The sequence below is a fragment of the Clavelina lepadiformis genome, chromosome 1 (assembly GCF_947623445.1).
Source record: "Clavelina lepadiformis chromosome 1, kaClaLepa1.1, whole genome shotgun sequence".
NCBI classification, from domain to species: Eukaryota; Metazoa; Chordata; class Ascidiacea; order Aplousobranchia; family Clavelinidae; genus Clavelina; species Clavelina lepadiformis.
Window position 1 is genome coordinate 14,744,313 of NC_135240.1, and position 120,201 is coordinate 14,864,513.

Genomic DNA, 120,201 nt, shown 5'->3' on the forward strand with positions numbered 1-120,201 from the left:
TTGCGTGAAACAGAAGTGTTTAGGCACGAGTGCTTGTATTTTCAATGCGATTGCTTTTGTTAATTAAAATGCACAAAGCGGACATGCGATAGAAGTAGTTTTTTCGGAGCAACAGCACAGTTTTCTCAACAAAAAACGTTAGATTTGCGCCGTTTTGACCTTTTGCGTCAATTGACGCACTCCGTCCTTTTAGGTATACGAAAATTGCCGTCCTTCTAGTGTTAAAAACACTAGGCTTGTTAATATAAAAGTTTTATGCAAATTGTTGCGCGACATAAAAAATGATCAAGCTTGATCTAAATTGTCGTGGGGTAACGTAAAAACATTGATACATCTCTAGATCTACTAACATAAGTATAAAAATTCCAACTCTTTTAATTCTGTTGTAACACGTCCATTCCTACCATGCCGATTCTTCTTTATCAGTGAACCGTGAACCAAACCAAATACATCAGGTAGAGACAAGATTTTTGGATAAAACCTTTCATTTGCAAAAGAAAACGACCACTCCTCCAATGATTAACATGAATAAGGCTTACATAGGTTACAGCTTAGGCATAAGATAAGATAATAAAATCGTGCAAAGTGATAAGGCTACAACACAACCACAAATCAGAAAAAATCAATTAAAACATTTTAAAATGTGCTATGCAGTAAAACCTGATTAAAATATAAGTGTGAGGTCATTGATAATTCTGTCACGCTGTTGCTAGTATTTTGCATAAATGAAACATTGAAAACGAGATAAATAACCTGTTGTGTCATCATCTTTTTACTGGAGGTTATTAATTTGTACATGTTACATAGTCACAGAATGTTGCTAAGCTCCTCTTATCTATGTTATATCTGTGCTTGCGATTAATAAGCAGATGCAATTAACAAGCGCATATCAATAATGCAAGTTATTCACCACCTGCTAATCATAAAACTGCATTGTTTTTAGCGGCAACACATTGCACCAATATATTACAAGTAGTAAACGATATCATTATGACATATTGAGAACAAGAATTCCATTCCATTTTGCTACCCCATTAAAACTGTTGTTAAAATCTGTGAATTAGATGATTATATTTTTTGCTACTCTGCATTTTGAAATGTAGGTCTTTAAGTTTGAGACACTTAAACACTTTCAAAAGTTGATGCCTGTGTATTTAGCATTATGCGGGTCATTTGAACATTTGTGTAGGGCATTGCGGCGGCGTTCTTTTGTGCAAAAATATAATCCTTTTCGTTTTTAACAATTGTTTTGTTAATGCAGGTAAGTATATTACGAAAACATTGATCATCTGAATATAGTGAACACATAATTTTATAATTTAAGGCAAACTAAACAGTTTCTACAAACACCTGGTGTTATGCAAAATTTGTAAAAAATCTTTGTTCAACAGAAACAATGGAATGGTTGCACTTGCAACATGCCGGAAAAGTTACATATCGTAAGTCCACCTTGCCCTCCTGCAAACTTGGACAACGCTTCTTTACAAAACTACCTTCGCTTATGTTTCTTCATTTGAATATATATGTATATACTTTCGACTATGGGTAACAAACGTTCTACACATTTAGATTACAAGGATTTTATTATTTATACATGGTTTAACTTATGCTGTTTAACCAGTACTAAACCTTTTAATAAGTTTGTTGAATAACATGTTGACTACTGTTGAAGATTTCAATATGAGCATCAAGCTATTTGAAAAAGCTTGTGTATTATAATATACTTTTCTATTAAAATTGTCATACACAACCAGCATATATTTGGCACATATGAATTTATTGCAATACAAAAGAAATTATTTTTATGTTTGAGATGTTTTCATAACTACTTAGTAAAATCATTTCGAACTGTATTCTAATTTTTAATCCATAAATATTAGATTCATCAGTATTTGTTATAACTGACTAACTGTTGACAGGTTTTCACTAGTACTTTGTTAATAATAAGCATTTTTTGAATTTTCTCTGTGTGGAATCATGTCTGGTAAAGTTCGGAAAAGAAATATCACCAAACATGGTAAGATGAACTTCATTTGTTTATAGACTAGCTTAATTAATACCACACAACTAATAAGGCCAGTTGTCATTGTTCGTATAACATTTTTGATAATTAACTAAGTTTACAAAGTAGTCCATAGTGAGACGTTTTCAATTATAATGTGTGTGTGTGATTTTATATAGTGTAAGGCTGACATCGGAAATATTGCTATTATTAGCTCTTATCACCATCTGTTGAGCAGCTATACTTATCAGCTTTCTTTTTTTCACTAACTATCACCTCAGCCAAGTACTCATGTAGCAATCAGTCTGCTTTATAGATATTGCAATGTGATAGTGATAGAGAGTGACCTAATAGATAGTGAGTGACCTTGCATATGAGTCTGCAGACTAGTTTGTGTTAGTAGGAAGCATGGACTGTACACATTCAGAATTGCACAGTTCAATTCAAAGTAAACTGAGCAAAATTCTTCAACATTGTGGAATACTTTTACTTTTTAATATACCGGATATATAATAACTGATCAACAAAAATGTATTATTTGACAAAGCTAACTTCATAGTTTATTATATCATATACTTTAAGATGTTTTGTTTGTTTTTAGAACAACAAACAAATGGCAATGAAAAGGCAAATTTAAAAGTGAGTACATTCTTACAGTAACATAGTAATATTAGAATTAAAGAATGCTGTTATAAATATAGTGACTACAATTCACTTAAGCTGGAAACACAGTGACATTTTCCCTTTTTTTCTATTCATAACAGAATGTTGAAATCAATAGGCTAAGAAAATATATAAAATAGTAATTATTCAAGTGCTTTTTAAGACAGAAATTACCAAACATCTCAAATGTTTGGTGTATAAATGTCTTCAATCACAAAGAAGATTGTTTTTCAAGCTTCAAAAACGTCGTTTTTATTTGAAAAATCATATGAAACTTGGCACAAGTTTTTGTCAGAAGTATTTAGCGAAATGAGACTGTCACAAGTGGAAAAACTTGATCATATTTTCTCCTGAGAGCACACCTAGAGACTCGCCATAACAATTTGAAAATTAATTGACAAAATCTATATGTGAATTTTAAGAAGTAATATGACAAAGCTGTTTACTTCTGATCTTATTGGAACTTGGCAGATATAAAGTAGGCTACAGTAGTCTAAAGTAGTAAAGCGTTCTACAGTAGTCCACAGCTACAGTAGACTACTTTATTTAAGAGAAACACTGGAATGGTTATTTGTTTTATTTAAGAAAATGTTTCTAAACTAAATTACACAATTTTAGTTCTATAAATCTTCTAGTCAATATAATCAACCTCTGAATCCGTAATTCTTAAAACTTCACAACTATTTCCTTGTTTCACCAAATACATCCAAATGCCTGTGTAAAAACCAGAAAACCCAAAAGCACAAGCATATTTATAATATGTTTCAAAATCGTTTTTGTTGCACATGTGGGGTCTAACATAGCAACTTTGATAAATTTTATCATCTGATGTTACACCTAATAAAGCAAGCTCAAGCTTGCATAAGCACATTTCACCCTTCGAAACAAATCTGAGAAGTGTATCAATATTTTTTTCATTGAACAGCTTTAGAAGTTTTATTGGTATATTTTTATACAACAGCGTTTTACTACACATTTATAAAAATGGAAAAATCTTTAAAAATATTGTCTTCCTGAGACTGACATTTAATAAAAGCCAGGCCCCAAAGTGTTCAGTTTTGCTTTCTAGTTGTATAGAAGTAACCAATTGTTGCCAATGTACATACAAGATTTGTTGGATGAAAATTTGCTGAAAATTGCATAATTTAAAAAAATGTTTTAATTACAGTTTTAATTTAGAACACATTAGCCTGTTAGCTCCTTGTGCCTGGCAAGTTCAAATAAGATCAGAGGTTAACGAATTTTTCAGAATACTTCTTAAAAAGTCACGGTTTTTGTCAATTAATTTTCCATTTTTTATGTAGTGTGATTGGGTTCCTGCAGGTTTACCAATAGACAAGCTTACCCACTTTTAATGATCTCATTTTGTGAAGAACTTTCATAAAAAAAATGTTTTAGGTTTTATGACAACTTCTCAACTGAAAAGATATTTACTAGATAAATTACTAGATTATGTTTATATTTTTACTAGAGCCGATCAGTTTCAAGAGGATCCCATGGAATTTTGATCATTTTATTCATGATGGTTGCCATCACATGGGGAATCGCTGCTTCAGCATATTTTGGCTTGGTGGATTATAAAGCTCTAATAGGTAAAAGAAATCTTATAAATTCTAATAACAAACATATATGTAAGTGTTAATCTTAGTGCATTCTCAAGTTTATTATACTACATGTATCTTTATAGCGTTCTCATTAATGCAGCATGCACAAAGCTTTACAAAAAATTTTAGAATGTTTTGTTACACCATCATTCATGAGGAAAATTTTTAAATGTCTTTTTGCCACCTATGTTTTATTGGTTTGAAGATTTCATTAGTTTTCTGCTTTTGGACTTCATCCAGCTAAGCTAAAGTTTGTGCTCGGTGCCATGCAGCACCAACTATAAATCAATAAAATATTTGAAATAGAATTGAATATTCAATAAACACAACTAATCAAAAATGAAAATTCTAGTTGGTGCCAGATTTTTCAGCCATTACCTGTGCTACAGTATATAGGCAACTGCACGTATTACATAACAGAAAATCTTCATTAAATCAAATTTCAAAGCATAGTTAGAACAGCATCACATACTAGCAGAGTTTATTAAAATATAATAACAATGTCTGTACGTGTTTGCTGCCAGAAATATCTATACCTAAGCTACTAAATTCGGTCAAATTGTTTTCAGGCCTGATGTTAAAACTTTAACTGTAGGTTCTCAACCTATGGACCGTGGGCCATGAGTCTTGGGTCATTTGGGTCACTGTGTATTATTATAATATTTTCGTTTCTCCCCACATTTTAGTCGCCAGACATTTCTTACATGACTACTTAGTTTTGTTTTTGATGTAGTCGGCTTGAAACTGCACATAAACGTTTCTTAGTTATCAACTTGCAAAGACATAACTGAATAAATAGCAATTGCTAAACAATATTTGACATTTTTAATAAACGTTTGCCTGCTTGTTGAGTTGTATTTTGTTTTATGATGAAACACCAAAGAAGTAATGCACCCTTTATTGATTAATGGTACAATTAAAAAGTGTTAGATATTTCATTTGAGATAACTTGTTTGATTAAATAATTTGTTTGTAACAGTACATGGCACGTCAGTATCCACTTCGGATATCATGCAATATACTTCTGCTCTTTATCCTTCTCAGTACGAAGCTCTTCGACATCCTGTGCGTTCATTGGGAGAGGCTCTCATATATTTTGATGACTTAATTTTTTCTCTCTTTGTAAAAAAAGGTCTTGTATGTCTCTTTTGTAAAAATATCTCATTTTCATGCTTTCAAACATATATTTAAATCAGGGGTGACGAACCTATTCGATGACGCGGGCCACTTTGTCAGTTACGGCTGAGCAAGCGGGCCGCACAATTTTTTTAACATTTTGCATAATAATTAGCATTCAAGCACAACCGCTTCATTTGGCAGATTTTTAGCTGCTCCCGCGGCCGCAAAAAATACATCAATTGAGTGCGGCAATCTATTGAAGACATACTGCTGCGACTCAATTGTGCTATCAGCTTTTGATATCGCATTGCGCAAAGATTAGAAACAGGTGAAAGAAAGTTCAAGACTGCTGGTCTCACCGGACGCTTCGTTCAAGACTGCTGGTCTCCCGGACGCAAAATTTAACCCTAAATTCCGGACATGTCCGGAATTTTCCGGACGGTATGGCAACCCTAATTCCTATAAGTCCTATATGCCTTGCATGTATGGGCGTTTGTCAAATCGTTTGGTGGGCCGCACAAAATTGTTTGGCGGGCCGCAGGTTCGTCACCCCTGATTTAAATGTTTATATCCTACAGTTTTTTCATTTAAAAACCATTTCTTGCTTTCTCTGCACTTTTCTTTTCAAACCTCTTTTTTAGAGAAAACAAGTTATATTGATAAAAGAAGAGTGGTGGTTTTTAACTTTCCTTTGGAGAAACACGTGAATAGTATGTGATTTTATTTGAAGCAAGTTGTGTAAATCATGCCCAAATTTTATTTCAAGAAACAAAAATATATACTAGAAATAAGTAACTGCCTTTTTATGTTTATTCTTTTTCTGGACCTTGTGTTATATATAATGACCATGAGTCCATGACTGAAAATAGCAGGTTTATGAATACATGTTACTTTGTTAAACAAATTATGGTGCAGCAATGAAGTTATGATATGTGTGTTACCATCTGTTATGTTTTTCATAGGTATAAAAGATTCATCACAGTTGTATGAGAAAACATCTGCCAATGCTGGTATTGTAATTTTGACTATTTGTTTGGTATTTTCTTTGCCAATTGTTATTTGCAAGTTTCTTTTAGATAGTCAAGTTGTTTTTCAATCTCTTTGTATTAATTTTTTGGTATATAATGATTTAAATCTTTATTTAAGTCTAGCTTTCCTGATTTATGTGATAATTTTAAATTTTGCATTTATTTTGCAGTATCAAACGATGATTCTGCAAAGGTAAGCTGTTAACTATATCCATAGTTGTATGAGCTGTTGAAAGTCAACAACAACTATACTAGTTGTTTCTGTAATTTTGCTCAACTAAAACATTTACTGATTGAATAATGTAGCATCTCATGTTGGCTATCATAAATTTTAATTAACAGTATAAACCTCAATAATTGCTGATAATGTACGTTAAAATGCTTGTTTTTGAGTAACTTATGTAATGCTTGTTTTTGTGTAACTTATTTAACAGGATTCAGGGTTTTCGAAAGATCATACAAATGGTGATGCTTTTTATATTTCAAGTATACTACAGGATATGTTTTTATGTGCTTGCATTGCACAGAAAAACCAGTTATTTACACAAAGCAGTACATAAAAAAGAACATGGATTTTATATGACTACTGGCTATTATCTTACATTATCATCATATTTTGTTTGTTTCAGATAAAAAAATCTCTGGGGAGCCAACCAATCATGTAAGAAATTATTATACACATACTATATTTTAATAGGGATGTACCAGTACCGGATCTAATCCTGGGCTGAGTATTGCGGTTATTTCTAATACTTGTATTTGGCGTATATTTCATTATTCACACCAAGTCTCTTAGTTACCAATGTTTTAGTCTAATTATTCCCACACCTATCTGCTAAATTTGGATTACTCGAGTTTTAACCAAATTTTAAGCATATGGTTAGAAGTGTTGTAAACTCTGTAACACTCGTTCGTGTAGCACGCTCCAAAAAGAATGACTTTATTCACAACTCACAAGGTCGCAACATAGAACGCAGTGTTTCCAACATAACACTAATAATCAACACATGGTGGCGCTAATACGGACACTACATTTCCTCCCATGTCAAATGTATAATTCCCTATTAACTAAGTTTTGCTAACATTACAGAACACAGTTCACTGCGCATAAAACAGGATCATTAAAGATTCAAAACTCAAAACACACATTGCACAAAATCATCATAACGCCCTGGTTTCTTCAGGTCGTTACGAGGCCGTAGATTAAAAGAAGGTTCAGTAACTTTACGACTTGTTATTTCACCACTGGATTGAGTTTCCGGTGTTTCCCCTTTATCACAATCAATTGCATCATTATCAGCATTAAATTTCTTTACATGCGTCACATTACGTTTATATTGCACTCCAGCATTATCAACTACAACACTGTTTCCATGTTTCTCTACCACAACAAAAGGTTCTTTATTGAATGTAGTAGACAATTTATCACGTGGCACATTTTGTTTCAGTAACACAGTGTTCCCAGGTTTAACATCACTATGCCCAGAAGATCGTCTTAAATCTGCATAGTCTTTCCCCTTTTGTTTAAATTCGGCATCATGGTCACGAGCAAATTGTAAATCATCAAAACACGGTAAATCAAACTCAGGTAACTTGGTACGTATTTTACGCTTAAACAACAATTCAGCTGGACTTACTCCAGTAGTACTATAAGCTGTAGAACGATACATCAATAAATAAGTATTAATCTCCTTTTTCCAGTCCTTACCCTCGGCCTGGGCAATCTTTAGGCATTTAAGTAATGATCTATTCTGGCGTTCAACCTCCCCATTTGCTTGGGGCCATATTGGTGTGACTTTATGATGATGAATGCCCTGCTCATCAAGATAACTTTTAAATTCACCACTTATAAATTAAAGGCCATTGCCGGACGTAATAGACAGGGGTAAACCATGGGTAGTAAACATTCGTTCAAGACTAGCAATTATTTTTTCTGACACCGTCGATTTCATAACATCCACTTCGAAATACCTACTATAATATAATCAACAACTACAAAAATACTATCTCCAGAAGGTAAAGGTCCCATCCTCATCGCCAGTGTAACACTCATTCGTGTAGCACGCTCCAAAAAGAATCACTTTATTCACAACTCACAAGGTCGCAACATAGAACGCAGTGTTTCCAACACAACACTAATAATCAACACATGGTGGCACTAATACGGACACTACAAACTCCTGCACAAGTTGCAATTGATGAGAACAAAAAACCTTTGACGTGTGCTTGCTCATACAAAAAAAGTAATACCTGATGCCGGTAAGTAAGCTGAGGCGATATGTTCATGCTTGCACGTTCATGCCTAAACCTGATTGATTACGCATTAGATATAATGACGGCAAACAATGTATTATTGCTTCAAATGTATTGTGCAATAGAGAAGATTAATTTTTTCAGTTAGTAGCCAGTTTCGGTTTCAGTCGACATGCAATGTTAATTACGCGTGTCACACTGTTGTGCACTGCAACAAGACAGAGAAACTTACAGTAAACTGACTATGTCTAGTACGTCCATTTTCACCAGTTTGGTTGTATTGTACGGTCACTGCAACTGAAAATACTGAGAGCATGTGTCATTTATGCGAATGCAAAATTAAGTGTGAGAAGGCATTTACAACTTTTTCAATAGCAAAATATGTGCTTTCTGCTACATTGTGTTGCGCTTATGTTGATTATGTAGCTGGACGATTCCCGTTCCAGTTACGTAATGGCCGTCACTGTTTCACCAGAAAAAATTGTATGTTCAAAGCTTTTTTCTTAACTTAAATGATATAACATTGTAACCTAAGCCTAACCGAAATCTTCGTTCCAGACTAAATCTAACTTCAATTAAACCCTAAAATCTTAAATAACTAAAATCAACCTTTTGCATATCTATCCTACTATCTAATCTAACGTTCTATCTTGAACAACATGCTGCGTGACTTGTAGTGAAACAGTCACTCTCTTACGTAATATGTGAGGTTAACATAAACTAACTAAATATTAAAACGAAAAGTGTTGATTTAATTCAAGGTCAGTGATTAGGTTAAGCAAAATGTTGTGTTTTTTTAACAAAATGCATTAAAAATTCTGGAAAAATGGTTGCTAAGTTATAAAGTTTCGGCAAAACAATTACTGCAAACAGGTACTGTTTAATGTTATTGATCAATAACTGCATCCAGTGTGCATATGATGCATTCTATCACACATAATCAGTGTCAAACCTCCATGCGTATCCACGCAAAAGTATCGTGTGGTCATCATGAGTCCTCGAATTCGTGTGAGTCTTATTAGCTATTACCCGGGCTCGCCAAGGCCGGGCGATTACATTTTTGTCCCATCCCAACACTTCAAGCAAGTTTTTTTTTGACTAATTCTTCTTCAAGTGTCTAACTTAATATGTTGTTAAGGTGGATGGTGAAGCATCTACCAAGGAAGAGCAACCACAAGGTTTGTATTTGTGTAAGCATGTATAATCCCATTTAAATTGTTAGTTTAGCACATAGTAAATTAACTTGTTAGTTATAGTATCACATTTGGATTGTGCAAAACTACTATTGGTATTAGAGTTTCTACTCAAGTTATAAAAAGAGAACACCACCTCATAGGGTACTATATTAGTGTGATTGAGTAAAATTAAAGATGGTCTTAACAAATTTGGTTAATCAGCAGTTATTAACACTAGAAAGACTGCAAATTCTCAAGTTAAGAGACAAAAGGGATTAAAACAGTAATCTGCTATCTTGCTCACATTGTTTTGATAACCCCTGGTTACCTGGCACAGGGAAAGACAATAAGAAAATCACAGTCTGGTCTTTTTAGGTATATTGCTTCAATGACCTCGTTCTGGAAATTGGGTCCCTTTAATTTCTTTGTTTCCTGTCACCACTAGCAAAGTTAGGAAAACTCACAGTGTGACCAATTTTAACAAAATAAATAATAAAGAAAAGAAAAATTGTAAAATGAACACTGGTCTTTCTAATATTAAACATGCAAGCAGTGAAGTTAGATATATACACTCAGTTTGCTAATTAAGATAACATCATTACGCTAGTAAGCACATAATTGCTGTGGTACCAGTAATCTGGCCATGAAATAAGAATTTGTCAATGGTGTCAAAATGTCATAATTATTAAGTGCCATAATGTTTATTAATCATCAATGCTAGAAACAAAATGTAATCAATCTCAGAAATCAAATGTAGATAGGGATCAATCTCAGAAATCACATGTAGATAATTGTTTCTGTGTTAATACAGGGTAATGGAGTCAAAACTTGCTCAATCTGATCACATTATAGTTAGGCAGGGTGACATTTATTAGGGATTGGAATGCAAAGCCATATTCGGCCTATATTCTGTTGATCTTTTTTTTGATGGTTTATATTTTGTCATTTTGTAGCTGAAAGTAAAATGAAGCCCACCCAAGAAAAAAATAAAAAGAAGGTATTTGAAGCTTGGTTGCTTTGTAAGTTAATTTGAGTAAAAGCTTTTGTCTTATGTTTGTTTATGTTTTGTTTCAGAGCAGTCAAGCAAAAACGTCCAGTAGCAGTTGTAAGTTGTGTAAAGTAAAATACACATCTAGTTGCATATCTAACTTAGTTAATTGCATGAATATTAAATTCATACATTCTTAAGTACCGTGCTGGTTTTGATCATGTAATGTAATTGTCCTGAATATTAAATATTGAATACCATATAGACCCACCTGGCATATAAACCCACTACTGGTTTTTGGGTCCAGAATATTGTTTTTAGCCTATGCTCGTCATTTTTTTCGCTTTAACACTAGAATGGCCGAGGTGTCGAAATCGACACTTTTTGAATTTTGATATATATTTTTTTTTAGTAAAAGCAGTTGCAATGATATAAAATTTTCAGTAGCTTCCTAACTTTCTTGAAAGAGTTTGGATAAGTAACATTTACCGAAATTTAATTTTCGATTTATTTTTTACAACCTGTTATACCTTCAACGGCCGAGGTGTTTCGACACCAAGATGATTTTAGTGGTTCAGTAGACTACAACATCTTTTTACTTCGCACGATTGCACTTGCAACTAACATATACTTGAGATTAGCCCAGTTTTTATCTTTTCAAGTGATTGTTTATCTCATTTAGATACAGCTTTTACGGAGAGTTTATGACATCCTAAACGTACTTTGTCCATGTACATTTGCACAATACAAACTCGCTTTGCTTTGCAGCGAAGGCGAACTGTAAAATGCACACGACAGTTTTTGTGCAACGTATGGATTGTATGCCATACGCTATTAGCAGAGCTAGGCTATAAACTGTACAGTAGGCCAAAACAAAACAAGGTAGGCGTGGACGTTTTTGGACCAAACGGCGAGAAAATACACAACTCATGCAGCAAGTAGACGATGACCTTTGGCTGTTTGGACAAAACTACTGGACATAGTAGAGGTAAATTCCTGGATTCTGCACAGAAAATATTTCCGGAGGGGTTGAGGGATGCTTACGCGGTGAAGCGGAAGCAGGTGGTCCAAAGAGATGTGAACCCAGCGCAGAGAAAACCATCTGGAAAGCGAAGGAAATGTGCGGAAGAAATTGGAAAATTATATAGTTACAGTTTGAAGTCACTGTAGCAGGCCAACTTGCGGAGTGTGTGGTAATGGCCGCCGGAAACTTACACAATGCAAAAACTGCACGACGTAAATAGATCAACATGGGTCCTGCTGTAAACTCTAAAGACTTATCACATTGTGTGTGGGAAACAAATGAGCTTTTTCTACAATAGTTAGCGTTTTGTTAAGATACCTACCATCAGAATAATGATTGTTTATGTTTCAACTCATAAATATTGCTTTTTTTTCGTTTCTTACAAATGTATGCAACGTCATCAAAGGTCGAATTGCTGTAGCTATGTTAGTTTTTGTTTCTACTGAACAAGCAAAATACATCCTAAATTCATTACGGAAGTATTTAGTTTTGAGTTTTTCACTAAATTAAATTAAAAAGTACATTTTTAAGGATGGTGTCGTTTTCGTTTTCGACACCACCGGCCGTTAGAGGTAAACTTGTTTTCCGGCCGTTCTAGTGTTAACTACAATAGAATAAATGCATCTCACACCATGAAGTCTTTAGTCTATGATGTTTGCACACTGTCACAATGCTACAACTTCATTACAATGCATTGTGCTTATAAACAAAAAGTCGTCTTATAAGGCAGCCTAATCATTATCAACAGCAACACAATTTCCTGCGAAATTTCCTGTTTAGCTGATTAATTATTTGCAACGACTAATTAGTTATTAGTAATTTAATTAATTAGTTATTAGTTATTACGCTGTTAAACGAATTTCAACTGATGTATGCAATGATTTACTTTATAAAAATAAATGTCATCTGCTCCACTTGCAAATAATCTCGACAGTCAAGTGAACTCGTGCGGATTGATAAAAATGTGATACAGTGACCGCAGTCGAGAACTGCCTTTTTGCGTTGTTTAATTACTAATTAGCATTGATTAGGGAAGAATGAAAGTCAGTAATATCGGCAGTAATAGCAGATTTTGAAGCAAAATTTTTTTAAGTGATTTTATACTTGGTATATAAGCCCACTGTTAATTTTGGAAATGATATGGACATGTTTAAAAATGGACTTATACGCCAGCATATGCAGTATAAAATTTTATTTTTAAGAATTACGAAGATTTTTCCATGGTAACATTTACATAATTATCAATATTTTCTTGTGTGCAATTCACTATAACTGTATTTTGTGCTGAGAAGTGATATGTTTCCAATCTTTGAATTTTTTTCCAATTTTTTTGTTTCCAAAATTCCTGACTTTATATAATTAACAATCACATTCATTGTTTCTTTAATCTTTTATTTTTTTCCTTAAATCTTTTTCGTCACAACTTTTTCTAGATTGTATTCTAAACTTCACTTCAGTTGAAGACTGTCAAGTAAATTTTGAGCGGAAGCCATCTGCTGAAATACTGGATAGTACTGATGTCTCAGAAACTGTTCAGTATCTTGGAAAAAAAACACAAAGTTATAATTTCACATATTCACTGGCTGATGTCGTTCGTGCGTTCACTCCTCCAGTATTAAACAAGCACTTTGGATTTGAACACATAGTTCAAATTAAATTTTCTGTTCTGTTACTTTATAGTAGGGCAACAGTTGACCATTTTACATTACCTGTATGTAAATGTATAGTGTCTGTCAAGTATTTGAAGGAACGACTTTCAATTGACAGCATTATAAAGACCGCTTTTAATAGACAAGTATTTTTTATCTCTTTTATGAATCTTTCAACAACTTCTTTCAAAAACTCTCTTCCTGCGATGAAACACTTTCCCCAAACGAGGTCAATGACGATATCCATAACTAGAGTAATGGTATTTAAGTTCTCTAGAACACCTGTCATAAGTTTAACTTGTAATAAATGTTTAATTTTACGAAAATCCAAAGTAAACTATTCTGGACAACTTTATGCACACGGCATTGCGTACACATCTGTGATAAACATTAAAAAGCTTTATGTTAAAAATTTTAATACTCTTCATATGTCTGATTTCAGCTACAGAAAAATACCTCAAAAGTTTCATTCTATTAGAAAACTGATTGTGCATCATTGCAATTGTTTTGTTTCAATCTTAAAACAAACTAATTTCATTTCAGTTCATTCTTCACAACCATCCATGATAAAACTTCATGTGTTAAAGCATAAAGAACTGTTTTTACTTTTACCACTTGCCAAAACATCATCAAAGAACCTAATAAATGTTCATTGTTTTTCTTATCGATCAAGCCTTTTGTTATCTGTCAATCCTTTACCAAAAATTGCTTATATCTTGGACTTATTTAAATTGGTGGATGTAAAAGCTGTTATTCCAGGATTTCCTCTCAACAAATACTCTTTGCATAAACAGCTAAATCGAATTTCTTTAAATATATTTTTTATCAATAAGCATTGGCAACGATTACGCATTCTTGATAGACCAAGCATTAAGACAACAATTGTAAGTAGAATTTTGCTTTCTTCGTGTTGTATTTGCAGACCAGCAGTACAGTTTGTTTCAAATTCAGTGTTATATTCAGTTAATGTGCATGTTTGGTCATATTTCAAGCAACAAGTAGACCATTATATAAACAACTTCATAGATTTAATGATGCATTCTACCGTGTTAGAAAAGATCAATATCAATGGACTTCAATTCATTATGATTAAAGAAAATGAAATACTTGCTGAAACAATTTCAGATTACTTCTTACAAGTTGTTCATAAAGTGTCTAATGTTTGGCATATGACTATTACAGCCAGCATTCGAACTAGTATATTTACATCACTGGTAATGATTTTTGTCTATCATGCACTTGTACTATTTATGAATGTTTCTTGTCACTAAGTACTACTTTATTCTGTTCTTTTATTCTTCTTATTGTGTCATTTGTTGACCATGAATCTGTTTTTGCTTCTTGTTCACATATTTATTTATTATACCGGTACTTTTTGCATTACAGTATGTTAAATACTGTATAAATTCACTCTTGGTAATTCTGGTACGAAACTCTTGAATATGTTGTATGTGGTTGGTATACTATAAAAAAGTTGGAACTGTTAAGACGCTGTGATTAAAAAAGTTTTGCTTGGAATATGTAGGTAAAATGTGATAACGATGGTGAAAGGTTTAATGGCTTTGGAATATATTTGTGGAAGATAAATGGCGTTGAATAATTGTATAATACAATGGAATAATAAAATTTTTCTTGAATTTATTGTTATTTTTTTTTGAAGTGCAACAATAATCTATTTGTCTTTTTATGAAATACTGCTACAAAATATAATATATGGTTGATATACCTGTACACTTTAGAACTATACAAAAAGAGCCGTGTCTTGCACTTATAGGATGTGTAATCTGAATGTTTTCAGGAGTTTCCAAGTCACCAATTATTTGCTTAGATACACTCTATTAACTAAGTATTACGTAAACTAAGACAAACTCGCTTAGCATTGCAGAGTTCAAAGAGCAGTTTATGGAGTACAAATATGTACCAGTAGGCCTATGTCAAATTGGTTATTTATTTTGTATTTTATTGCTACAGTGAAAGCAAAATCTGGTAGTTCTAATCAGCTTTCATTGGAACAAAACAAAACTTTACTGAAGCAGCTGCAAGAAGGTGATGAATTGCTTAAAAAGAAGAAAGTCAATGAAGCATTGTCTGTTTTTGAAAAGATTATTTCCTCGAATCCTAGTAGTCCCAGTGCAATGTAAATATTTAATTTGTATTAGTAATTGTAATAATTTCAGTAAGTGGTATAATATCCATAAATGTTAATGTAGATTTGGAAAAGCTGAAGCTCTAAATCAAAAATCTTTGCAACAACGAAGTAATAAGATTTTGATTGAAAGCCTAAAGTTCTATGATCAGGTTTGTGATTTCTCAGATATAAAAATAATCTTCTTACTAAACTAATAAAATTTTGATGATTACAAGTGTATCAAAAGTTGTTCAAACTTTGTTTTTATTACTAAGGTCATCAATTTGCCCAATTGTCCGAAAAAACTTAAAAAGAAAGCTGGTTTGATTAAAGCTGAAAGGCATATATTTCTCGGTAATGGATGATTTGTGTCTTTTTTTAAGTAATGTAAAGACATAATTTTACGCTTCAGTTCCTAATGTGCCTCTTTACTTTAAACCAACAGGTCAACTGAAAGAAGCAGTGATAACTCTAAAGAAAATGGCTGAAACTTTTCCAAGGGATACTGACATATTAAATCAACTTGGTGTCAGTTACTTGTATGTGGGAAATACTGAGAAAGCACAGAAAGTGTATGCAAAGGTACATTGTTAAATGCAATTGTATAAATTTAGCCAGGATCTCCCTATAGTCAAAGGTGGATCTGATGTTCCATATATCGGTTTTATCGAAGAAAATTCAGCAATGTTCTTGAATTGTATTTAACAGACAAGAAAGCAGTAAATTAACTCAAAAATCAAAATAGTGTGAGCAACTTATACAATAATATTTTCCATACTTAAAGAGTATTTTAAAGAAATGTCATTAGATAAATAATGTCAAAAACTAAAGTATGTGTTCAAAAACTAAACTTTAAGTGAGGGCAAGTCCAACAACAAGTTGGCCTCAAATGAAAGAGTAGTTGTCAGTAAATATACCGGTGAAAGAATTTGTACCAATATGTGGTGATTTAGCAGAGGGGTTGATCTAGAAATTTAAGGGGAAATTTAAAATTTGTATCATTTATTTTTAGGTATGAAAATTGGAATTCTGCCAAGCTTATTTTACCGCTGGTTTGTTTGCTTTCATATGCCCATTAATGGTGCATTAATGCTAAAAATATTTTGCTTTTTTAGAAAAGATTAACTCTTTCTTAGCCTAGCTCACTCCACTGCTTGCTTTCCCTGTTAAATTGCTCAAACTATAAGACCACATGAAAATATAACAAGGGTTGTTGATTACTAAGGGTAACATATTTCAATGGCCACATTAATATTTTTGCATAAAAGATATAATGCGTTTGTTAACAATGCCAGAGTACATTATCTAAAAAGCAATTGTTACATCCGAACTAAAAAAACTGCTTCAGTGCACACAGATGTATTTAAGGAGACGTGTGAGTCAGAAAAAAGTGCTAATTACTTTGTATTTTTTTATTTGTTTATTTCTTTGTATAGTGAAATTACCAAAAACGCAATTACTCAAAAAATTGCCGCCTGGTGTTTCCGCATGAATGCCTGGGAGTATATCATACTGAAATATGACTAAATTTGCATTTCCTAAGTTCCTGCAGCACATGCCTAAACTCGAAAGTAGAATTTCTGACCTTAATAAAGATTTGAATGACCCATTACATCACAATAAAAGAAACAATAGGAATGACTCAAGTATTTGGATCAAGTATGAATTGGAAAAGTACATGCGTTGTCATGAAGCGAGATCTTTTTAAGACCTTAAAACTCTCAATTTTTAAGTCAGTTTTCCTTCCAATTCTCATCTGTTGTCATGAACCTTGGATATGACCGAAAGAGTATGGTCAAGGGTGCAGGCTTCAAAATTGAGATTTTTAAGATGGATTTGTAGTGTAACATTACTAGACCAAATGCGTAGCACCAAAATTCATAAATTTTTAAATGTTGAACCCATATTTCTTTGAGTGGAGAGGTCCCAACTACGATGGTTTCGTCATGTCACCAGAATGCCTCAGGAATGACTTGCCAGCCAAGTTATGCTTGCCACCCCAATCGATACAAAGAACAACGACAGCGAGTAGACCATAGACCAGGTGGTACAATTACAATTACATCACTAGCTTGGCCCGGTGGCATTTAGGCATCCCTTTAGCTAAACTGGCAAACGAAGCAAAAGAAAGCAAACTAAGATAGCAACTGTTTAGGGAGCTCCTAGAGCTGTTGCCCCCACTACCCTCCCAAGAGGAAGAAATGGGTTTCAAAGAAAGAGAGAGAGATAAAGAAAGATGAAACAAAAGTTCGAAATGCGAGAGAAACATTTAAAATTTTGAGGTAAATTTGTCTAACAGCAGACTGCTACCAACATTTTAGAAGTATTTGTTACCTTTCATTCACTAATAAGGACACTTAAGTTATGGTTTGTTTTTGAGCCTATAATGCGAAAATGTAGCAATTATTCATCACGACAACTATCTAGAATTGTAATTTTGTATGGTCTAATTTGTCGCCAGAGCCTGTTTTGTTAAGTAACGTAATATATTACACTACATATGGCAGAAACAATTTTTTTTCAGAATTACATATTTGTGCGAGAAAAAATCAAATTGCTAAGTCTCAACAAAAATAGGTTGAAAACCAAAGTAACTGACTAGCATTTATTTCACGTCTCGCATTTTGTCCACTAAGCTCACTGCTGGCCTGCATGCAATCAGTCCAAGATGCAACATCCCTGAAAACAATAAGAACGCTGCAGAATTGCCAACCTTTGTTCAGGCGAGCTTAGGCAACGTTTACAACTCTCTAGTATTTTCAGTTACAAAACGCTTGTTACCACCTTTTCCAATGGTCTTTTATCATCTTCATTATGTTGATTGGCAAAGCAGTTACTGGTGGTTAACTTTTCAGTATATGGCCCAGAGTGAAAAGAGTTTGGACACCCCTGCTTAAATTTATAATACACTTAGGTAAAATACAATATATGATGTTGTTGTTTGTTATTTATTAGTTGTGAGAAATAAACCAAAATTGGCACAAATCGGAAACACAGTTTGAATGAAAAAGGATTTTACACTTTTATATCAGAAAAAAATAAGCATTTAAACCAGCATTAAATTTCCAAATGTTAAACACTAAATCTCAGTCAAAAATATTTTTAGAACATTTCTTGCCAGAGGTTTTTGATGTGTTTTTCTAGCTTAAACATTCAAACTTGTGACAGTATCTTATTTTTTGCTTTCAAGCATACACAAATAAATATGCGGTGTTTTTGTTCATTTAGAATATCACTTTCTTTTCTGTAGGTTCTTTCTATAGATCCCGACAATGGATTTGCCCAGGTTCATTTTGGATTTATATTAAAAACTGCAGGTGACTGGATAAAAGGGGCTTATTATTTAAAACTGGGAATTGAGAGCATGGCCGAGGGTACTCAAGAAGGAAAGTTTTATTTTCATCTTGGGGATGCCTTACATCGTACAAATAGAAGCACAGAAGTAATTTTGTTGAAGTTATTATGTTTAAATTGAGGACTAGTATATTTGTGTGAATGTGCGGTCTGTAATATATTACAAATACGAAGCTACTAGAAAATGATATAAGATTAAGAATAATAAAATGATGAGACTTCACTATAATGTAAATTTTAGGCTGATGAAATTTACAAATTGGGAGCGAAAAATGGTTTATTCAAGTCAAAATACCAACGTTCTCTGTACAATGTAAATAGATTGCAATCACATCCTTTCTGGACACCTGCTGAAGCAAAAGTGAATAATTATGTGAAAGTATGTAGAACCTAGAATGAGAGACTTTTTGTGTGATCATATTATATGTATTACTATAATATGCGTGCCTATATAAATTGAACTGAAAGTAAGTAAGTGGTTTATTTTGCAATTATCGCTTAAAAACATACTGGTAGGTTCAAACATATGCATCTGTCATTCTTTTTTGAGCTGCCACGTATACATACAACTTCTTTTGTTAACAATTTTGCTTAACTTCTTCTCCTGTCAGACATTAGAAAGCAAATGGAAGATGATTAGAGATGAGGCTTTGAATGTAATGGATGTTGAAAAGGGGTTGTTTATTCCTGAAGAAGAAAGTCTTAAGGATACAGGAGACTGGAAGCAGTTGACATTATATGCAAGAGGTGTGGAATGGCTGCTTTGTAACACATATTTAATGAATTCGTTTGGATTGATGTTAACCATGTAAAATTAAATCTGATATTACTGTACATCAGACAGCTACTGTACATTTTCCATTAAAGGTGCTACTCTATAGTACAGTAATACTTTGGTGCGAGTGTAAAAGATAATGTAAAGAAGCTTAGCATAAAAAGTCATCACATCACGAGTAGTATATCGCATCTTTGTGTACATTTATAAAAGGTCAACCGCAAAAGGATTGTAAACGTCTGCCCAAGACTTGTGCTTTAGTATCCAAGATGCCTAATGCACACGGTTGTACAAGAGGCCAGATAAAGTTTAGGTAAATCATTAAAGTATTGCTATATTTTGTAAACGTTTTTAGTAAACTTTTTAAGCAATGTTTGTCAACTATTAGTTTTGGTAGTGGACGTGCTATTGAGCCTGAAGTTAAACGGTTTCTCAAATTGAGGTCTTTGGATTCGTAAAATGTTTTGTGTGATCTGATGTGACCCCTCGTTGAAAGACACTGTGGACGCCTGTAACGTTTCCCACACGATATGCTCATGTATGAAATATAGGTATAATGTAAGACGTACGTAGTTATTTGCTAAGATGATTACATAGTCTTAATACTTTTTAAGCATCATGATGCCTGGAACTCACGTTTGGCCACACACAGGACCAACAAATTGCAGACTGCGAATGCATCTTGGCCTTGTTATTCCTAAAACTGGACAAGGTGCCTGGCTGAGATGTGCTGATCAAAATAGGTGATTAATTAAGCATTACAAAAGCTGCGAGCACTCTACATTATTTTCATGTAAACGCTTTTTTCTTCTACAGGAGATAAAGCTAAGAATAGAATATTTAATTACCCACCAATACAACAAGATTTTATTGTTTTTGGATCATTTGAATAGTGTGTTTTTGCTTAATTTCCATATTCAGTGATAAGGTGAGATATTTGATAAAACTTTGATCTGCATAACGTTTTTCTTTACCAGCCAAAATGTTTTCAGTATACAGTTTATATTATTAGAACATGGGAAGAAGGAAAGGTGCTGATTTTTGATGATTCATTCGAGCATGAAGTTTGGCAAAATGCCGAGAGTTTTCGTTTAATTCTCATCGTAGATGTTTGGCATCCTGATATCACGGAGCACGAAAAGAAAACCTTAAGTCCCATATAATAGTCTTTGATTATTGCTTAACTTCAAGATATCTTGTCATGGGCATTTTATGTTAAAGATTATGCGTGCCTCGTATTTTACTGTAGATCATGTGACTAACCAAATTATGCATTGTTAAATGTATTGCTGAAATCTTACCATTATATGTGAACATTTTTCTATAAAATTGTACAATCTTTCGCTTGAACTTTGTTGTTCATTGTTAAAAACAGAAAACCTGCATGGGCTTGTCTTGTCCGAAACATTTACCTAGTCCTATACCATTTATCCAAACAGAAGCTGTTTTTTCCGTGTGTTAAAGTGCTTTTTCGATTAACGATTGTAATCCGTATTAAGTTAACGGCAGTATTGAAATATCGCAAAAGGTTTTGCTTGGTGTAAGACTGGTTGCAAAATTTTTTTACCGTGCATGTATTTACATTTTTATTCAATGAGTGAGTGGCGGCTAGCCAACGTCGCAATTGAAATGTATGGCATATATCACTCAGTGCAGTGCTTTGTTTGGCAGTCGTATTTTCTTGCGTATTATTGCACCTATTGTTATATTAACGTAGTATTTCTTATTAACTACATATACTTTTGTAATCAATTTAAAGCAAGCATTCTTTGCTACGTATTAAGGTTACTACTGCGGATTTTGCTCACTGGATCTTATATGCGTTGTCTTACATGTGTCTGAATGTTTTCATATGTGGTATGGGAAAGATTTTAGCATTGAATTAAAAAAATTTCTTATATGGTTATGTTATTTTAATTGTCAGCTGCATCGGAACGTTGTAGCATTTAAGATAGTGTGGATAGATTGTTTACTGTATTATAGGCCTACTTATTTTTTACTGAACTATAATTGCCGTGATCAGAAGGTTACTTGATTTGTTTCTACTAATAGTGTGTAAATTTTGTAGTTTATGTTTTACATCTGTTTTAAATCTGACTACACAATTTAAACAGTGTTTTGAACATTTATCCATCAGTTAGTTCAAAACACGGCACTTTCCAGGGATTGAGCATATAGTCAGGAATGTCACACCGAATGTAATTCGGTACTTTTTTCAAAAGTACGGACGGTACCGGTATTGGTACTGAAAAAGTACCGCGGTACAGTAATACGGAAATATAGTACCGTGGAACTGCCCACCTATGTTTGTAATCTGATGAGAATGCTTGCAGGCTTAAAGGAAACTGAAGTCATTATTTTCAACTTACTTTCTAAAAATGGATAAAAATACGCTGATTCCGAAAATTTAAACGAAATTTGTCTATCTTTTTTCGTTAACGTGTTATTGGCAAAACCGTTTTCAAAAAAACTGTGCAGGGAACGGAAGATATGACGTCACCTAGTCGGTTGGTCTTCAAACCACACATAGGCTATCAGATCAATGAAAAGTTGCTGTTAGAAAACTCGTTTCGAAAAATGCAGTGAGCGCGTTGGACAGTCTTTTTAATATTTCTTAAGTAATGCATGGTGAACTGATTATAAGAGGTTTTTTTTTTAATTAAACAAGTATTACTTGTATGAGTACTGCGTGCCCTTAGCTTCAAGTGCACAACCGTGTTGCTTCGTTACTACACCTCTTCTACTCAATTTATGACATCATGTTGTTCTGCTCTACGAGACCTAACAGTTGAGTAAGAAAGTGCTCTTGATTTTAGGCTGTAAGTGTGACCACAACAATTGAAAGCTATAGCCTAGATGTAAGCAGGGACGGTGTTGTGCCAAATTTGTTTCGCACTGTGCGACATAAACATGTCGCATCACTCGGTGCAAGTTTTTCGATGAAAAATCTTATATTCCCAATAAGTTTCAACGTTTTGTTTTCTTTTTTGTAAGTTAAGTTTGTAACCTTATAACTTTCCTGAAACCGAGGGCAATATCGGAGATTTTCGAACGGAAAACTTACGCTGAGTTATGCCAAACCTCTACGTCACGATAACCGGAACAAATTTGACATGACACCGGCCTTAGGAATTGCAAGGCCCAGTTTGAAACAGTATTGCGGGACTTCTGGTGAACCTGTTTAACTATTAACATCTCACGTCGCTCTCACCCGTTAATGGATTGAAACAAGGGAAACGTGCAACTTTCCTTGTGCAATGACAAATGCGAACAAATTATTGTAATTATTAAAATTAGACATAAGATGCTTCCATGAAAGAAGCCATTCGGGTTCAGCAACGCCGCTTCCGCTTTTACGAAATGTAATGTTTCCTTTCGGGCGTTCCTGTAAATTTTAATTGTGTGCGTATGCAGAACAATTGTATAGGGCATAGGCTATCTCAAATAACTATTTTATTTGTGCGTATTTAAGATAATATTGACGGGGGTAAAATTTTTTTAAAGATGAATCGAAAATTGCTGCATTTGTCCACCCCACCTAAAAGGCGCGGAGCGTAAAAATATGTTTTTTTTACCCTCAAAAACCTCTTTTAAACGTCTCGAAATGAAACGTATTCTCATATTTATACGTATACAATTGCTGACAAGTTGTCATGTCAGTTTTAAAACGCTGTATATAGGACGATAGGTTGTAGTTGTAACTGATAAGTGGTGGTAAACAAGGGGATTCGGTGAACGAAAAGGAAGGAAGACGAAAAACGTATATGGCCCGAATAAAATGGATCTTTCCAAACAGAAAATTAAACAACCAAAATTTTTTATGGGAAACGAAAAAACAAAAGGTGAACAAAATGCATAAGTACAAGACTTTGATAAAACCAAATCCAAACCGAAAAATGGAAAAGGCGAAGTTACAAAACGGTTTAAACCACGGCACCAACCTACCACTCATAATAAAAAAAAACGATTAACGATAAAAAATTTTGTAGGAGCTTCTTCTTCTTCGTTTGAGCGTTTCTTTTTCCTTCCAGACTAGATTTCCGGGCATGAGGTCATCAGCCATGTTATTGTATCCTCGTCTAGTCTTTTCAGACCACGCACACCATGTGGGGGCCGATGGGTTGGGCAGGCATTGATCACATGGTCTGCTGTCTGCTCTGTGGCACCACACTCGCATCCTGGTTAGGGAGCCAGTCCCCATTTGTGCATGTCTGAACGAAAGCGTCCGACGCCGGTGCGCAAGCGGTTGAGCCTGACCCAAGCAGTTCTTGCGAGGGACATTCCCGGTGGGCTTGGGTCGGCGTCGGCTATGAAGTCACTGAGTCTGGAGGTGTTGTTTTGCCACTCTGTGCTCCACTTGTGGTTCGTCCAGTGCGCCAAATTTAGTCCAAGGTCTTCTGCGCTAGTGAGTAGCTGTTGTGCGGCCGGCACAAAGGGGTGTCTTGATTTCAGTCGCTACTTTCCAGGTAGTAGTCGCTGGAGTGGGGTATGGAGACGGTGTTTAGGGTCCAAAGCGCGGCGGGCGAGAGAAATCATGGCTCCTTTGCGGCGTAGCTCAGCAGGTTGGATGCCTGCAAGGATTGGTAGGTAGTCCGTTGGAGTGGGACGCAGGCAACCAGTCACAATACGCAGCGCGTCGTTGATGGCGGTGTTGATATGGCGGGTATGAGAGCTACGACACCACACTGGTGCGCAGTACTCGGTGGTGGAGTGGACAAGTGCCAGGGTGGCTGTGCGGAGGGTTTTTGCGCCGGCCCCCCAACCTGAGCCCGGCAGCCGCCTTAGGAGTGCGACGCGCGCAGATAGTTTATTGCGCAGTAACTCCAAGTGTCGACGATACGTGAGTGTCCTGTCCAAGGTCACGCCGAGGTAGGTGGGCTCGGCTCTGTAGGGCAGGGTTTCCCCATCAATAGTGATGTTTATCTCACGCTGTGCTTCTTTGTTGTTGAGGTGGAAAACCGCCGACACTGTCTTTGCCTTGCTGAGCTGCAGCTTCCATTTCTGGAGATAAGCTGTTAGTGTTTGCATGTCTTGGCTAAGATGCCTCTCCATCGACTGCCAGTCTCCGGCAGAATGCAGGAGTGCCAGGTCGTCTGCATAGGCATACTTCCTGGAGGTGGTGTTGGGCAGATCGTAGGTGTATGAGGGGGCCGTGGGAGCCCTGTGGGACGCCGTTTCTGAGTCGGCGTAGTCTACTTCGTGGGCCGTTGCCGGTGGTGAGGGTGATACTACGGTTTTGTACAAGTTCCATGATCATGCGGACCATGTGCCTGTCAGGAAGTAGACGGAGTAGTTTGCAGGTAAAACCGGTATGCCACACGGTGTCATAGGCAGCCGTGAGATCAACAAACACGGCGCCGGCCTTCTTCTTAGCTGAGAAGCTGTCCTCGATGTCTTGGGTCATAAGTGTGACCTGGTCTACGGTTGATCTTCCGTGTCGGAAGCCAGCTTGTTCACGAGGGAGCTGTGGGTCTATTATCGGTTCGACACGGGCGTAGATGAGTCTTTCGAGGATCTTGAAGGGGATGCAGAGCAAGGAGATGGGACGGTAGCTCTTTGGATCCCCTGGGGGCTTCTTCGGCTTAGGGACTGCAACCACGAGGGCTCTTCTCCAGATTTTAAGGATACGCAAGTGGCGCATGCAGCAGGAAAGGAAGTCTTTTAACCAGGACTTCAGGACGGGAGCAGCATGGAGTATTAGTTCCGGACATAGATGGTCAAGGCCCGGAGCTTTACCTGGCTTTATGTGCTGGAGGGCGGCGACGAACTTTTCCGTAGTGAAGTCGCCGGAGATATTGTCTGATGTTGGTACCTTCCAGAGGTCCGACATTTCCTGAACGACGGACCTGTCGGATTCACGGTCTCTCGTTTTAAACGTCCCGTTCTTCACGAGTTGTGTCGCGATGGCATTAGGCGAGACAGGGCATTGTTGACGAGATCCTCGTGACCTGCCAGTGAGATTGTTCAATGTGCTCCATGCTGTGCGGCTAGAGTGTGTGAAGTCGATTGACTTGACAGCCTCTGTCCAGCGGAGCTTCCTCTTTTGATCAAGCCTTTCTAGTAAGACTGTGGCTGATGTGTTGGTGTCGTCGCCCTGAGGGGCATCAAGGAAGTCGCAGTAGAGGCTTTGGCACTCCTCATCCCAGCACGGTATGTAGATCTTCCGACGGCCGCGGGGGATGGATTTTTTTGCCGCAGATGTTATTGAGTCGCAGAGGTCCTGGTAGGCTTCGTCCATGTGGATGGTGTGTGGCGGAGGTAGACGCTTTGCGGCTTTTTTGTATGGAAGCCGTAGCGTTTCCAGTCGGCCTTTCTGAAGTTCCAACGCTTAACCCGCTTGCTCGGGACAGGCAGTGCGAGTTTGGGGGCCGTGACAAGCGAGGGTCGATGTTGGGATCTTGGGAACTTCTCTGGCACGCGTCTGTGCGGGTGTCGACAGTCGGAGCTCATACTTGCGAATGCCAGGTCTGGGTTTGTACCAGTCTTCCAACGCCCGGAGAAGAAGCTAGCAGCACCCTTAGGATCGTGTAGTAGGGTGACGTTGTTATTGGCTGTCCAGGCAGCCAGGCTTTCTCCATCGTTGTTGGTTGTGTTGTAGCCCCAGTCCGTGTGGTGGCTATTGAAGTCACCAATGTAGAGGCTGGGGTGGGGGAACACTGGTATGGCTGATGGTGTAAGTCGCAAGGGTGGGGGCTTGTAGATATTGATGATCTTGTAGCCTGTCTACACAAAGCCACTCGAGCTCCGAATGAGCTGGGGATTGATCTTCTAGGGTCCAGCTCAGTTGGTCATGGACAAACGTGGCGAGGCCGTGTTTCCTGCTGAGGATTGCGCCTGCGAGTTTGAAGTTGGTTATTACCAACTTATCCATAGATGTGCAGTGGGTCTCTTGGAGGACGATGATGAGGGCTTGATGTTTGTTGGCCAGGTGTTCTACGACACTGATCTTGCTGGCGGTGATGCCCTTGGTGTTCAGCTGCAAGACGGTGGGTCTACGGTACTTTTCGACAGAGGAGCTGCCGCGCCCTGGGAAGGGCGTTTCCCTCGCCACTCTGCGCTGAACTCTGGTCTGGGTAATTGCTCGGTTTTGACAAACTTCGCTTCGCATATCTTCGTATTAGATATGTTACTGACAGGGGGGACCACGTGAAGGTGCTTGTCTCCCCCCCTGATTGCGGAGCTGATTGCGTAAATCAACAAATGGAGGCGTGGTGAGTGTAAATAGAGTTATGGTCATGGACATATGAACTAACTGACATCTGAAGTTACCGCTCGCTTTGTTTTTAAAAACTTTTTTGGTAAAACTCAAATAGCTACACAGAAAAACTAAAGTATCTACACTATAGATTCTACAGTATTATTCAATGTTAATTTTTATCACGTATCTTCATGCGTTATAGGCTAGCCTATACTTCCTACGACGACAGCTATGCAGTTCGAATTGATAAACTGCAGCGTAGCCCGTGGCCATCAGATTCAATCGACCCAACCGATCCGGCGATTTTCGGGTTTTTAGCAAAGCGTATAGTAGGATTACTGTATGGTGGCGCATGGTTATCACTTTAATACTTCGATTTAGTGCCATTTATTCTGCCTTTGTATTGCGTAGGGCCTAGGCTATAATGAAGTTAGAACAGTTCCCTCACCTTAATTTAACTACAATCCTACAGTATAAAGAGGATAAATAAATTTTGTTTGCTTTTTGTGGCTTGATAAAAGCTAGTGATTGGAAAAGTATATACATAGGCTTAATGAGGCTGTTGTACCAAACTTAGCATAAGTTAACCTCTAGTTTAAAACTGTTATAGTTGTTTGCCCGAGCTTACTAAAATTGTTCGTAAAACTAAAGGTTTGGACCTAACGCTTAAAAAGTGAATTTTTTGGTCTTAAATACAAACCAAAAACCTTTAATTTTCGTTGAAAAATGTATTAAAATTTTATGGAGCTTTTGCACTTCCTGGACTGTTTTCTTCCTTATTGCTGCTAAAAGAAAAAGAGAAAAAATCTAAAATTTTACAAATTACAATGCTTTGGCTTATCAAGATTGAAACGTACGAAATCTTAAAGAATAAAACGCTTTTATTACGCGTTTAACGATATTGAATTCGATTCCACAATAGCTTTTTTCTAAATTTAAGTAAGTTATAACTTATATGGTAAACATTTGCTCGGTTGCTTTTTGGGTACTTTTAATTTTCTTACTGGAGCTATAATGATGTTTGAACATAAAACTAATGTGAATTTTCTTGCAAGTGTAACCAGTGATTGGAAAAACTTGGCCGAAATAATATTGACTTGTATTGTGAAAACGAAGATGTCGGTTTCTTAGTTTGTTTGACAAATGTGATAAGTATTCCTGTAGGTTATGTTGCAGGCAATTTATATACAAATTTCGTAAGTCTCCATTTTAGTCCTTTACGCGTATGAATCAACTTGATTTGATGATTTATTTCAGAGTGTTTTAATACAGTGTTAGTCTATATGTAGCCTCATCCTGGTTCTAAACTAAAAAAGGACTTGTCTTTGTCGCATTGTCCGTGACGTGTTGTGTAGTGATTATAGAACGTTTACCTTGCATGCCGTAGAGTCGTAGACCTAGGTTTCATTCTTGGTCGATTTGTACCAAAGCTTAAACATAGTGTTCGCAACCGAACTGTATAGCATAAAGGTTAATCCCCTGCAGTATTATGTTACTGTGCACTGTGCAAGTATTGTAGCAGAGAACAGCTGCTTGACCCGACATACTACAAGCGGGAGACTGTAATACCGCGCATGAAGCAACCAATAAGCACAGATGCAAATACTTTTACCTTAATTTTCCAAAAAACACACGTCATAAATTCGATTTTTTATAACAAATTATAGGCTATATGTTGTTTGCAACGGTATAGAACTTTAACAATCAGTACAAGATAAAATTCATTACAAACTACTTTGCCACTACTTGCAAATCATGAAATTGCAAATATCTAAATTACTTATTTAAAGTGAGTAACGTTTTTAATGCAGACGAAGATGAATTTCGTAAATTGCACTATTCATCTTTATGATGACAAGAATTTTGTAATCCATAACCATTTAGGTCGTTCAGATATCATTTCAAGTACAGTTACCACCAAAGTCTGAAAAAATTCTAAATCGTGTAATTTTTATAGAAACATATTTCTAGCACATTTGTAATTTTTATTTGTTACAAAGGTATATAGATATTTCGCATTTTCCAAAATGTTGATATATGTAGTGTAGAAATGCTTCAGAAAATGAATAAAAATTCTAAAAGTGTAGAAACGCAATTGTGCAAGCATACAACACATAATCCAGCAAGGACAGGTGAGAAAGCAAAACAGATTCTGCGATTTTTCACGGATTTTAGTTTAACCCAACTCTATTTCCCCTAGGACTACAGTAACTTTCCATGACGTATATGCGATAGACGACGTATAAACAATTCGGCAATGCAACCTGAATGAGAATGTAACGCATGACGAAACCATGCCAAAGAAAAATCAACCTTCGCAGTCACCGTTATGGGCTGTTACCGATGCTGGTAAACATATGCGCTTCCTTTGCAACGAAGTGACAACATAGCACATAGGTTAATATGCTGATAAAAATAATGAACGTACACGGAAGATCTGATTTCCTTTACGTGTTTGGTATGGCAGGCATCAATTAATTATCTCAATCAGAATTCAATATCAGCAAACTTTGTTCAGCTTACATGAGTAAAGTTGCAGTACTTGTTATACATCCAATATATACTGTAGTACAGCGGAAAGAGATAAAAATTGAAAATCAGCTTATCTTCAGAAGATAGTGTCTGTGAAATTTTAATTAAGGTAAATTAATTTAAAAAGACTGGCTTTAGGCTTCTTGGCTGAACTTTGAGCGCAAAAGTTATTGTTAAGTAAACTTTAAAACACAGGAAACCGTCGTACTTTTTCATATGGTTTAGTTATACATTGCTACACGCACTTAAAAGTCGAGTTATGGTATCCCTGCCTTATACTGTATGTAGTTAAACGCAAATTAAACATGAATTTAAAATGTTTGAGCTTTTATCGTAAGTTTTGTTTTCCCAATCACCACGATATATCGTTAAGAAATTTGCAACGCTCAAATATCAGTTCAATGCTTATATTAAAACGCAATAACTCGTAAGTCGTAATAGAGTCCAACAAGTTACCGAGGGTGAGTGTTAGAAGACATATAGCTATATATATATAGTATATGCTTTAAGATAGAGTAGAGGCCAACGTACACTTTGCATGATTGCAGATATAATTCATTGGAAAAACAACTTCCGACAGTATATTGTTAAGTATAATATTGTTCGTTGATACGTATATTGATCATTCGCGCGATATTTTTTAAATGATTTACAGTTTGGCAGTTTTAAATCATATCTGAGAAAGACAACTGAAACTGTTTCAAAAATAGGATGAGTGAGAATGCAACGATGAAACAAATATTTGAAATGTTGCCGTTTAACCTAGTTGTTATAGTAAGTCACACAGCCTACATAAAATGAAAAAAATGGTTGAAATGATGTGGCTACATGTGTATGCACAAAATTTCAGATACAAGCAACTTCCTAGACGGTCGAAATCGTTCGCTTGTAAAATTACTCTGATTAGTAAAAATGGTGGAGCTAAATGACTCGAAGCCCTTGGATTACGTTCGCTACGTCTTTAGCTTCTTATTACTAGCGTTTTCATTGATAGTTACTTCGTACGCAATTTTTGAAGTAGACACTGGCTTCTGGAAGACAGTACCTGGTGCAGCTGCGTTTGTACTGTTTCTTTTTGACCTAGTTGTATTGGGAATTGTTGAAGGTAAATTATTTTCTCGTAACTTATCATGCGCTTAATTTAACTACTGAGATCAGCTCAACTATCAAGTTTTCAAGTCGATATGCAGCACTGAAAATGCTGCATCAGAACAAAAGATGGTAACACAGATATTTATAATAATCCTTTCATTTATCCATTATACAGGTTTGCAGATATCTTTGGTTGAATTAAAACGTCAACACCCAGATTCATACAAGCATTCTCACAAAAGAGCATATAAGTTGGGCCAGATAGCAAACAGAAAAGATAATGTGGAACGTTTTCTGATGGGGCGTCAGGTGTGTTGTCGCATAATCTACCTACCATATTGAACACTGACAATCGAGCGCAAAATTTGTATATACCATATCATAAGACTTATCTATAAATACAAGACAATTTTTATGAATTGCTTACACGATATATGAATAAAACGATGGGAAGCCATTATGGGTCTAAAATCTAAATCTTGCTTACTTATTTCCTTTTGGTGAAGCGGCTTAATTTAAATTTCCTACCAAATGTCACTAATGTATAAAATGAGCTTCAAGTGAGGAGTAAATCCAAAAACAAGTTGGCCTTAAATCAAAGAGCTGTTGTCAGTAAATTAACTGGAGAAAGGATTTGTACTAATATGTAGTGGTCAAGCAATTATTATCCGACTGGTTGAGTCTGGATCTGAAAAGCTACCAGACCCCACCTCGGCCAACTTGAATGCGGCCTACTCTGCATTCTGCCAACTACTCACTGACGCTGCAAAGAAGACCATACCACGTGGCCGGCGTCAACACTACATCCCCACATGGGATGATGAATGTAATAACCACTATGACGCATTCGTGAGTGCCGAGCAACCTAGTGATGCTGCTTCCAAGGCTACAGACCTGCTAGACTGCCTCGACAAAAAACTTAGGAAGCGATGGGAGGATACTGTAAAGGACATTGATTTTACGCATTCCAGCAGAAAAGCGTGGAAGACCTTTAACCACCTCACTGGACGGAACGCTCAGCCAAAACCATGCCTGATCACAGCTAATTGCATAGCCGGGCAGCTCCTTGCCAATGGCCGTTTCAGTAATGCAGACAAGAACCATACACGCAAAGTAAAGCAGGAATGCAGTACACTGTGGAAGGCACCTTGACCGGACGGACATCTTTCCACGCCATTCACCACCCAGGAGCTCTCCAGTGCTATCAAGCAGCTGAAGAATGGGAAAGCCCAAGGACCGGATAACATCCCCCCCAGAGTTCCTCAAACAGTGTGGCCCCAAATGTCAAACATGGCTCAACAACCTATTCTCATCCTGCCTCCGCCGCATGGCGATCCCGAAGATTTGGCGAAGGGCCAATGTTATTGCCTTGCTAAAGCCTAACAAACCCGAAGACGACCCCAAGAGTTACCGTCCTATCTCCCTACTTTGTGTCCCCTACAAAGTCATGGAGAGGCTCCTGCTGGCCCGCCTTGACCCTGTCGTTGACCCGCAGCTCCCACAACAACAGGCTGGATTCCGACGGGGAAGATCGACAGTCCAGCAGGTACTGAAGCTCACCGACAACATCGAGGACTGTTTCGAGCGAAGACAGAAAGCGGGTGTTGTTTTGGTGGACCTCACTGCTGCCTATGACACCGTGTGGCAGCAAGGCCGAACCCTCAAAGTCTTCGGATGATCCCTGACCGACACCTAGTGCGCTTCATTACTAACATCTTGTCCAACAGCAGTTTCACTCTCAAGATCAGTGATGGACAAAACAGCCGTCTGCGACGCCTGAAAAATGACGTACCCCAGGGCTCTACCTTGTCGCCAATGCTTTTCAACATCTACATCAGCGACTTACCACAAACAACAGCACACCAGTATGGCTACGCCGACGACCTGGCCCTTCTCTACGCCAACACAAACTGGAATAACGTGGAGGAGACCCTGACAAAGGATATGCACAACATCGCGGACTTTCTTGAAAAATGGAGACTAAAGTTGAGCCTGGCAAAAACAACAGCTACAGCGTTCCACCTCAACAACCGGGAGGCGAACCGCCAGTTAGCTATCCAACTGAACGGGACTGTACTGCCTAACATCCAGCAACCACGGTACCTTGGAGTGACACTGGACCGCCAGCTAACGTATAAACCACATTTTGCAGCCCTCCGAAGCAAGATATCGGCAAGAAACAACCTTTTAAGGTGTCTGGTTGGATCCTCATGGGGCGCATGCACCTCCACCCTTCGTACAGCAGCAATTGCGATTGTCCACAGTGCTGCAGAGTACGCTGCTTCAGTCTGGTGTAGAAGTGTACATGCAAAGAAGTTGGACACCACCCTAAATGAGACCCTCAGGATCATTACTGGCTGCCTCCGCCCCACTCCTGTTGCGTTTATGCCGGTGCTGGCAGGCATCGCTCCTTCCAAACATCGGAGAGCACAAGCAACTCACAAGATTGCATGCCAAGCCATGGATAGCATCAACCATCCCTTACACGCAACCCTGGGCGGCCAACTCCACGGTGGCCGTCAGCGGCTGGTTTCTCGCCGCCCCTTTAGCAGACATGCTGCTGCACTTGTGGCCGCCGGCTTCAACATCAACACTGCATGGTGCGACGACTGGAAAGAAGTGTCCCGCCCCCCCCCCTAGTTCAATGTGGAGCCCTCCACCACTACCCCTGCTGGCGCAGACCTTCCTCGAAAGGCCTGGACAACCCTGAACCGCCTCAGAACTGGAGTAGGTCGTTTTGGCGAATGCATGCACCGCTGGGGCCTTAAAACATCATCATCATGCATTTGCGGTGCAGAATCACAAACAGCAGAACATATCCTCTTCGACTGCCGTGTCCTGAACCCACCCATAGGCCAGGACGACCTAAACACCCCTGACGAGGAAGGGAAGAGATGGCTGCAATTGGTAGCCGAATATGCTTGAGCCGACCTCATACGAAAGAAGCAATTATTGCCAAAAAAAAGTGGCAAAAAACTCAAATTCATTGCTTAATTATGACGAAGATGGCGGTTCTTATAAGGTCACCATATAAAAAAAACAGTAGGGATGACTCAAGTATTTTGATCAAGTATGAATAGAATGTTACCTGTGACAGACAAGTAAGTAGTAGTAAGTATAATTATAACTTACTTAATTGTATAACAGGAATACTTTTCGTTAAGCCTAAACTAGCTTGCTGTTGGTGTATTTGTACTGGTGTGAATACTAATTGCTAATCTGCACTACATTTCAGTATGGTTCTTTAGTGTTTATGTACTGGGGATATTTATCCGGGACATTCCTATGCTGAGAATAAACATTACCTGCTACTAATCACCTAACTATGGAGACGTATATCACCCAAAACGCGTTAGCTAGACTACCTTATCTAATACAAACTTCAGTGATCAAGGTAATTGTTTTACATTGTGACGACATCATAACACCCGCTTCGTCATGAAAAGAAACTGAATTTGCGATATAAGTTTGGCAATAACTGCTTAACCACCAGATATCATTAAAAATCTTTTCACCAGTATGTTTACTGACAACTACTCTTTGATTTCAGGCCAACTTGATTTGAACTTGCTCCTCGCTTTAAGTTTTGCACCCCTAACTTCCTTTGAGTTAGGTTTAAGCCAACTGTTTGATTCAATTATATTTCCAGTAAATTAAAGACTAAAAATAAACGATAAGATGCAGGACGTCTTCATAGAAATGCATGTTTTGCCTTGCAGGTTTTGGTTGTGTTTTTGGTATTTTTTATTGCCAAGTTAACAACAATCGAACTGGATGATCTTGAAAATGGTCTCTTCTTCCCGGTACCACACTGGCTTTATGTACGTATTCATAAAGTAGATGATTTATCGCATTTGTTAAACTTGCACAACGGACATATCACATTAATCTATCTACCACTTTAAGTCATATCAATTAAATATTTGTTTTATATGTGGACAAGTATGAAATCTTTACCAATGTAGTTCAAAAATAATTCATTTTAAACGCTATTTAGGCCTATAGCCTTGATACCGATAAATAATATTATTAACTTGAAAGCTGACATCTGAATTTTTTGTCATTATCAAAAATTTGATTCGATCAGGTGAGTTTACTGCAAACTGGATTCTTAACTTGCATCTTGGTCGTAATTGTTGCACAACTGATGCCACAAATTGTTGCTGCCAAATATCCCGTGCATTTTCTGAATTTTCGTGTTATGCCAATTGCGTATTACTTGTGTACTTTTGTTGAAGCTACTGGCCTCACCCATGCTTGTTGGGTATTATCGTATTTGATGGGCAAAATAGCAGGTTAGATTTGCTTAGTTATTGTGAAAAGAACGTAGGTTTTTATAAGCTAAATATTATAGGCTACTGCTAACATAAGTTAGTAAAAAAATGTGAACATACAGTAGCGCTTTTTTAAAATTCTTTATCGCCGTGTAAACCGTTAGCAAAACCGGAATTGTGTTTCAGATTTTAGGATGTTCTGGTCAAGCTATAAAAACATTGAAAGTTACCATAACAGGTTTTGGTTATAATTTTTCATAGCCTTCATACGTGTGCGATTTTACTTCAACATATATTATTCCATTTTCTTTGATGAATTAGTAAGTAAATATGTCGAAATTTCATCAATTTTTGTACTTGTGGGCAACGTTTTTTTAAGGTTTGGGTTAGAGACCGCTAAGAAATGTTAGGATATCGCGACTTTTAAAGACTAACTGCTGAACTATATTAATATATAAGATATTAATAATAAAAACTGATATATAAGATATTATGCTATTTCGCATATCCACATTTAACGGTATACTTATTAAAATAAATAACAAAATGAATATATAGTTATGCACTGAATAGGAATATTTATCCGAACATGAATTATAAAAAACGCCACAATATTAAATCATAATTTCGTTTGTTGGCCTATGTCTGGCTACGTACAGGAATTTCTTTCTGTGATATCAAGTATCAAGTTCACAAGGGCTGCATGCACTTGTACATTTGGTGGTTTATTTGCACACGATACAGCGTACAAAAATTATATAAGTTATACCCAATCATTCCTCAAATAGCAATTCATTTTTGTATTTGTAAGTTATGTGTTGTAGAATTCTATGAGCGAGAATTTTTGTTTGGTTTTATATAATATTTTTGTAGTGCATGCACATAGGCTTCCGAGACGGTGTTTAGTATATTTAGTTTAACGAAAAAGTTTTATCTTTGTATTTAAGTTCAGATGGATTTTCAATTGCGTGATATAGCCTGCCTACGTACATTATGACATATGTTACTACATTTATAGGCATGACAAATGAAGATGTCATGTTTCAAAAAATCGACCCATCCTTGACTAAAAGCTCTGCCAGCGTCACAGGAAAATCTACTCCTGGTAGCATTTCTAACACTCAAAATGTTTCGAGAAAGGTTCACAACAAGGTCACCACGGAAACAACTTTGACTGAAGTGGAGGATTTGTTGGACCAAAGAAAGGTTTGATCCATTTTGCTAATTTTATTATATGTAAAACGATTAGCTTCATGACTGTAGGCAATTATTTTAACATATTCTTCAAAAATTTTAAATTAGTTTTAAGGACAATTTATTACCTCCTCGGTGGACAGTACTGTCTTATCGTATCAAAAGAATTTTATTGCCTCGTTTATCTTTAGAGCTAAACTGAAGAAAACTTGTTTTCACAATAATACCCATACCCCGGCTGGTCGACAATAAAAGGTCAACCAAAACTAGTTAAAAACTAACAACTATTGCCCTAATGCGCACAAGAACATAAATCATACCGCATTGTTTGTTGCGCGAATTAACAAGCAAAGCGTTCGAGCTTTAACCGACGGGTCGTTCAAAAATTAATGACATTCTTTCACACAAGTCGCCGGTAATCAAAAACCCACCAATGCGACCCTTACGTGTTTGGCACAGCGACTGGGGTCTACGTTGAGTATCTGTTCTTTTGCGAGCATACAATTACTCCGATACTGTGGGCATATCCAACAAAGGGTTGTGCAGGCTCCAAAGCTGTTACGTGTGTAAATGGATGATGGGTAGAAACTCTTGAGCTTGGGCGTCAATCCGTCAATTTCTTCACAGGAGAATGTAGGGATACTCACAAGTTCCAAACTTGCAGAATGTGTCGATAAATAATTTTTTTAGGAGGTTGAGTGGATATGTTTAAGCTAATGCTCGAGTGACATAGCCTGTTTTGTGCACAGGTATATGACCCAAATTCGGCATTAATATAACCCAATTTTAAGGATGATGTTGACACTGCTCTGTTTAGCTATATGATGTAGCAACAAATGAATCCAATCTTTTATTAGAATATCTTAAAACTCATGCTGGAATTGATGACCGTATATGGAGGAGTGTAATTAGAAGGCATGATGATGCAAGCCTTAATGAGAATAGGAGATGTATCCTACATAGCTAAGTTGTAGCAATGGTGCACATGTATATACGCGGTATAAGAATAGAGCACAAAAGCGGTCACTAATCGATTTTTGCGTCCTGTCAACTGACCTCGTTTCTTCTGGGTAGACGTTCGAGTTAAAAGGGGAGCTGAGCTATCTACCAATCACGACCTGGTCATCTGCAATTGCGTCTATCCTTGATTTTTTCACCAAAAGCGTCAGTTAATTTATTATGCACTTCCACATGAGATTAGTTCTTAGTGGTTGTGCTATTTGTTACCAGCAAGTTCTTATACACCCATAAATGGAATCTGTAAACAATGCACACAAGTCAAACCCAGCGTGAAGTCTGTCCGTGCTCTTTGCTAATTTTAGCTGGGGCCCTTAGGCGTAATTAGGATTGCGTTGAGAGGGGCAAAAGATTTCAAAAGCTGCCCAAAAATTCCGGTAACTTCCCACACCGCCAAAAATGCGCTCAGCGCATATATTTAGGGGTTTTTACGCATCAAAAACACACTTTAAAACGGCTTGAAATGAATTGTATTCTCATATTTATTCCTACAATAGCTGCTAAGTTATACATTGCTAGCTAGCTGCTAGTGTACACTTTTAAAACACCGTGTAGAATGACTGTGCAAGAACGTACACAATGATTTTGAAAAGATGTATATCAGCCTATTATGTTTTCCTAGTATAGGTTATAAGCTAGTAAGTTGTTTCAAACAAGGAATTGCGATACACCCAAAAAAAATAAGACATAAAAGGCATATGGCCCAAAAAAGTTGGGTTTGTAAGAGGCCATGGCCCAATACTTCCAAATATACGCTGGTAGCTGGGACCTAAATTTACTTTTTGCCCCGGACCCAAATTGCGTTTTACAAGGCCATGCATAGAACCAACTGGGCTTAGAGAAATTAGAAACTTGAAGACTAGAAAACCTTAACGTCACAAACAGTCGTTTACTTTGCGACCACTATAGCGCGACGAAGCCCACCAGCACCGGCAATCGAAAAATCCTAAGAGCACTCCTACAATGAATTTGACCAAAAGTTAGATGGCTAAAAAAGTATTTTGGCAAACCTGTAAAAAGGGTTTCATGGGTTGTATTCGACTTCACTTTTAATTATACTTAGCGGCAGCGTATATTACATGAACCGTGAAGGGTTGGTTGTTGTTGACTCTAGTTGATGACGATGTCGTTGAGTCCAGGTCAAAAGTTGTCTGACACTTTACTGCAGATGTACAATTCCACACGCAAGACGTATTTATTGACCGATTTATTAAGTTGCCAAGGTGAAAGGTGAAGAGCGGTACAGAGTGAGTGGAGCTCCCTGTCCATCTCTGAATGTGATAAGATGCTTATGCACACTTGCACAGGTATATTTATACGTACACGAACGACGGCAATACTCGGTAAGCATTTATAACAGAAAACAGGATGGAAGTTATAAAAGGATTTAGATTAATATGGAACAATAATGGATAAAAAAACATATTTAGTACAAGTTGACCGTAAATTTTGGGAAAAATATACTGAATTTGCTGTAAAGCTTAAGTACGAAAGCTTAGCCAGCTTATTCAACTACGGAAATACCTTTTACAGTAGAAAGAATAATTTGGGAGAATTTTCAATGTATGCAATACAACGACGCACAGCACGTGACTTTATAATAAATACGAAATCATTATCAATAACAATTTAGTGGTTAGTGTATAAGTACTGGGAATTATAAAATATAAATCATCAGAAGATTACGTGGTAAAAGACCACTAGCATGCTGCAAATACTGTTAAAAACTAACAGGATGACCACCAAACCAGGTATAGAAAGATGTCCTTGGCAGATGACGAGAGTACATTAAAAGATGTGCTGAACCCTACCACAGAAATATAAACTGGCACACAGCTGATGCTTTTTCTGGAGAAAATTTTCTCACTGAGGCTGAATTTACTAAACTCTACAGTACCTGATCTTTGAAAGATGGTAAGGTCTTAAGTTAACTTTAGGACAATGGGGTAAAACACCACGAATTTGGTAAATGAGTGTAATTATCATCCCAGTAAACAAGAAAGTATGTTATAATTACCGGGACCTGTCTTTGCTAATCCGCCTGATAAGGTGTGCATGACATATGTTTTAAACAACTATGCTGCGAGATAGTTGAGTCACAGCTTGCAGACACCCGGTGCGGTTTTCGTCCTGGTTGCAGCTCAACCGATCAAATTTTCGCTCTCAAGCAAACTTTTGAAATGTTTTGGGAATACGCAAAACATATCCATACGACTGCTTCGTGCCGAAAGACGAGAAGGTTGAGACGAGGGTTCACATTACAGCCTAAGATCAGAACATGACCTTCCTACGTACCATCGTACCGTCTCTGCCTGCGTGTTTTCTCAGGTGTCACTCCCAAAGCGCAAGCGTACATCATTGATAGCTATCAGCGTATTATCAGGAGCTCGGGCAGAATTAGAGGATACAAAATACCATGCACAAAACAAACACAATTTAACCGTATGTCTACGTCAATGCATTCGTACAAATGGTGTGGGAAACGATAAAGCCATTGTGAAACCCTCTTACGCCAAATGTAAAAGTATAAAGCATATTTTATACCGGTTACCTATAATGTGAGACGGTAACTATACATTAAAAGCACAAGACAAAGCTGCGATAGTAAAACTATAATAACAGTATACTAAAACAATCATGACGCTCCGTCCGGTAAAAACCATCGGGTCGACCAAAACCCTCAACTAGAAAATTTTTACGAAATTTTCTGTTGTGGCGAAAGACTGCATACTGTTTTGAGACCTCTAATTAGAGCTGCTGCCTCCACGGCCCTTTTGAGAGGATCTAGATGCACAGGGATACAAAGACAGAGAGTGAGAGAAAACACATTACGACAAAGACTCATCTTTCATAATATCCAATACTTTACAACCCTTCAAATTCTTAAAGTTTGTTGTCGATTTTGTTTAGTCTCATTTAGTTTGTCATTTCAACGGTATGTCTGTTGTAGGTTTTTTTTTAGCTTTGAGGTTTGTTAGAGTGAAAGTATAACATTGGTGCTGTTAATAGTGAATAATAATTATAGAGAAAATCAAATGTTTCAGTGCCCTGGTAATAAGGTTTTTTAAATTTTTTTTTCTTTTGCATTACATTACTCTGTGTTACGTTAATGAAGAGTTGCGGTTCACACAATACAAGGTTTGAGATTGAGAGCAGTTGAATCCTTGTCTTACACCTGAGCACTTAGCCTATATGCGTCATAGTAAACATGTCGAGATTAACATCCTTTCCTCAAATTGGATTTATGACTTTTTCATCGATTATATAACTCAAAAGTACAAAAATATAATAACAAATTTCATAAATGTTAACTATTCAGCAGCAGTTTTCAAGTTCAAACTTATTTGAGACTACAACCTTGGATAAACTGAACTTTTTGGTGAAAACGCTGGACACAGAAATTGACGAAAACAAACAAGCAATTTTGAGGTATTATCTTGATAGCCACCCAGAACGCTTCAGAAATTTTCCCAGTGTCATCGGAAACAAGGTAATAAAAGCTACATGAGAAGCATCGTATTAAAAAATTTTAAGTGCCATTTGAATTTTTTTTTAAGATATACCATATACACAGCTAACACAGGCTATTATAGAGTCTGTAATTTTGTAAGCTGCCTGCTACGTAAGTACAAATAACACATGGTTATTTAGGCTTATCCACCTCCTCAAGAAGTTGCTGAGCACTTCCAAGCTTTGGGTTCGGATATTCCTAGCTTTCTTCGAGATATATCAGATCCCAGTCACGTTCCTCCTCATATAGTTTGCTGCGATTTGTTGGTGTATGTCACTGAGTTAGAGAAGAAAATCGAATCGTTAGGAAGACAGCAAGAAAACGATTGTCATAATGTTACAATTTAAATAATTGCCTATATCCATATAAACCCACTTTTACTTTGTATAAACATAGGGTGAATATATTTAAAGTACAAGTGCCTAAGTTCAATATGCCAGCGCTTAAAATAATGTATAGCCTATAGTGTCGAGAGATCACCTATTATTTCAGCTATAACAATATATACTTCAAGTTGTTATAGAAAATAACACCTAAAAATCTAGCAAGCATTTGCATGGATTTGCACTTATAAATATAATAGATATTAATTATAAGGCCTATATTAATTGCGCTTAAATTATTTTGTTATTATAGACATATATACCATTTCAACTGTTTTATTACCATCACCGTATGCTCATTGAACGTTTTCAGTATGATGTTTTAAAAATTGTATTCTGTTTAGGTTAAAGTCAAATCACTATATTACCACTCCCCACCTTTCTCAAATTGAGGAACCCAGATGAATTTTTATGTTTGCATGAATACATAGCTTTGCTTTTAATACAACCGGACATGTATAGGCCTAATGGAGGTGAAATTAATAAATAAAGCTTATTTAAAAATCCTTATTTGTAATTTAGAATTTTTTAACGTTTAAATGACATCAGTCTCAAAAATAGATTGCACCGATAAGCAATGTGGCCGATTACAGATTGCCCACGCCCGGACCCAATCATCTGCTTGTTGGTTATTTAAATATTAAAGCAGTGGTTTTTTAACTTGGCTAAAGTTACCTCTGAGTTAAATTTTGTCTGCCCAAGTGGTAAACATTCCCAGACCCCAACGATAAAATATGCAAAATGTTGTGTTTTGGAAGTGTTATATTTTGTGATTATAGTCATGCGAATAAAAGACGCAATAATGGAGGGCCTATACATTAAACTTCTTCAATACCAAAACATGTTTTAGTGGATATATATAGATGAAGATTTTCGGTTTCCAAAAGCATTTTTGAGCGACCAGTTGGCTTTATGGCTGTGTTTTTGCTGATTCGTTTTTTCAACACCGGCATCGTATGGTTTATCTGTGATAGGCTCTGTTTCTTCCAGCCGTAAAAGTGACGTCAGACTTAAACATTCGATTTTCAATCACTTGCTGCCTGTTGTAAAATTTTTAACTTAAAATAAAATCATAAAAATCCATCATCTGTCAATGTCGAATGCCGGCTTTGCGGCTTCTGTCATTCCAAAAACTGAGCGAGACGGATGGTGAAGTTTGATGCTGTTTCACAGCTATTCTCCGATACTGACAAATCTCATTGTAAAGCGTGAATTATTGCTGATTAGTAGGGCAAGTTTTTACAACTTTTGCAACTTTTTTTTACAGCTTCCGGCAGCTTCCTAAATACTCAGAATTTATGTAGTATGATGTTTTAAGCTGTTTGTAGGAATTTTATATTGCAACTTTTTTCTATTTTTCATGCAACTTTTATCAAGTATTGCGCAAAATGTAAAGGAGTGATTTTTGTTCAGGCTATTGATTTTGTTAAAGTCGCCAAGACTGAGTTTTGCTGCAATGCCTTGGATCAAGTTTGCAGACGTAGGGGGTTTGGGCTGTGGTATTTGACTTGTTTTGGGGGGAGGGGAGGGGTAGGTTATCGCTTTGCTGTTTGGCTTTTTGCGGAAAATTATTTCCGCATTGCGTTATTTTCTTGCTGCGTATCGGCAAAAAATGTAATTTTCGGCGGTCTCACCAGGCCGTCCGTGAAATTGGAAAGTACCAAATTTGACAGCTCTGCAGGAGCTGACAGCGAAATGCTGTCATGTAGGTTTCAAACCTAAAGAACATAAAAATGTATGCATGATCGATTGAATAGCGGAGAAAGAAACAGAACAAGCAGACACCCTGCAAATCTAAAACTGTTGGGTTATACAACGGAACCTTTCGAGTATCTCATACCCTAATAGTTTTAAAAAACTTGTGCATAAATGCAACTTTTTTCTGCAACTTTTGTTAAAATTAAGTGAAACTTTCTCACGATTTTAGTGCAACAAAAACTTGCCCTACTTATCAGTAATCGTTATGACATCGCTCGTAATGATCGCTTGATCGTATTGATAGCTGGTTAATTTAACATCCAGACCGCCTGGTTTGCAATTGCATTATATTTGAACAGGTGTGGCGTTTCGCTTGCCAGCAAAACTTTCAAAGGTACCACATACGCAAAGTCTGTCGATCTATTGATAACCGAAACTTAAGGTTTCATTTGTAGGAGAGTAGATGAAAGTTAATCAAATCCGTGTCAAGAGGTACTGCTATAAGCGAAGCGACCCGGAGTGTGGTGACGGGGTTAGTAGAAGTCGGTTTTAGCAATTAGTTGCAAAAGTAATATTCACCGCTGTTCTGCAATTTTTTATTGCAACCTTGTTTTAAATACACATCATTTCAAAGCAGATGCAATTGATTTTTTAATTGAAATTTAATTTTTTTAAACGTCAGTTATTTTGGTGTAAATTAATTCCAATTTATTGAGTTTAACTAGATTTTTTATAATTTATATAATTTTTATACTTTTATTCAAAAGTACCGAATAACTTTTTTCAAGAAATTTCAGTCGGTTCCGGTACTGAGTACTTTTCACATGATAAATTCATTAAGTGGTTTCAGTAAGCAAACAGAGTTGGATCATTAGCCACATTCCAAAAACTATTAACTTTCCGCCACATCATTGTGTTAATTATAATTATCAGCGAGTTGTTACATTAAGCAAACTCACATTTTAAGCGGATCTTCCAATAAGTGATTATTATATTAAAAGTTGGAATCTTTTGTTTTAATTTATGTACGCCGTGCAAAGTTCCGCTACAACACAAACACGTTAGACAACCTTTATTCCCGATAAAACACCAACCTGCTTAAGCAATTTCGTTGTAGCTTGCTTTAAGTTTATAGGCCATCCAACTTCTTGTGTTAGGAAGAAAAGGCAGAAGGTGAGTTTCTTTAGTTTTCACATAAGGCTAGAAAAGTGGAAACATGGAAAAGTTGCCTGCCGGTTTCTTTCTCCAGAATCCACGTTTAAAGCCAATCTGCGGATGTGTTTTCAAAACCGTCAGCGATTGGATCCCCCAAAAATTACTTGACAAGTTTCGACCTGCCCAAATATGCACGTACTCATCTGACCGCATAATTAACATCAAGATTGCCCATTTTTATTTTCTTAATTAACCTTTGCCATAAAACTTCACTCAACCATTTTTGCTTCTACCGCATGGTGATGCCTATATACTACAATCAACCTTTCTGACCACTGAAATTGCTTTACAACTTCACGCTTCTTCCATAGCCTATGTCGCATAATCCAGAACCCGTATTACTAAACCCTTAAACTACTTACCCTTTATGAGTTTATGGTATATCGTTTAGTCGGCCTATAACCATTACGTCTTGATAATCCGGTGGTCTGCAGGTCAATAAACGGTTTTAAAATTGAAATATCCGCATCTGATGTTGCAAATGTTTGATTACAAAAGTTAGTTAAAGAGATAAGATTACGTCACTGCAATGGTGTCTTTAGCTATGCTAACAAACAAATTGTGCGGTTAATTGCTACGAAGCTTGACGTTTCCTAAAGCTCTTGTTTGGCCTAGTAGGCAAACTAATACAATCTTTTCGTAATCGCCGTCAGCCTTCACAAGCTGTTCAAAAGAACTTCACCGTGTGGTGGCCAGGATGCCACCAGATAAGCAAGTAAGCATTTGCCTTCACATAAATGCAATGGAATTGTTTTTTTAACATCGATTGTTTGAATTTGTTGTTCACGTTTATTTTGTAAATTCTCGGGAACCTGTGGAAGACACCGTTTCCATTGTCTTCCAAGTTGTGTTGTTATAATTATATTTCTGTTATTTACCGCGCTATTACATAACGTCATACTTGCCATAAGTTCGATCTCAGTATAATTGCAAACTTATCGAAGAGTAGTTGATTGACAATCAGTTCCGCTAACATGCTATCTACATTGCACTTTTGAACTTATTGCGCTATGATAACCCCATACTTGTCATCCTATTTTGTAAACATGTTATTTACATTGCATTATGAGCTTGCGGAATTCGAAATTACCCGTATGTGATTTACAACTTAATTGGTAAAAATGTTTATCTGCACGATTGACCTTGTATTAACAACATTGTTAACATAAAAATAGACAATGTTGATGGACATTTGTTTCCTTTTAATTAAAATTTCTAAATTGAAATTATCACCTGACCGTAAAACTTCGCGTCTAAAAGTCCAAATCATTTCCTGTCATTGATAAACGCATTGCGCCTCAAGTTGAAATTCTGTTTCTTTATTATCTCCTTCAGCGTATAAATGTATCGTTGCATGCTATGTTTTTATTAATTCAGAATTAATTTAGATTAGATTGGTTTTTAGTTTTGTTTTAAGGTACCTGTACCGAATAAGGCCCGGTCCCTAATAAGGCCCATTGCTCATATTTCGCAAACCCGTGCAAATAAATGAAAGATTTTGTCCCTACATAAAAACTAATATAAATTCATGACGGTTTACCAGATTTCATCCTTGTCACGTGATCAACCGATTCGCTAGAGCACAACAAAAATTTGATATTTGCAGTTAAGGTGGTTTTGTTAATTTAGAAAAAAAGTAAGTGAGAATTTGGCCGGTTAAATGAACTGTTGTCAGCCGGCTGAAGTTTTCATGTAACAACCAACTTAGTATTGAAAAGGATAATGCACTTTTTTTTGCTAAAATTTTTCTGATGATAAAAATGTGACATTTTTTTCGTGGATGCCACATGCGCCTAATAAGGCCCATACAAGATGCTTGGCTAATTGATGTCCAGACTTCAAGAGTGGTTCCAGTCATCAGTTGGCAAATTGTTGCAGTTACTTTGATGCGCCTAGTGGAATCTTTTTAAATGTTTGTACAACTTAAAATGTGAAATTTCTAATAATGTTATATGTTGTCTATTACTATGTTTTAAATCAAAATACAGCACTCACAAAATTGGTGGGCCTTATTAGGAGCCCATGCTCCTAATAAGGCCCATTTTTTGGAATTTTTAATTTCTTTATAAAAATTTTTGGGGGGGTTGTCAGGTATTGTGGTTTTAATATTTTGTAGTCATATACCCTCACTAATAGAATACGATTTTTCAGTCTATTCTCATTTATGGTTCTTGAGTTATTTTCAAAAAAGTGTTAGGTGGGCCTTATTCGGTACAGGTAGTATTAGTTCTTCGGTATACAGTTAGAGTTTTTAAGTTCAATGAATGAGAAGATATAGATCGTAATAACTCTGTGAACAAATCTTTTAAAATAAAATGAAATGTAGAGTGATGCGCTTTGATTGCTAATTAGTTCTTAAAATCCTTTTTATATAATAATAATATTGTTGAAAATTTTTAGTGTTGTTTGAAGTAATAATGAAGAATATTAAAACTGATATTAATCAGATTCTCAGTGTTTAAAAATTATATAAAATATTCAACTGAAGTTTAGGAATTTCTAGACAGAATTCACAACCTTCTAACCGTTCTTGCGAGTCAAATTGCAATATACAGTATTAATTATTCATAGTATGGTAGTTACTGTATAAAACCCAGTAACCACCTCCTGCATGGCTATTGTTTTAAATTATAACGCATTTTTTACCAGTGTGTATTTCAAAACTCCGCTGTGACAAAGGTAATTCAAGATTTGTGCATTGAACTGGACAGATGCTGTTCCTAGTTCGATCTTAGTTTTTACGTTTCAGTTTAAGGTGTGCCTCCCATGTGGATTGTCTGTTACTATAATCTTTACTGCTGTGATATTGTTCTCTTAAGAGTAAAGCTAGCGGATTTCTCCAAGTAGTGTGGTTGTTATTTCAAAGTAAACTATCTGAAGGTTAACGAAAAAGAAATAACACGTCATACGTTTTATTGCCGGTTAATGAGCAATGATATCAAATGCACAAATATCACAAAAACAACCATAAAAGCATGCTGGTTGATTTCGTTTTAAAACGCACATAAGTACAAACTAAATCAATTCAAGCAAAACTGTCAAAATTTCATAGAAGGTTAAGAGGTTGCGATGAAAAGAAATGCTGCATGCGGTACCACAAAAAACGTCTCAATATGACGTTTGACCGAAATCGTTCCCCACCAAAAATTAAAATTAAACTTTATCACATTAAACTTGAATTCATACTCGCTAACTTGAAAGTGTTGTGGCATTTGTAGTGATATACCAAACTACAAGTTATGCATATTATTAAAAAAACTGTACTGTCTTTAGTTAGTCATCTCATTTAAACATTTAGTTCTTAGAGAAGTAAAATGTTACCGGATTTCAACCAATGGGTGGCTTTGGGAAGTGCTTTTCGAGTGCTTGTAGTACATTTAGAGTGTTACGAATTTAGACATGGTTTTGTTGACAATACATCTGTGACGTAAGAGTGTTTTCAGATTTTTAGTGGTTACAAAGGAGATATTTTGTGACACATATGTTTGTGAACTGCTGTGCTACTCCGATTGGATATTACGATATAGCATAAGGCTATAAAAAGAAATAGTTTTGGCTTAATTCTCTTTTAAAATGTCACCTGTGAAAATATCGGCTTGTGAAAGACTCTCTGAAAAGTATGTTTTGGAAATGGTACACACACAATTTCTTCTTATCTAATAAACGATTTCACATTTTTGGAATATCAGAACTCGAACTTTTAAATCGCTATAGTGATCTGCTGTTGTAGAAGTCATTAATTAGTGCCAACAGACACCATCGTAATTAACGCCTGTAAGGTTTTGGAGTTAACTTTCGATCTTTTCATGACGTTTGACCGCAATTTTGGACATCGTTCCCCACCTGAAGTTTAAATCTAACTTTATAGTGCTGTTTTAAAACAATATCTACCATAAGATGTCTGCTGGTTTGACTCAGGTCTCAGTGGGCTACTGCAAAAAATTAGTGTTACTCACAAAAACACTAACACGTAACGCACACTCATCTGTTACGTTACAGAACAGAGCCTTCTATTGTTGTTAGATTTCTATGTAACTACGTTGCGCTAATGGGCATGATATTTCGTTTCACCAAAGTTTCACCAATGGTTTCACGATGGCCTTATCCTAAAGTGTTTTTCTATGGATGCAGAAAATGACCTGAAAGAATTTATGCAGAATGCAAAAGACATTTTACAAAATTTTGAAAGATGTTTGGACTGGAACATGCCAACTTGCTCCAAAGATTCAACTTCAAAGACCTGCCCATTTGACCAAGGCCACATAGTTCCTCTTAAAAGGTATTTTTTCGTTTTCTTGATAAGGCTGGCCGACACCATGCACTTTTTTTATGGAAGGCAAAAGACAAAGAAAGAGACTAGGGTACTTCACCAAAAGTATTGGCCACGCAACCTATTGTTAAAGATATGTGGTTATGTTAAATTAAAAGAATCATGGGTATGCAAAAAGTTCATTTTAGCTATTTAATGTTGAAGTTAGATTGAGATTAGAAGGTAGATTTAGGCTAGGTTTTTATATTATAACATTTACGTTAGGTTAACAAGAAACTGTGAAAAATAGCTTCAATTGTATAATTTTATTGCGGTGACATAGTGGCAGCCAAAAAGGTCATTCCACTGAAGTTAGTACAGCTATTACACCCAAAATTTTATTAGATTAAAATTTTTGTTGGTTGTTCTAAAACTTAAAATACCAAAAATGGCAAAAAAAAATTAAAAAAACTGGATGTATGCATGGTTTCAAAGTTATATATACTCGTTTAAACTTCACACTTTTGCCTCATATGCGTGTGCAGTCATCCATGATGAAATCACTGTTCATGTTGGAAACGCTCTCAGATAAAATAGAGGTGGTGGCATTATAAATAATGCTTTTGATGTTGATTAAAGGTAGTTCTTTACTCTATTTAGACTAGTTTAGAACTGTTTTAAGAAACACACTGCCAGTTATTGGTTGTTTAAAAATTTCCACTCTTGAAAATGACTCGAGTATAACGTGATCTTTGAAGTCTAATATCTCCGAATACTCTACATCCACTTTTTTCAAACCAATTTTAATAAACGGGAAATATCATACTCATTAAGCATAATGTTATATATGATATTGATCTTTATCTGGTTGATATTTTCAAGTTGATCTTATTATGTCAAATGCTGCATCAAACTTTGACATAAATGTGAAAAATGATTTTGAGACCAATTTCGAAGTTATGCCTTCAAATAAAAAAAAAAACAAATAACAATCGACTTGGTTGTGCCACATGTATCGAAACTTGAGTAAAAAATTTTATTTTGAATAATGAATATCTTGTGTTTCATTTTTAAATTAAAGATTCAGATTAAATAGCAAATTGATTGCTTGTAGTTATTACATTTACTCCATAATTGCGGTGCAGAGAAACATAAGTAAGGCACAAATTAGTAATGCGATAAAACAATATTTTCAAATCAACAACAATAACTTTGCAGAATCACTTATTTGTGAAATGCCCATGGAATCTGTCTTGGATTTTTTTTGGAGCATTCAGTCTTTATTTGGTATTGCCCCCTAGATAACTGAAATACCATAGTGAGCCAAAAATCATGTCACTAGTTCAATTTGGGCCGCACATTGCTACCATGAATAACTCACACCACTAACCAGAGAAGCACAGTACTAACAACTCGCACAATAACGAACATTATGACGCTCAAGCAATTTGTACATGAATAGAATAATAATGAACGCCACACTTTCCTTCATATTTAATACAACGATACCAACACCAGGGCCACACAAAACCTTCAAAAGAACCGCATGCGGGCCATGGGTTGGACATAGCTACCCTAGATGTTTACGAAGACGGAAACTCGATGCAACACAAAATATGCTGAAATGGAATCAAACACTGTTCTGGTCTTTCCACTGGCTAGTGATACGATTTTGCTGGACCAAATATGTACATGAAGTTCACAAAAGCATCAATATTTTTAAGATCAGTGGTTTTTATGACACCTTTGTACCAGTTTTGGTCAAATACTACAGCAACATATTGCTGTATCGATATTGGGTTACTTGAACTCGGAAAGTTTTTTACTTCAAGTTTTATTTCATTGTCAAAACTAACACGCTTGCAACATAGCTGATTGGATAGACTTGAGAAAAAACAATGAATGCTTCTTGTACCTTTGACAGTTTTTGCAAGATTATTCATGACTTCAATAATCCCCAACGTCACTTTTATTTCAGTTTTTGGAATGATTTCAAAATGAATATTTTGAAAAGTTTCTTGGCAATGTTTGAACATATCATCGATGGAAATGATCTGATTTGTGCTGTTATTTAATATCTTTTTCATGTAAGTAAAGTTTATGGCGCATCTGAAACTGCAGATTTTAAAAAATTGACGAATTGTTATTAAGCATCAAAGCGTGCAAGTTTTTTGCTATTTCTAGTTGAACTCATCACATGATTAATCTAAATGGGTTGTTTTTAATGTTTATGTCCATTATATCTATCTTATGCTTTAAAATTCAAAAAATCTTATTAGAATAATCAGTGTCATAATTTATGTAAAAATGACCCTTTGATTAAAAATTTTGAATTGCAAAAGTAGTCTAGATTCGGAAACAAGCTTGCCACTAGCCCACCACTTTTCAAAAAAATTCATGGTAAAATCGCTGAAATATTGAGGTTTGGAATTTAAAAAATTAGGGAATCTCCTTTGAAAGGTAGTTCAAAGAAAAACCTCGTTATGTTTTGCATTTTGGTACGATGTACATCTAGAAGTAAGTTTGATCAGAATCAAAAACTAAATAAATAATATCATGTTTAGATATCAAAAGTTATGGTTGATCCCATTTTCAGGCTGTTACCCTCAGATCTAATGATGTAAAATAAATATTTATCCTTGTGTGGATGGATGGTAAATAACGACCAACCAAAGCTTCATTTTGTTATCATAAACACTTTAGAATTACGTTAAAGTGAAAATTGATCAGTTCAATTCTGTATATCAATTTTTTACCCTATTCTATGATTATCATAATTATTTTCAAAAAGTTTCAAAAAATAGCTTTCTGCTGACAGAAGCTATGGAGTTATGAAATAAAAGTTTTCTGACAATTATTGCAAATTAAAAATGTAGCGGACCATCTAATTGTTTTGTTATCTTGAAACCAATTAACCGATCTTCACTAAACCTCAATAAAATTCAATGAGAATTTGCTATTATTGTTTTAAGTAAAAGATTAATATGTTGGCATAATTTAAATTATTAACAACCTTCTAATTCCTAAAAAAATGCTTCGCTAATGTACAAAAAACAAAGAATGTAAAGTCAGACCTCATTAATCCGGACCACTTCGTTTCGTCATAAAATTTCAGTTTAGTGCAGTATCAGGATTATCGGAAAGTGAAAAATCAATCAATCTTGCAAATGTTGCACCATGCTTAAAAAGCAGTATGCACCTTTCTCTAATTCTAAGTATGCGTAGGAGTTAAAGAGTGAAACTGCAACATTATTATGCGTAGATAATTAATCGGCTATTTTTTCATCAACTAACTACTGTATCTAAGACAATCGTGAATCATTTTCGCTTCACTCTTAATAATCCGGTTTATTTGATTTTATTGCTATTTATTTAGCACATTTGTTCCAAAACTTTTGTGTCCGAGTCGGACTGCGCTGTTTCTGGATTAAAGGGGTAAGATACATAGGAAGAAATCCACTCCTGGCAGTTTTGTGTCCGATAACGGGGATTCCGGTTGTTCGGGGTTCGGATTAACGAGGTCTCACTGTATTGGGACTATGTCCAGAACAGAGGTGAAGAAAGATACATTCAATCCTGTAATGGGATTAAAATTATGTATGTACTAAAACTGTTTTTTAAAATCCCTATAACGTGGTTTAAAATATATTTTTCTTTTGCTTCAGGCCAGTGGTATCCAGACTATGGCCTGCTGGTCAACTGCGGCCTTTCATTTTTTTTATTGGCCCTGCGCCCATCTTCGAGTTCACGCATAACCTCATTTCAAAGATAAAGTAATGTGAAGCAAACATTGAAAGTTTAAGAGTAGCAAACTATGTTTTCATGTGGCTTACTTAAAACTGTCTTATTCGGGTGCAAGTTATTTTTTATAAGAATTTAGTTGTAATTGTTAACTTGTGTTCATTAATAATAAGGTGACCTAAGTTATACAATTTGTTATTCTCCAAATATTACATAGAAATTCAAGAAGTATGCATCGCAAAAACTACGCAGAACTGCAATTTCTTAGGTCCCAGGTGTCCAGAGACCCTATTAACTGTTATTACATCAAATATGGCAAAACCAAAGGGATTTTTCAAATCCAGATACATACATAAAGCAAAAATCTTCATTGTTATATAAGTCTTAATCAAAACATACTGAGAACAACAATGACTAACAACCATTTATGTAATGTCCCTTGCATCGTATCACTACTCCCATGAAGATTGTTGAAGCATTGCTATCCTTTGCCTGACCTTTTTGGAATAAAACCATTAAAATAATTCTCTAGCTTTTCTGTTATATAGCCCTGAGCTGCGTAGACCTTGTGTTTGTGGTACCTTTTAGAGATGTCGGTGTAATTGGCTAATTTTTAAGGCTTTTAGTGATGTTTTTTGCACCTACTATTTTGCATTTTCTGTTGGAAAATGAATTTTACTGCCAATGTTATGGTTAATGGTCTTCACAATCTTTTATTACATTGTAGGCAAAGCAGTGACTTTCACACACAGTGATTACTGATTAACCTTTTAGCATATGGCTCTCAGTGAAAAAAGTTTGGACGCCCCTGCTTTATTGGTAACCTTTACTATTTTATATTCTAGCTATGAATCTCATGTGGAAGTATGCAAGTGGAGAAAATATGGTTATAGTCAAAATGAGACTGAAGACATCATTCAAGAAGAAAACAATCCATCATCAGCACCATGCGTTAATATGAGTATGATAGTTATTTCATTAGGTTTGAATTTATTTTTGAAAAGTACATGCTTAGTTTATATATGTGTTGTGTGTGGTTCTCAGTTATAGTGTAGCAAGTATAAATTTGGTTGTTGTGTGTACGCAGATGACATTCTAGCTTCTGTTGCTCCTGGTGTGCCACCACTTAGAACACATGATCGATATGTTAGTACTTTAACTCGAGAGGAAAGATTGAGAGCTTATGATCTTGCAATAGAGAAGACAAATACTAGAAAAAGGGCGAAGGCAGATTTAAAGCTCTATGAAGATTTGTCATCTGACATATTTGAAAAAAAACAAGCACGTAGGCATTTATTATTTTATTATATAAAATCATGAAATAATGATTGTGAAATTCACTAGGCTATGTTGCCCACATCAACTCCTAGTGCCTTATTTTTCATTTTAGAATTAAGAAGTTAAAAACGTACTAAAAGCAGAAAACATTAATCAATAACCATAATGGTAGATGGTAGTATGTTTAAGCTTGATGGTGCTTTCATTAAGCAGGGGAAATGGTACAAAAATGGATTAGGATTCAGGACTGAAAAAAAAACAGTCCGATTGGGAGGGAGGTCCGTTTAAACTTGGTCCTTGTGTATTGTCTTTTTGTTTTTTAAAGTATTCTTTGTTATATCATTGGTTTTCAACATTGGCTTGCCGAACCCATTGGGGTTGTAAGATGTTTGAGAGCAATCTTTGTACACCACTTGAATTAAATTTTGAAAGAATTTGATAAAAGCTTATTTGCAAAAATAATGCAATACCGACAAATAATAATGCAATACCTGTAAGACAAAGCCAACACTTAACAGTAATTAAAGCTTCCTTAAACTGAATTTTGGTTTGCTCCAAAAATAAATAACACAATACATTAAAGCCAATCACATCAGCTAATGAAAAAAAAAGCTATTCACACTAATAGGCAAATTACGAAAGAGTGTCACACAACCTTACAACACCACCATGTGTCATGAGTTGATTAGCAAGATGAATCTAACTCGGGCACTACTGTTTTTAGGCGATTACAAACCAAGGTATGTAATCATATAGTACAAGTCATAACCCACAACAACAACACAACAGGTAAACCTTTTCCGACCGCCACTCTCAATGTTAAAATAAGTGCACGAGCCTGCCTTCTATTTTCAGCAACGGAAAGCTGCAAAATGTTTTATTTTTTTTATTTCAAATATATTCAAGGGCCAAAATAAAAATGTTAAATAGATAGGTTAGGGCTGCCCCAGCTGTTGTATTCAAAGTGTCGCATTGGACAAGGCCCAGAGAAGGGTGAAATGTCTCTGGCAAGCATTCACCCTCGAGTCAAATGCCTAAGAGTCGAGAACAAGCAATCATCATCTTCGTTAATCTGTTCGTTGTAGTACTATATGCTCACTGAGATTGTGCATGTGCGCTCATTGTCAAACTCATCATAAGCCAATGAAAAAGTCAATACACACACACACACCAGTAAAGGATATACATGGTACAAGCTTTATAGTGTGTTATTATTTGACTTACATTGCAATGTTAAGTACAATTATTTGCGACAAATATGTCGTAAAATGTAGAACTTGGGCACACTATTCAAACTGTTCACAGCACACCTGGAAACTCTCATGACACAGTAGTGTGTTGTGGCCCGCAGCACACAGTTTATGAACCACTGATCAATAATGTTGAATACTTGGAAACAGGCACTTGTACTTTCACTAGATTAATTTGTTAAACTACGACAACTTGTTCTTGAAATGAAAAATTTCTGTTTTTATACAGCCCTGGTTTCAGTGTTTTTCTAATATTTCAAAAATGCTCGACTACACTAGAACAACAAAAACCACTATTTTTTAAACTAATGAATTGATAACTCATATTTTAGCATCCAACAAAAGTGAGTTAGAAGTGGCCAAAGAACATCGTGATCACAAGAGAAGACGACAGACTTACAGAGCAAAAAATATTCATATCACGAAAAAATCTCACACAGAGGTAAGTTTAGTGTTTGAACGTAGTGAGGAGTAATTTTGTATGCCCTTGTTAAAATATTGTTGCGCTCGTTATATGGTTACAAAAATTGTGGGTTCTTAAGCTTTTCCATCAGTATCATGCTATATCTTGCAGTAAAACTTATCTGCAAGAGTTATCTGGCACAAAAAGTAGATAATAATTGAAATTCAATTTCTAATTTTTGCTGGATGCTTGACTTCATGCCAGTTTATTTGCTGTCAGTGCAGTCTATTATAATTTTATTTAAACTTTAAATTTGTAATATGTAGTTGTTCATTGGCTGGTATGGTATTGTATGGTCCGACAACCTTATTCATTGACTAAAGAAAGCCTTTGCACGACAAACCCAGCGATGATTTCTCATCGCTCCAGATCGGTTACCGAGTTAGCCTTTGTGCAAATTCTGATCGGCACACTAACTTTATTTTTGTTCTTTGAATTTTATGTTGTATTGCCTGAATTTGGAATTGTCTAACAGCTCTATTGAGCAAGTATTGTCAATGCCTTGCCCAAGAGTATGACAATAGTATAACGCAACTGGGTATCAAATACGAAACGCGAGCTATATTTATAACAAGGACCGCACTCGATCCACTTGGCTACCGAGCCAACCGTATTTATTTTATGATATAGGTGCTGATTCAAATGTCTACAATTTAGATGAGGTGTCTTTTCCTTAAGCTTATACTGCTTATTTATGTGATGTTTTTTATAGGTCTTACATGATGTGTTGGAAGTTCACATGGAACAACTTCGTTTAATGTGGAAATCGAATTCAAGGTCTTGTTTTCCCAAATAACTTCCTGAATGATTTATTGTAGAGTTCTGCTCTCATTTTTTCAATTCATTAGTACACTTTAATGCATTAACCAGAAACCCAGTGATTCATTTACACTAATTTACAATGATCCCACCACTTTCGATTAAAAATAAAATTTTTTAGAGAATTTGAAGAGACTGGGTTAGCTTTGCCCAAAGCAAAAAATTAGTTACGATTCTTATTGCGGAGTTTACAGCATTGGAGTTAATGCAGAGAATTCTGTAAAATTGTCTCTTCAATATGTTGCAGGTCTGATGCTGCAGCAATGCCCAAATCAAAAGAAAAATCTAAGACTCTCTTGTTGAATAAACATGAAACAACTTTTCAGAAATTTGGAGACTCAAACACAAATAAACATGATATGGATCCAGCAGAACTGCGTAAGTGTAGTGACTACAGATCCCATTGTCGATCCGAAATACTGCCTGAAACAAAAGAGGGAAATCTTACTATTTTTTGTTCACCTAATGGCTACAACGATGCAAACAAACATAGTAATCGTAAGAAGAAATCTAAAAGCAAACACACAAAGAAGAAAAAACGTAAGAGTTCTAATTGATCATCACACCATCAATAGCGAAAGTTGGTAATGAAACAATTAATACAATGTCAGGTTTTCACTGCCATGGAAACTTGTCTGTGCTGTGACAAGTGAAGTACAAATATTTCGATAGTTCAAACACTGAGTATGCGGTGTGCCTTCAAAAGGTATTGGGCTTACAAAACCGATTCCTTTATATGCATGGCTAATACACTGCTAGCAGATAATGTGTTCACGTCATACGTTGTTTGGTGGATTTGACAGCCGGACGCAGATCTTGCCAAGGCATTTTCTGATTCACTGCAACTGGACTCAGTATTTACTTTTTCCCCCGAGGAAAATCGAATTCGTTTGTACTTTTCGTGAAGTTGTTTTGTCTTCATAATCGGTTGTGGTTTCAAGGTATTCTTTTCCATGATTTCGATTGAGTTGTCATTGGCACCTGGAAGAGTTGCTAAATATAATTTTAAAAAGAACAATATTATTCTGCAACTGTTGTGTATAGACTCTAACAAACTGTTAAACCCTGTTTATTAGCTGAATGTAAAATGGTTTGGGACAAAAAAGGTAATGTCAATGACGCTATCATCCCGTGAGGCTTTTACTTTATGGAGGACCATTTTTTATGATTCATTTGGCATATTAAGTGCTACGAAAGACCGGTGTTTAAAGTTTCAATGGCTATAGATTTAACATCAGTTGTATTAGAGGCTTTTTAGCGTGTTTTGTTTCAATATCTTTGTATGATGGTTTGCGGCTTGAACTTGATTAAGTAATAAAAAGCTATTCCAAATTTTAAAGTGCTGCAAAAATTTTTGCTAAGGTTTTCTGTTTATGTATGTTACTAACTTGTCTAGCCAAAATTTGCTACTGCTCGTAAGTTAACAGTCTAATAGGCTTTTGGATATTTAAAATAGGAAAATTGTTTTTGAAATTAACAAGTTTAAGTATGGATTAAATGGGGCTAGTTGTCACACAAAACTATTATACCGATCGTAAATAATAAATTATTTTAATGTTAAATAAGGTCCCTTCAATCACATGTATAATGCATAAGTGAGACATAAGTAGCCTCCTGACCACGCCGTGTACAGTAGCATAGGCTGTTGTACAGTATAATCAATAAGCGGCGACATACCTGTGTCATTAGACATCATGGTGTTGCAACGAACATAGGCCGGACTTCTAGCTGCGTCATTTATTCCGTTAACCTTGTACTTCAGCACACTTTGCCCTTTGCTTGCGAAAAACACTTTCACATGTTCGACGACATTAGAGTAGATGATGGGATTGACTGCACTGTTGATTGGGAGCAATATTGTCCCTGACCAGAAAAAATGCGGAGTATGCCTAATGCTAACTGTTAGAGCTTTGATGTGAGTGCTTGCAGTTTATTAATGCAGTGTGTGCTAACTTAATTTTCTGTTTTAACATATACGTTAATTGGCCACATATTGTTTTTCGATACTAGTGGTAGGCAACAAACTAACCTACTACCAACCTGTAATCCCATGTACAACAGGATGTAAATGAACTCCGCATAGTTTCAATATTACCATTATACAAATAGGCAGCCAACACACCATGTCTGTAAACACTAAAATACAAAGAAATATACATCAATACAATGGCGTATTTATGGGGCATTGGTCCATGGATTCCCCTCAACAACCCAGGCCGTTTTTACGTCTTCATTTTTTTGCTTCTATCACATTTCCTTGTTTACGACTACTTAAACCTTATAGGAAAATATTTAATAGGCGCACATACAACGTTTCAAAATCGTTGCATTCGGTTTTGCAACCTTTTCAAAAGTTTACATCATTAATTTGCAGCTACCGTATGTAAGTGTATAAGATTGGATTTCAAGTCGTTTGTAGGGGTTTTTTGAGGCATAAAACCCCAAATTTTTGCGCTTCGCCCATTTTCTATGAAATGGAGCAGCACGGTAATTTTAGACCCACCTTTTAAAAATTTCTGCCCACTCCTCCATGGCGATCGTAATAATTTATATAATTAAAATTTTAACAAACAATTGTGTGTTCTCAGGCTAGAGAGAAATATGACATAGGCCTATAGTTATATAATGGTTTTCATTTTTTTACTTACCAAAAGATACTGAGGAATTGGCCTTTTTCAATTATAACAATAACAAAATTAAGGTAATTGCAAAGTTTTGAACAATCACTCTAACGATCAGATGAATAGCTTACTTTAATTTATAGTTTTCGGAAAGAGTAATATAAGGGCTTATTAATAAATGTATAGCGAGCTACAGAAAGTTTTTCTTACCCAAACATAACACTTTTTTCTGCATCCTTTTGTTATCTCTTCTCCACCCTCTTGACCTACGTCGAACACTTTTTCGAACACATGGTCTTGATGAAGCACGGTAAATGACAGCATAAGCAATCGAAATGTAGATAAAGGAAATTAAATTAAACATTATCAGTGAGGTCGTATACTGCCAGGCTGGGTCTCCGACTTTTGTATAATAAAATGGTTGGCAAATGGGAACCCGGTTGTAGTAACCTATCAAACATATAACAGGTAAGCGGCCGTAACTTCTTACACAAAAATACAGGACATGGTATATCATGTTTAGAACAATTTTTGTTTTATAGGCTATCATTCAGCAGCGCTATACGTAAACCAGGTCGCGAGGTAATGGCCAAGACATTAAAGATACTTGCTAGAGTTTGGTGGACTTCCTAACAATGTATCTCAGAGAACCACAAGCTTGCTTGCAAGCAGTGCCAAATTGCAATCAGAGTAGGAAAATAGGCTATATAGGCCTATATGTATTAACAAAAATAATCGAGCGATTTTAAGCCCAGTGAATTTTTTGATACACATACCGATTGGTGTTACGTGTTTTTTATTCCACAGTGGATGATAACAGGAAATGTTGGTATTAGATACATACTCAATCATTGTATTCCATTGAAAGTCTGTGAACAAGCAAAATAATTAATGAAAAAGCAACCGATCTTTTGAAACACCAGATACGTCAATCAAATCAGTTTTTCATTATCCACATGGCACCTTGTATTATGAATGGTTCCAGATCGATTTCAACCCAGAACGGATAAACTTAGCACGATTCAATTGACATCTGTGAGTTGAGTAGGTGGTTCTTCGGTTGAACTATCCTGGGTTTACTCGTTCTGGGTTGAATCGTGTTTGGATTGAATTGACCGATGCCATGACCATGACCATTATCATAAATCTGGCTCGCGTTCATAATAGCGACTGTCAGAACAGCGACTATCAATAGAGCGACCACACGACAGCGATTCATTTAAAACAGCGACTGTCAATAGAGCGACTACACGACAGCGATTCATTTAAAACAGCGACTGCCACAACAGCGACCTCACTTCTTTTATTAAATCCAAGGCTTACGCGCACACGCACTTCCATCCCCCACACCTCTCTACACACGTATGCACGCAGAAACAGGCAAATACTGCGTAGTGAAAGATTGAAACGAAAAGGGACTTTAAAACAACATTTTATTTGGACTATCCATAGTCACATGAAGTCAAATGATTTAAAAAGCAATAAAATAAAAAAAATGCAATAAAAATGCAATAAAAATCAAGACACGTTTATTTCTAAATTGCGAGCAAGGGCTCGAAGGAACTGCCGCAGATCATACTGGCCTCGATTTTGCTGTACAACAGTGATTCGTGTGTTGATTGTCACGTATCTTTTCATTCGCTGAGTCAGGTCTCTGCCTTGTAGTAGCTGGGTTCGGTTTGCCCGTTGAAGGGCTTCCTCCCGTCTTCAAGCCTCGATGAATCGAAAGATGGAAGGATGATGTGTTTCCGTTGATCCCTGAAACGCATTGTGCCAACTCTCTAGCTGGTTGTTGGTTCGTGGCAGTCCCGCATCTTGTCTGGCTTTCACACTCTACATATGTACGGGAAACAATGGCTGTCGTCTGTCTCCCCGTCTGTTTCTTCGGCCCACGTAGTTGTCTTCGAAGTAATTTACGAGAGGCATTACTTCTGCTGGGTAGTCTGCCACCAATTCATCAAAGGCATCGCTCACTTCATCCACTGGTAGAAAGGCAAGAGCAAGGAGCATTTTCAGTGCCATCCGAATATTGTCGTCTTGCACATATAACCGTTGCAGTCCGTTTTCCTGAATCTTTCTCCAGAGCGATTGTCCCAAGTGAAAGTAACAGCCGTAGATGTGCGTTTGAGGAAATGCTTCAATGAGCGCAGCTTTGGAAGCTAGTTCAAAGTCGATCTGTACACTTCTTAATGCGGGTGATAACACTGCGGGTGATAAATTTCAATAAGCTTTGGTATTGTCCCATCACAATAGGCAATTAAGCAAATGTTCAAGCCTATTTCAAAAAGCAATGATAAACAACAAAAAAATTTGGAAAAGTGGAAAGCCTAGTTAAGTCGCTATCATAACAGTCGCTGTTTTAATGCGGTCCGCATTTAGACAATCGCTGTTTGGAATGTCGCTCACTTGATTACGTCGCTATTATGAAGTCGCCATTATGACAGTCGCTGTTTTGACAGTCGCTATCCTGCCTGGATGCCCATAAATCTGTATACCTGTTAGCGCTGATCTTGATTTTGCATCAAGCGAGTGAATACCTAGTACGAGCTCTTGCATACTATTTTTGTCAATTAAATCGTCAGCAAGAAATGGTAGTGGCAGCCAATATTGTGATATGAAGAATTCTGACGTGTATTTCATCTGCAAAATATATAGGCCACTGGACCATTTGTCGATTTTATTACGCGATTCCAACCTAACTTGCAGTCAAGGTGGTGAAGGCAAATACTTACTGCAAGTTAGGTCGGAATCGCGTAATAATATCGTCAACAGAACAAAACAACAAAAAGAGCAAGTTAGGTTACAGCTCGCTTAGATTAGTTTTGGCTGCTCGTACCGGTATTTAATGAAAAACATGGCGATTTCACTAGTAAATGCACACTAGTATTAACTAATGATGTGTAGATTCACTAGAGAGTGATGTGTAGATTCACTAGAGAGTAATGCACTATACTGACTATAGCATTCACTAGTATTCCCATTGTCATGTGATAATTGCTCCCATGTACCACCTCATAGTCGATGGCAAATTTTGGACTTTTTCGGCACATATTTGGTGATGTCCACCACTAAATATTATCGAAAAATTTTCTTTTTGGTATTTATGCATATAGGCCTACTTCCTGACAAGTTTTCATTGACATAATGCTCACTTGTTTTGGCAGTGTCTCTTCAGTCCACTTTAAAGAACGTTTTTGTGATTTAACAGAATGCAATAACTTACTTGAGGAATTACTGCAATAACGATTGATATTATCCAGGAACAAACGATTGCTGTTGCTGCACCACCAACCAACTGGGATTCTTCAATTCGAAATGGTTGCAAGGTTCCGTACAAACGATATGTTGTCATCAAAATTAGCAGAAAGACTGAAGTTTGTGACGATATTTGTGAAAGCATTCCTATCACGTTACATAGACGGCCCGTGCGCCAAACTCTATCATTTTCACAATACCTGAGATGAAGCATATATGCAATGCATCAAGCTCGTACCCGAGTAAAGCATTTTGAAAGCTAAATGCCTGATATAAACCTATTACTACAGTAGCATGTGACCCATTGAAAACATCCAATAAGCCTAGAAATGGTTTTGTCAATATTGATGTTTAATATTCATACCTACTTTTTTGATGTGATGGCCGCTTGAATGCCCAGAATTAATAAATATACTCCCATTAAAAAGTCGGAAAATGCGAGGCTAAGCACAAACGTCCTGTTACATTTCGCCAGACGACCGAGCCGTTTAGCGTGTCTATCCTTCCATAATTCCTTTGACGTTGTCGAGATCACAATGATGTTTCCAACTAAAGCAAAAGTGGACATGATCCAAACCGAACTTAGTAAAATGGGATTTCGAATCATTTCATTTCGATGATCAAATGGTCCAGTGTGGTTGGCGGGTGGTGTAAATAAACCCGGACATTCGTCGCTTCGGTCGCTACATTGTGTGATCCCATCAAAACGTTGGGCCCAATTTATGAATAAAGGATTTCCGCCTGAAACAAAATAACGTGTAACTTAAATGAGAAAATGATATAGCCCATGAGACACGCTATGTTACGAAAACACACTGTGTTTACCCCAGCAATAAAAACGCGATGCTATTGAGCAAAAAGCATCATCTCTTTCGCTTCGTTCGCATTCAATTACGTTATTGCCTACTTGACCAGATACAACATCTGCCTGCGGAGTTGGCGATGTTGACGACGCAGTAAGAAGGTTCGTTGCGCACTGAAACGTTTCGTTTATAATATTTTGACAATATTTTGGTTCATTCCAGCAGTCTAAGCCACATTCGTCGCTGAAGTCTTCGCATGCCGGTTCACCATCACATGCAGTTGCCATATTACCTGAATCTGAGCAATTATGTTTGTTGTTATAATGCCCTGTTTGGGCAGATTTGCAATAAGTTGAACAAAAATGTATACACACTAAACGTTGTGCTATACTAGTTAAACATAATTTAAGACAGTCATATAGCTAATATACGTGCGATTACTGGTTCAACAATATAGGACAATTACTTTATAAGTAGTGCTGGTATAGCTGATATTGTATAAAGGTTTTACGTTCACCTCTGCATTGGAAGCTACTTGTACAAAACTTCTCATCATCGCCATTAGGACAATCCATAAAGCCATCACACAAATCAGTGGGTACTATGCATTTTTGTGTAGCATCTGTTATGGACGACGTAGTATCGACAGAAACGAGTTCTTTTGAACATATAATTTCTCCAACGCTACAAGAGCCGCAGTTTTGAATTATTTCGTTTTTAAACTCATCATGTGCTGCTCGACAAATCTGGTCACATATGGGGTTTTTGAGAGAGGTGGAACTTAGCTGCGCTTTTTTCATGCAAAGGCATTCATCAGATGTATCATCGCAGTCGATGACACCGTCACACACCTTAAATCGCAGTTATTCAGATAAAATTATGGGTATATTACATGCTAAGGCAAGTTCAGCAGAATCATGTTGGCGTTCAGAGCCATTATTACCCTCGGCCTAAAACTAATGTCATTTCACGTGGCAAAGCAGAAAAATGATTCCACTGTATGAATAAAAGCACTTTCAACGTCTATTCGCTTATATCTAACATACTCAAGCAATGCAGATGTGCAATTACTGTTATATTCGAAGGATAACGTGCTAATTACCATTTTTGGTGAGAAACTGTTATTAGGCTTATGACCATAAATACCCAGATTGTAGGAAGTGCACTGAAAATGACAATCCTTTATACATAATAACCTAAGTAAATAATGAAATATAATTATTTTAAATCATTACTTGTATTACAGAGACTATTTGATCTCCTGAAATGCAGCGAAAACACTTGTTGTCTAGGAAGTTATTGTCATAATCAAAACATAAATCCAAGTCATTTTCACAATCTCCCACGTCATCATGAATAAAACTTTGAGGAATGACACATTTTCTAAAACAAAATCCCCTATTAAACAAAACTGGGCATTTTAAGGAAAAAATAAGGACTTCATACCTTCTGTTATTATTTAATCTACATTTAAATCCTCTCGCAGTGTAATTTTCGTCACTCCAATCACCGCAGTCATTTACGTCATTGCACAACAGTGAAACAGAAATGTTACGTTGGTTTTCACACGTAAATTGTCGATTGATCATCCCAACTGCAGTGGATGAAGACAATGCTTTTACTTGAAGGACAACGCACATAAAAATTGCTGAAACAAAAAATGTGTTGCTAAATCTTTTTTGTGCTATAGACATATGCATCAGTATAACTCCTTTTTTAATGCATATAATATGCCACAATTTATTATAGCTCATTGAAGAAATCATTTTATGTTTTGTCGCTTGCATATTTTTTGAATTCAGCTTTTCATTTCAAGCCACATACGTTTTGCAAGCGATCAACTTGATCAACCACACAATCGTTGTCATAGTGCACTGTAAGCATGAAAGACTGTATTAGAATTAGGTATGATGTAACCAAGAAATGCAAGTTGAAGCACTTTCACTGTTTTACAAGTTGTATTCTACACTTTCAGACTCAAAAGCCCTGAACTCCCGTGTAGGCCAACCTCGTTTTTTATATATATTTTAATATCATTGCCATCTAACCATTTTGTGTGTTTAAATATGCTTTTTTTCAGAGCAGCTGCTAAAAAGTCTTGGCTGACAAATGTAGACTCCCAAATATGCTTACCTCTTCTCAGTCCGACCAAATTCATTGCTTGCTTTGAACGTATTTCAAAAATTTAATGGAATTATAAAAAGTCTGCTACATAGCTCGCTATAACAAGAAACATTAACAACTATACACAGAAGCGAAGGTATTTGAAGCGTATACACTATACACCTTGGTTAAGAGCGCTGGTGCGTCAATATTTAACTTTATAAGCGTAGACATGTACTAGATGTAGCAAACCTTTACAGCAGCCTCGACCCGTGCTTCGCCTTCTTCTATGACATGACATGTAATATGCTTCGTTTCTATATTATGATGAATGATGTTTACTACGCTCAAGTCTGTCTATTTTAAACGAAGTTCTTTTCTCAAACACAGTGTTTTTCTCTATGTAAATAAAGATAATATAGGCATGCCTTTCTTAATTCATATAACAGATTATAGCACATGTTTGCTGAAGTCATACGTTATATGGTGCTATTAAGATATCAGGGCACTAACACAGTTTCCAGTAGTCTCATCGAACTGGTCACAACCTCGTTAGTTTTTGTTTAAAAAGCGTGGCTAACAATGGTTAACACCCGAGGTATGCAATTCTTTTCTTTAACAAAGTTGGAAAATTTAACGTTTTTTTTTAACTTTTGCCCTGAACTCGCATGTAGGCCAATCTCGTTTTTCATATATATTTCAATATTATTGCCATCTATCCCTCTTGTGTGTTTAAATATGCTTTTTTTAGAACAACTGCTGAAAAAAGTCTGGTTTGTATGTTTTATGTTTTTGTTTGTTTGTTTTATTAGCGTGATAACTGATAACGCTACACAGTATATAGTTACTCACAGTTAAGGGTGTTGCGGTTTACCATAAACCTGAAATTAAGTCTGCCTTTATGAAGGATAAAATCTTTGTTACATAGACAACAGGTAATCATGCAACTACATGTAGGGCTGTAGGCTATACCACATGAACGAAATTTTACTTTTTTACTTTTTGCCTTGTCATACGATAACATGGTTTCTGTTGTATTTGTCTGAAGAGCAACGGAAACCATGTTATCAGTTGCATTTATATCATATACTCATTTCTCATACTCATTTCTCAACCATTACTGTAGTTTGAACAGTACTCACTCAAATGAACTGTCACTCAGTTGAGCATGAATTATTTGTCACTCAAATGAACGTTAAAAGAATGTGTCACTCAAATGAGCTGTCACTCAAATGAAGTGTTACTCAGTTGATCAACTTCCTTCTTGACATCTAAGGATATTTTCTTGTAGGTTTTTGTCGTTCGAACCTGCGATGTCGAAGATCGATCGTTTCTTGTCACAAGACTCTATCGAAAGCTGTGCATTGTCTAGTCCAGTGTTTCTCAACCCCGAGTCCGCGGACTCATTCGAGTCCGCGTAAGGTTTTTGTGAGTCCGCAAGCCCATTAATTTACCGTATATAATTAGGCATAGGTCATAATTTTCGCGACGGCTCTTTGCCTAAAAAAGTAGGTGTCGCAAGAGATACCTTGGCGTGTTGGATAATTTTAGTTATTACAACATCCATTTGTTGGTAATTTAAAATAGTCTGATTAAGAGCCTTGCTTATTTCTTATGTTACACTGGTGGCAATCCAATTCCTTAATTCTTTTGTTCTCTTCTCCTTCTTCCAACTCCTGGCGAGCGAATCACATCCTTTTTTCTCTTTTTTAAAAGGAGTTTCCAAGTGTCAGAGCTTTTTTTGTTTCTTTCCTTCTCTCGCAATGCAATTTCGCTTGCGCACGGCCACTTTTTGAAAGAACAGAAACATGAATTTGTTGATCGTTTTAGCGATGACAAATGGATTGCCAAATTGCTTTTCTTTGCTAATTTTTTCAGCCTTGTGAACCAATGGAATGGCTCTATGCATGGAAAAGACAAAAATGTTTTAGATGTAAGATGCGTTGATGCGTTTAAAGCTAAAATAAAATTGTGGATACATCGAATGGAAAGTGGGAACTGAAGTGACTGACTGCTTTTCCAGCGTTGAACCTATTTTTTGAGGAGAAAAATATCGAATTGCGCGGTATTTGTCGAATGTTTCTTGAGCACCTCAATACATTTGTTTCTGAGCTGGATTGACATATTCCTTACCGGCGTGTCAGCGTTAGAGGTGCATTCAGAAATAGACTGCATTTCTGAACAGTTAATTGAACTGCAAAGTCGACAGATGTGGAGAGACAAGTTGAAAATTGTTTCTCTGACTCAATTTTGGGCGAATGTTCTATCGAAGGAACCTAACCTTTCTGACCTCTACAAACAAGCAGCAATAGCTCTTTTGCCTTTACCGACTACAAGTACATACTTGTGTGAAGCAGGATTTTCAACCTTAGCTATGCTTAAAACCAAGTGCCGGAACCAACTTCAACCGGAAGATGATATCAGGTGTGCATTAACGACCATAATTCCTGATTTCGACAAACTTTTGAAGCAAGTTCAGAGACGACAAGGTTCTCATTAAGATAGGTTGAGCAAAGGTCGTAATCTTCAAGGTTCTCACTGAGATTTATAGTGCATATATGCCCAATAAACAAACCGCTTCTGCTTTTTTATCTCACTTTTTTAGTGTAGAACTAACTTATTTTTTATTCTTATTACCTGAGTCCGCGAATACTTGTGCTAATAGGAAAATAGTCCGTGGGCTAAAAAGGTTGAGAAACACTCTAGTCGTTTATAGCTGATATGATGCGATTAGTCAATTTCCATGTCCAAGAGGATTTATGCATTGTCATTTTCCGTAACTGTTTCGGGTTGATGTATCGAAGGTCTTCGGTCAATTAGGTTATTATAGTGTTTGTAGAAGTCTTGTGTGTTTGACCGCTGCGACTTGTTTGTGTCGTTTTAGGTACTCAGTTTGTGCAATCTTTTGTGAACCGGTGAGGAAATGGGATATCTTTTCACTCTTATTTGACCTTCTTATTTTATGATCTTTTAACCATCTTTGTTTTGTTGCACTTGGTGTTAAGCGCTTGGTCTTGAACCGCAATTAAGAAAGCTTTTGTTTCTATCTAAGTTTTTTTAATCGTTGTGGGAAATATCCATGTAGGGCGTTCTGCTTCCATGTGCTAAACATAATTCCATTACGTTGTATTTCTAAACTGGTTACCGATGCCGAGTTTGGCGTGCAGGTTGCCAAGCTTTGTTGCTTGGACGAGCGGATCGCCATCCTGTTTTTCATCCCAGAAATATTTGCCTATAAGTTTCGTTCTTCTCTTCGTATGATAGTCTCTATGCGTTACTGAGATCTGTTTACCTTAATTGCGACTGACGTAGAGGCGATGGACGTCGGCTATTGGCTGAAGCATCTATTGGTAACGTCTTTTTGGTGCTTTGGTTGGCGTCGTAATTGTTCGTTTGTCCAGGCAATTACTCCGCCAGAGTAGCTTGCCACTGGCACTGCGCTGGCATTGATTGCCTAAATGTTTTGTATTCAGATTTGATTCGAAGAGTAACCATATGTAACCATGATTGGTAACCGATTCATCTATATTCCAGTTGGAACTCGTCTGCGCTTTGAGATGAACCGCGTTGTACAATAGGCTGTTCGCATTTCTCCAATCCGAATCGCATTTTGATGTTTTGTGAGAAAGTATTGACAGTTTTCTAACGGTGATCGTTAGTCCTTCCATGCAATTCCAGATCGTGAATGAATACAGCACTAGCTGGAGGAGCTTAACTATAGTAATCGAACACCGACAGATGGCATTGAGCCAATTCCCAACAACTACATATGCTTTTCAGACCTATTGACCAAAACCGTTCGTCGTGGCATCCCTGGAGGCTGTTCTGCGAAGTATGTGCCTAGCTTAACATCGCGCTGGAATGATCCCTAAACGCAATATGGTCTCCTACACCAAGCGACTCTTTCGTTGCCAACACTTTCACAGCCGGTGAGGAGCTGATTGATGTCATATCACAAGAGTGGCGGAACACCTGGAAGACCATGACGGTCACCCAACGTCTACGCAGCATGCTCGCATTACTGCGAACCAAATAGCCCAACAGCTTCTCTTGAATGGAAAATCCTTGCACTCCTCCAAGCAACCAAAGCCTAAGTTCAGCCAAAGTAACACTTGTAACAACTGCTTCAAGGAACTTTTCTACTGACGAAGTTACTGTGGTAATCAAAGCCTTAAAATATAGAAAAGCAATTGGACTCGATAATGTATTCACGTTAAAGTTGAAACTCCTTGGTCCCAAATCCTCAGGTTGAATACTCCAGTTACTTAACAACTGCATAGCTATGCTACGTATTCAAAAAATATCGCTGAAATCTAGAGTCATTGCCCTTCTTAAACTGGGGAAAGACCCGACGAAGCTATAAACCTATCGAACTACTTCTCGCCTCTGCTACACCTATAAACTGTTATAGGGCTTCCTAAATCGTCTTGCTCCTTCAATTGATAAGCACCTCGTTGATGAAGAAGCAGGCTTCCGCCCTGGCAAATATACTACTGGACAGCTGCAGAACCTCACCTATAATACATCGACGACTGATTCAACCAAAGCAGAATCACTGGAACTGTCTTTGTAGACTTCATAGCAGTGTACGACACTGTAAATCGTCGTCGACTGTTAAATAAGATCTACCGTATGACCGAAGACCAGTCGCTTACCCATTTTTTTGAAGTTCTATTAAGAAGCCGCCGTTTTTTGTGTAATTTTAAGAAAAGAGAAGCCGTGTTTGTCTAGAACGGAATGGCCTACCACAAGGTATAGCGTCCTTGCGCTGCTCCTCTATAACAGCTCTACCGTCATGTGACATACGTCTTCAGTTGTTATCTTTGTGGTGATCATGGCAATAAAAACCATCTGTTTCGCTTATAGACTTTCACCTAATTATCTTGTCGTAAATACTTTTTGTTAAAAACCTTGGCAAAGCCTGACTAAAGGTTGCTAATGATAAATAATTCATTTTCTTTAGCTATCAAACTATGAAAAAAGCGTAGAAGAATTTTTGTGCCAGATTGGAATTTATGGGTTTTATCAACGTTATTTCGGGGTTAACTTGACTTGGGTTGAGTTTACATGGAATTGTTTATTACATGTAAGGTCGTGCATTTGTGCAGGTGCATAACATATTCATTTGGACCATTTGGTAAAACCTTCTTACCGAGTTATTTTCTTAACATTTATTTCATTCAGAAGGGCTGAATTGGCTAAAATCGACTGATTTTACGAGAACCAAGTGGATTAGATCGGCAACATACAGTATAGTTGTAAAGAAATTTCTATTGACTATTAAGTTTTCATTATTTACGTTTCAAGAGGGCGATAAGTGCCACTTTACGATGCTCAAGTGCGTAAACTTTTTTTAAGATTGAAAAAGTTAGCCGCTTTATTGACGAAGTTTACCAACCACCAACTTACTGTTTCAACTCAGCCAGCTCAGACTGACTCAGACTGTTGGTGATTTTTTTTCGGATTGGAGTACTGTTCTTTCCTGGTGTGTTTCAGAATGAGTTCAACAAGGTAAGGGATGAAATGTTTTTTGATTGTTCTATTTGTAACTAGATATAGTACCTTAGAAAGCAGAATAAGACGTATATGATGTTGTAAGAATACAATGCAATAATTCTTAAGTTAAAATTTTACGCAATATTAATCATAAAACCGGTCACTTTTCAGCAATACTTGTAGGCTAAAGATAATAATATACATTTGTGCCTAGGCAGTTTTTCTACATTACGTGGGCTTTTTTGTACTATCGATACCCTCGCAGCTTTCCCTTATCCATATATACCAGAACAAACATACGAGTAGAAAAATTGCATACCATACATGAATATGTAACACATAGGACATCCTAGTTATATCTAAATATTTTTTAAATCCTGAAACCTCACATTGAGGTAATAATTTGCACTGAGGTAAAAGTGAACTGTTCATTTTCTAGTAGCTGTTACCTCGATGAACTGGCTCTGTAGCGATAACTAAAGTCACGATGCGATGATCGGATTTAAAGTCAGGCCCAACGTCAGTTATTATAACATTTGGTACCGATAGCAGACGCTGCGATATAACAAATCAAGCCTTGTCGCTTTATACGGTTGTTTTTGAATACGTGTAAATTTTTTCAGTGTGGGGTTTTTAGCTCTGAAAGCATCAAAAAGGATCAAGGACTCTATACGGTTGACCGCGCATGTTTGCGCTCGTTTATTCGAGTGGTGACCGCCCTCATCTTTGTCTAATGCATCTTTCAAAACTACATTAAAATCACCGACTACTACGCAGTTGTTTAAACTTATTCCATTTAATTGTGCGAACAATTCCTCATAAAACTCAGGTATACATCGTTATCAGGCCCGTACACATTAATCAACATAATTGAGATATCGTCAATAACTACTTTTAGAATTTGGTATCTTCGAAGTTTATCTGATAGAAAATCAATGCACGTGTAAAAAAGATCCATAGAAAACATTACAAACCACACTTCTTAATGTCCGAAGACAAAAAATTAGACAATTTCCAGCTTTTAGCATGACACTTGAGACAAGTAACGTTGGATTTATTTTGGCAGCTACTCATGTTTTTTTCGGGGGTCATTAATTGATCTACATTTTCTAGGCTAGAAAATGTTTTTTTCTCGTCTTTATCTCCTTCGTTGCCCGGATTTGTTATGTCGTCTTCCACGAATAGATTCGATGCAGCTCCCATCTGTTTGTCAGAAGGTGTTCGACTTGTTTGGTTTGTTGACGTCATCATTGATTGTACATCCGGGTTGTTTTTAGATGTCGACATGACCAATTCAATTGTGAGGTTTGCGGGGTTCTTCAGGCTGCTGGCAAACACAGGAAACTTTTTTATTTGGGGCAAGCAGCTTACTTGTGACCAATCTCTCCAAAAAATTTTCAGATAATTTCTTGACCCTGATAAGTTACATAAAACTTTCTCCCATTTATATAAATGTAACTTGGTATTGGGTTTTTTGAAGGTCACATTTTTTTCATTTTTACAATAGTTTAGCCTGTGCGAAGTTTAAACTTTTCAAGCCATCAAGCGTTCAACCAATGGCTCCGGCTCCAGCTCCGGAGTCACCAAGCATTCATCCAATGGCTCCGGCTCCAGCTCCTGACCTGTAAATTGTTAAAATTTTATGGCGCAAAATTCCGTAGCGAAAGAGTTAAAGGATTCTAGGCCAGATCAAATCGGTAACGGAATAGCTCATAAATCCTTTGTAACCAGCATGCTGCTAATTCTACTGAATAAAGAGCACAAACAATTAGCATGGTGTTAACATGTTAACACCTAGAAGGCAAAACAAATTTAATTTGGTAAAGAGGCCAGTACACTGAAGTAGTAATTTACAGCTTCGTGTCATCAGCTTATCAGTATTATTACTTAATTTCAAGCCAAGACAAGAAATTATTAAAGCTTGTTATAAAACCCCACACTGGAGCTGGAGCAGGTAAAATTTTTGTAGCTCCAGCTCCAGGTCCGGCTCCACAAACGTATTAAAAAGGCACCAGCTCCGATTCTAGAGAAAATGCTTGACTCTACAGCTCCAGGTTCCCACTCCGGCTCCCCAGCCCTGTGTGTAAGATAGTTTAATTGAAGCTTGAAAGGTTCTCAACAGCACCATATTGGTTGCTATTCGTTACAGATGGTTCCGGTATTCGGTACTATTTTATAAACTAGTTCATCACTTTGCCGGTGCTCGGCACCGGTACTTTTTGTACAGCAGATCCTGTTGCAAGTGCAAGTTTTACCGATAATTAATATGACCCCGATAAAGGTGATTTCATGTCAAAAATATGTAAACTCACTCTTTGCGACTTTACTAGACATTTTTAGACTTAAAAAGAACAAGAAGCGCTAAAATTGGGACTAAGTATTAATTAAAATGAAGTTTTAAAAAATATACTTTTCCAAACCTTAAATGAAGCATTTTAAAAGTATTAGGTAGCAGAAAAGCTGATAACTCATTTATCTGCAGAAAAAAAAACATTGTCGTAGTAAGAGACGGGCCTATATTTGATTACACCGACAAAGTAATTAAATGCGTAAATGGTAATCGACCTGAAGTAGCCTACTTTATTGATCTTTTGTTTTTTAATTGCTAACCCACCGCATCCCTGGCTTTGGTGAATGTTGAGTAGCCAATGTATGGACGCTTATTTCTTTCCCAGTTCTATTCTATTCCTTTTGATTTTCTTGTTAACGAACTTTATTGGTATATTCAGATTTATAAGCTAATTGGGATCAGGGACTGCTGTGGAGACCACACAATCAGCGTGGAAATGATGAGACAGTAATTGTTATAGTGATACAATAATCGTAATGGAAATAATAAGTTGATAACATTAATTAAATCATTGGTGGCGATGAATACCGGCAGGTTGTAAGCTAGATTGCTAGAACATTATGATCTGATTACAAATTTTTAATAACAAAAACGTGCCACTTTAAAAACTGTGTTCACAAAAGGATGGGTTGGATTGTTTCATAAGCAACACTTCCATTAATTTGCTTTCATAATCGTTTTTACAAGACTTTCATATTTCAAAGCAATCATCCAATCTCTCATGTTTACGTTTTGGACAGTAACTGCATTCATTTATGTTTTTTATTATGCCAGCTTTGTTGTAATGTTTGTCTAAACGCGTGTGGTCCATATTGTCTGATAATGACGTGCGATCTTGCCTATGTAAGAAGTTAGAACAGCCCTTGTCATCTAGGCAAGTAAATTTGTACATGCACATTTGGTTGGAGAGTTCTAGGTACACGAGATGTAATTGTGTGATTAGCAACTACTTGGTACTTAAAGTCAACTTCGTCTCCACCAAAACCAAACAGTCTAATGTTAGAAGAATGACTGACTGAGTCAAACATGACTGAGCCATACATTCGCTTTCTTGCATATTTACTTTGTTTAAGTATCCGCCAGTTTAATTCATTAGGCAGCTTGAATTTTAAAAATGCTGTTTTTCATTGGATACATGACTTTTGTTGTTGCTGTTTGAACGTAAGATATTTATCTTTTTTTCTTATTTCTTTTTATTGCAGTTGTATTGCACAGCTTGTATATCAATTACCAATCCAAGAAAACACACTTTCTTCTTCCATTTCACATTTACATTAAAAATAAATTTATAATTTGACTAACAGAGCGACACGTTGGTTAAAATATTCTCTAAACTGTATGTACGTATTCGAATGTCACCATTATAATTACAAAATTGATCACATTCAGTATTGTTGAACACAAAAGAGTATGGTCAAGTGTGGACACGCCTAGCCTTTTAAGCTTGAATTTTTTGTATGTATATTTTCTCGTATCTACCTTTAAATGTATGATGACAAAAAGTCAAGCCCTTGCGCCGCTTTCCTATTGTTATGTAACAATGGTTTGGATTGCTCGCTTCTGTTCTAAGGTTGCCGTATCAACCAAATAACAAACACACACCACGAATTAAGTTTGATATTAAATCTGATAATGTTTGTGGTTACTCTTTGTCGGTATATAGTCAGTCAGTAAGGCAAAGTGACTTTATGGCAGAATAAATACGAATCAACAAAGAAATTTTGAAACAAAATATTTCATAGAAAAAAGGTTTGTGCGTATCGGGCAAATCCTTGTAAAGAATAGCGGAAACAAATCAGAGCCTTTCAAGTTTTTTTTCTCTTTTTTCACAATTAGGGAAGATGCAGTTTTACAAATGAAGATGAATATAACGTTATTCTACGCTCCTATTACGGAAAAGTATTAGTTTAGGCGTAGATTGTACATTATTTTGAATGAGCAACTCAATCTAGCTCAGAATTTTGAGGGACGAAAGTATGATACATTTCAAGCGGTTGCCGGTTGTTTGTAAGTGGTTTATATCAATTGCTTAGAGGTCAGTGGGTTATATCATATTATCAACTTCTTGTGATAGCGCATCTGTTGTTGACTTTTCTATATACCTACTATTTTTGGTAAGATTCAATAATTGGCATTTCCTTATATACATCCAGTATAGGCCTATAACATGTCTGGCCGTAGGCTGAACGGGTTTATAAATTGTTTGCTTAATCACGGTGGCATACAATATACCAGTATCCAATTTTTTAGCTGTTCATCCGAAATCCACAGCAAAGGCCCAGGCCATTTATTCAGTGCAAAGCGGCCACACATATTTAGTTTTTATATTCATTTTAATTTAAAATTACCAGATCATTTGACAAGTTCCATACTGGCTTGCTTAAGGAAGTTTTGGGCCTTGGGGCAAGTCAACAATGGGCCACTTCCTGAAACCTGCTGGGCTACTTTGTCTATGCATGAAGAATTGTGTTTACTAATCGAAATTTTCATCCCACTTTGTGGCCAAGGGCCACCATTTTTTTGTTAACATTGCTCAAAGTACTCTATTGCTTGGCTTACGACACACAGCCCCAGTTAATTATCATGGACTCTGGGTGCGGCTATACGGTTAATTAATTCTTCCCTCGATGGGACTAATTCCGGAATGACTGGCTAATTGGTTTCGAATATAGGCTGGGAGCTGTGTTTGAATAAGCAGAGGACTATAGGCAGCTTTATTTAAATCGGTGTTTGTTGTTGCTTATAGTTCAATAATTTAATCTGTCTAAGATCTAAGAGCTCAATAAAATGAATTTACCTTAATTAGGGTTATACAGCTACAAAGGCCCTCTTGAATTTTTCATCATTGATTAAAACAGAATTGAGAAATTAGTTGAACAATATTACATGTGTGGATTTTCTTTATGATTTATCGATTCGCAAACATGAAAGAGTTAAAATAATATTTGTTCTTTGATTGAAATATTTCAAAAGACGACGCGTATTCAAACATAACACGCAATAATATAGTTTAGCCTATAGCCCTATACCAACAGAACTACAAACGAACTAATAAGTTATCATCCACAATAGCTCATAAAAAGGAGCTCAGATGTGTACAATTTCAGTTCTCTTATTTACTATAAGTACAGTAGATTTAACTGTTTTCGGTCAATAACAGTATATAGGTAGCCTATTTTAAATTATATAGCGTGTTATTAACAACTGCAGAATTATCATGTACTATACAGTATTACTATTATGTATAAAGTAATTTTGTAAAAAACTTTGCAATTTTATCTTTTCCGCGGTATATTGGCTATACATGAACCTATAAATTTGCGATAAGTTTACGTTAAAAAAATTCCTTATAATTTGGAGGAGCCATTTTTTTTGCTAACAACTACAGAAGAAACACGCAAGGTTACCATAAAATTAACGTTATAGGAAGTTGAACATCCCCATCATCAAAGTTTGGTTAAGGGCAGGTGAGATTTTGTTGGTGTGTGTCAGTAGCGAGAGATTAAATAAGCAAAGAAAATTTTGGAACCGCATCAATTTTGTTACTAAAATCTGCACATTAAGGAGTGGTGGTAGGGGTGAAAGCAAATTTCAACATTCACGTCATACAAATTCGTTTCTCACAACATTCAACTTAGGTTTGAGTTGAATTTTCAATTTCAATTTTTACTTAAATTGACTTCTAGGTCAAGGATTGTAATTTTATTATATTTATTTTATTTCTGTGTTCATTTTGCGGCTTGATGACAACATTATAATTCAATTTGACGTATCGTTCTCCTTGTGTTTTATCGTCTTCAACAATGATGGAAAATCTTCAACGAACTACATCGGCTGGTTATCGCTTGCCGCTCGCAAAAACCACTTCTGTTCATCGCGCTGCCGTTGCTAGGCCGGAAGCTATACAAACGTCTGCCCCAAGCAAGGCTTCAAAGCGCGAAATCGAGAAGTGTGACGAAGTTTCATTTAATAAAATATGGAGGGAACAAATTCAGAGTGAATGGAAAGGAGTTCATGAATGGTACGTAGCCTAGATTTACAGTACTACATACAACACAACGCAATAGCTTACAATATGTTTTATGTAGTCTAATTTATCATATGCTTCAATAGAAATTACTGTAGGCTATTTTCACTATACATACAGTAATTAAGATAAATTTATCTTAATGAATTGATAATTTTACCCTGAACTGTACAAATAACTTATTTGTGCTGACATAAGTTATAAGCATATTGCTGAAAACTTCTATTGAAATACCTTTATTTTCCACATAATCGTTTTTCTCTGTACATCACGTGCTAATAAGTCATAAATTAAATTAGATATTTTAAGTTTGCATAAGGTTAGAGATACCAGCAGGTAGACAGAAAGTGGTAATCGCCGTTAAAAATACCTTTATATTTGTGGTATAATTAACTCTTACTTGTAAAGAAAAGTTTATGTCGAGGATTAGGTTAGTAAGTACCACCTTTTGATACTTCAGGAATAAAAACTGGGGATTTACGACAAATTATGACCCACGAGGATGTCCCAAAGCCCCAAAGGAGCTTCCTGAACGAGAAAGCGTTTTTAGCGATAAGATCGCTTCTACTCAAGGTCACGTGTATGGAAGCAGAGTTTACAGCGACATAGGAAAGCAAATGACCAACATGGAATTTATGTTTCATTCTTCAAATCGAAAATGCAGGATGGGAAATGAATTCATGTGCTATTGACAAGTCTAGGCTTACCAGGACTTTTTAGCTGTTGGACTAAAATTGGTGCAAAAGGATATATACCATTGACTGTACTGGCTTGTCGCAACTATAGGCCTATACTTTCATTCTACATAGGTTTTCTTCAACAAAATTATTTTTGGGACGTTAAATTGTTGAATCATTTCAATCAGACCTTATGCAGTATTCATGGGCATGTGTTAATGGGGACAAAAGTTGAAAAGTAGAGCAGAATTTGCCACCAGCAATGTTAATTGCTGTATTTATGTGGGCGTATAGCCTATACGCTATTAATGAAAGTACTTTTCAAATGTAAAACATCTGTAACTATACGTTATATATAGAATATGTTATACGTCATATGACGATGTTATAAGTGCTTAAAGTGAAAGTGGTTAGTGATTTTTTTGAACTTATTTAAATCCGGATAGACTATACCCTGTATTGTACAATGCACATTCGTAAATTTTGAAAGTGATTAAAGTAGAAGCGCTTATGCAACTCCTACATGTCAAATTAGCATTTGACTGAATTTATAAAAACGATATTTCGTAAACTATATGTTTACTTTTATTGTCACTATAAGATCGCATTAAAACAATTAAATTGCTGTAAATTTAAGATTATTGCTGTAAATTGGAAAGTCCAAATAGGTCACTTCAAATTTTTGTGGAAAGTAGTTTTATTGTACGTCTTGTTTTAAAAACTTGAACTGTACAAGGCCAACATTAGGCCTATATGCTGTTTTTTTTTCATTGATGTATAACATTTAGGTTATGCATTGGCATCATCCTGATCCCACAAATAACATTGTACTTTTTAACAGTCTCCATGTCCGGTGTTACTGTCATCACCATTTTTCGAATTTAATGCAACGTAGCCGATAATAAGATGAATTTCTGAATGAAGAATATAGGCCTCCAAATTACGTGATATCTTATAGACAAAGTCATTAAAAAATAAAAATGTTAACACGTCTAAAGACTTACAATTTTTCTTCCTTTTGTCGCTGTCTATACGGGTTTATGAGTCCGAAACATCCAAAGCATTCATTCGCCTCCTAGAATTGCTTAGGGTCAGGAAATAGTGAACGCCCCATGTACTGTGTCCGAGAATTTATGTCATCGAAATCGAAATCAAGGTGCATATGATCATCTTGGTGAGTACTTGACTCGCAGATATGCAACCGAGTAACAACCAATTAAAACTTCATTTACAGCTCTTCAAACTTAAACTGATACAAGAACGTACAAAACTAATGATAATGTTAATTATAATTAATTACCTCAGCGTAAGCAAGGCAAGAGTTTATGAAAAAATTAATGAAGAAAATGTTAATTAATCAACAAATCAAGAACTTAAATAAAAATGTCCAATTGGAGTGGCGCTATAACAGCCACATTTTATATTGAGGTGAGGGGCAAGTTCAAAAACAAACTGGAAAATTCTTTACAAATTTCAAATAAAAAGGTTGGTAAATAAAATGAATCACTTATACCAGGCAATGTTGTAAAATACCAGTACAAAATTAATCAAAATATAAATACAAACATTTAAATTAATACATTTAATTTATTTGGTCAAACCAGCATTGTTCTAAACTATAAACGGCCTGTAAAATCCACCTGTTTGTAGCGCCGCGGTTGTTGTATGCGCTGGCGGTAGAAAAACTATCACGCATACGAAATTTGTCAGTTTTTCGCATCTAACCGGTAATCGTTGAAAAACATTTTCTTTTAAGTTCTAACGTCATTAAAACAGTAGGCTGCTCGTAGCAAAAATGTGCAAATCAACAGGACAAAAACAGATTGGATTTTTTGTTGTGACTGATCCATACAGGATACAGCCATGTGGCAAGCAAAACTGAATTAAGAATGTTGAAAATAGGGAGCAATCCCACACGTCACAAGTACTACGAAATAGTGCGGCGCCTTTAAAGGAAGTTAGATCAGAATTTAATTTGGTTTAAAGTTTAAATAAAAAGCGGAGGAGATATCTTACTGCTATTACCTTACCTTACTCTTCCTCTAGGCCCGTGGTTAATAAACTGTGGTACGCGAGAAGCTCACTTAAGTTGACAAGCGTTAAGATAAAACAATAGAATTTGCCTAGAGTTTAGGCTAAAATCTAGTTAAATGCGTGTTATCCTTGCTCTTCGGTCCTTGCACTTTAACCCTATCCAGACCGGGCTCGCGTCTTTACGATTTTAACTAGGTGTGGCCGACACTGCACACATATTTTCAATCGTTAATTACTAGAAAACTATACGTCGTAAACGGATCGGATTTTTACAGGTTAGTAGCAAAAACATCTGGCTTCCTGTATACATCATAATTGTAAAACTAAAGAAAGTGAATTTAGTGTAAATTAAGTATTTCTAAAAGTGATACATTTCTAAAAAATTTTCTTGTTACGCCGCGTCCACGCTGTGCGGAAAGCCAGCTGACCGCGAGAAGAGAACGCAAGAGAATAGTTAGTCGAGTTAGTGGTGCGTAAATGTGTAAACGAAAGCGATACGTTTCAATGCGGAGAGGGAGCAAAATTATGAAAATATGACAATATCTCAAAAATTACAAAATCCAACTTTATAAAACAAACTTGGACAGATAGCTGAACATTTTTTAGGAAAAGTCACCAAATTTCAAGTTTCTACAGCAAACAATGCAACTGTACGCCAGGTTTTTCTGTGACTGGGTTAGGTCAGCGACATGAACAGGAAGAAATTTCGGGACGCAGAAATACACATCTGGAATGGCAAAACATGTGAGTCGCTGAGACCCAACAGCTGGAACGTATAAAAGAAATCAAGATACGTAAGACGTAACTCCTGTAAAAGTCTGCAACCTGCAACACAAGACCATGAAGTTCAAAACAGAATGTATCGACATGAGCCTGTGAAGTCCAAAGCGCGAAAGGGGTGACAAACGTGGAGCTCAGAGCCATCTGGAACGCACAGAACAAAACGTGTGAAACAAAGCACCCGTAGACCGTAACATAGTGTCCGCAACGCTGGATGGTGACATCCATTATACGCAAAAATGTATATGTATGTATATATATATATATATATTCAGTATAGCACGTGGGGCGTGACATTGCTACACGTGTTAAAACTATATGCACCTCGAAGCAGCAACTGCAACCAAAACACCACTGATTTTCTCAAAAAAACTCAAATCGGTGGAAGATGTACCTGATGATACCATACTTGCGACCGTGGATGTGAAATCATCTTATGCGAACATTGAACGAACGAAGCTGGTCTTCAAGCCATCCGCCGTAGCCTTCGAATTAACGAAACATCTACCGTCACCGAATCTTTAACAAATTTGTTTTGGAACACAACTATTTCATTTTTGAAAACAAAATTTACCTTTAAAAAACGGCACAGCTATGGGAACTCGCATGGCACCCCAGTACGCCAATATTTTTAAGGCTCGACTTGAAGAGGACGTTATATCCGACTTACCTCTGAAGCCACTTCTTTATTTGCAATACATTGATGACATATTCATGATCTGGACTGACGGCTACGATAATCTTGTCCAATTTTCTGAGGCACTCAACTCTAAACATTCCAACAATTAATTGACGTTGGAAATGGAATGGTCTAAAACAGAAGTCTACTTCTTAAACACCCAGGTGACGTTAACCCAGAATAAAATACAAACCCCATTATTCCTTTACCTACCCACACCCAGACAGCTCACACTTTCCCCATAAATGTAAATTAATCTATTGTCTATAGTCAAGCATTACTGCCGTATTTGCTCTTCTGTTTTAGACCGAGACCAACGACTACGCAAATTACACGGGATATTTGCGAAGCTCGGCTACCAAAACAATCTCATAGAAGAGAAAATCAAAAAATCCAAAAAGAAAATCTTGCCATAAGCTCCTGGAATACGGACGTAAGCCTAAAAAGTCGCATAGGACTCCACTTGTCATGACATTCTCTCCACAAGGGAGACCCATAAAGTGTATATAGCTCAGGATCTACAAGGCGTTTTTAATGTTGATCCTACACTCAACGCTATCTTTCCAAACCAACCTCTAATAGCTTACCAACAACTTCCCAACCTCAGAAATCTCCTGACGTCGAGCAAATTACCCAAAACTTCTGAAGAAATGGGAAAGGTACCTTGCCAACACACTACATGTCAATTGTATCCTTACATTTACACAACTGACGAAGTAGTCGGTCCTAATGGATTTGCGCATTCCATCAGTGGAAGATTTCAATACTACAGCACTATCGTCACCTATGCCATCTGTTGTCAACGCTGCCCCAAGGCAGTTTAAGTGGGAGAAACAGGATCAACCTTGAAGAAACGATTCACGGTTCACAGAAGCGATTTACGTCATGTACATCTTTCTAAACCCGTAACTGAACATTTTAAACTCACCGGACCATAACATCAACGATTTTCGCATCACCGTATTACGAAAATTAATTTCTAATAACCGTATTGATCTCAGAATTGAGGAACAGCGCACTATTCACCCATTTAATTACATTAATGATAGCCTTAACAGAGATTTCGGTTTAAAGGGACTTTATAGATAAATATTCATTTTTTAAATTTTAATACAGCTTTATTTATGTTTTCTTGGGGTTCAATAATTGATTTTGTTTTGTTTTTCTGCGTCATTACATACTTTGTGCTTGCTTGGATCAATGTAAATATTACGTCGTAATTGCGTTTTTTGTTTCCAAGCAAAGTAATTACCTAGCAATTTTGAAATATTGTTTTCCATTTCGTGGTACACTGGAAGACGCAAGCTTATGTTTGTGAAAGCTCGTGTAGAAAAATCAAAACTAAATTTAACTTTCAGAATGCCAATTTATATCTTATTTTTATTCCAAATGTATCTACACTTTCATTAGTAAAATTACGTATTAAATAAAACACATGCATGTATGTTTTCAAGCCCATATTTTACAGAAGAAAGCGATTGAACGTAAACATTCGTTTTTATCCTCTTATGCTTTAATTAAAAAATCAGAAAAGCCTCGCAGTTCTACATCATATAAATATTTGCCAACTGTGCATACTCCAGAAATCAATACTTTTGTAGGCTTTGAATTACATTCCAAATGTTAAATCACTTAAAAGTACTTCGCTACCGCATCATACTTAAAATCCAGCAAAGCTATTTTTAACATTCAAGTACCACAGCAGTTAAAAAAATCTGCTTCCAAAAACCAATCAAAAATATTTTAAATGATGCATTTCCTAGTTAGAATACAACACAATCCCTTAATTAATACGCCTATTCATAAATTATTAACTCACTACAAAAATAGCCATAATGTTGTAGTGTATCGTATGTTTTAATATGTATTAAATATACGACCGGACTAATTAAAATAACTAAAGCATAACTTCTCAAGTGAGAGGCTTAACTAGAGTAACAATCTGACCCCTTAGAATACCATGTCCACCCCAGCTTCGCAGGCTACTACAAATCAAGTAAATCACGTATTTAGTAACATATCTGTTTATCTTTAACTCTTAATGTTAAAGAAACCAAATTCATGATTTTCTCAACGAAACCTAAAAATTCTAGCTCAATACCTTTAACAATGAATGAACAATGTATTGAAAGAGTTACCACAGAAAACTTTCTTGGCATTCACCTGAGTGAAAACTTATCATGGAAATGCCATATGACCTCTTTACTACAGAATATCAAACTGAACATGGGTGCCGTGATAAAAATTAAGCAATACTTTAATCGTGGTAGCTTACTTATTTTGTATCATAGTTTGGTGGAATCTCACTTACGTTACTGTACCTCTGCTTGGTGTCATGGACAAAATACCTCGATAAAGCGTATGCATAAAGTATGTGATAAGTTTCGTAGAATGGTATTGAGTCTATCTTCCAATATTAAACACTCAGGCACAGATTTTGGTTTTTGGTCAATAAATGACTTGTTCTCTCTGGAAACCAACATGTTTATGCATAGATACATCAAAAAAAAACTTGCCATCCGTATTCGACAACCTTGAAGTCAACAAAAACAATTACTCAGTTGACACAAGAAACAAAAATAAACTGTTTTTGCCATACTACAGCCAAAGCACTACGCAGCAGACAATAAAATTTTTTGGTGTTAAATATTGGAATGTTCTGCCTGAACCAATAAAAGATCATCATAAGTTTGCATGTGCTTTAAAAAGCCACCAACAACTACAAACATAAGCTGTTTTTCCATTTCTTTAGTCTACTGAACATTGTTTACATAATCTAATATAGCAACTACCTACAGGTTAGCACACTCCTTTTGAACGTTGACTGCCGAGTTTTCTTTTGCTTTCTGTTGTTAGTTCTCATTCATCGGGGCTGCACAAGATTTCGATTGGAATGAAAGTATTCGTCTTCTCAAGCTGGCACGGCATTTTTACTATCATCGGCCAAAATGAGCATGATCGTCATATCGGGTCTTCCTCATTGCTGATTGTGGTCGTTCTGAATCGTGGATCTTTTACAAAGATGTTCTTTGGGCAAAATTAACTTGAAACATTGCTTTTTTTCTGTTATTGTGTATTGTGACATATTATTGTAGGATAGTTATCATAATCACTATCGTGTGTATATGCCATAGTCTGCACATAAACTGTAGTTGAAGTGGAATGTAGAGGCATGATTTCCTAAAAACATTATTATAGTTTCATTCGTACTGTCTATCTTTCAGTGCACTTGTGGGCCTCAATATTGTGCACTCTCTTGGCCACAGAAACGGGATTCCAGTCCCTAGGATGGAGTTTTTTTTGCGGTTTTCTTTAAACATCCATCTTTTGTGTACTTAGGATATTCAGTGTCATTTTAATCTAACCATGTCATTTCATATATTTGTTTCGGCTATTAAATTGCATGTTTTTAATGTTAGGAAACATGTCCTCTACATCTTGCAACAGTGTTGTTGTTTAGTTGCTTTGTGTTATTTTGTCCTTACATTCGTTAAATGTAGGAATTATTTTGTGGGTTTGGTGGCCATGCTAACCTACCTTCTTATAGTAGGCCTACAATAACAATATTGCTAAATTGTATGTTTTAAGCCTTTGGGCTTTGCCACTTTTTCCTGCTCGTTAACTGTTCGTGAGCATGTGGTTTTATTGTGCCACAGTTCATAAGCCGTTTAAATGCATCAGTAGGCGAAAAAAAAGCTTATGGTGATATCTGTTTCTTGAAAGTTTATTTTAATTTCATATTGAAATGACTCAGCCTGGAAATAAGAAAACTCAGCCTAGAAGTCTCTAGGCATCAGCCAACTTAAAATAGACAGTTATTAATAGCAGTATGTATTATTATTATTACAGACAAAGTTTACAAACAGTTTAACAAGAAGATATACTCGTGCTTAAACTATACTGATTGTATTTATCCACACGTCAGCTTCAACTACATGTAACTCCCATTGCCAACACATTGTTTTCCTCGCTGCCCATGTTCTGAAATGCTGCGTTTTTCTTGTCAAATATTTTCACTCCCATCGCTTCACGTTTTATAAGCTCGCACTTTTACCGGCGAGCAGACGGAGAGACGGAGAGACGGAGAGACGAAGAGATACAGAGAGAGTCATATGAGCTTACATTATATAGTCATGGTGTTTGCAACTCAATAGACATTTTATAAGCAGTGGTATTACTATGTTTTTGATTATGCCTAATATTGAGAAAGCGTACAGCACCTACAATAAAAACCTTTTCTTGTAAGCTATATCTGTTGTAATACTAAAAGCTTTCGGCTGACAAGAGGTTAGAGTATTCTAACCGCACGCAACAATAGAGTCAGATAATTAATTCAACAGGTAAATTAAGTTAACATAACATAAGTTAAGACAGATAAGCTCTGCATCTGCATTAATAAGCTCTGCAAAACAACGCCTCAGATATTACCTAACAGACATTTAGAAAGATTTCATTCAGCATACACCAGTCAAGTTCAATTAATATTTGTTTATAAGATGTCCACTATAACACTCGACTGGTCCATTTCGTGACCTCAACAACTTTACTTTTTGAGGTGGAAAACGGTTACATTTATACAGATTGACAGATAATAAAGAAATCAATAACTAAATACAACAAATATATAGTGCACACATGAAGTGGCGTAATTAAGGTGTAAATACAGTGCACTTTGCAGTTTAGCCAATGGGAATCAAGTATATAAGTTTATTATGCTTTTTATAAGTGACGCATTAATTGTTACCTCCAAGATAGATTACTGTTCCTCTAAGTCGTTTTCATAAGTCATAAACGGCATCAAAAGTTGTCAGCACACTGCCCTAAAAATATCAGGTTCGGTTAAACAAGTGCATTATTTCTCTTGGTTAGTTTCTCTAAAGCTTCTTCAAAAGTCATAAATAGTAACGCTTCTTCATAAGTCATTAGTCATTACTCATTATTACGTATTTGTCCGACGTAAGGGGATAAAATCATGAAGTCTTACGTCATATGCAGCAAAAAGACAACTTTACATTCCGATAAACTTACAAAACAGGATTAACGCACTGAGTAATAAAATCCTTTGTATAAATCTGACATCACTTTTATGGCTAAAAGAAACAGTTTTCAATGGCAAGAAAAATTTTAAACAATTTTCTAAACAGAAAGAAACTTTATTTTTTTCAAACGCAAGCTTCAAATTGCAAGAAAGTAGGGAAAAATATGTTAAGGCAAATAAGCTTGAATCTGCTAATACTATGGTTTTGCAGAGGCACTGCTGATTGATTTAACTTATGCTATTCGGTCTTAATTTACCTGCCGAATTAATGATCTGACTCCGTGGTTGCGTGCGGTTAGAAATCTCTAACCTTAACGTGTTGCTGCTGTTATTAACCGAAAGCTATTACGATTAACAGATACAGTTTATTAGAAAACAATCCTTTATTGTAGGAACTGTACAGATTCCGCTTATAACACGTTTACAACTTAACATTCATCGTTTAGCACAAGTCCAACAAATTACATTTTAACACGACTGACGTAGTACGTTCGTACGATTCAATATCTCTGACTGTGGTTACTCGCGTATCAGCACGAGTTTATAAAGCGGAGCGATGTGAACGGAAATATTCAACACAATATACACGAACATTTCAGAATGTGTGAACGATAAAGGCAAAGCGTTGGCAATGGGAATTACATTCAGTTAAAACTAGGATGTTATGAAATCACCTGGTAACGCACTAAACAGCGTTTTCACATAAAGTTATTTAGGGCAGTTTCCAAATATTAAACGACAATAATTGTGGTTTCATCAAGTTGCAACTGCAGCCAGATTGCAGCTTGCAGAAATGCTAGTTGCAGTTTTATCATGAACAATGTTTCAGTAACTAAATGGCGCATGTTTCCACAATTCATATAGTGGTATTGGATGTGGCTCCCAAGCCACTACAGTTTATTACTTGTTTGCTGGGTTGACATGTTTGATTTCTATGTTTGTCACAAGATCAAGTGAACAATCACAATACAAGAACCTCAAAAAAGTTTTAAAATTAAATTTGTAATGAAGTGACAGCGGGTTTGTTTAACGATTATAAAAAAATCGCAATAGGCTACGGAAACTTGCAGATATCCGCTGACAGGTTTATGACTATAGTTTTTGCTTAAGGGAAGAACATGATCAAGTGGTCTGAAGCAAAAGCAGCGGTTCCCGACTTCCCGGGCCAACCACACAGACGTCAGCCGGATGCTAGATTACTGTATTAGGTCGTTTTCCAAGAAAAGTGCATATTGGATTTTAGAAAAGAAACTATTTAATGATTTGTTTTGTAGGTGAGGATAGACTGAGCTTAATTTATGTTCATGTCTTGAACACCTTCGATATAAACAAACAGTTAACTGTACAGTTTTCAGCAGAAACCAATAACGGTGTTCCAATAACTTGAATTTGAGCAATCACAGCCTGCTGTTTATTACGTCACGAACAGCAGCCTGCCAATTAATTATAGAGCGGGTGCCTCAAATGTATAGGTTTGCTTGGACTGTAAAATTGAATTGAAATGTTTCGAAACCTTGCATTTAGTTATTTTTTTAAAACTTGCTGCATATAAAGTGCAAATTTTCACATTATTGTGCAATAGGCCTATGTGTCATCTTGGTTTAACATGATTGTCCAAGATGGCACTCTTCTTATTCTAAAACAGCGGTCCACAACCGATCTGTGGACGGTTTTCAGCTAGGCCTAGGACTCATGTTCATAACGTCTTGAGCAGTAGCATATCAATTAATGAGCAGTAAAACATAACAGAGCGCTATTTCAAAACAATGAGAACCACTGTTGTAGTAACACCCTGGCCTCTCTAAATCACTAATCAGCAACTACTTCACGTCACCAATTTCGGGCTGGAATTGGTATTGTAACAAGAAAGTTTTAGCATGTGCTCAGTTAAAACTGCTGTTGAAAATTTGACCAATCGTTACGGCTAAATGGATGAAGCCACCCGTGCACTTCGTTACGCTTGTTTGATTCTAAGCATCTTTCAAAGTTTTGCCTGTAACTTCTACCCTGCTATGATTATGTCCTTACTTAACTTAAAAATACTCCATATTTTTCTTTAGCCTTTGAAGTACTTCTGGTTCTGTCAAGAAAAGCATATTTATAAATGTATATTTTTATATATATATATATGTTTGTATTTTCTGCTTGTGTTCCATCTGTGCAGATATTATGTAGCTTTGTCACATATTTTTGTCCCCAATGATAAATGATGAAAAATAAACAATCTGGGCAAGATATGAAAATTATGAATACAGTAGTTCCACTTCATATTACCACGGATAATATGACCACCCATTTTATATGACCATTTTGGTACGGTCTAGAATTTTGCCATAAAAAAATCTCCATTAACTGTGACCAGTCTTTGTAAATAATGACCACTTTTTCCATCTTTCTCATTTTTTTTAATCAATTTTTGTGTCAGTTATGCAAATTGACAATTGTATATTCAGTTCATCTACTTATGTTGATTTTAATGTTGGTGTTTAATGTTAATGAAATAAATGATGAATTTGATGTATTTTTGTCATTTTACACCAAACTGTATCAATTCTGATGTGGTTAAACACTTCTATCGCAGTTTCGGTTATTGTGATCATTGTGATATTATAATCAAGATAGTCTGGTCCCAAGGTGGTCAAAATAAGCACAATCTACTGTACTAGGTTACAATAGTAAACCATGATAAAAATGTTTAGTGCGGGAGTAGGCTTGAAGAAGTGGAAGAGACCCCTACCACAAAACAAGTTACTTTTCAAACACAACGGTCAACAAATGTAAATTGTAGTAGTGATTTTCAGATTAGAAGGCTACTCTCCAATATTTTACTATCTTTTATGCAGACCTAAGAAAGTGACAATTAAACCACAATTGTTGTTGCTCATCTAACAAAATGGGTTTAAGTGATGCAGATGTGGAAAAGCAGGTAAGAAAATAATGTCTGTTATTGTTCTTGTTTTAGAAATTTCATCTTTGGAAAAAACTTATCCACGTAAAGTTTCTTTTTGTCGATGATTTTTCATAAACTTTTCCATATGTCTAAAATGATTTACAGAAGCAATTTGAAGTTATACCATTTAGAACTAGGCACAATGTAATTGTAATGCACATAATAATGGAAAGCTTTGCATGTTATAATTAATTTGACATATACATGTATATACAGTTGTTATTTCATGAAATTCTGACCCAAAATTAATAAACATTACACTATTGTCCTGTTTTCGTTACACAAGTCTTTTTATCTAGAAAGGAGGGTGTCCAAAACGATTTTGCATCGTGGAATTTCTCTATGTGAGGGAAGTTTCTGAAATGTAGAAAGCAGTTCTAGATAATTATTGCATAATCACGCAAACGTGTTACATAATTTTGGTATGTGGGTGGGGCTTACAAAAATAATGGTTAAGTTCGTATATGAGCGTGATAATGTGACTACTTTTTCAGAAAATCCCCAAAAACCATCAAAAAGGTACTTTTTCCTGTTGTTTATTAGAAATATTACGCATTGAATACTTTTGCATCTCGTTACGCAACCAAACATACAGCATCAACATTGCAGAAAAAATGCGATACGCGATTAATCACTTACTACCACATTGGCTATACAAATTTTTAATAAACACTTTTTATTGCAACAATTGGCATTTCACTATGCCTAATAAGTGCGATACTTTTCTTCATTGAAACATCTTTTGACTTGGCTTTTGTGACACCATTATTATCCGTCTGGGACCACAACTGTGTTGAAAAGAGGTTGTCACAGTAGCTTCATTTACATCATTTAAATGCCATACACTGTCCTGTGCGTGTGCATACAATGTGCAGCGATTGTTCATCATCACCGCCATCGGTTTTAATCCAGCGGCTTCTTCGTTGAGGAGGGTTACCTGATGCATCTCTGCGTCAAAACTTTCTGCAGCCCTCTCCACCAGCTCAATTGATTTAGAGCATCTTCCTTCCTCAAAATAGCCATCTAACCATTTAACTTAAACCTCGGTTCCTTATTTAGGATATCGTTCTCATCCCTCTTTAACACGTGTCTAGGGATGGGACAAAACCGAAAGTACTTGGATTCGTCAAGTCCGAGTAATCAGATAAAATTACTCGATTGAGTTTGAGTACTCGATCATGACGTCATAAATCGATTGTATACATAGCAAATTGCTTAAGGTACCGAAGTTGCTGTTTTCCGTTCCAAAACATTTATTTATAAAACCACACACTAAGATCTTCACACATTTTATTCTTCTGCAATGGCATCAACAAACCATGAACATGAGAGATTATAACTGCTACACAAGCTACACATGTTTTTCGTTCACCGCATTGGCACAAAGCTATGCAGTTCTACCGTCTTGACGCTTTACGATTGTGGTATATTTTGCCAAAACATGTAAGTTAACATTTTCTTAAGGAAGGCATAGTACTTCTTAAATTAAAGCCAAAAAATACTGTAAACGCTATTTAGTTCTAGATGTATAAATTTGAATTGAATCTATTAAAAAAGAAAAACTGCTGTTTTTCGCTGCCGCTATTTCACCGAAAAAATCATGCGATCAAAGCTGTTTGCAGTTTTTTAGATGTTATAATAACCTGAATCTGATTTAAAATCAAACCTTAAATGTAAGTAAAATTAACTTTGTGCATAGCCTTTCTCCTAACCGCCTACCTTTAATAACAGTAAGAAATTAAATAACAGTAACAGTAAGAAACAAAACTGTAAAAAATCTTGCAACCCATGTCTCAAGTTACATGATGTATTGTTACATAATAAATAGAAGTCATAACAATGATGTTAATTGCTAAACCGTACACATTTTAGAGAGAAGTCTTTTTAGTTGCACAATTAACTGAAATTGCTTTTGTAGAAACAATTGGTGTGCAGGAATACTTTGTCCAGCATTTGATAGCTTGGCGTTGTGTGCTATTCACTGACTTTGCAATCTCGACTTCCATCAAATTACTAAATCACTGATTCTACCCTGCGAAAGCAACGACGATACCTTTTATGTTTTCACAAAAGCGAACATTGATGCACTGTCAAATTGAGCCGGAAAACACGCAGCAAACACGTGTGTGATAGGGACGCACGCAAAGATAAGATGATAAAAATTTTTAGCCAAATGTTTTACGTTAAATGCAGCCAAGTGACGCACTATTTCTACACGTTTTCTTTTGGCCAGTAAACTGAGTTTCTGATCCAAGTGTTGCGTCATAAGCCCAATTATGAAAGTGAATTGTTTTTCCCAAGTCGTCCAAAGCTGTACTTTCCAAATTGCCCTTAATTGTACCGTGAGGTGGCTGTTGCAGAACTTACTTTCTGACTTTGATTTCAACCACAGTAAGCCCACTGTATATTTTGTTTTCTCTCTTTAAAATAATAAAACAATTTACCCATGTTTTGCATATGATGTAAGATTTAATAACAGTACTGTTCTGTGCTGTATACAGTACATATTTGTGATATACCAACTTGCAAACAATTCAACAAATGAATGTTCTTTTGGAATGTAACTTGTGGAGTTACTGTATGCAGGCGAATATTTTTTGAATGATGTTGCTATCCCATGAATACAGATAAGACCAGAAAGCAAAAAATGCTAAACAAATGACAAAACCTATTAAGAATTGAATCAAGTGATTAAACAATTGATCTTACTCTAGGATTTATTTAAACAAATGAGGATGTAAACTAGTCTATAGGGCTTCAATATATCAAGTTTTTGTGTATTTTTATCTAAATCTTGTGTGTGTTTTAACTTAAACTTGACTATTATTCTTTATACCTTTGTATTATATTTTATAGATAAAACATATGATAGCTTTCATTGACCAGGAAGCAGATGAAAAGGTTGATGAAATCTCGGCCAAGGTATAATAGTTGATTAAAATCAGCTAATAACTTTGTTTACCAGTACTATAAAGTTTGATATCTTAATTCTTTTAGTTGAATTTTACTCAATTGGTAATTTCCGTTGTATTACCTATCACGCCAGGGGTTCCCAGTCTTTTTTATTTCTCGCATCCCTAAAAAACATTTAATGTGTTGTTGTACCCCTTAGTTCCATGAAACGCAGCTTTCGACTAACAAAAGTTACGGTACCTTGAAAACTTCCGCTTCATCTTTTTGTTGAGAATTTTCAATTAATTTAATAAACGACTGGTAGCACCAAACTGAAAAAAATGCAAGTTTTTTCAATCATTTTTTTACTGATGGCCACCTTTTGAAGGCTTTTCTGGTATATCCATCTATGGATGAAATTTCTGTGTAGCTACGTTAATATCATGAGTAATTGGGTGATTGAAGCAAAAGTACTTCACTCCCCATGCTTATTAAAGATAGGCTGTGCTAGCACTATGTTTTATTTTTGTCATCTTTGCACAATTTAAAATAAACCAAAACATCAGATTTTATACCGCTGGATTTCATGCCTAAGGACAACACCAACTGCCACATAGCTTTTCTGAGCCTTCGTACTGCAACACAATCAAGTTATAGATGTTGGCGGTGCTGTGGTGTAAGAATGCATTATTTAATTCAGTGTCATTCCTATTTTAACTCATGACCTTGCTGCGTAGTCTGCATACATAGCAATAAACATGTGTAATGAAAACAAGGGACAAGTTTTTTTTTATTTTACCCTTTAACGCCGTATGTGTTGAAAATGTCACAGGTTAGCCATTTTGCATAAACACTTGGACATCATCCTAAGCTAAACAATTTTGCTTGAGGGCCATGTTTTTTACAATTTTACAATTACATTTTAGTGTTGCAAAAGTTTTATGTCCCCAATTTGATATACTCGCCATTTAAGGCAGACTCAGGCAGCTGGTCAAAGTCACCTTGACAAGTGTAGCTTTGGGCTGACATTGTTGTCCTTTCTCTGAAAATGTTAGGCGCTTCTGAAAATGTTTGCTTTGTTACATAATTCAGTAAATGGTTTTGAAGAATATTGCACCAAATTGGTAGAGAATATAAATCAAAGCTATTGATTTTCAAATTAACTTAAAATATATTTATTGCATTAAGCTGTTGGTTGTAGCGTACATTTTAAACGTAGAAACCACTGTTTTTCATCAAAATAGGCGGATGAGGAGTTTGAAATTGAAAAAACTAGACTTGTTAACCAACAACGCCAGAAGATAATGCTGTATTATGAACGAAAGGAAAAGCAACTTGAACAACAGAAGAAAATGTATAATAGATTTCAATATGTATTAAATTGTTGCAGCTATTCACAGTTCACGAAGTATAACAAGCTGAAACATAAGTCAATTTATGTTCTTAGTAAAATGTTGCTGGTTTAGTGTGTTTAATATTTTAGTAACCGTTCAAAAAACCACTATGAATATTTTTGATCATCTGTTCACAATACTTATTTTTAGTCAACATTCACAACTAGTTAATGCTGCTCGGCTGAAAATTCTGAAGTTTCGGGAAGATCACATACAAGTTAGTCAAATGATTGTGTGAATAGTTGTCATAAAAGAATATGCAGCTTACTTGCTATGCATTAAGCTATTTGGAATTTGCTTTGTAGACTATTCTAAATGAAGCAAGAGAAAAGTTGAGTGAAGTTCAAAAGGACAAAGGGCGTTATGCTGAGCTTCTTTCTGGTCTTATTGCACAAGGCCTCTTCCAAATTCTTGAGAATTATATAATAGTAAAATGCTTAGTCAATGAAGTAGATCTAGTCCAGGTGAGAATTATTTATAAAAGTTAATTCAAAGAAAAAGTCTTAAATTTAAAAAGTATCTGTACATTCTATCAACAGACATCTTTCAATTTGAATATTTTTAAAACTAAAATAAACAAAAATTGAACCATTTTTGACCATTTAGTTTAATTAGGATTGTCTAGCCATGGCTTGGCACTCGCAATACCTCCATACTTAATCATTATATCGCGTGTTCTGTGCACTAAAGCAATCAACACTTATTTGAATAGGCTGCAATACCCAAAGCTGTTGCACAAATTAAGGAGAAAGCTGGACGTGACGTTAATGTTGTTATAAATGATAAAGACTTCTTAACTGCTGATAGTTGTGGAGGCATTGAAATGACAAGTAAAAATGGATCCATAAAAGTCTGCAATACCCTTGATGCTAGATTAGGACTTATTGGTAAACAGGTAAGAGAAGATCATGCTTTCAATGTGGCATTACTACGATATGTTTAGTTGGAATAAACACTTACACAGATCAAGTTAAATATAATAGTTGTAATTTTAGATGATGCCAGAAATTCGGGAAGCATTGTTTGGAAAAAATTTGAACAGAAAATTTCTCTCCTAGAATGCAATTTATTTACTTTTAAACATGCAGCTGAAAGGGATCTGTAATGAATACTTACTTGAATAAGTTGTGTTTTGTTATACTTGACAAAATTTTTTAAATACAGAGTTATGCAATCTAGGCAAAAACATAGTAGTTTAGAAGGTTTGTATATGGGCAAATATGAAATTATTTAAAGGCATATCACATGTTACATTGTTGCATTAGAAATAGATTGCAAGTTTACACAAGGAAATGTAAAGTTTCTTTCAACTGTAGCAAGTCAATTCAAAAAACGTCTTTCAAATTCAAATGTTACGCTAACTGGGGTGACAAAAGCATATTCATACCTATGATGGGGTTGAAATTAGATTAATTATATACACGAAGCTGTTCTGGGACTTGAGGCAATGACATGTGAATTTACTGAGTCTTCTGTACTTCTTTTATTTTCGGGTAATCAAGATAACACATGTTGTATTAAGTAATCGTGTCATGTTTTATGTTCTTGCAATAAATATTAATGTATATATTACAGTAATTCTTTGTATATTGCATAAATTCAACACATAAGATCACTAAATATAAGAAGCAGGTAGATAATACATCATCATTTCATAGGTATAAAATGTAATACAGCAAGCAGGTATAACTCTTAAAAGATTAGCACCAAGTCCTTTGTAAAAACCTTTCCATCCTTCATTCCTGAGGTAACACAAAAATTAGCAAATGGTTAACAGGTCAATCTCAAAATTCACATAAATCTTTGCTTCCTTACCTCCATGTTGAAGAAATTACATGCCGGAGACCACGATAAGTTCGATGTTGTTCTTGAAGTCTGGAACGAATCACTTGATATGGATAAGTGCTGGATGCAGCAATAAGTTTTGACACAGCTGACATGGCAATCACATCAAAAGTTGCCTGAATGGTAGCATGAAAAAGATATGTATATAATTAAGTAAACAAATAAAAATCGTTGAAATAATACGAAGTTATCCGGAAATTGGCGGCAAATACCAAAATAGTTATCGTTTTTATATGTCCTCTTCAAAACTTCTCAAGCGCCTGACGTCCGCCGGTATTGGAACAATTACTGATTCCCTCCACGGGGAGCAGGCTGGCTTGCGACGAGAAAAGTTAAAAGTGACCAGGTCACTCTTACGACCCAGGACATCGAGGATAGCTTTGAGGAAAAAGCTAGCACAGTATGTTTTCACGCCTTTGCATGCAAGCTTTTTCCAGACAGGTAACCAGTGTTGCTATCTCTGTTATAACAAGAAGTCTTTTCAACGTCAAAATCCCTAACCCGAATTAATCCAATAGCCTAATAAACATTCTAACTATTTTTTGATAAAACTTACAACAAAAATGGAGACACTGGTTACCGCTAGCATTTGAAAACTTGGATTTAGTGACTTTTCAACTTCCCGTTTTCTAAGTTAGAAAAGTTAAGTCAACAATACAAAAACATATTGAAAAGAGGCCTAAATTTCAATCATCAAAATGTGCAATTGGATTTGTGAGCGTATGACAACACAATGGTTTTTGTACTAAACTTGCTTGGAACTGGATTAAACTAAAGTTCATATGTCATATAAAGAACGACAAAGCGATTGCAAAGCTGTTAATGGCTTATATGGAGTCAGATAGCTATGTTGTCAGTCTTTTGACCAAACCCTATGGTTACCCCGAGGACTCTGGAAGCCATATACGCCACACCATTCACACCAGTTAAGGCAGAAGGAGCTTTTTCTGCTGCAGGACTGTTCACCAAGAAAATTCGTTCATGCTTCAGTGACTAATCTGTTAATGTTCTCAGTTTTTTGCGAAGTCATTAAATGAAAAACAAATAAAACAAGTTTAGATGAATTTTCATTCTGTTAATTTTGCCATTTATTAGCTTTTTTGTATCATTGTGTGCAATTATAAAAACCTAATTTTCCCCAGGATTAAGCAAAGTTTTCCTGTTTTCCCGGTTCTGTGAAAATCTGGGAAATGGAAAACCCCCATTTTCAGTGTTCCCGTACAATTATGAAGCTTGTCTATAACCGGAGCTTTACCCTCACTACCTGTCACAGACAGAGAAGCTGGTTGCAATGCCTCAAGAACGGCATCCTACACGGATCGAGTCCTAGCCCCTCGGGTCCTGTCGAAACTTGCCTTTGATAACACAAGAACGCATGCTTAGACACTAGTTTGCCATGTTATGTGGATCTGTACTCCCAAAGTTTGTTTCAATAATTTTTGTACACATATATGTAAAACAAACCTTTCCGGAATTCCCTCCTATATGTTTTGCGGTGAAAGCGAAGAAAAGAATTTCAAAATCGGTATTTTAGCCAATTTTCATCTGCTTAATATGCAGTTTGGTTTGTCGGATTTAATAACAATTACAGCAATGAAATTTTACTGCTTTCAATTTCAATTTACTTGCAAAGAATGATGCCATTCATTTCAAATATATCGGTCGGCTTCGTTCAGCGCCAGATTTATATGGCGGAGTGCCCTGGGGTCCCAGCCTTGTTGGGGGTACCTTTCATTAATAAAATTATCATTTAAGCGCATACGTGCCAAGTTTAACGTTATGAACTCAACACCTTTCTGTAGGTGTAAGTAGACTAGCCAGCTGTTGTTATTGTTCAATCGATAAGGAATTACGCAACTAGTTTTTACTTAAAATAACAGCGTCACTGTGAAAATATTAAAATACCGATAACTGCAATATCGTGTTAACAAGTGAAACTGTGTATAGTTTGCATGTGGCGGCGTATTTAAGGTTGCGTTGAGGGAAGTCAAAAAGCTTTAAATTTTGATTATAAAAATCTTGAGCATGTCTAAACCGTCCAAAATGCGCGAAGAGCAAAAAAATTGTGTTTTCCGCCTCAAATACCTCTTTAAAACGACTTAAACAAAGTGCATTTTCATATCTATAAGGCCATATACATCGATTTTGAAACGCCGCAAAACCCACCTATTGATCTTATAACTTTTTATGTGTAAGTTGTAGCTGATAATTAGTCGCAAACAAGGAAATGCAATAAAAGAAAAACACTGAAAAAGTAAAAAGGCGTATGGTTAAAAATATGCCCAATGCCCTCTCCCTACATATGCTAGTGTTGGTAAAAAAAAGTATTTTGGGTGGTAAATGACAGACTCCCTGAAAATGTTTTAAGATTTTGACGTTTTTCTGAACGACATTCTTACGCCAATCTGCTGAAATAGATTTGTCTCAAGAATATTTGAGCAAACCTATACAATGCAATAGTAGATCACGCCAAGTTTAGTGACATCAACAAAATTTTAGTTCTTTCCTAACTGCTTTCACCAAAAATGGTGAACCCTGCGGTTTGTGAATGTCGCACAGAGCAGCAAATCTTAGCCCATGTTATAACCAACTGTTCTCTTTTCCATGCTTCCCACTGAATACATGTCCTGCGAGTTTTGGATGACAGCACAACCCAGTGATTGGTTAACTTAATTGTAGCGTTTAGGCTTGCCTGCCACTTGCTAAATTGACCCTAAGCGATGTGGCCAACTCGCACCTCAAGGGATGAGTGCAACTCCCAGTGTTTATGTACTAAATGAATGGCATAGACTTTGCGTTGGTGGTATCTTTCAGAGTAGTGGAGGCAAACGAGTCACTATACACTACTTCCCCATTACTTCATTTTTTATGAGCATGGTCACCAGCAGCAGCACTTGCAGTTAAATAATAAATGGCACTACCAATAATATCAACCGTTATAGCCGTGTAGCAGCTTCACATAGGCTTGCCTACTAAATTTTCACACAGTACCACAGTCTTTCGGTCTAGTTGCTTTCATCTCACTTAGTTTAGTTGTTTTAATTACATACAACGGCTCCACATTAGGACTCTACATGAGTTTACTCTACAGAATTACACTATCAAAAACCAAAAAGATGCTTAGTTTTGGAAACTCTTATAATACAAAGTTTTAGGTCTTTTTTTAACATTTAAGGTTTTTATTTTACAGTTTAAACAGTCCCAATTCTAAACTTTAGATCCAGATTTTTGGTTTTTGGCCAAAATCTGACAAAATTAGGCAAAAAGCAGACACTGTTGATGTAAATTATTATTAATTACATTTTTGTTAATTTTAGTGTTCTATGGGAGAGATGAAGCAAGTTTTTACGTTCAAAAGTGGTACAAATCAATTAGTACTGCACAATTTTAGGTTCAAAAAGTCCGATTTTTTAGGTTCAAATCGATGACTTTTCAGGTGGAAAAACCATGGCTGTAAATTAATATTAAATGTAATGCCAACTATATATATTCCCAAATTGGTTAAACCAATGTTGTAAAAACGTGATGGCAGATTGCATTATTGCTGTTAAAATTATTCCTCCTACCATTTTAGCTTCCGCTGAGACATTCTTTCGTTTAGCATTCCACAATTTTAGTTTTTCATAAACTAGAAACTGCACTGCACCATGGCTGGTTCCAAGCAATCCAGGAGCAAAGCCCTAGAAACAATGCAAACGTTTAGCAGTTTTTTTATTGATTTATTCATTACATGAGGTATTTAGTAATACTTAGGGATAACAATGTTTTTGTCATGGAAATCTTAAGCGTGCCTAAAACATGTGTTGTATGCTGCATAAGTTCAGTTGCACGATAAACATGCTGCCATTGTACTCTTTGCATTGTACTGTATACTGTTTGGTAGCTAAGTACAGAGTACAGAAGTTTTATACGTTTTGTACCCATGCATATGTTATTAATAATTATGCGATTACTAGAAACACATTATTTTTTGGGTTTCATGAGTGTAAATAAATGTAGTATTGTTTTTTCGGACATTGGTCTAAATCAGGGTTATTCAACGGGGGCGATAGTGTCCATCAAGGGGGCAACTGTGACAATTTTTGAAGTTTGGAGGTGATTTTATTTTTTAAGGGGTGGAAGACGCTGTTTCAATTGATTTTATCAGTATGTATCTGTTACTTACCAAGCTATTATAGCATAACTTGCTTACCTGCTTTATTTCTTATTGTTCTTTCTTTTTGTGATAATTTCAAAGCATATTGTATATCGCAAAAAGCAAATACATTCGTACAAAAATAATCATAGGGGTGATTTTGATCCAGAACTCCGAAAAACGGGCGATTTCACAAAATAGGTTGAAGACCACTGGTCTAAATAGATATCAGTGCATCTGTATGTTGCATTGTTTAGAATGTACACTTTCAATCATAGGCACATATTTCCTGAGGGGCCAAGGGGCGTTGCCCCTGAACATTTTGGACTTTGCACAACATTTACAAGTAAAATCAATGATTATGTCAGGGTATTTTAAGATAAATAATAGCATGGGTGATTGACTATAGTGATGCCTTATAATGCTTGGCTTCCACCATATTTTCGTAAATATAACATTCTGCTTAGAAAAGCGTGTATTAGTCACATCTGTATTGGCAGTTGGTGCCACATAGACATATCAATTTGTGTATGACGTCATTATTTAATCGTTTTTCCTCTCTATTGATGTGTTTTCTGATTGGTTTCTTTGTGTATCAAGGTCAGCTGCTAAAGGTCACTGACAATGATGACTAGTTACTTCATTCTACTCATGTCACCAATAGGTGCGGGGCTTTTTATTTTGAGCGTGAAATACAGCAAAGATTTGTTTATGAGTCAATCATTGGTGCTAACTGGGAAGAGTTTGTAATTTTAAAAGGATTCAGTTAACTTAGTAAGCGTTATTTTAGGTACGGTCAAAAAACTACCGCAATGATCTTTGCGTACATTTTCATACTAGTATTTGAGATTTATGTTACGTTTGTGAAAATTTTAACTAAGTTTTTAGAGCAATAAAGTTAAGGGTACCAATAGTTAAACCTATTTTCAAAGCCAATTATTTATGACAAACAATTGTTCAACAACATCGAGTCATGAATATTTATTTACATTAATCTCTCTTGCCAAAAGAGTTGAGAAGATGTATCATTAAATCGTCTACAGTCCACACAGAGTGTAAATGAATTATTTTAGCCACACATGTTCCATGAATTACTAGTCAGTGGTTTTCAACCTTTTTCGTACCGCGGCCCTTTGAGCAACCCAAGATGACCTGACGACCCCTTCCAAAATAATGCAGTTATGTACACAAGTACAATTTAAAAAAAGGCAAAAGTAATGTATGAAAGGTTCAAATAAACAAGTCTATTTATATTATATTCTACAAACACAGTACATTGCTTAGTAGCATAAAATTAATAATAAATTCTTCAATATTACTAAGTGTCTCTCACTTAAGACTAACTGTTAAAAGTCGGCAGCAGTTGTTAGTCTTCAGAACCGACCGTATAATAACATTTTACAAGAAAAGCGCTGCTTACGCAACTGACAATGCCACTCAAGATTATGGAAGAGCAACCGCCGAATGGGGCATAGACAACAACTAAACCTGGTGTACTGAAGTTCTGCTTACGCCTAGACTAGCTGCAGTTTACTCTCTGAGTACAGCTGCAGCTTACTCTCTGCTAAAATATGTTGATCTGAGTCCTCATTTCAGTTGCATGAGACCTCGTTTTGCCCATTTCTTAAAAAAGAGTAAAAAAATAAAACTACAGTAGTACTGTACTTGCAAAATTAAAAAAACTAAGCTAACAACTCTAAAATGAGATGGTAACAGTCCTTCATGCCTAATCTATACAATATTATTACGTAACAATCGTCTTTATTATTTAATAGTTAAACACATTTTTCACTAATAAACGCAAACAATGCAAGTGGTCTTACTTTAATTGTTGCACAGCACTGTACAGCAAAAAACTAATCAAAAACAATTCAATTTTTTGCAAACCAGTTTTTAACCACTTCAGGTATCATTTCCTTCAAAAAAAGTTAAAAAATACACCCACTCATCAAATACATTCCGACCCCCAGAAAAAAGGCTAGCGACCCCAGTTGGGGTCGCAACCTCTAGGTTGAAAACCACTGCTCTAAGTATAATAACTAGATCCTTGTTTCTGCATAAAAAATGCTACCACATTTTCTTTACATTGCAAGTCCACAAAACTAATTCATATTATTTCTCATAACATGGGATATCAAGTAACGTGTTGATAGAACTGAAGCGAATTATTTTTGTGAAGTATGTCGCCCAAGTATATGTGATTTCATGTCTATTCTTCACTCACACACTACCTTTCTGTTTGTGACATGTTATTTTTATCCACTCCTTAATGGGTAGCGCAAAAAATGTTGATTATACACCGCACTTTTTGCATGATAAATTAGTGTGAAGCTATTTTGTTAAAACGAGGAAGTGGCTATCCAGTCAAGTCAGTGTAATTATGTGCTAACACATATTACAATGTTTATCTATGGCAAAAAATCGATGTAAATGATGCATTTCCATTCAAACCCTACGTGAGCAGTTGGTGTGAGCAGATGCCATGCAAAATTTACTTCCCTGTCATTTCTGTGGAAGGATATCATCTCATCAGGTTAATCCCCAAGGATTCAATTTGGACAAAATAAATTTTTAATCATGGCATGCATTTAACAAAAACAACAGTGTTTCTAAAGTTGCTGCATATTTATTAGTGACATTGCATTTAATCGTCAATCATTTGTTATGACAAAAACACCTTACAATTACAATGTGACTTCGTTAGCTTTATTAATATATTGACTTAATCACTATAAATACCCAGTTAAAATCAGTTTGGTTATACTATCTGTTAAAGCATGTGGGTTTTAACTTCTTGAGTCAATGTTCTGCCCAGTGAGCAAAACACATATTTAACAAGGAAAAAGAAGAAACAACTTTTTAAGAGAAAACTTAATCCACTGGCCATGCTTGAAACACTGTGTTGCAGAATTCTAGTGTGTTTACTTCGTAGCTTTTCGTAATTGTTATGGATGCTCTGACACATGATTTGGAAACAACAATGGAAGAGTTCTTGTATGCTGACGATTTAGTTCTCGTAGGAGATAGCTGGAAAGAGGTGGAGGAGAAGTTTGTTAGATGGAAAAGCGCACTGGAAAGCAAAGGTTTGAAGGTGAACATCAATAAAACCAAAGCGATGAGAATTGATAGAAAATCGTCGAAGGGAGTAGTCAGTACTGTTGATCCATGCGCAATTTGTGGGAAGAGAGTAGGGAGAAATTCCATTCAATGCAGAAAGTGCAAGTATTGGGTGCATAAGAGATGTTCAGGTATCAATGGAAGGCTGACGAGTGGAATGAATTACGAATGTGGCAGATGTAAAGGTTGTATTAGTGATGAAGAAGAGGAGAAATATGTGAAATTGGGAAGTGATGAGATCGAGCTTGTTAAGGAGTTTCGTTATTTGGGGGATATGATAGGGGAAAATGACAGTACTGGCAGGGCAGTGACGGCAAGAATACGCGCTAGTTGGAAAATGTTTAAGGAATTGTCTGGTACACTCTGTGGCAGACTACTCTCTACCAACCTGAAAGGAAGGCTGTATAAAGCATGTGTAAGAAGTGTGATGTGCTATGGAGCTGAATGCTGGGCGATGAAGAAGGCTATGCAGGCGAATGCAGACGACAGAAATGAGGATGATTCGAATGATGTGTGGTAAGACACTACGAGATGGGATTACCAATGATGTGATAAGAAGGTGGACATGTGTGGAAGATATTGAAGAACATCTGAGAGGACATCGTCTGAGATGGTTGGGGCACGTTGAGCGAATGAATGAGGAGAGCTTAATAAGAAGAGTACAACATAAGATGATTGAAGGAAAGGTGAAAAGGGGAAGACCAAAGAAAACATGGGAAGAGACAGTGAAGGATGATATGAAAAGGAAAGGTTTGAAGATCAAGGATGCCATCGACAGGGGAAAGTGGAGGCGTCGCTGCAGACAACTGGTCGACCCTGAATTTGTTTCGGGATGAAGACCAGGCCTGAACAACAGGCAAATGGAAGATGATGATGTGTTCACTTCGTGTTATGAATTGAGCTACTTCAGTACAATTAAACATATGACATGCAGGAAAAAAGAAGATCATTTCTACGTCCTAGTCAAAAGTCATCCTTTCCAAAACCTTCTTAAAACTGAAATTCATCAAAATTGCTCACTTATCCAAGCGATGTTTATAGTTAATGGGAAAACTGGTCTGAACTCTGAAGTACATTGTTGCGGTTGATTGTCTGATTGGCAATCTCACCCTTACATCTAAAACATACCACCACAGTTCAAATCGCAAAATATAAGTAATTTTGCAATGATTGAGTGACTGGCAACATCATTAATTTGACTTACAAGATCCTAGCCCTACAGTGATTGACCTCAGACCATGTATCTGGTGACAGCATTATGACATACAATAGTTATCGCTCTTGAAACAATTTCTTAAGTTGACGCCCGCACCTTTAACTAAGCAATGTAGGTACCATGATAATTACAATACAATATTCGTAAAGTGTAGACAGCTTAAAAAAGAAGTAATGAGAGTAAAGTTAAAGGTTTAAACATTTGTAAAAAAGTGCTACCACATGATTTGGGTAAACAAAATTTAGTTATATTAACGGTATAACTAACCTTGTATAACCCTCTTATACCATTTTGCTTGTAGAGGTCGGTAATCGCATTTAACATTCCTTTATATGTGGCCCCATGTGCTTCATATTGCAAACATAGGCGTGTTTTAGCAATCCAAATAGGGTTAGTACACAAAAGAGTTAACGATCCTGTAACAGTTAAATACAGTATTTCACAAACGCATATTTGTACCATTAACAAATTTGTTGTGTGGTAACAATTTTATCAAGTGAGTATTCATGTAAATTTCACATGGGTTTAACCACAAGGGAACAGGATCAGCATCAATTAAAGCAAATCTGCATCAAACAAAAAATATTTACTTCCTTTTTCAAAAACCTTAGCTTGTTGGTGTTCTATAAATACGACCCAGTAAGTACACACTCATACTGACCTGAAGCAACACCGCAAGCTAAGTACTGGGCAACAGTAGGTGGTTGAGTAGGATCTTTTCTAGTTAGCTTAGATTTTAAGGCATTGTAACTGTAGATCAAAATCATTATTTAAAATCTACCCTTTAAGTGTAGGGAATAGAATAACACCTTACAAGAAGAAGTATAATCCCCAGCTCATTCCAGAACCAATAATATTGGGGATTACTCCAGAGTATAGTCCTTGGAATCCATTCTTCTTCCACACACTCTTTGTAAGGTCCCACATGCTGGAGTATTGGGGTCGAACTGCTAGCCCATCATTAACTGAAAAGTATGATGCAACTATGACAAGCTTGCAGAATTACATATGATTACAAGCTTGCATCCATTTTTCAACATTAGTGTTAATTACAGAATTTTTTGAAACATGGAATTGCATCTTTATTATAGAATAAGTGTGCAACCTGAAAATCTTATTTTAATCAAATCCAATGGATGTAATATGCATGTTGATGTAACACCACCTGCTACTCCAGAAACAAAGTGTTTGTAATTGAAATGTGCAGACATTAAAAAAGTTTGTCAAAGTATTAGTAGCATCAATGCTAATATCACAGTGTAATCCTAAAGGCAGTGCACAAGTACTATAAAACTGTACTAAAACAAAGGACAAAACATTTAACGTACATGATCTAAATGTCTTAAGATAAGTCTTAAGTACACAGAAAATATGCTTAATCCACCTTATCTCCAGTAAATTTTGGATACAATTATGTGCAAACTGACACAACATAAACATGGCCAAAATATGTATAGAATTGGAAGGAAAACAAAATAATTTAATTCATATATCTTGCATATCTCATTATATTACTTCCAATTCTGCATGTTCATGTTTTTCACTGAAGAAAGAATTCAAAACACATGGCACTGCCCAGCGAGCTTAGCATCAAAGCGAAACATGCATACGTGACAAAGTCAGTATTTACTGTTTTATTTACATAGTTTCTTAATCGAGCTGGGAAACTTTATCCGGCTAATGGCCACTAGCAGCTAAAAGTTTTTAGCAACTAAACATTTTGTTAGTTATTAGTTAAAACTGTACATGTAGGAGAGAACTTGCAGAAAAATGTTCGGGTGATCCAATGATCTGTGGAAATGTGTTGCTTTGTTAATCATTTTAAAGCTTAAATAGTTTATTTCTCTGATAAATTTTGGAATCCATTAGTAACATTATATACGTTGCTAATACAACACTTTTTATAATGATTCTTAAGAAAAAACAGTAAGCTTTTACCTGCATTAAACATTGTGACTTGTCATTTCGTGATTATGGCAACTAACATTGTATATGTTTTTCAAGTCAATGTCTGGAGTCACACTACATGTTGCATTAAATTGGTTACCATAACATCATGATTGTCTCAAAATTAGTCTGGATTCTTTCAGAGAAAAGTTTTTTTTTTAGAAAATATACAAATTGCTTGTCTAAAGCTTATTGCCGTCACAACTGTTATCATGTAACTCTGGTCATTTCGGACCTTGACTTGAGTGTTTTGCAAATTTGATTGGTGTTTCCACTGATATCGGTTACCTTTTTAGTTAATACCACTTCCTATGTAATAAACCACTTGCCTTATTACCTCAAGTTAACTCGGAATTGATCAATGGGAAAAAAGTTGACTATCCCGAGTTAACTCATTTTTAGGACAAAAACGCTCGCATATGCTCGGATAAATTCGTTTAGCTATTTAATTGCAGTGTGTAATTGTGTTTAAATCAGCACAGCGATTTCAACAACATAGTCAATAGCATAGCGAATTCAAAGTTGTTTTCATGGGGCTCTTTGCAATAGTTTTCAGGCGAATAGAAAGAGTAATTATTGTATTTTTACACAAAGTAATATACTGTAATGGCTAAGTTTGACGGTACTAGTGATAATCTAACTGAACTAGTTTTGACGCAGAGTGCGAAGTTGGCTTGAGTGTGTCTCCTTGTTTTCAAATGTACCGCATAAACTTTGCTTTCTAAGAACAATTACACAACCAACTGCAGTGAATCAGATCACTATTGATGTTACTTGTGTTTTTATGTTTGGTGTCGAGTTTGTGCTGTTTTGAAAATTTTGTTGAACACCTTTTGCGCTTTGTATGCACTAAAATGAAAATCTGAATATCTCGAAAGTTATTGATTTTTGTCCAAAACAATTTTGCATAGTGTTTCCTCAATGTATTACATCAAAAAATGCAATAAAATAAATACGCATATTTTGACCGCAAATCTCGAAAAAAATTGGTAAGGCAAGTGGTTAAAAAAGAATACCATTCTACATGTAACATGACAAGGCTTCCTTTTTCAGCCTAAGTAATCGATTTTTTAAACAACACCAAAAAGTGAAAAATTCACATATTTATAGAACGATACTTTAATCAATAGCATTTAGCAAAGACACTTAGCAGTCGTGTGAGGATACAATGTATGCGAAGTAATTGTAAACAAACAGAATAACGAAAGTAGATAAGATTACACAAATCTGATAATACAACTATTAAAAACCCAAAAAGTTTTTAACAGAGAAGATTTAACATTCAGAGTGTGGATGGCTCGAGTCCTTTTATATAATAAGCTAAATTAGACATAGTATTCAAACTAATTTAAAAGTTTTAGGGTCCTGCAGAAATTTTGAGAAACTGGCCCCACACCAGCTTTAACTGGTCCCATCTACACTGTGTTTTTCATTCGTAATACAATTTTTCTCATATACACTCATGTGCAACATCTTAAAGGTTGATCAAACACGAATTAAGTCTTAGAAAACTTTTCTCTATTTATTACTAACAGTTGATCTTCTAATACTGTGAAATATTCTAATTGGTATATACTTTGCCTAGTATTTATTATTATTATTATTGAAATGTATGCTTGATTTACTTTATTTATGTTTCGTTTGTTATGTTACAGACACCATATATTGACCGTTCAATACAATCCCTGTTTTCAATTTATGGCATCGCTAATCTGCCATTGTTAAGAAATTACAACAGTTGTGACACAAGTCAAGTCACCAACAGCAAAATATCAAGTAAATTAAAATTACATTCCCCGTAGAAGTCAGGTTGAGTCAGTCAAATTCATCAAGTTAAGTCTCAAAACATACCAAGTCACAGTAAAGTCACTATTGATCATTTAACGTTTGCCATACATTTGAGGCGGTTAATTGGGCAGTTTCCTTTAAAATGCCACATTCTTCATATTTTTATACATACCGCTAGATGCCTTATCCAGTGTATACCGGTAAGCCTATTATAGAAACTCAGGCGTCTTGTGCAAAGTTTCATTCAGTTTAATTGATTCAGTTCGCTTTGCTATAACTTTTATCAACGTTTCTCATTTTGTTGGCAACGTTGGTCTATATGCAGTGCTAGCCCAGAAAAACACAGATTATTTACGGGATTCAAATTATCTCGGAGTCAAGACGAGGATATCTCTCTCTCTCTCTCCTGTGGCCATAGGCAATTTCATTCAGCGTTTTCCAAGTCGCTTCTCAAAAAGCACCCTACGCTTTCAGGAGCGCACCTACACGTACAATTAGTACAAGTTCATGCTACAATGTTTGACAAACATGAAGTAAGGACATAATCATAGCCTAACAGCAAAAAAGTTACAAAAAAAAACTTTGGAAAATGTCAATAATTATCGAATCGTAAGGAATCAGCACGCACCCAAATGGAAAGTATGGCAGTTTTTGACAAGAACCTGTGCGTTCAAATTTTGACATGATGGCATGCACTGAAGTTTCCATTCTTTGTTTATTTATTTATTATAAATTGACATTCAAGCAACTAGTTTTTATTTGTATATTTATTTTAAATCAGCGTAAAGATAAAAAGTTTGGTGTACACATTGACAAACCTTGTGCGTGTAAGTGCCACAATTTTCATTATAGAGCACGACTACCTTCATTAATTTAGCCATATGGTTATGATAAAAATCGATGAAAATTTATCCAGCCCATAGGAATTTTTGATTGGGTGCTAGGTCAGGATAAATCTGTAGTTACTTACAAGTGCTAGCCTAGATATGTACTGGAGGAAAATTGAATAGTTGCACAATTGGATAGCTACTGTACATCAGCACATCTCAGTTAATAGCAACAAACGCGAGATTTTGGCAAATAGGCCTACTGCCAGGAAATACAGAGTGACTGTTTTCTGCGTTTGTTTTGTTAACTCAAATCTTATTGCATACGATATTATTATAGGTTAAATTTATGATTTCACTTAAATCTAAGTTCAATTGAACCCAAAATAGCTAAAATTAATATTTTGCATGTAGCCTATTGCGGCTACATGAAAAAGAGCAGGCTCAGACTTTTTTCAACCATGTTTGACTTCAACTTCAACAACAGACTGAACGGAAACAAGTTTTTATTTGTATATTTATTGAAAATTGGCATTTAAGCAACCACTTTTCCTTCGTTTATTTATTATAAACGGGCGGACATGTCGATCAACCTTGTGTGTGCAGGCGACACACTTTCCATTGAGTCAGTTAATCACTTTCTAATTTCTATGAATTGGAAGTTTGGAACAAGAATTGGGCATGGGATCGAGTTTTTATGTTAGGGAATACCCCTACAACATTCAGTTTTTAGATCGAAACATAACACATTCTTAAAAGTTCGTTTTGTCAGTCTTTTGGACTAGATTACTAGAAGCTCTAGTGACCTTCAATAAGTCGATTTAAATATTTAGCCTGATGTGCTTAATTTTTTTAACCAACAAAATTCAAGAGAGTAGTGTAGAACAGGGCTTCCCAAACTGGGGGTCGCGACCACGCAAGGGGTTGCGTAACGAACTTCAGGGGTCGCAGAGCGTATACCAATTTTACATGAAATACAAAATACAATCAAAACAAAATATCGTTCCAGCCTAATCAACATTGAAACCGCCTTGAGACCAGCATTAACAGATATTGAGCCACGGCTGGACTGGCTTTGTAGCAGAAAGCAGTCACACCAATCACACTGAATAAATGTGTGTGCTTTTCTGTTTCCGGTAGCCTACATATGTGTAAAGTAGTAAGTAGGCTTTGAGTACTGGTTGCTTGAATTCAGTCTTTGCATCTAAATAAATGTCACTAATGACTAATATGTATTTCGCACTGCTAATCAATTTAAACGTGAAGGGTCGCGGAAAACTTCAGAAGTTTGAAAGGGGTCGCGAGCAAAAAAGTTTGGGAAGCCTTGCTGTAGAACATGTTTGTTTTCAAAAAAATCTATGTTTTCCGATATTAAACTTCGACCGGGTATATAAAAGAATAATAACAAACTCACGCGAAAGAAACCTCCGAAAATGGTGCAGAAACTTCATTTCATTTACTACTGACGGACTTTTACGGAATTACCACTTTGGTAAATACACAAAAGAATTTGTTCTGGTCATTGACCAGAGGCTATGACGTTCATTACAAAGTCCACCGGTTATTATATCAACGAAATGTTTTATAGACTTTTTCTAAGATACAACGACAAATAAGCATGATTAGTTTAGCTACGGACTTTTTCATACTGAGACGTTCACCATAAAATTTCACCGTCGAAATTGTTAGTTTTCTGTTTGTAAAGTTAACTTACTGATATTTAAGAGGAAACTGACAAGATCTGGTTGTGTACAAATAATTGGATATTGTTAGCGAACACGATTGGAAAAACGTTGTCCGCTCGTTAGTCGAGTTGTTCGAGCGCTGACCTCACAATAAATATGACTTGATCCGTGTTCGATACGCAGTGGCACCATAGTCTACCTTTGTACTGTAATGCCCTTGAGCAAGGAACTAAGAACAGTTTAGTTCGCTCATGTTCAGTGGACATGGTGAAGAGAACAGTGTAACTTTGGGTAAAAACCTATTGCAAAAATTAAAAAACCAAAATAAAATATGTGTGATAATCGAAACTTGTAGAAAGACTAATTCAGTCACCGGGGCTGGTGTGGTGGGGCATCAGGCCGAAATCAGGAGACTTTTCGGCCACAAAAAAGCGGGATCAGTGGTAAACTAGATAAAACTTGCTTTCATATTAAACAATAAAAAACGCCGACATCTTTGCCAATCTTTCAGCAGAACGCCGCAAATTATTTAATAGTACAATAGAAACGTCTCTGGTTGTATGCATTTAGAAGTCTCCTGCCAGCGTGACATTGGCCAGAGTTACGTGACTTTCCGACCAGAAAGGAACAATCTAACCTGCTCAAGAGAAAACTAAATGAAACTTCTTTTTCATGCTAAAAATTAAAAACGCCGAAATCTTTGCCAAACTTTCAATAAAAGAATCGAATTTATTTGCTCCAAAGAGATTAAAACAGTGTGAGGCAGTGTCGTCGGAGGTAAAGGATTCATAAATGGAACGAAGGGTCCACCTTTTTGCAAAAAGACGTGGTTTCCTTCAAACGACGGCGAGATTATAGTATTGGTAGTACATGTAGAAGCAGGATATGGCATTTTTGCAAAAGAAGAAAAAATTTGCGACACATCTGTCGATTTAGAATTTTCTCCAGCTTAAGTAAAAAAAACAACATTCGTTTGAGTGTTGACTTCATGACTATCCTCTGAGCTGTTTGCAAAAATAACTTTGCCATGCTCGTTTGGCGAAGACACAATTGTTGAAAGTATAGCATTTTTTTGTAATCTGTAACATTTTCGTCTGCAGGCCACACGCTTGAAAAGATTTTGTTACCAAGCGAGCTGAACACGTCTTTAAAGGTGGTTTTGGAGACCCTACCAAATTTATACTTATCCAATGGGGTTCGAAAAGCGTGACGAAAATCATTGCATGCAGCTTTCCATTTTCATTTGTAGGGTGCAAAGTAGGCTAACATTTGTCTAAAGGTTGTAACAAGTGAGACGTGTGAGATGGAAGAACGAACAGGACTATGCTTTCTTCATTACATAACAAAAACGATATACATTATACAGTATAACCAGTAGCAAAATGCATGTTTCGTCACCCACCCAATTTCAGTGCCATACTCAGCTGACCCTGACGGCAGGTCATGTGACTGCTGGCTTGACAGACTTTCCTGGAAATAACATAGCCTAAATGGTGGAAAGACTGATCCATTTGCACCAATACAAATCACAGCAGTAACTTGAGTCTTGTTGTTGCCGTTCAAGTGGTAACATCTCTTGAATGACGTATCTACAACAACCTTACCGTGGATTTGTTTGCAACGGAAAACCGGATTCGTCGCACTTAAAAATTAAAGAAGAAAAATTATGGAGAATTAATTATTTTAACATTGCCTTGAAAGATGAAAAACACTTACGAACGTTTCTGTTCATATCGCTTATTATATTAACGAATTTGTTTAGGGACTATCTCTGTTCAGTGACCAAAAAAATTATTTAATCTAGCCACCGATTTTCTGACTGAAACCTTCGCTTTGAAGTCCATCACTTAGGCTATTAAGTCAACGAAATTGTTTACAGGCTATTTCTATTTAGTAACAAAAAGACATGATTTAGTCTAGACAAGGACTTTTTCATACTAAAATGTTCACTATGAAGTCCATCTGTTAGGCTAGGGCGGGTAGCCAATTACGAAAAATCACTCTATCTTGCTGATTCAAACCCAAAAAACAAGTTATTCTCAACGTACACCAACAAAGTTTATAGAATTGATATAAGCTTAAAACTTACATGCAGAATTTCATCACGCATAATATATTTTGACGCATAAACTGCGTCATTGAGCCAAACAATTTTCAAGTTATTCCAACTTTTTGCAGTGCAGGCCTACTTAGTTTTTCATCAATAGAGCCAACGTACGAAAACAAAAATTTTCGCACCAGGTAAAAGCTGGATATGACGCAATCCGCGGATCGTCCATGTACAGTTGAAAATGGACGATTTTTGCGTAAGCGTCTGTGGAGGGTTTTACGCAAAACCGACGTTTTCGTATTAGGCTTATATAGTGGGTATTGGAAAAAGTTAATGGACTGTTTTGGAGTAAGCTTAATTAGGGCACCGGGTAAAAGCTGGACACGACGCAATCCGCGGATCGTCCGTGGACGGTTGAAAATCGACGATTTTTGCTTAATCGTCCATGGAAGGTTGTTGAAATAGGCTTAAATCAGTTGTTTTGTTATAAAGCGTCCATGGGATGGTTTTAGGATAAAACCGTAAAAAATAAAAAGGGCGCCCAAAATTTTTTCAGCTTCATACGTTTAACACTTACTCGTGTTGAGTTTTCCGTTTTCTGATTGGTAGGTTTGTTAAGGCTAAACATCAGATACTTTCAGTATAAATTTTCGAACGGTTTTATATTAATAAGTTCAGCCTTATTCTGCAAAATTTTTCGTCAAACATCACCGGAAAATGTCAGGCAAACTTAACAAATGTTTCTATCATGCAGTGGTTGCAGATTCGGTCTAAAATGCGTAGTAAACGCCAAAACGATCGCTATGACAGGAAGTTGTAGGATATAACAAATAAACCAAACAATATAATGATATCTAGGCTAAATTTGATTGGAAATAATTTAAAATAACGGTACGTGCAAGCTGACTAGAGGAGCATACTTTTTCTGCCTGTTTCCGTACCGGCAACAATGATTTATTCTAAATGGGAAAGATCGTCATCCCGACAAGGGCATATCGTTTCAATTATTTGTCAATGCAAAAGTAAATAAGGCCAGGGAGGTAAATTAAATATTAATATAAATTAATAGTAATGAAATTTTAATATGTATCTGTGATTTAAATGCGTATACAAATATATTTTTAACGTATTCGGTATCGTTGCCTGCTTTTCCATAGACATCAGGTAAGGTTAATTTGTTATCGTTAATAATGCATTTTCCCATAGTTGATCTTTATCCTACACTGGCTCCAGCAAAAAATCAGATCTAAACAGAAAAAAATAGTCAAACAAGAAATTTACAGAAAAGATAGCTCGCGAAAATTAAAAAACAAATTTCAGGAAGAATTAATACGTGCGAAACAAAGGCTCTCTAACCTTTTTATTTCACCAGATATTGTAGTTTTTGCAGTGGATATCGAAATTTCATTTTATATTTAGAGATCAGGTTTTTCCGAAGTGGGTGAGTTTGTTGTGATGGAACTAAACAAATAGTTCACATAGATAATTGAAATTTCGTATATAGTTAGAATATAGAAATTAATATTAAAATAGCAATTTTTTGGTAACATTCGGGCATTAGGTAGTTCCGTAGACTGGCTACTCGAACCATACCATTTGAACGAAATTTTTTATGGACTTCTTCTATTCAGTGACAAATAAGCTTAATTTAGTTTAGCTACGGACGTTTTCATACTGACACGTTCACCATAAGATCGACTGTTTTTTATATCAACGAAATTATTCACAAACTTTTTCTATACATTGAAAATATGCTTGATTTGGTTTAGCTGAGAACGTTTCTATTCAGTGAAAAATAAGCTTGATTCAGTAGTTTACCTACAGCATGGGTACCTAACCTCTTTTGAAACAAAATCTACTTTTCTAGTAGCCAACCTGTTACGGTTTACCAGTCTAGTGACAGCATTGCAAATCCACACACATCATTTCTGGTATTTCTTCATATTTATTATTGTACTTGTAAATCTCAAACATTTTAAAATGCCCTCCCCCCAACATAAATTTGTAGGCTACTAGCATAAAATAAATTGTGACGTCACAATGAAATTTATTTAGCAAGATGAAATTCAAACGAATGAAATACGCTCAAACTTCTAAAAAAAACTTTACACAATTAGCCCATTTGAAAATGTAATCACTGCTTTAAGTGCTTTATTGGAAAATTACATTCATTAATAAAATGATTTTGGGGCAGAAGTAATAAAACAGAAACCCTCCCCATTTCTTCCTATGCATGGTACTTCTAAAAATAAAAATTTTTTCTATAAAACATATATTTTACCAAGTTTGTTTTACTGTTGGTTTATTTGCTTTCATATCACCACCCATATAGTGTATAGGTTAGTGGGCTAAAAATATATGCGCCTTTTTCATAATACTTAATCATTTTTAGCTTAGCTCATTGCACTACTTGCCTTCCCTGTTAAAATACCAAAAGTATAAGACCCCATGCAAATCGACAAGAGTTGTTGGTTACCAGGGGTATCGTGTTTCATTGAGTATGATGCTTGCTGGTCATCGTAGGGACAAAGTTTACTTAAGTAGCAATTGCTTGATACTTAATGTCCATTGTTAAATCATTTTGAATGGTGCTGTGCAAGTTATAAAAGCCTTCAACAATTAATAAAGTACTTGTGTAATTTTCAATATGGCAACTTGCGGAATAATGTCGCCAGTACAAAGCCAGCCGACAGTAGAGGATACTACAGTATAACCAATTTTTAGGTTGTGCATAAAAATAAAGATAACAAAGTACAAATAAGTAGGCTAGCCTCTTTTGCAAATATAAAAGTTCGCCATTGAGCATTACCTTTTTATGGTTGCAGCACGTAAACGGCTTACTGGTGTGCAATATACTATTAAAACAACATGAAGAAGGACGTATATTTTGTTAACTGATTTGCACAAACGAAATATTTTCGAAAATTTGCATCGGTATTTGGCAAAACGAGTTGTGGAAAACTAACTTTCAAAAACTTATACTAGGAAGAATAATTTTCTGAAAATAAAGTGTTAGCATTTTTAACATATATATGGTGATGTACTTTGTCTTTGGTTTTAAAGGGAAAATGCAATGTCTTTACATGACAACGTAGTAGAGATATTAATGTAATCAATGTAACCTAACAAAGGTGTTTTGTATTGCAACGATTAAAAATACAACTTACTGAATAAGTTAAGTAGTTGTAAACAGCTGAACCAAAAAAAGGAAATTACATGGATATATTAAGGAAATTTGAAAAAAATCTTTATCATAGAAAATGTGCCATCCAGAGGACCTCTTAGTTTTCTGTGTGCATTTGTTCGCTACTATCGTGCCAGAGTCAATTTTGACATTACACTTCACAGAAATTTCGCAAGTCGATTTTTACTTTTCGTAAGTTGTGTCCTTTTTTGTCCCGATCAACATATGGCATAATTGTTTTAAAAGGAAAGAAAAAATGACACTAGAAGAACTTTCCATTGTTGATAGGAAATGATCATGTGTCAACAACATTTGTTTATTTTATTTCAGCATGTGTTAAAATTGATGTCAGATGTTTGCTAAAAATATCCTGTCTAGTATACAGGTGGACCTAAACAACAAATTACTCTAAAAATACCTTTTAATTACCTAAAAAATTTTGCCTTTACCACATCAAATTATTACTACCATCAAGTGCATTTCAATTGCTGCATTTCTGGAAGGCATGTGTTACAGTGCAGTGGCGGATCTAGACGGGGGTGTTCTTGTGTTGCAACACAGTCTTGTTTTTTGTTGACTTGTTTTTGTTGACTTGTTTTTTGTTGGCATTCTATTATCGCCATTGATAATTTTAAATATATTTATAAAATGAAAAAGGCCGAGCTGCACAAAATGTGATAAAAATACCTTCATTGTTTTGTCATTTTGACTTGAATAGGCTGAATCCTGTAACAATAATAACAGACGATGCTGATTAGCATAATATCAACCAGACAATAGCACAGCTTTGACTAACAAACAAAGGAATGTCCTTTAATTATTGGCAGGTTTGTAATGTTGGGCGCCGACTTTTGAAAATCGTTGGCGGTAAAACAAGATATGCTTCTTTTTTTGTTGTCTTTTTTGTTTTCTTCCTGTTTTTAACTTTAAATAGCTTAGCGCAGACATAGGTTTGGCGTTGCTTGTTTGTCTAAATAACTTTAATTTAAAAAATGTTTTCATAGCCCTCATAAAATAGGCTAATAAAATCAAAATATTCGGCCAACTTTGACTTATCCAGTGCACATTCACATAGGTAGTCAGGTTGTAGGCTAAGCTTGAGGCAAGCACTAGCGCCTTTTTCTTATCGTTCTGTTGCTGAGGAAAATTTGTTCCAAAAATGCTCAAATCTTCAGAGCAAAAGCACTTTAAAAAAGATGTTGCACATTCTCTAAAATCTTTGCTGTACAGGCCTTTGTAATAGTTTTCTATGTTTCTTTCTCTTCATTTTTTTGGCAAGGTTCGGTCAGAACGACGACCTCCTCGACGTGGTATGCTGGGAAGCACAATTTCTATATCCACAACTTTTTGGATAACTGCTTTGTAAATATCTTGGGCAATCTCCATATTTTTGCTGTTGGTTGTCAACACATATACTAATGGATTCATTGGGTTCTTGCAATATCCCAATGAAAGACTATTCTCTTGTACATGAATAGGGAAGGAGTTGACAATCAGCAGAAGTTTGTGAAGCACTCTCAACCTGAAATATATCAAAAATGTTTCCAGTGAGCCCAGTTGTGATCTTGCAGAGCCTCTTGGCATGGTGTCAAGTTTATTGCTGTCAAACGGCGACTCCATCCAGTATAAAAGGTTTTCATATTGGTGAAGAAATTACTCTATAGCAGGAAAGCTGAACACCTAATTCGTTGGGCACAAAGGAAAAAGTTTGTTTGAAAATGCAAGATCACTGTGCAGTTTGAAGTCGTTTGGGTGATAGGATAATAAAATTGACAGCAGCTTTCAGCACACTTATTGCAACTTGTTCCTTCACTGCAAAGTTTAATAGTTTCTTGCACTGTCAGGCTGAGATGATGCCCAGCATAATGGACATAAACAGGGTTGCCATACCGTCCTTAATTCTAAGATTTATCCTTATTTTAAAGGTATGTGTCTTAAAAATATTTTGGCTTTATTTCTAAGAAATGTCCTAATTTTTTTTCTTATTTTTAGGGCATAGATACATATTTTGACTATTTGGTCACCTATAGTACACTCAAATCCGGTTAACTGCATAGTCAATTTGCCAAGCCTTTTTATGCGATTAAACGAATTATGCGTTTATGCGAAAGTGTAAAGTCCACGTTTACTGTCTTACTCGACTTGCGAAGCTGGTCATGTGTAAAAACGTCAACACGCAAAACACTAACATTTATTGTGTATTGCGATCATCCATTCATTCAAATATGCAAAACACTCTAACATTTATTATTTAATAGAAAAATACATGCTTTCTTGCATTTGTGTTTCTAAACGAACAACTGTGGCCATGTCCACCCTTTCAAACTGTATTCGTCTGCGAATTGTATCAAGTGCATGCAGAACTTTTTCATTTTTTGGTGTAGTCGCAGCGATTGCGTCAGCAGAACTGTTTTCGTTGATGTCGTCTTTTTCAACTTGTTTGTTTCGTAAAACTTCTTTATATATTACGACATCATCTTGAACCCCTGCTACTTCAACACCATCATCAAGATTTAGGTATTGTGTGTATGCATCCAGTGCTAATTCAGATGGAACTTCAATCGATGGAAATCTAGGAAAGGGCTCATCAGGTATGTCGGGTGTTAGACCACACAAGAAACAGCTTTGAATTGTTTCTGCAGAAACATCGTTCCAAGCAGCACTCATAAAGTTTACACTTTACAAGTTTACAGCATCTAATACAGAAATAGAAATCTAATACAAACTACTTTTGCTGCCATGATGTTTTCATCTGCATCAATTGTTAGCAAAAGCTTCTGTAACATTCGACGGCGGCAATGGTGTTTGAAGATTTTAATGATCCCCTAGTCAAGTGGTTGAAGAGAGGAAGTAGTGTTTGGTAGCAAATACACAAGTTCTATACACTTCAAACCATTATCTTTAACTTTTTGGGCAGAACAATTCTCTAACAGTAAACAACCTTTTTATTTTTTTGCATGCAAACTTCAAAGCATTTCAACTATTCTTGAAAGAATGTTGCAGTCATCCACGAATTACCATTCAATTTATAAGTTACCGAGAGTTTCTTTCTTCCCCTAAAGCAGCGTAGGTTTGCAGATTTTCCAATGACAAATGGCCGTAGCTTGTCTGAACCGTCCATATTTGCAGTAAGACTGTAAGGCGTTCTTTTGAGTGCTTGCTGCCCGAGAGTATTTCATTTTTAAAGCACAAGGTTCCCTGTGGTAGTGCACGAAAGTAAAGCCCTGTCTCATCACAGTTGTAAATTTCTGAGGCAGAGTAACGGTCTTGTAATTTTGGCCACACAGATGTTATCCAATTTTCAGTGGCTTCAGAATTGTGCTCTTGTTTCTCAACATGCTTACGCTTAAAAACGATTAAATTGCAATCTCACCAGCGAGTAATCCAGCTCATTGATGGATCATAATCTACGTCCATTATTTTTCTCAAGTTTTTTGCTTTTTCACGTAACATTGGGCCACTGATAAGAAAACCGTGCACTTTTAGCTTGCTTACACCATTTTAATAAAGCGTCCTCTAGATCTTCATGAGTACGCTTTCTTGCCCTTTCACTCAAGGGGTTTACGTTGCTACGATGTGCTGACAAAAGTTTTTCTTTTCATTTTAAAATTCGTGAAACTTGCGACTGCAAGATCCCAAACGTTTTGGCAACTGCACTTTGAGATGCTTTCTTGTCAAGTTCGCCAATGACAAGAATTTTGTGAGATAACGATAAAACTTTCCGCTTGCTTGTTCCTGCTTCAGTCATTTCGAAATCAGTGTCTTGCAAACTGTGTACTGCAACGCTTAAATGAAACTGAAACAGTGCGAATGTTAATGTCTGTGTATTGACAGCCACGTGTTAATGCTTAAGTTCAGCATTGTCTGTTTGACTGCTTCGTAACAAAGCGCAGTACATGTCACAAAGCACTCCCAGTGTAAGTTGTTTTCAATTTTACCTTTTAAAAACTTTTGAATAATTGAATAAATCACCTCTATTTTTATTCATTTAAGCGGATTATGCAATAAACCGCTCTGCGATAAACCGATAATAAGTATTATCTTTACAAATGATAGACTATGATTTGGGATTTGCGCTCTTTATGAGATAAAACGGATTATGCGATTATCCAGAATGCAATTAACCTGATTCGACTGTATTCCAATTTGTAAGAGATACCAAATTTAAGAACATGCAAAGAGTGTCTTGTTTTTGGTACCCCTATTTTCTTGAATAGAAACCGCCCTCGAATAGAAACCACACGATTTGATTAAAAAAATCAATAGAAGCTGCCTTCGCATAGAAGCTGCAGAAGACAATGATGAAATCGCTTCAGTGTAATATAAAGGCTGTCATTGAGAGCTTACACATGCAAAAAACAGCAGCAGTAGTCACATTACAGTAGTGTCGGATAGTAATAGAATAAAACCTTTTTGTCAAAAGAGAACGCAGAATTTTATTGTCACCTAATCAACACTACTGGTACTTTAGAAGCCGCCTTCGAATAGAAGCTGCACAAAACGTTCAAAAATAAAAAGTAGTAGTCGCGGTTTCTATTCAAGAAAATATGGTATCTCTTAAAAACTTTTAGAAACATTGATTGCCTTCTCCTATTGTGCACTGTTTAAAGGAGTATTCTTCTTTCGTTTCCTAGTTGTCCTTATTTTTGAGTCAAGACCGATCGTAACCCTGAATATAAAGCATCGACGGATGTTTAGACTTGGAGTGTGCTTGAACACTATTTATTTTGTTTCGAGCCCTGTACTCGACAGCCATAAAGGGAAATGCCGCAAGATAAGATGGCTGATGACAAGGGATGCAGAATCCAACTACATCCGACCAGACCAATGCAATGCTCGTACATGTTATAATCGTCACCAACATGACGTATATAGAGGCTAAGCTGCTCTTTGTTTGAAACGTCACTTGTCTTGTCTGCTATTAAACTAAACCATTTGTCCTTTTTGACGTTGCAAATACCTTTGCGTTGCACATCTAGTGCAAGCATATGCAAAATTTCATTTTGCACATCATGGAAAATCCATGTAAACTTTAAAGAAGTGTTACGTGAAAACCACTCCACTACACTTACATTGTATTTGCCCAACAACTTGAGCGTTCGTGGTAAGTTTGATGACGTGTCTTTGTGTTTACGAAAAGACGAGCCTTGGTTGACCGGGAACAGAATGGAATCAAACAACACTTATAGAGCACTGTAATTTCTTCGTCAAATCTTTTTACAAAGCAAAAGAAGGGCTTGTTGTTTTTTCACTCATTTTAGCCAAAAACGTTTCTCTGTGGATATGGGACTCATTGTGGATTTCTATTTTTTCACAGCCTTTATTCCAATTTTGGAATACAACCACCCAAGCATTGTGTGGTGGTTTATTTGCTGCTCGAAGTGAAGCTGCAGAGTTTTTTTTATTTTTTGTTTATTTTGAACAGTCCATTGTAGTACACAAAGCTTTGCCCTTGTCTGCATAATATTTAAGTCACGTTAAATCGTTTTCCCCAGACTTATGGTATTTCTGACCACGGTTTCTTTAAAGACACGGCAATGATGAAGAAGTTAGCGAAGAAGAAGAAGATGACGAAAACCTGGCAAAACTTTGACTTTGCTTACTGCTAACAGAAAGATTCTGATCGACTCAA

The 120,201-nt window shown here is 36.0% G+C and overlaps 6 protein-coding genes across 17 annotated transcripts; 4 read left to right on the forward strand and 2 right to left on the reverse strand.

Moving 5' to 3' along the window:
• Positions 1-1,917: 1,917 nt before the first annotated feature.
• On the forward strand, positions 1,918-21,665 carry LOC143446056 (aspartyl/asparaginyl beta-hydroxylase-like). 7 transcript variants are annotated; one of them, XR_013113888.1, is made up of 23 exons: positions 1,918-2,017; positions 2,604-2,641; positions 4,137-4,257; positions 5,249-5,401; positions 6,030-6,098; positions 6,351-6,398; positions 6,587-6,609; positions 6,851-6,881; positions 7,046-7,077; positions 9,808-9,846; positions 10,794-10,841; positions 10,919-10,949; positions 15,477-15,642; positions 15,716-15,803; positions 15,909-15,987; positions 16,079-16,215; positions 18,884-19,075; positions 19,229-19,366; positions 19,599-19,734; positions 19,976-20,075; positions 20,377-20,505; positions 20,579-20,690; positions 20,775-20,914. XR_013113888.1 is itself a non-coding variant. In XM_076945551.1 (22 exons), exons 1-22 carry the CDS (start codon positions 1,978-1,980, stop codon positions 20,923-20,925), a joined length of 1,986 nt encoding a protein of 661 aa, XP_076801666.1. In that variant the 5' UTR covers positions 1,918-1,977; the 3' UTR covers positions 20,926-21,665. The 7 variants fall into 7 exon arrangements, 6 of the variants coding, with proteins under 6 accessions (XP_076801666.1, XP_076801659.1, XP_076801651.1 ...); XM_076945551.1 differs by lacking the exon at positions 20,579-20,690 and having other exon boundaries at positions 9,808-9,847; positions 10,798-10,841; positions 20,775-21,665; XM_076945544.1 differs by lacking the exon at positions 20,579-20,690 and having other exon boundaries at positions 20,775-21,665.
• A 26,275-nt stretch (positions 21,666-47,940) lies between these two features.
• Positions 47,941-57,008, forward strand: LOC143451698 (U11/U12 small nuclear ribonucleoprotein 48 kDa protein-like). Of its 2 annotated transcripts, none has more exons than XM_076952417.1 (6): positions 47,941-48,155; positions 52,712-52,827; positions 52,954-53,151; positions 54,727-54,836; positions 55,570-55,634; positions 55,924-57,008. In XM_076952417.1, exons 1-6 carry the CDS (start codon positions 47,998-48,000, stop codon positions 56,231-56,233), a joined length of 957 nt encoding a protein of 318 aa, XP_076808532.1. In that variant the 5' UTR covers positions 47,941-47,997; the 3' UTR covers positions 56,234-57,008. The 2 variants fall into 2 exon arrangements, with proteins under 2 accessions (XP_076808532.1, XP_076808540.1); XM_076952425.1 differs by lacking the exon at positions 47,941-48,155 and adding an exon at positions 51,818-51,977.
• On the reverse strand, positions 56,392-64,845 carry LOC143449364 (uncharacterized). Its single transcript, XM_076949535.1, has 13 exons — positions 64,489-64,845; positions 63,802-64,003; positions 63,591-63,738; positions 62,873-63,206; positions 62,378-62,653; positions 61,921-62,293; positions 61,521-61,752; positions 60,793-60,937; positions 59,074-59,166; positions 58,508-58,747; positions 57,717-57,812; positions 57,354-57,539; positions 56,392-56,657 (listed from the first exon to the last, which is right to left on the reverse strand). The coding sequence occupies exons 1-13, from the start codon at positions 64,511-64,513 to the stop codon at positions 56,392-56,394; spliced, it is 2,616 nt and encodes an 871-aa protein (XP_076805650.1). The 5' UTR covers positions 64,514-64,845.
• A 4,985-nt stretch (positions 64,846-69,830) lies between these two features.
• On the forward strand, positions 69,831-78,011 carry LOC143465132 (ciliary microtubule inner protein 5-like). 2 transcript variants are annotated; one of them, XM_076963312.1, is made up of 3 exons: positions 69,831-69,969; positions 76,197-76,325; positions 76,792-78,011. In XM_076963312.1, the coding sequence occupies exons 1-3, from the start codon at positions 69,956-69,958 to the stop codon at positions 77,021-77,023; spliced, it is 375 nt and encodes a 124-aa protein (XP_076819427.1). In that variant the 5' UTR covers positions 69,831-69,955; the 3' UTR covers positions 77,024-78,011. The 2 variants fall into 2 exon arrangements, with proteins under 2 accessions (XP_076819427.1, XP_076819420.1); XM_076963305.1 differs by lacking the exon at positions 69,831-69,969 and having other exon boundaries at positions 74,797-76,325.
• A 10,179-nt stretch (positions 78,012-88,190) lies between these two features.
• On the forward strand, positions 88,191-94,347 carry LOC143445392 (V-type proton ATPase subunit E-like). Of its 2 annotated transcripts, none has more exons than XM_076944480.1 (7): positions 88,191-88,465; positions 91,346-91,411; positions 92,626-92,735; positions 92,926-92,992; positions 93,081-93,239; positions 93,488-93,670; positions 93,759-94,347. In XM_076944480.1, exons 1-7 carry the CDS (start codon positions 88,433-88,435, stop codon positions 93,762-93,764), a joined length of 624 nt encoding a protein of 207 aa, XP_076800595.1. In that variant the 5' UTR covers positions 88,191-88,432; the 3' UTR covers positions 93,765-94,347. The 2 variants fall into 2 exon arrangements, with proteins under 2 accessions (XP_076800595.1, XP_076800587.1); XM_076944472.1 differs by having other exon boundaries at positions 88,213-88,465; positions 93,771-94,347.
• On the reverse strand, positions 94,244-107,420 carry LOC143445377 (solute carrier family 25 member 32-like). Of its 3 annotated transcripts, XM_076944449.1 has the most exons (8): positions 105,027-107,160; positions 104,194-104,879; positions 103,903-104,053; positions 103,750-103,838; positions 103,356-103,504; positions 98,187-98,300; positions 94,591-94,736; positions 94,244-94,517 (listed from the first exon to the last, which is right to left on the reverse strand). In XM_076944449.1, exons 2-8 carry the CDS (start codon positions 104,297-104,299, stop codon positions 94,391-94,393), a joined length of 882 nt encoding a protein of 293 aa, XP_076800564.1. In that variant the 5' UTR covers positions 104,300-104,879; positions 105,027-107,160; the 3' UTR covers positions 94,244-94,390. The 3 variants fall into 3 exon arrangements, with proteins under 3 accessions (XP_076800564.1, XP_076800574.1, XP_076800555.1); XM_076944459.1 differs by lacking the exons at positions 104,194-104,879; positions 105,027-107,160 and adding an exon at positions 107,179-107,420; XM_076944440.1 differs by lacking the exon at positions 105,027-107,160 and having other exon boundaries at positions 104,194-105,020.
• Between the last annotated feature and the right edge of the window lie 12,781 nt (positions 107,421-120,201).

Coding starts and splice junctions, on each gene's coding strand:
- LOC143465132 (XM_076963305.1), top strand. CDS start 76,108: ATGATGGAAAATCTTCAACGAACTACATCGGCTGGTTATCGCTTGCCG. Junction 76,326..76,791: donor TGGAAAGGAGTTCATGAATG/GTACGTAGCCTA, acceptor TTGATACTTCAG/GAATAAAAACTGGGGATTTA.
- LOC143446056 (XM_076945518.1), top strand. CDS start 1,978: ATGTCTGGTAAAGTTCGGAAAAGAAATATCACCAAACATG. Junction 2,642..4,136: donor ATGAAAAGGCAAATTTAAAA/GTGAGTACATTC, acceptor TATTTTTACTAG/AGCCGATCAGTTTCAAGAGG. Junction 10,842..10,918: donor AAGAAAAAAATAAAAAGAAG/GTATTTGAAGCT, acceptor GTTTTGTTTCAG/AGCAGTCAAGCAAAAACGTC.
- LOC143451698 (XM_076952417.1), top strand. CDS start 47,998: ATGGATGCAGAAAATGACCTGAAAGAATTTATGCAGAATGCAAAAGAC. Junction 52,828..52,953: donor AGCACCATGCGTTAATATGA/GTATGATAGTTA, acceptor GTGTGTACGCAG/ATGACATTCTAGCTTCTGTT. Junction 55,635..55,923: donor ATGTGGAAATCGAATTCAAG/GTCTTGTTTTCC, acceptor AATATGTTGCAG/GTCTGATGCTGCAGCAATGC.
- LOC143445377 (XM_076944449.1), bottom strand. CDS start 104,299: ATGTCTGCACATTTCAATTACAAACACTTTGTTTCTGGAGTAGCAGGT. Junction 103,505..103,749: donor AGCTTGCGGTGTTGCTTCAG/GTCAGTATGAGT, acceptor TAACTGTTACAG/GATCGTTAACTCTTTTGTGT. Junction 98,301..103,355: donor GTATAAGAGGGTTATACAAG/GTTAGTTATACC, acceptor CATTGTTTCTAG/GGCTTTGCTCCTGGATTGCT.
- LOC143449364 (XM_076949535.1), bottom strand. CDS start 64,513: ATGAATTTGGTCGGACTGAGAAGAG. Junction 57,813..58,507: donor GAAAAAAGTGTTATGTTTGG/GTAAGAAAAACT, acceptor TTTGTATTTTAG/TGTTTACAGACATGGTGTGT. Junction 56,658..57,353: donor CATGATGTCTAATGACACAG/GTATGTCGCCGC, acceptor CAACTCTTCCAG/GTGCCAATGACAACTCAATC.
- LOC143445392 (XM_076944472.1), top strand. CDS start 88,433: ATGGGTTTAAGTGATGCAGATGTGGAAAAGCAG. Junction 88,466..91,345: donor ATGCAGATGTGGAAAAGCAG/GTAAGAAAATAA, acceptor TATATTTTATAG/ATAAAACATATGATAGCTTT. Junction 93,671..93,770: donor TAGGACTTATTGGTAAACAG/GTAAGAGAAGAT, acceptor TTGTAATTTTAG/ATGATGCCAGAAATTCGGGA.